This window comes from Barbus barbus, assembly GCF_936440315.1.
Source record: "Barbus barbus genome assembly, chromosome: 38".
NCBI lineage: Eukaryota > Metazoa > Chordata > Actinopteri > Cypriniformes > Cyprinidae > Barbus > Barbus barbus.
The window spans coordinates 23,948,454-24,092,632 of NC_136716.1; the positions used below are offsets into that span (position 1 = coordinate 23,948,454).

General features: G+C 35.3%; 1 protein-coding gene across 1 annotated transcript; it reads left to right on the forward strand.

The window, feature by feature from the left end:
- The first annotated feature begins 6,772 nt into the window (after positions 1–6,772).
- Positions 6,773–108,288, forward strand: LOC306857467 (cadherin-18-like). The gene is made up of 12 exons (XM_079397425.1): positions 6,773–6,918; positions 26,936–27,598; positions 43,856–44,150; positions 52,096–52,215; positions 66,440–66,607; positions 68,353–68,540; positions 71,865–72,118; positions 78,430–78,566; positions 83,145–83,266; positions 86,710–86,827; positions 102,692–102,943; positions 107,412–108,288. Exons 2-12 carry the CDS (start codon positions 27,350–27,352, stop codon positions 107,963–107,965), a joined length of 2,457 nt encoding a protein of 818 aa, XP_079253551.1. The 5' UTR covers positions 6,773–6,918; positions 26,936–27,349; the 3' UTR covers positions 107,966–108,288.
- Positions 108,289–144,179: the final 35,891 nt, after the last annotated feature.

Here is a 144,179-nt window from a genome sequence, read left to right on the forward strand (position 1 = left end):
ACTTGACTGCATAATCTCTCTCCATTGAGCTCGACGCAGATTAATTGCCCAAACGGGCAACTCTCTGCCGCCTCGGCCAATCCCCGATCACACGGCCAATCGCATTCCCCTTTTTCACAGATATGGTGCTGGTGTTTGTGCTTGAGGTGCTGCTTGGCCAGGAGATCGGTGGCCTTCTAAGAACCATTATTAAATATAGTGATCCATTTTATACATTAAATAAAGGTATGTTCTCATGGAAATTACAATCAAATAATTTAAAACATCCTTATTTATGGCTAAAATAAGATGGATAATTTTGGCTATTACTTTAGCTTTTTTTTTCTTTAAGTTATTTTACATTTATGAAAACTATAAATAGACTAATAAGATTGCTGATATGCAGATTGCATAATATACAATTAATGTATTTAGCAGTTCAGATCAGTTGGTGTTTAAAGAGTTTGAGAAATGTTGGAAATATTGCACTGTTTAAACATTTGCTTGCATTGATTATTGAGTTATTAGTAGCAGACTCTGGTATGTTGACAAATCTGAGTAGTTTGAAGCACCGTATATGTGAGATCATGGTGGTGTTTTTTCTTAAAAGAAAAAGCTTGGAAGTGAAAGTAGAATTTGCTCTCTCATCGTTGGTTGGAACAACCAAAAATAGTAGAGGAATCTTTTTGTTTTCTTCCTGGTTGATTGGTTGCTGGTCAATCTTGTCTTAAGCTTGGATATTTGAAGACACCAAGGGGAAAAGAGGCTTTTTTTCCCAGATCAATATGTCAGTCACAGCCACTATAAAACCGTATGTCAGTGCTGAAGGCCTGTCTTGTACTTAACACATCATAAACATCATACGGCTAAAGACTGACCTCATCAATGTGCCAAGCAGTCAGTCCTATATAGCACTAACATCATCCAAGTCTGTTGTTGATTTCCCATCAACATGTACATTCACATTGCCTCAGGTAAACATGCCCAGATGTGCTATTAATATAAATTTATGGACTGATTATAAATCCTACCGGTAAAAACATATTATGCTTCCATTATAACAGCTTTGCAATTTTAGCTTCAAGTGAAGATCAACATACATGATGCATGCTCTGCGGTGGGTGATCATAACCTACAAACAGCTCTGGACTGGGATATACTGTAGCACTGCAGATTTTATCAACAAAATGGAAAGAGAACTCGTACACTCTCTTTGGCGATATTTTTATTTTAAAGCTGCAACCACACTTGTTTCCTTGACTGCTTCACTATGAAATATAAGGCATCATGTTTTGCAGACAGACCTTCTTATAATTTGTTGGGTTCCTTTGCAAGTATTTTCATATGAAATATTAGATATTATATACAGATCATTTTTTATTTTAAATAGTTATTTTTTTATACTTTAAAAAATTCTTCAATTTGATTGTGACTAGTAACAGCATGTTAAAACTTTAGCCCCATAATGTAAATATAATAATATAATATAAAAATTCTTCTGTATGCTAGTGAACACTATTTACATACAGTTTCACATACACTTTTAAGTTTACACACATCGTACCATTACTCAGACCTTTACTTTTTGGTTTGTTTAATTTGTTTAATTGATCTTATTTTACTTTACTTTTTATTGTTTTTTGACCAGTAACATTACATTTAGAGGATTTTGCCCATATACTATCTTATCCATAAATATTATGACGCCTTCTGTATGCAATATTCATTTTTAGCAGAAAAAATGCATTTTTAATGTACACTCAGAGCATACCTTATTTTATTTTTATATAAGTCCTAAGTCTGCAAGTAACACTTAAAAGTTAGTTGATATTAGCTCAGGTTCATTAAGTAATATTAACAGATACAAGTTTTGCTAAAAAAAAAAAAAAAAATCAGTTTTAGGGAGGAATAATAATAATAAAAATCCTAACAGTTACAATAGGGTTTCAGCACTTTGTGCTTGAACCCCGAATAAAGTACAGTGTTTTCTTTACACAAAAAGAAAAGGAAAGAAAAAAAATACAGAAAGAGACGGTATCTTAACCCGCTGCGCTTAGTCACAGCCCTGATCACAGCATCATCTTTTCTAGATTTTTCAATTTATAAATGTAGGCTACTAGACAAAACAAAAAAAATCTATTAATGATTAAAAGACATTAAAGTTACACTGAGACGGCAGAAAGTAGTTTTCTTTATTTTGCAAAAAGCTTTACAGCTTTATTTTACGGTTTTATTTGTCTTGCATCTGTATAACCAACCAGCGTTGGTATGGCCATATCACGCTGGTGCCTCACGCGCACAAAATTTGATTTCGTTTCTGTTTCCAGTTCTGTTCCAGTCAAAATTTTGTTCATTTACGGTTTTCGTTTTCGTTCCTTGAACCGGTTCAGAGCCCTGCTGTCAAACTGCATCACTACATTGTACAGACATTACAATACAAGCCATCTGATGTTCCATTTATCTAAATAAACAACATTAAATCACTGCTTATAAAAATTCAGTGTTGTCATATTTCGAATACCTCAACTGAATTGAGGTAATTTGTTTTAGAATTTTATTACTGACTGTGTACTTGTCTTTCTTTGTAAATTCAGTTCAGTTTGAAATCAAGCTTCTTTGCTGTAAGCTTTTGCAACAAAGTTTCCCTATTTTAAAGGTACAAATACACAGAATGAGCAAATGTTTAAGATTGAGATTTTTGTAATGTAACTAATCGATGTTTATATGTAGGCTATGTAAATAAAAGCCTATATTAAAATCTGTTCATCATATAAAGCGAAAGTGTCTTTTTTTAGAAGAATTGGATTAAACCACTCAAAGCTTGAAATAATGTTTGCCTTGAAAAAAATGGATGGACAAAACAATTTGAAATATTCAAATATCTATATGGCAGTATACAGTATGTGTATATGTGTATACAGTTTTGCCAATGGTATTGAAAATGAAGTCGTCATGAAATAAAAACTGACCCTACTTACTTTTTTAGTGCAGATGACCAGTCTTGTGGTGAATAATTAAACCGTGCAAGTCAATATACCGGAAAAAAAGTGTCTGCCGCTGCAATACTTAATCAAAATCTGAAAATTTTGCTTCCGCCCTGGAATGGGATTCTCGCTCTGATGACATCAGTTTGAAGGCTTGAGGAGAATCCTCTTATTAAGTCATGATGTAAGGACTGCAGTTTCTGGGTCCATGCCTCTACTCATTTCATTTGAGAATCCTATCTCAACAACCATTTATGAGCACTATTTAATTAATATTACATATTTAAGCTAAGCATTTAAAAATTTGCTGTGCACACAACAGTCTCCATGCTCACAGTGTCTCAGACACTAATATTTTAGCTGAATCACTGTGTGGCTATCTGGGTTTTCAGTATGGAGATAAAGGTTAGGGTTATCATTTTTCAGTATTACATGACATTGTGGGTGTATATTAGCACAGTTTGTTGTTTTCTTGGGGCATCTGGCAGAGCGTTAGGACCCAGAAGCGAAGATATTAATTAATATTTTTTGGTAATTCATTAAATATTGCCGCTAAAAAGTAGTAACTAATACTCTGAGTATTAGAGAAGAGTACTTTGTACTTTTACTTAAGTACCGTTTTGACACCAGTACTTTTACTTGTAATTGAGTATTATTTCAGCAATGTAACAGTACTTGTACTTAAGTATAAATTTTCAGTACTCTTTCCACCACTGATCATTTCACAAAATATACGGATTGGCTGTACACATGAAAACGCAAGGGTGTCGTTTTCAGATTTATCCACTCTGGGACCTGGTTTCAAAAAATAGCGGTTTCACACTCCCAAAATGATACAAAATCTTTATGTATACAGCTAAACGTGTCTCCATGTGGACGGGGCCTAAGTGTTTCTGTTCTGGGAAAATTGACCAAAAATAATTGGTCTGTTTTTTGGGGTTTTGTTCAATTCAAGAAAGCCCGATAGCAGTAGTAGTTTGCTTTAGATTGGAAGGTTCTGAGGTTTCAGCAGCGTAACACTGAACAGTCATGGTTGAAAGGTCATCATTGATTTTTACCACAAACACATTGGAGTCGAAACTCTTCGACAGTCCGGCCCTGTGTGTGTGGCAAACGTTAGCGCTTGCTCTCCGGGGACAGGGCATGTAGCCTGTGCGAATGATAAATGGCTGGAATGAGTGAAGTTGAGAAGTCAGTGACTGCCTGGTGTCCCTGCTGTCTCTCAGCAGTCTTCTTTTCCTCAGCCTTCACCTCTCCTTCTCACCGGTTTAATCGTCCAACACTTCACACGCTCCACCTCTCGCTCCCCTCTCTTCCACACATCCTCCTGCTGTCCGCCTAATTGATGGCTGAACACGCTGGAGAGGCCTTCACTGTTTTTCTATCTTTTTTTTTTTTTTTTATATCTATCCGTTCAAAGGCGGTGGAGGCTCGTGAAGGGCCTCTCATTCCCACTCCCCATCTCCTCAGCTCGTTTTTTCTCTCCCCCCTTCAATATGTCTCTTCTTTTCTTCATTATTCATTAAGTTTCCCTTCAAAGCCCCAGAGAGAAGGCAGAGAGAAAAGATACACCGCTGGACTTCAACCCACCTGCAGGAGTGAGAGGAGAAAATGAGCGAGGCATGGCAAACCGATATAATAAAATGAAAAGTGTAAGCTGTGAGATGTTTGGCAGCGTTTACCCGGCACATATGATAGTTTGACGTATGGTAAATCCAATTTATTTTCTGTTTATATTCTGTTTACTTTAATATTGCTGCAATGCATTGCAAACTGTTCTGCACTTTAATATCAGTGGATATGGATGAGTGTTTGCTTCCGTCTAGTTGGTTTGTGTCAATATTGATGTTATTGATGCTGTGCAAGTCGGTTGAGTAGTTTAATGCATCGTTTGGGCTGATTGGCCTCATAAAGCTCATTATTGAAATATATGGGTTGTGTGACTGTCATGGGTTTAGTTTTGTTTAGTTCTTAAGTCTGTGTTGCCTCGTGGATCACATGACTTTGTTTGCACTTGTAAGATTTTATAATGTTTTTTGAAACAAGTCTCTTTTGTGCTCACCAAAGTTGCATTTATTTGATCAAAAATACAGTAAAAACATTAATAATGTGAAATATTTTTTTATTTTCAGCATCATTACTCCAGATTTAAGTGTCACATGATCCTTCAGAAATTATTCTAATATACGGATTTGGTTATCAATGTTGAAAACAATTGTGTTGCTTGTTTTGCTGCATTTATTTCAGGATTCTTTAATAAATTTATTTGAAATATTTTATGTCATAAATGTCTTTAATGTTGCATCCTTGCTGAATAAAATAATTTGATGTTTCAAGTAATTCAAAACAAAACAAAACAACTTACCAAGGACTAAATAAATACATTTACAGGGGTATAGTAAGAATTGAAAATTGTAACCATTAAATTATATAACATTATGGCTCTTGAATATTATAAGTGACTAAACTGCTACTCGCAAACAAAAAAACAACTTTGCATCAAAATATAAAATGATCTTAAAGGAGTAGGTCACCCAACAATGAAAGTTACCCATACTCAGGCCATCAACGATGTAGATGAGTTTGTTTCAGAAAAGATTTAGAGGAATTTATCATTGCATTACTTTCTCACCAATGGATCCTCTGCAGTGAATGGGTACCGTCATAATGAGAGTCCAAACAGCTGATAAAAACATCACAATAATCCACAAGCAATCCACACCACTCCAGTCCATCAATTAACATCTTGTGAAGGATGTGGATGAGTAGATGGTTTTGTTTGCTTAGTTAGTTTGCATCAATATTGATGCATGCAGTGCAATCGATATTGCAAGTTTTAGTAAAAGCTACATGGCATTTTAACTTTAAAGCATCACTTCTGGCCAAAATACCAGTCCATAATCCATAGTAATGCTTACTCTGGTGATAAAGCCTGTCCTGTGTTTTCTGCCCAAATTGAAATTTTCTTTTTCTGTCTTCGGTTGAAAACAGTGCTTGATCTGTGCATATTTCTCTCCTGATTCATACAAAACAACATTTCCCTTGAGAAAGCAATATTATGGATCGAGTTGTATGATGGATTTGTTTCTTTCAAACACAAAGCTTTCAAGATATTTACTGATGGACTTATTTTATGTTTGTATCAGCAGATTGAACTCTCATTCTGACGGCACCCATTCACTGCGCAGGATCCATTGGTGAGCTAGTGATGTAATGCTAAATTTCTGTAAATCTGTTCTGATGAAGAAACAAACTCCTCTACATCTTAGCAAATTTTCATTTTTATGTGAACTATTCCTTTAATCTTACTATAAGCATCTCCACAGAAGGCAATTTTGTTGTCAGTTCAGTGTTGATTCAATTCAGTTCAATAACTCCGTCAATGCTGCAGAGCTCATCAATTATGAAACACATTTGATTCATACTCGATTTAGTGTGTCAAAAATACCCATGAAAAAGATAGTTTGACAATGTCAATGCAGCCTAGAAAGCAATAAAACACGTTTCCAGAAAGACAGGGAAACAAAACAACACCGAGAACAACCAGCAGTGTGCAATGAAGAAAATTAAATACTAGTGGTGATGATATGAATATGATCAAAGAAAGAAAATGAAATTAACTCTTTATTAGGCGTAATAAAAAATAATAGTAGTCATGCATTGTGTGTAGCCTGTGAGAAATCGAGTCAAAAGAGAGAGAGAGGGAAGCAACGAGGGCTGGCGCATGCATGATGGACACTCAGTGAGCTCTGAGACGGCCAATCAGAGCACTCAGCTCGCTCGAGCTGCTGCAGCGGAGGAGTGAGAGAGGATTCTCCCACACATGCATCCAGAGCAGCACACGCTCGGCAAGGGAGCGCAGACACGCGGCGACAATGGTACTCATGGGACAGAAAGTATGTTTGGAAACTTTACCACACGCACCCGATGCACATCTGTGGACTTGTATCATTAGGTAATGTGGAATATTTTCTATTTTTATGCGTCATACCAAATGTGTTTTGTATGGTATGTAGGCAGTGAGTGAGTGAGTGAGTGAGTTATCTGAAGGAAGTTGCTGTGCATCAACCGACTATAGAAAGCGAGTAATGCCACTTTATTTTCCTGCATGCATGAGACAAGAAGTCAACATCAGGATAAAAGGGATCTGTATTCAGTGTGTGGTATCTGTTGAGTATCTCCTGCTGCGCTGCGCGAAGTAAACTGACGCTGTTCAGCCGTGTATGCGATGATGTGCGCTTCATCAGATTGCCAGACGCTGCTGAGAGGTGCATGTCTGCGGCTTATAAGGCTTATCTTCTTACAGCCGCACTTAAAATCCACCGCTCAGCTGGAGCTCTGAGCTGGGGTCGCGCCGTCATCCAGACGAAAGGAGAGGAGGAGATCAGGGGCGGGCAGATGAATGCTAATAATGTTTGGGTAGATTCCACTGCCGTGCTTCAGAAGTTGTTGAAGCACGTCTGCATGTGTGGTGTGGTGCTTAATGCCACGTTTTTTTTTTCCAGAGCCAGCTTGTTTTCTTATCGGTACATGTTTCTTGCACACAAAGCTGTTTGCTGTTTGAGACACAACGTTGCTCTATTACAGCCCCTGAAAGGACGGTTGTGGTTCAATACAGAGCTTGTGCTGTCAGAGGGTTAAATGGGAGATTTCATAAGATAGAGATAAAGCCAGCTTTCTGAGTCTGCCGTGTGTGGAGAGTGTTCTTTTCTTGGCTCCTTCTTCGGAAATGATTCAATTTGGGCCACTTTGCAGAGGAGTTGATTGTAGGATTTGAGAGGGATTTGATTCTCTCCAGAGAGCAGCGGCGGTATAAATCACCCTGAGACCATTGGCATACAGGCCTAGTTATGTATGGCAATGATGTGGATGTTTCCAACAGGAACATCTAGTGATTCTTCACATAGAATTCACACTGTTGACAATGCATGACAGAGCTCTTCCTTGTGATCCATTTGGTTGCAGATTTAGTTGTGATTCATTCTGATTCATGAACCTTGTATGAAGTGAGTGCCTTTGCTATTTGAGGGTTTTTTTGGGGCCACATTTTGTCAAAAACGAACGAAAGGGCGGATTCAAACCTGCATGTTCAGCATGAGCACCCCAGCTCAACATTTCTGGACTATATGAATTACTAAGTCATGGCACCAATATATTTTCTCCTTCTTTTTCATGAAAATAAAGTTAAAATAAAATAAAAAATAATTATTATTACATTATAGAACGGCGGCAATAATAGATTTATTTTATTTTTGAGCAGTCTGAGCAAAGTTAAAACTGGTGTAATTAATTGTTATTTACTATGTAAATTAAACATTTAAATATTCATAAACAAAATTACATATTAACATAACAATATTCTGTAATAATAATAATTATTATTGTTATTGCATTATATAATGACAGTAATAAGTGTAATGTCATGAATTATTTTATTTACTATGTAAATTAAATACATTTAATATTTATAAATAACACATCAAATATAAAAACTAATAAAAATAATAAATTTGTTACAAACAGGGTGAAGGTTCAAAGATTGAATCCATCTCCATCTGGAATCCATGACTTCATACTACTGATATCAATAGACTTTTAAATCCTTCATTGAGAGAAGGGTCCATCTTTGAAGGGTCTTCTGATGAGAAGACGCTGTTTTAAATGAAGTCCACATAATAAATCAATATTTGAACCATCACCCTGTTAACCTCTGAAAGGTGGTTCACACCGAGCATAGCAGAAAACCAAAGTGTCAATAAGTGAATGAAACCCTTGAGGCATCATGACCTTCAGACCTGTGAAACTGCTCCTCTAATTCATCCTCTGCACAACTGACTCGTTCTAATAGAGCAGGAATACACGGCTATCTAGTCCAGACAGCTCATTACTTCCTGTAGCCCTTTAATTAAGAAAATGCTCTTGATGCTAAAAGCTGCCTGTGTCACAGTTCACAGAAAGTCATTAATACCATGAAATAAACTAGCACTGGAGGCTGATTTGGCTTTGCCTGCAGGAGGCTAATGTCTATACTTCTCTGTTTGTTGTGTTAGCATGTCTGCGCAAGACTAATACCGTGTGGCTTATTGCTAAGTGTTGAGGCAGTGATTTCAAACAGCACTTCGAGGAGAGAAACATCGTTAGGGAGACAAAAAAGCCTGCAATGGAGTGATTATCCTGCTGTGTGAGATTGTTAAGGATGCTTATAGTTGTCATGAAAGTAGCGATTTGTCTCGGTAAGAGAGAAGAATGTGTGATGAAACATGAGTGTGGATCACAGACAGGCTGTGATGGTACATGCACTCTTCATCCTTGCATTGTTTACTTGTCTACTGTTCCTTTGGTTTGTCATCTTTCTTCTCTTTTCCTTTCTTCTCTATCTTGAATATCATTGTACCTTACTTTCTTTCCCACCCTGAATCTCTTGTTTTCTTGTCCCTTCACTCTTCTTTTCTCCTTCCTCTTTCATTCCAATTCTGCTTTTTCATTTCCTTTTCTCTTTATTTTTTGTCGCTGTCTCCTTACACTTTAATTTCTTTTTCTTTTCCTCTTCCCTTTCCCATCTCATCCCTTTCCTTTCTTCTTTCACTGTCCCCTTACCTTTTATCTGTTCCCTTTCCTGTTCCATTTTCCCTTCTTGTACCTTCTCTTTTCCTCTTCCTCTTCTTTCTGTCACCTTTCTTTCCCCCTTCCTCTTTCATTTCCATTTGCCCTTTCTTGTTCCTTTTTCTGTTTCCCCTTTCCTTCAGTTTTAATTTCCCCTTCCCCTTTAATTTCCATTGCGCTTGAATTTCCCTTCTCACCCATTACCCCTTTTCTATCGTCTTTAATTTATTTTCATTACCTTTTCTTTTCTGATCCTTTCCATGTCCCCCTTCTTGTTCTTTGCCTTCTTTCTTTTACCTTTTCCTTCCCCTTTCATTTATTTTCCTCTTCCCCTTCTCTCCCATTCCTCGTTCATTCCCTTTCCATTTCTCTTTTCCTTGTTTCTCTTTTCCCTTTGCCCTTTGGTTTTATCTTCCACTTTTATCTTCCCTTTCCCCATGTTCCTACCCCCATTCATTTTTCCTTTTCCCCTTCCTTTGTCAACCTTTTTCTTTTTCTTTCACCTTCTCCTCCCTTTTTCATTTTTTTCTCTTCCCTTTTTCTTCCCATCCCTTCCATTTCCCTCTACATTTTTCCTTGTTACTTCCCTTTTTGCTTTCCTATTCCTTCCGATTATGTCCTTTCTTGTTCCTCTTCCTTTTCCATTCTCATACTTGCTACCATATTTCCCTTTCCCCTTTCCTTCCCCTCTCCTTTGCGTTTTACTCCCCTTTCCCATCCCTTTCATTTCTCAAACCATCATCATTTTCTCATTTCTTGTGACACATTTAAGGGCTTTAAGGCATTTCACAACACCATTGGTATTTTATGGAAGTACTATATTCAAGAAGCTGATTTGTTTACCGCACCAAAGGTTATATCACCTCATTTATCTCTCTATCACTTTATATCTCTCACTCTGTCATTTCTGAAATCACATAGCATCCGTGAATCTTTATCTGGTCTCCCACCTCAGGATTTCCCATGAGCTTCACTCCTCAGTAGCTTTCCTGACAGAACAAGTTATGAGAGAGACAGAATTCAGTAAAACAGAATATGGCTCACTTTAAAACACATACTCATAGATTCATGCAAGTCAATAACCCTTTCTCTCTCAAATACAGAGAGTGAGTATTCACCAAAAACGATCCAGAAACCTGAATTGACTCTTTAAAATGCAGAAAGAGTGAATGCATTGCTCTTTTTCAACATTTGATGAATAACTCGTTCCAGGATTAATAGAAATGTACACTAACATGTTTAATGCCTTATTACATAATCTAATAATGTAACTTGCGGCATACATATAGAATATATATAATCGACCAAATTTACTTAGAAAAGAAGCTATGTTTGCTCAGAAAAGGACAATAACGACTTAATGCAAATGCAGTGAAGGCCTTTTCAGCGCATTTAACACCTGCTATACTGGTTTGTTAGTGAATTTGTTTTGTGCTAAAATACTGTTTAGCGCTTTTGCCCCAGTATCGTTATTTTATTGTCATGCAGTTTCTTATTGCAGAGTCTTGTCAGAGTGGAATGACCTCTTGATTTACTGAGCAGAGGAAAAAAGCAGCCATGATAAACATTTCATTACTAATGCTCAATAAGATCATCCTTTCGCACACACACACACACTCATCCCATACACTCACGGGATACAAAAGCCACTTCACACATCACGCAGTAAATTAGACTGCAGGGGAAACGTGCATTCATGCTAATTGCTTTGAAATACCACTCTCATCCAAACACGTACAGCCACCTGTGACTAGATGAGAACAGGCTACGGAGGATGACAAGGCAAAGAAAGAGCGACAGAGATGCATACGAGGAATGTGCCCCAAATCATACCCGGGAGAAGGTTTCATGCTAAGGTGAGAGGCAGATATACAGAAAAGGAAACACGCAGAGAAGCAGCGGAAATATGAATGAGCTGTTCTGGGAAATGCAGTAGATGAAAAAAGCAGTTCTGTGAGCGTCACGGTGTAAAGGAGGATAGATATGGAGGGTAGCATAGATTACAGAGCCTGTTACACTGCAGCGATGTAGATTATTTTGAAGACCATGAACCTAAGACTCAAAACACAGCCTTCGACATCTTGGCCACTTTGTTAAAGAGCCGTGTTTGTCGTCTAAATAAATTAACAAGTGTTTTATTTGTATTGTAAAGTTTGGATTTAGTAAGATTTTAATGTTTTTAAAATGTGTCTCTTATGCTCAACCAGGCTGCATTTGTTTGAATCAAAATACAAGAAAAACAATAATATAGTGAAATAATATTATTATAGTTTAAAATAACTAGTGCTGTCAAACGATTAACCAAAATAAGTTTTTGTTTTCATAATATATGAGTGTGTACTGTGTACATTTATTGTGTGTATATATCAATACAAACACATGCATGTATATATTTAAGAAAAATATGTTGTTTTTATATATTAAATATATTTATATATATATATATATATATTCTAAATATATAAATGTATATACATGTAAATATTTTCAAAATGTATACTGTTTGTGTGTTTATTTATATATACATATTAAATAAACACAGTACACATACATATATTAGGTAAACAAAAACTTTTATTTTGGATGCGATTAATCACAATTAATTGTTTGACAACACTAAAAATAACTTTGTTTTTTTTAATAATAATTCTAATTTATTCCTGTGATGCAAAGCTGAATTCTCAGCATCATTACTCCAGTCTTCAATGTCACATGATCCTCCAGAAATCATTCTAATATGCTGATTTGCTGCTCAAAATATTTCTAATTATCAGTGTTGAAACAGGTGAAACTGCTTAATATTTTGGTGGAAACCATAATGCACTTTTTAAAATCATTTTATTTAAGTATGTATGTTTTTATTTATTTGTTTGTTTATTTGTTTTAATTGTTAACTTAAAATTATTTGATTTAAGAAAGGCAAATTGGTTAAATACTGCTTTTTTGCATTTTAGTTCTACTGTATCAGGGTTTTTTTCTGGTTTTATTTATATTTAAGACGGCTGCTGTAACACTGATGTTAGTAGTTTGCATTGTACACTTAAAAAATCAATTTCTTAATCATTGTAATCTTGTTTTCTTGTTAAAATATCTAAAAGTCCTTGACACAAGATGAATTTACTTGAGAAGTAACAATGCATAAGATAGCAAGACTTGTTTTCAGAGAATGTATCTTTAATATGAGTGTATTTGGTCTTATTGCATTGACTGATTTTTCAATTTGTTTTAAATATAAATAAATCTGCCGGTGCAGTAAAATAAAACACAGTTCATTTCACACGATGCAGTCCATGAAAACAAATTTTAAGATTATAAGCAGTGTTGCTTCAAGTAAAATCATCTTGTTTCAAGGATATTTAGATATTTTAACTGTATAAGTAAAGAAAAAAAGACTAACACCTTGGGGTTAAAATTAGTTTCAAAAGAGTAGTTGTAGATTAACTTGTTTGGAAAGCTACAGGGAAGTTTTAAAGTAACTCTCCACTAATTAAATTGAGACTGTGCTACCAAGCTTAAACCAGACCGAGTGACCCCTAGGTAGGGTGGACTGGATTAGAGAGAAGCACGATCCGTTAAGACTGCTTGTTTCACTGATCCGTCTCCAAATCGATCTGTTCTCGTCAGTCTGACTGTTTCGTGCAGCACTCGTTGTGGTTTGGACATGTAAAAGTATCCACTTAGTGGCTGTTCAATAGTGTGGTTTAATTGGGTTATATATATAAAATAACATTTAAAGGAAAGATTACTGTAAGAGGTAATTTGACATGTAAATACAAGGGCCAATGAAAATACATTTAAGATTAATTTCAGCGGTGTCATTCAAGCGGGTTATACAGTATTTTACCAATTATTAAAAAAAATGGCGTAGAAACAATTTTCACTCGGAAATTGCTACTAAATTTTAAAGAAATGGCACATAATTACGATTACGAAGAAACAGCTAGTAACACATCAAATAAAACATTTTTTTACTATTTTACTAAAATAGTATTTTCTTGTAAAACATACTCTTGTTTTATTTAGAACTGAAACATAGCTTTCACAGTGCAAATGAAAACCGATATTGATGCTGATGTATTGCTTCTAGGAACAAAGGAAAAGCAAAATCCTCACCTTTTTTTTTTTGGAACACAAATGCGTAGATAGTTTCTAAAGAGTCAAATCTGTGTCTAAAGCTTCTCCTGTGACCACAAATGGCCGTAAAACCCTATTTTTGAGAATCCTCCGACTCTCTAGACAGCAGCTGTGTGTGAAGATCATGAAGATCATCGGATCAGTTTCATAACCCGGAGCGGCGTTGAGAGCCATTGATCACACATTACTGCCCGCCAGGATGTAACATTAGGGGTTCTCGGACAGTTGTCATAATCAATAGTATTGTTCCTGTTTGCGGCCATTTGACTTTTCTGTCCGACCATGCAGTGTCCATCTAAACCTGCGCAAATCATTACGATCGCAAAGGGCAGAAGCATGACGAATCGAACAGCTCACTGGCTATTTATACATTACGCCTGACATGTAGCAGAAAATCAGGGACAGTTTTCACAGAAAGTCATCACCTACAGGGACCTGGGAGCTCTTGAAAAACAAGAGAGCGTTTCCATTTCCAGTAGCACCGGTGCCCCACCGAGGTCTCCAGAGACAAAACAGGCACTCATGGGTCACCCAGGGAAACATTTTTGTGTGCATTAATAAGATATTTTCCTCGCTTATAGAGAGAACGATGTGACTTGTTGAAGTTGGAAAGATTTGAGGGCTATAAAAAGGCACGGCATGTTTATTTAAAATGGGAAATACTATAATGTTTGTTTCATAGAGCTAAATCAGGAGCTTAAGTGCTTGCTTGACTGTATGTTTGTGTCTGTTTGTTCTTAATTTGAATAGGTTGCATTTTAAATAGCGGTTAAGAGACATCATGATTTAATCATATTTTAAACTTCTGCATGCACACCCAGGGCTTCTGTTCTGTTCGTGACCTCAAGCTGAAGCAAACTTGGGTTCTGCAGCAGGACAATGATCCAAAACACACCAGCAAATCCACCTCTGAATGGCTGAAGAAAAACAAAATGAAGACTTTGGAGTGGCCTTGTCAAAGTCCTGACCTGAATCCTATTGAGATGCTGTGGCATGACCTTAAAAAGGCGGTTCATGCTCGAAAACCCTCCAATGTGGCTGAATTACAACAATTCTACCAAGATGAGTGGGCCAAAATTCCTCCAAAGCGCTGTAACAGACTCATTTCCAGTTATCGCAAACGCTTGATTGCAGTTGTTGCTGCTAAGGGTGGCACAACCAGTTATTAGGTTTAGGGGGCAAGCACTTTTTCACACAGGGCCATGTGGGTTTGGATTTTGTTTTCCCTTCATAATAAAAAACTTCATTCAAAAACTGCATGTTGTGTTTACTTGTGTTATCTTTGATTAATAATTAAATGTGTTTGATGATCTGAAACATTAAAGTGTGACAAACATGCAAAAATATAAAAAAAAGGAAGGGGGCCAACACTTTTTCACACCACTGTATCTTTGTTGTTGTTTGTTATTTTGTTATGGTCAGTTCATGCTCTAAATGACAACATTTTTACTTAAAATTTGGAAGAAATGTCATCAGTATATGGAATAAAACAAAAAAAAACAAAAAAATTTACTCAAACGCATAACTATAAACTAAATCCAGAGAAACTGAGAAATTTCAAGTGGTCACTTATTTTTTAATTTTGATGATTAGACCTTGCAGCTTATGAAAGTCAAAAATCCAGTATCTCAAAATATTAGAATATTTCCTAAGATCAAAGAAAAAAAAAAGGATTTGCAAAACAGAAAAGTTCAATTTCTTTAAAGTAAGTTCATTTATACACTCAATACTTGGTCAGGGCTCCTTTAGCACAAACTCCAGCATCAGTGAGGAATGGCATGGAAGCGATCAGCCTGTGGAAGTGGCTTGGTAGCCCTTTTCCTGAAGACGTCTGAGCGTGGTGACTCTTGATGCACTGACTCCAGCTTCAGTCTAATCCTTGTGAATCTCTCCCAAGTGTTTGAATCAGCTTTGCTTGAAATAATTCTCAAGCTTGCAGTCATCCCTGTTGCTTGTGCACCTTTTCCTACCCAATTTCTTCCTTCCAGTCAACTTTGCATTTAATATGCTTTGATACAGCACTCTGTAAACAGCTACAACTTTCAGTAATGACCCTCTGTGACTTACCCTCTTTGTGGAGGGCGTCAATGTTCGTCTTCTGGATCATTGCCAAGTCAGCGGTCTTCCCCATTATTGTGGTTTCAAATAACAAGAGATACTCTGAATTTATACTGTAGGGATGGTCATTTATTGAAACTCAAATGTAAATATTCTAATATATTTTGAGATACAGATTTTTTGACTTCCAGGAGCTGTAAGGTCTAATCAAAATTAAAACAAAATACTTTTGAAATGACTGACACGCTGCGAGGATAAGATTAGGCTATTTACTCCTCAATTAAAATGTTTTTTTTAAAAGGTCTTTTAAAACAGGTCTATTAGGCTATAGGCTACGGCTACCTACAATGAGTTATAGTCCTACAATTAAAATATTAACACTGCAGTCATCAATAAAAAATCAATGAAATAAAAGCTTTTATTTTGAGCACCAATTTTCAAAAACAACCTGTTTAACATGAAATACGTTTCTTCTCTTTTTTTTTTTTTTTTAACTATGTACGGGCCACAAGAGAAATATTAAGGATATAAATGATAAAAGCTATAGACTATACCATTATCAGCATATGTTGAAATAGATTCAAGAGCTCCGTCATTCTGTTTTTACTTTCACTTTCTGCTTATAGTGAATTGACTGAGATTAAGACGATCACCAGCATAAATCTTGCACGTGTGCGAACGCGTGCTTGTGTGATATCCATTGGCTCGCCTTCATGGTTTAAAACAGAAATATTTCCAACATTGCGACGTAACCAATTGCCCCACCCGCCGTATCAAACGTACCGAACCGTTAAAATGCAGCTAAAGACCTCAGAAGCCAGCAGGGATCTCACCACCTGCATTAAAACACAGATATGAGAGCGAGAGAGAAAGACAAGTGCTAATTCAGTCTCACAGATCTGAGAACAAGACGTTAGAAGAAGCACACATCAGGAGTAATATGACAGATGTTATGTGTGAGGGAAAGGAGATTTCATTAAAACTGTAAGAAGTTAAAACAGGTGCCATAGTGAAAGTTTCAGTGTTGTTGTTGTATGGCTCACACAGATGCTTTAACTAGTTTGCTCTTTGACTGAAGACTTTATTCACTGTTTTGTGTGTGTGTGTGTGTGTGTGTCCGGGCTTTTGGGCAGAGTACAATCTGCGATTTTTAAAGATGAAGCATCATTTTGTAGCAGTCAGATGGTGGAGTTTGTCCCTGCTGAATACGCATCAGATGCCGCAATATCAGCTTTACCTGAAGCCTGTATATCTAATGCTGCATACAGGTTTTCTTAATTCATTGCAGTGCGTTTATTATGTCTGATATGACTGGATGAGGCATGGTTAAAGCAGTTTTAAAATGCTAATAAATGCACACCTGTGACTGCACACAGTAGCACTATAAAAAAGACATTATGAGTACTTTTATAATGCATTACAGGTTTCAAGTGGTACTGAAACGACCATTAATATATTCATGAACCATTACACCGTGTACTGAAGCAGTAGTTCCTTATGTGAAATGGTAGCATTAGCCAATCAAAATTTGATGATAATAATGTTATCACAATCACTTTTGAATGTGGTATGATCATGCATTATCATTTTGCTAGTACTGTCATAATATAGTATACATTTTAAATGTGTAGTAACAATCGATTTAATTACCAAGTACTAATTACAATACTAATTAAATTAAGTTATGCTTATAATTTATATGAATTACTATTTGTATCCAGTTAATAACTTTTTTTCAGTTTTGCTTCTCTGTGTGCATTTGACATCCATATGATATTAGAAATTTTATAGTAAAACTACATAGGATTAGGACAAAATTATTAGGATAAAACATTAGTTTAAATAATTGCACTGACCAAAAAAAAAAAAAAAAAAAAAAAAGCAGCATAGTACTGTTTTTTGTTATCTTTTTTATGTTATGTTAATAATATTTTTGGATGTTTTACAGTATTTTTTTTATTATTATTTATTAATATTATATTACAATATACTAGATTTTATTTTAAGCTTTATTTTTTATTAAGAGATTAATTTGGTCTCTAATTGTTATTTTATTTTATTTTATGTGGTCTGGTCTTTTATTTAATTGAATTAATTAATTTATTTGGCAAATTTAAACGGCACACTAATTTGAAGAGTCTGAAAGCATTGATTGTAAACAGTTTAATCTATAGTCAAACCTGTGATTGCACACCTTCTTAATAAGTACTGCATACTACACTGGATTCAATAGTATGTAGGGGTGGGGGAAAAAATCGATACAGCATAGTATCGCGATATTTTCCGTGGCAATACTGTATCGATACACGGATGCCAAGTTTCGATCTTTTATTATACTATTTAGTAGAATTACTATAAGATTTCTATTCAAACTGAAAGCATAATTCTAGGCTATTCGCTGCCATTTTCAAAGCACAATGCAAAAACGTGACATTTCATTCACTGTACGATCTTCTGTCGGAAGCGCTAAATCCAGGAGTGCATGTCCTTACTTGCCGGCAACCCACCAAAATAAAAGTTAGCTAATTTAGGGTTGAAAATGATGAAAATTCACATAAAAAAATTAAATATTATAATTTTATTTTTAAGTTTACTATAAAATAATTGTGTTTTTATTTAATACTCCCTTTTTATTTTAAAACATAATGGTTTTACCACACTTTATTATTTTGTTTATTTTATAAAAACTAAATAAAGTCCAATGATGTAAATAATGCAAAGCAGTCCTGCACCCTGAGAGTTTCTAGATAAATCTGTCCGCAGAAACCTTATTCTGTTCCGTAGAACTGTGTAACCGGCAGAGGATCCGCCCTTCCCCACACACCGTAGGACTTGTGCTGGGCAGCACTGCACAATAAAGAACTTTTTGTTGCTACATGATATCAGTGAAACCATAACTCAACGTGTGCTGCAATGCAGCAAGGGAATAAGACGAGGAGAGAGAGAAACAGAGAGAGAGATGAAGAGAGTTTTAAAGGCAAATAGACTGTCAGAGTGAAAATGGCTCTCTGCAGAGTGTAGCAGATGGATACTGTCTCAAAGGCAGTGTCCTCCTTCTGTGATGAGAAAGACAGGAGAATCCCTTCTCTCTTTCCTCCCTCCTTCCTTCCCCTCCCTCTCCATCTCTTCATCAAACGCGCGGCAGATGGGATGCAGGAGTGATTTAGGCCACTAAAGCTGTGCAGAGATTGTCGCTTACGCTGGCTTTCATGGCTTCGGGTTGTCCTCTAAAATGGCTGCAGACGCATCAGAAGAACAGAAAGCAGAGAGAGCTGTCACTTTGCTCTGGATCTATGATCCAACATTGAGAAGTGAAACACTGAGAGTGAAATAGGGACAAGAAGTGTGCTCTGAAGAAAGACCACTGGGTGAATTCAGAAACTTCAGTTTAGCTCTCAGCTGATCTCATCGATCACATTTTTGTGGAGAAATCAAAATAGATGCAAATGAGAAAAAATTGGTTGGCATACAATAAGAGTATAGAGATATATTACCATATTACATACAAGCAAATTGGATAATATAGCTCAGATAATATGGTCTTTAAAGCCCAAAACACACTGCACGATTTGTGGCTGTCCCAGACGAAAGACTAGCATTGTGAAGCAATCACGGTGATTTCTGATTCGCCACGATTATTTCACGATGCCAATCTTTCGTCTGGGACGGCCGAAAATCGTGCAGTGTGTCTTGGGCTTAAGAACGAGCTAATGCAACGTTTGATATGTCACTTCAGTACTGTAGTAATGTAGTACTACCATGTTTTTCATAATATTTACAAAAGTTGTTTGGCATCATAGTAAAACGTTTTTTTTGTTTACAGTATATTTTAAATTATTTATTATAATTGATTTACATCATTTGTTTTTAATATTATTTTATATACTTTAAATTTTATTTCAATTTATTTTATTTGTCTATGTGATATTATTATGGTCTGGTCTTTTGCTTTATTTTTTATTTTACTTTTTATAGTTTTTATTTTTTTTATTTTATGTGAGATTACTTTATTTTCTTTATTATTTGTTTATTCTGGTCTGGTTTATTTATTTTATATAAAAAAAAAATTGCCTTTATTTATTCATTAATTTTACGAGAAATTAATCTAGTCTGGTCTGTTTTATTTGATTGCTTTGAAGCTGCCTATTTAATTTCATTTAATATTTTACTTTTTATTATTTTATTTTATTTTATTTGAGATTACTCTATTTTCTTTATTTCTTGATGTATTTCATTAATCTAGTTTGGTTTATCTTATAAGTTGCCTTTATTTTATTTTGTTTTATTTTATGTGCAATTACTCTAGTCTGCTCTGTTTTCTTTGTTTTATTAGATTGCTTTGAAGCTGCCTATTTAATTAAATTTATTATTTCATTTTATGTGAAATTATTATTATTATTTTCTTTATTATTTTATTTGGTCACTCTGGTCTGGTTTATTTATTTTATAAGTTGCCTTTATTTTGCTTTACTCTACTCTACTCTACTCTCTCTGGTATCTATTTTCTTGTTTTTGTTTTACTTCTTATTACTTGGTTTGTTTCTCAGGAAAAAAAAAAAAAAGAGAGAAAAACAGTAGCCTGAAGCAAATGTCTCCATTTGCTCTATATGTAATCTCATTGCCATCCAGGGAAGAAAAAATAATAAGGGAAAAAATCTGATGTACACTAAAGATCTCGTTTATGATTTTTAGAAGTCTGAAAGTTTGCATGAAACTTGACTGATCATCCGCCCGGCATCTCTGTGTGACGCTGCAGAGCTCAAGTCCAAAAAAAAGAAAGCAAGCTGCCCGCTGCTGCATAGCATCATGAATAATCGGAAGCAAAATCTCTTCTCACTTTTAACCGCATTCTGAAATCAAAACTGTCATTTCCTGCAGGTGCTTGTGCGATTTACTTCTGACATTTCAACGCAGGCAACCAAAAAACACAATGTCTGAGTGGCCTTCTCACCTTCAGCTGCCAAACGATAGTGGAAATTGGCTCGCACCACCGAATGAATATTCAGGAGCTGTTGGAGAGATTTGTTCACAATGTAATTCGGTTGTATGAGTATCATTCCAGCCTGTCTCTGAGCGTGTGTGTGTGTGTGTGTGTGTAAGAGCTTTCATTGGTGAGCGTCTGATCTTTCTGAACTTTTATGTATATTTCATGATGTAGGCTGGGAGCGTTTGGCAGTCAGTGTACATACATTATTTGAGCGTTCACGAAAACATACAGAGCAGCACAGAAAGCAAACCTGTTAATATTTCTCACCTCCCCAAAAGCTTTTTCCAGTCCTGTTACTTTAAAGCTGTTTGTGTACCGTAAAATATGCATTTTCTAAGATTGTGTTAACAGACATAAACATCAAGGTTCTTCACACTTTCACACTACTTTTGGGTCTGTGATCTCATTAACATTTGCAGGTATTCATATGTACAGGAAACGCATTGGTGTATGTTTGGATAGACGAAGATCATTTTTACAAAATCAATATGGACAGCATCAAAAATGTAAACTCATAGCTGGACTTGATGTAGACAGTTTTTAATTGTTTTTTAGAGAAAAAAAAGTGATTCAATTTATATTATAACCAAATCATTTAATATTATTAATATTAATAATATTTTTGGGTATAATATATAGTTATATAATTTAATCATATACTTAATAATAATAATACTTATTATTATTATTATTCACTGATATATCATAATACTTTAATATTAAATAATCTTAAATATTTTTATAATATAAAATTGATCTTCTTGACAGTAAATAATCAGTAGACTACAAAAAAAAATATTTAAGTTAATGCTATATTGAAATATTTTTCATAATATTTATTTATTTATATGTTTGGGTTAAATATTAACCTTTAATACTGCACATTTTCACTGGAATATGTTTCTTGTTAAAAGCACAGTTGTCATCATTTGATTATATTTATCATAAACTTTTTTTTTATATAAGTAATATTTTATTTAAAAATTATTTAAAACTGTTTACATTTTATTTTGAAATTTCTTTCCTTAAATTTTTGTGGCATTTTCTTGTAGCTTTATGTCTGTATACTCTATACTTTTTAGTCATCCTAATGATAGAAAAGAGTTTAGTTGTGTAGTTGGGCGATATTCTTCAGAGACCCAACAAATCGTGCCATTTATAGGTTGATCCAATATTAAAAACCATTATTCAAATAAGTAGCATGCATTTCTTTAGAAGTAATGTCCAGTCTATGCCATAGTAATTGGTCTACTTCACTGTTAGAGCGATTACTTCTCCATCTGCCTGACAATGTGTTCTAACAGCGGTTATCATTAGTCTTTCTCTCTTCTGCCGTGGGCAGTTTGACCCTCCGTACCCTCCTCTCTCCTTCTGTAGTTTGATATCAGCAGAGGGTCCAGACTGAGAAATCGCAGCAGGTCATGAAAATACTCGCTCCAGGCAACTCAAGGCCTCATTCTCTTCCTCCTCCGTCTCATTTCTCTGCTCTGATGTTATCCACTCTCTCTACTCTTTGGTCTTACTTATTCTTATCGCTCTTCCTCCTTTTTGTAAATGTTGTAACATATATTTTATTGTCTTAAGCACAAATCGGACAGGTTTGCTAAATATCCACCTAAATATATGTCTTCTATTTCGATCGACCCGGGTTTGAATTCACCGTTTGGTGAACTTTTTTTCTCCCTTTTCAAATCACATCAGAAAAGCATTTATTTTTTAATAAAAATAAAGGAAATGATCAAAAAGTTGAAAATAAAGTATCGGTAGGTATAGGGAGGGCTTTTGTCCCAATAAGGCATCCATTTAATAATTTGAATTAAAATAAAAATTTTAACTCAAGTTATTGCATACTATTTTATAATGGAGATAATTGCCACTATTTGCAATAAGTAGAATCAAATTCTGCTATTTTAACAGTGTAAATATAATCTATAGCTATTTTCACTTAGTGTAAATAGCATCCATTGCTAAGAAAATATGCTATTTACACTTAGTGCAAATAGCCGCTGCCTTATTTAAAATCCCATTTGACTATGAATAACAACGTTTTTCAATTGTTCTTTTGATAAACTGTTCCAAACATTATGTTGCACTGCTGATATTCCAGTTTGTTGCTATAAATAATACAGATTTGGGAGCTGAACCCAATGCTGATATTGGAATCTAAACCATTATGACATGAAATGCGTGTCCTGCTGTTCTCTGATCAGACAGTAGAGAAAGTCTCCACCGCTGTATGAATGCCTCGCTACTGGAGACCAGCTGCCATTGATTGAACACAGCTGTGAGCCGTAACCAATGGCATGAGAGAAAAGAAAAGAGGGTGGAGGAGGGGGGATTGAAAGAGTGTTTTAATTATAATCAGCAATACAATCATTGCATCAGCACTCTGATTGAAGAGCAACTCAGGAGGTGCCGACACACACATACACACACACACATACACACACACCGGTTTAAATTCAGAGCATACCTTGTCAAATCCAGTCCAGAGGCTAATACCCCATAGCCTCACCTCAGAGAACAGCATCGCCGCGGGTAACGCCCATCGGTTCACCCAGGGCCATCTTGGCAATGTCTCTGGGATGCTTTTTATGTAGGTAATAGCCATACAGTACAGCCTCTATTTCAATGGGAAGAGATGGAAATCTCCAAAACTATTTGTCAAAATTCTACTTCAGTAGCCTGTCAAATCAACAGTGAGCAGTGGTATCATTTTTAAACTTATTTTATTTATTTACTTATTTTTTCATTTAATTAATTTTACATTAATACAATTTAAGTGATAGGCTGCACTTCAGTCACCATATTGATCATCATAATTTATAATAATTATATATATATATTAGTGCTGACAATCGATTAAAAAAAACAAAACGAATCACACATTTTTTCTGAAATTGCGATTAATCCCACCTAACAAGTTTTTAATTATACTTTTATATTGCAATAATTTCATATTCAATCTTTTTTATGTCTGAAGGCAGGTATCACTGATACCAGCTGATGTCTCTATGGATTTTGTTCCTAATATTTAACCATTGACTATAGCCATTCTGCATTACAGTATAATTGAGGGCTATTCAATTTAACAATTAAAATTAATGATATTTATTAAAAATGTAACATTTATTAGACTTTAAAAAAATAACTTCTAATTTAAGTGAACTTAAAACAATCTTCACATAAACCCATTATAATAAATGTCATATAGCCTATGTGCCCTTCATCAAGAAAATAACCTAACCTAATAAAGTTATCAAATACTAAATTCTAATTTAATTAAAGATAAAGCTTAAAACTACAGAAGTTATTGATTTCCTCTCTTTAATTCTGTTCTTTGATTAACAGATGTCACAGCAGCTGGTTATTAGGTTATTTTGGCTGCTACTTTAAAAACTGCCACTGCTGAACTTGATGCGGATCTGACACTGTTTAAAATGTGACTCATGAATAATAAATACTTGCATGCACAATTTTAAGGCAGCTGTAACTTATAACTTCATGACATAACTACAACATTGCATACTCGTAGTTTCATTTGGGTTTGAATATGATACAGCACTTTAATATAGCCTAATAGGCCTAAAGCCCAATCCGGCACATTTATGCGTGCACTTGAAGAGCACGCACTACGAGCCCAGTATAATGGCTGACAGGACAGGAAGATTCGTTTTACTGACATATGGCCTGACAACATCTCATCTGACCGCAGTTCACTGATGTTCTACTGAAGCTCCGCATCACCGGTATATGTATATGTGTGTATGTGTATATACAGTATATATATAAGGAATAATTGAATAAATAATCCTACTCACATACTACTCAATACCTCATGTTCATCATTCACTAAACATTGTATTATGTTGTATGAGTTTTTATGTATATTTATAAGTCTCCAGCATAACCCCACAGTTTGAGAACCACTGCATTGTCTGTTTATACATGCATGCAGTGCATGTTTGTGGACTTGTTTTGTTGAAGTGTTGTGAGCAGCTGATTGATTGAGTTCAGCACTTCGGACTGAAAGACGTGAGAATGTTTAGGTTCCCTCTCTGATGGAAGTCTTGGTATAACAACCGACTTTGTTTCTAGGCGTCACCGGTGACTAAATGCAAGCTGCGTTATTTCCTGAGTGAAGAGCTTACTCGAACATGAGGATTATCCAAGAATCCAGAACATATTTTAAGCTTAATCCATGTACATTTTTAAGGGGATTTCAACTGTTTACACTTTAAAGGATTTGATGCCAATGACAGTATTACAATCGGAAGCTTGCATGTCTCTGGTGGTGGTTAGTTAGTTGTTGGATGTTTATGTTGTCCTGAAATCAGTTGGCTTTAAAGAAACTTTTGGATGCATACACATTGAATATCTATATAAAATATATTTGCTGTAGATCTATTCATTGAGAATATCAATTAATGCATGTACAATGAAAAATACTGTGCTTTTTTTCTCAGAATTAGCTAGGAAATTTCATTTAATTACAGAGAAATAGCAAGTAAAAATTTAATTTTGATTTGATTTATAATTTTTATTATTATTATTTATTATTATTATTATTTTATTTTTTACAGGGTACATAATGTGTCCTTTTATATTAGTTAAGGCACTTAAACAACACTACAATCTCTGTTGGAGTTTGTTCATTAGTTGAACCAAAATTAAAATACAGATTTGAAGTGTAATTTGATCTTTATTGCTAATTGTAAATGTGTTGTTAACTCAGCTGTGGAGAATTTGGTCTTTGTTCATTCAATTGGATAAAATTTTAGCATCTTTCTCCTATATGTCTTTGCTGATTATATCCACATAGGGACTTCGGTCAGATTGCATTGCAGCTAGTTTTTGCAAATCCTTGAGATTTTAGTTTTCTTTTTTCTCCGGCATCTTTGAAACACATCTTTGAAATCACATTCTCTGATAATTTACAGAAAATTGGTAAATTGCAGGTGAGCTTAATATCACTAGCTATATGTAAGCATAGATATATTTAGTCAAGTCTACTTGCCGTGGTAATTGACAGGATGCAGAATTTCTCACACTTAATTATATTTTATAGCATTTCTGACCTTTTTAAACCTTGATGAGAGTGCTGTTGGTGCATAGAAGAGGGATTACCATTTCTGCATTCATTAAACTAAATATGCCGCTCGCAACTCCACACTATTTCATGATTAAATGTTTGTGTTCTGTTTATTACCAAAGCATGACTAAAGTGTCTTATGCTTGCTTGGTTTAGCAACCTTCTATATCACCAAGAACACTTGAAAATTTGTATTTCAGGTTACCCGAGCGCAACTCATCCTTCTGAGAGATAATCATTTTGCATTAGATATGGTTTTACATCTTCATATTAACTGCTGCTAATTTAGGATGAGGAACTATATTTGACTGCACTGTGAACGTGTTCTGTCTCCACCGCAGTCGCTGTAAATGACTGAATCCAAAGGTACTGCATTATGGCAAGCCTTGTTAAACAGCAAAATATTGATTATAACTAGGAGCTAATTAGTTACGGACTTACTGTGCCAAGCATCTGTTGTTTTGGGTCTCTGTGAGGAAATTTCATAAATTACTTCTTTTAATGGAATAGTTCACCCAAAAATGACAAATCTGTCTTCATTTACCCATCCTCACGTTGGTCGACTTTGATAAAAGAATGAAATGATTGAATCAATGAAATGGCATGAAGGAATGTCCATTCTACTCTTTTCCATTCAACTATGGTGGATGCTGAGAGTAAATGATGCCAAAAATTTTCATTTTGTTTGAATCTCCATGTAAATTGCCATTTTTTTCTTGAATAATGTAACATATTTTAGATTGAAAGGAAATATTAAATGGATAAAAATGGTAAAAAGTGGTTGTCTGACATTGCAGTGAAGCCACAGTAATTGTACATAGAAACTGACTAAAAAACTAATTGGGTATTGGTTAACATTATCAAGGGAAATTCATTTTGGAGCAAACCATTTCTCTTGGAATAACATGCATTGATGAATATTTTACAGTAAGATGCATTAGTAAAATAAACAGGGTCAATTTTGATCCCGTGTTGGCTTGAACATTAAGCAATGGTGCCATACTGGTAATTAAATGTCTTTTGAGATGTTTCCTTTCTTGTGGTATTTTGCAACCATATGAAACATTGAAATTGTTTGTCCATCTCATCTTTTCACAGGAGATTCAACATGGCCGCTGCTGTCATCTTACGTGTTTGTTGGATCCGGGCTTGAACACGCCTGCGTTCTTCCTCGAGTGCTCTTAGAGTGCATGATGTCAGTGCATTTCTGCTGCCTTTCCAAGATGAACGACTGAAATATGAACCTCATTCAAGCTTTCTGGACCTCCGGTCCAGCATCTGATTAAGTCAAGCCCCTCAAACGACCATCCGAGGGGGGAATAAAGAGGAGTAGGCGTGGCTGCTGGTTGGTGGTGGTGGAGGACGAGGAGGTGGCGGAGGCGGAGGGTTTGGAAGCCATCTTTATCTTTGGGAATATACCATTTGTGGAATACCACTGTGTGTTTGGAATATTGAAGCTGTAGTTTTTGGAATCCTTTCGGAATATTGGGAATTTGGCTCCTGTTCGCAGTCATGAAGGTGAACCCAAGCTCTTGTTTGTGTCCTGTACTTTTGTGCCTGTGTTTTCTGGAGAGGGGTTATGAGGCGAGCCATCACGGCCAAGCCAAAATCATTTCCAGGAGCCACAATGCAACTCACAACCACAACCAGACTAAGGATGGGGAAACAGAGGTCCACCATCGGCCCAAACGTGGATGGATATGGAACCAGTTCTTTGTCTTAGAGGAACACATTGGTACAGATGCACAATATGTAGGAAAGGTAAGCATGACATTTTCAGTTGTGGTTTGATAATCTGGTTTGCCTGGTCTAGTTTGCAGGGTTTTGGGCATTTGTCAGCTTGGCCTAACAGCTAAACCAGCGTCCCAATGCTGGCGGACCAGATTGACCAATTTACCAACTAATTAGTCCAATATAAGTTGGTCTACCTGGTTTGTGCAAAAAAAAAAAAATGTAATGCATGATATTCATTAATTCATTCATTCATTCTTTCATTGTTTTTTTGTTTTTTGTTTTTTTTTTGCTTTTTTCCATCAGTGGTGGAATTACTTCAATAGAAGAAAATCTGTGCATTTTCTTTTCCTGTGCTGTATTTTCTGTTGAAACAGAAAGTAGGGTCAGACATATGGAGAATTTTATTTTATTTTATTTTAAAACCATTAGGTTATTTTATGGCAATGAATAATGATTTACTGCCTGCTATTGGACAAAACATTGGCGTGCACAAGTCTTTGGTTTGTTTTCCTTCCTGAATTTAAACCAGCCTAAGGTAGGGTGACCATATTTTAGTTTTCAAAAAGAGGACAGTGGGGGCAGGATGCAGATGGGTGGGGGTGGTGTTGTGGGGTTGGAGGGGGGTTAAAGAAGTCCCCAAAGTAGCACAATGACCATATCCCAAATGTCAAAACTCAAAATATGTCATTTCCATTCCAAAAATACATATTTTACAGTGACTGTTATGCAGATTGATCTTAAACACAGCTAAAACCTTCCTACTAGTGGTCATCCTCCACAAAACTTAAAGGGATAGTTCACCCAAAAATGAAAATTTGATGTTTATCTGCTTACCCCAAGGACATCCAAGATGTAGGCGACTTTGTTTCTTCTGTAGAACAAAAACAAATATTTTTAACTCAAACCGTTGCAGTCTATCAGTCATATAATTTCAGTTAATGGGACACATTGCTTTTAGAGAAAAAAAAACATACACAGACAAAACCAAATTAAACCCTGTGGCTCGAGACAATACATTGAGGTCTTAAGACACAAAACGATTGATCTGTGCAAGAAACTGAACAGTATTTATATAGTTTTTTACCTCTGATCCGCCACACAACAGCGCGGTCACAACAGCCGACGCGTCTTCTTCGTCTTGCTTTACGGCGGATCGCAGACTTATAAGTGCATTAATGCCACCTATCTCTCAAATGGACCATTGACACTCCTAATTGAGATTGTAGATAGTGTCAGTGGTCCATTTGAGAGATAGGTGGCAGTAAAGCACTTATAATGCACTTTTTACCGTAAAAGTTTTAAATCAGCCCAATTCCGTGCAAAAAAATGCAGATTTGGCAACCCTGCATCCAACACGAGCTTCATCCAAAGCGATTTAAATACTCTGCAAATTGATAGCGGCTCCCTGATGCGCAAAAATTCTATTCAACATTAGAATGGTTGCGGGAGCTGACGGTAAAAGCCAGATATTCAGCGGGAGGGGGATTAAGAAAACAGTCCCGCACAGGGCTTTAGAACAAAAACGCACACAATGAATGGCAACCGTAGAAAGTAAAAGCTAAATCCTGGACATTTTGGGCAATTTAGAAATCCCTGCCGGATGCATTTTTGTAGGTCTAAAAAGGACATGTCTGGGGAAAAGAGGACGTATGGTCACCTTGGCCTGGTAGTCTTAGCTGAATTAAATTGGTTTTGGTTTCCTAGCCTCACCAGCTGATAAGTGTCCAAAACCCCTTTAAAACCATCAAATAGACCTGCCTGACCATGTTGGCTGCCTTTAAGACTGGCACATACATTGGGCTTGTTGATATTTTTAACATGGATATAACAGCAGTCTAATGTTGAAACATGCTAGACCCTCACGAACAACATCAATTTGTAAATCAAGCAAGTGACCTTTTGCTCTGTCTCTGACCTTATTCCATCACTTGTCTATACCCGCAGGCCTTGATCGATAACGTCTTTGCATGGAGTTAGCTTAGCACAGCAAAACAGCAGCTCAGGACTGCAGCTTGACTTATTGGTTCGTGTTTGAGATTTGACAGTCTTCATCATTTTGGCTAGAGTCATGCCGGTTCTCCTGTGTTTGCCTCACGGGCTTGTCGATCTTGTGAAACATGAATTTTGTGTCCATGCCAAGTCGCAAATAGGGCCATGAATCTATTAGTATTAGCAAGTCAGTCTGGAGTCAATGTGGAAACTTTTGCACTGACCACATTTGGGTGTATATTACTAAATTAATTGTATAGGCTACTTTGGATATTTCATGTTCATACATAAAGATATTTGTGTGGAATAAAGAAGTATTACTTTTATAATGACAACATTTCATTTTCAAATATCTTCTTTACTTTTATATTTACTGAAAATCTAATAGCTAATACAGACTAATGCCAGTCATTTGTTTCTCTTATATTTTATTTGATCTAATCGGGGTCATTGTGCTCATGAATTTAAAAATAAATAAATAAATAATAGTAGTGAAGTAAATAAATGTACACTATACATTTGCATTGTATTAATGTTTTAGAATAAATAAATAAACCATACATAAACACATACATAAATACATAAACAAACGTATACATTTAATATGCATTTGATTTCAAATCCATTTGTAACATATAAACATATATTCATCATCACCCGTACCTTTTCACGTAACAGTAACAGTTCAATGAAAGACACATCGTCCCTGTCCTTGAACTCCCCAGTACTCAAAAACTGCATTAGGCATTGTAAATTGATTCAATAAGCGTTGTTTAATGGGTACTGGGAGACTGTTAGCGGGGGGCGCTGCTCCATCCCAGTGTCCTCCTTTTATTCTCTTTGTGTATCTTCTCTCTCTCTCTTTCTGAAGTGGAGATTGATTCAGCAGGTCATGTCCGTTTGCTTTACGTCTCTTTACTGAAGCGTCACACAATAAGGCCGCAGGAAGCTGGTTAAGTTGTCTGTGTGCAGATTGACTTCTCTTATCTTCAGAAATATGGAAATGTATGGTGGTTGATCATTATTCAGGGTACTCAAGCATAAGGTAATGCAGGGAAAAAGTGACAGACGTGCAGACAGAGAAAGAGAGAAAAGAGACAGACACTATTTCTCACTTACTGCTTCAAATCATGTTGGAATGATTATGAGGTGAGCGGTCAAGAAGGGCATTATATGTTGGAAAATGAGCAGGTTTATGATAGATAGACCTGGAGAAAGATATCCGTTAGCATTCCCATGCATCTTTATGGCAGCTTCTTGCAGGAAGTATGCAATTTGAAATGTCTTTTTATATTTTGGGTGTATCATTTGTTATGTTGAATTTTCTTTTTTTTTTTTTTTTTAAAGAAGCATGACATCATATGACGGCCATTGCAATGTTTAAAGATATTTTGCACGCTCAAAGTCTAGTGTGACCTAGATTTTATATGATCATAGCTGCAGAAATATATACTATATTATAATGAAATATTTTCAATTAAAGTGTTGCTTGCAAAAATAAAACATGTTTTGTATAAATATACAGCCACTTACTTGATCAGTAGAATTTAAATGGAATTACGAAACCATGATAGATGAAGCAAGTTGTTTTTAATCATAAGTTCTAATTATTTAAGTACATTTAAGTGTATTAAAATTTGTACATTAAAAATGTCAGATAAATTTAAATGAGAAATGTTGCCTTGGGAGTGATATTTTATATTGATATTTTCAATCAATTTTTTTTTTCATTTTTATTTTAATTTTAGTTAAAGTTTGAGTTTTGTTTGTCTTTTTAAGCAGTTTTTGCTTTGTATGTCCATATAGTTTTTATGCATTATTTTAGTTTTAGTTTTATTTATTTTAGTATATTGTTAATACATAAAAAGTATCAACTAAATAATGAGAAACATTGCTAAATTAAACTAATTAAACTAAAACAAAAATCTTTTTTTTTTTTTTTTGAGGGGGGGTGTTTGGTTTTACTTTTATTTCACATTTTAGTTTAGATAACTATAATGAATGACCCTGACTCTTGGAGAAGATTAGTTATAAAAACAAAATACATTTTATGACAACATTTCCCATCATTCTCTGCGCTTGAATTATTTTTACCAAGCATAAAATACAAATCAAGCATGAATTAGTCCCCAAACATCCCTTTTCCCCACCTAAATTAGAATACACTTCTCAGCATAATTCTAACTTCTGAGCTCCTAAATACAAACTTCCCAAGAGAACTTGAAGGCAACAATGGAAAATTGCCTCTGTGAGAGAAAATAGAGTACAAAAAATGCATCTGTGTGACAATGAGATGAGAAAAAAGGTTTATATTCACATCTTTTAGCTGTAAGCACGCCAGGCAAAATGAATTCAAAAGCCTTCCTGAGCTTTTTTTTTTTTTATTGAATAAAAAAATATTTTGTGTGTTCAGACAGATGGCGATATTAGTGAGGTTTCTTTTCATGTGGCCTGACATTGTAACTGGAATGCTACATGGGTATTAAACCGATGGCAGTGATTTAGAATTGCATTACTTCAAAACTGAGCCTTATCAGGTTGCTAATTGCATGCAATAGTAATTACTTTTTGTCTTCCTTTATTAGCATGTCCGCGCAACCGCTTCAGAAGAGCTCTGATAGGTCAGCTGGCTCCGGCAGGTTGGATTAAGAAGCCCTGAAGCCCTCTGGCCACCGCTGCGCTCTGTACTCTGTACAGTTTACAAAAATTGAACCGAGTTTACAGCATCGACAGAATATGCTAATCCTCAACGATAAAATGCCATTAAGAGCAAGCTGTTATGAGGGATTTAATTTGACATGCGCATGCAAAATGCAAGGTCCCAAGATCGTTAGTGCGGCTAACTCCCTCATATTTAATTACCGCCTCTATCACAGGGGCTGGTAAAATATGGCCGTGATGCGAAATGACCCTTAATTAGATCGGCAAAGACTCTAGACAATTAATCCTTCAGCCCCTTCATTTGTGTGTATGTGTGAGTGGATGTGTTTATTCTGAGGCTTTGCTTAATTAAAACTTGCAGACGCTTGCAGTAGCACAGAAAATGTTCCCGTGAGGGACAAACTGAGATGGTAGACCCTTCCTTCCTACTGCTCTTTATTTTCTGGCATTCGTGCGGTTGAGTGCCTTACTGGTGGCATCCTTATCCTCAAAGACAAATGAAAGCGACTGGAAAAGCAGTTTCGTCAAGAGACTTGCGCTGTCTTTAGGGGTCAAGTCACCTTTATTTATATAGTGCTTTTAACAATGTAAATTGTGTCAAAGCAACTGCACAATATCAAAAAAGGAAAATAGTGTGTCAATATAGTAAAATTAAATGATTAAAAAATTATTTTCAGTTAAAGGCATTTCATTATTGAATTCAGTGATGTCATCATCCAGCTCAGTTCAGTTTAAATAGTGTCTTTGCAATCAGGTCGACGATATCGCTGGAAATGAAGTGTCCCCAACTAAGCAAGCCAGAGGCGACAGCGGCAAGGAACCAAAACTCCATCGGTGACAGAATGGAGAAAAAAACTTTGGAAGAGACCAGGCTCAGTCGGGGGGCCAGTTCTCCTCTGGCCAAATGAACCAGCAGTTCAATTCCAACTGCAGCAAAGTCAGATTGTAAGTGGCGGGGTCCTCACTGGGGATCTGTCTCTGGCGCTCATCTCGGTGTCTTGGTCTCCGCTGACCGAAATCCGTTTTATTTTCAAATTCAGTTGTGTTAAATTTGATTAATCAAAAAGCCTGTCTAATTAATTGAGTTTTACAGTTTTATCTTTACCAAATTATGTTTTCCATTATTTCTGGATTCCATTTTAATTGTTCCATTAAATTTTAATATTAAAAAGCATCTCCAATTAATTGATTTTATATTTTAAAAAAGTATTTTTTCAGAAATACTGCACATTAAAATTTTCAAATTTAATTTTTTTAGAACACGTGGATATGTTGTCATTCTCACACTATAAATGATTTGGACTATGAGATGGACACTTGCTTCTTGCACTCTATGTTGCACTTCACTTTTGCTTTAAAAAAGGATTTCATAGAAATTTGGATTTCATTTGGTATAATAAAATATTTTTAAGTAAAATAGATTTTTTTTTTTTTTGCGGGAAATTAGCCGATTCGATTAATCGAAAAATTAGTCGTTAAATTAATCGAAATAAAAATAGCCGTTAGTGGCAGCCCTAGTTTGATAGATAATACCAGAAATATGGTGGGAATTAAGGTATATATTATCACTTTAAACAACAGAGAGTGAAAGTAAGGTAAAGATTCAATAAAAAAGCAGAGCTACAAACGCAAACCTCTCAGCAGCACAACAGACAGGGACAGACTGAGTGGTATGTGATTAGAGTCAAAGTGGTATGTGATTAGAGTAATCACCTCATCAGCGGTCTCAGAACGTGTTATGAGTAAACAACCCATTAGAGTTTTGCAATACCAGAAGTACAATATTACCATTTTCAACAACAAACAGCAAAATCAAATATGTATGGAAATTCATATCTTATTTCATATCTCACAATCGTGACTATTTCTCGTTTATCTGAGGCAGAAACAGGCTTTCATAAACTGAGCTGGGTAGGAACTGATCACATGTAGTCTGGATTACGTGATTAGATTCTGTAATTAGAAAATACTTGTAATCAGACTACAGTTACCTTTAGATTGATTACATATTCACACTGTAGCAATAAATTATGCATAATTCACTTCACGTTGTTAATAACAATGAACGGAATATACAGTAGCCTATATTTTGTTAGTCTTTGATTTAAATGGGATAATCGAGTACCATATTGATATAAATACAATGTAATAAATGACTTAGCACAAAAGTGATCTAAAAGTAATAAAAAAGTAGTCTGATTACATTACCAAAAAAGTGTAATGTAATGAATTGCGTTAATAACTTCAATTTTTGTCATGTGATTTGGAATCAGTAACTGGCTTAAATTTCTAAGTAATCTATCCTATATATGTGTGTGTGTGTGTGTGTGTGTGTGTATATATATATATATATATATTTCAATTCATGTTTTTGTATAGCTCTTCTCACGATACAAAACGATACAGCTTTACAGAAAATTAAAGTTTCTACATTATCTTTAATAGCTTATAAGTGGTGACCATCTCAAGTTGATGTCCATATGGCAGAAATTTACGGTAAAAATCAAGCAGTTATTTAATGACATGTAATCAAACAGACGATGAACACTATTAACAGCAATGATTATAAGTTTGGTAGTTTTGTATATTGTCTGAGGGTTGGCATCATTTGAGGTCTTCTGAGGGGTTTGCATCATCTCTTCTCAGGTGTTCTGTCATCTCAGGTCTTTGTAAGGGCTGGATCCAGACTGAAGGTTCTGTAATTCCTAGTGGCAGAAGCAGACATATGCATATATGTATATACAGTAATATAGATGTGTGTGTGTGTAATCTATGCACATGTCATGTATACAGAGCTATACATATAAGCAAATATATCTATATGCAAATGCATATACAGCTATATCTGCATACATGTGCATGTATGCTCACAACAAGCATATAGAGCTATAGCTACATTAATATGCATGCATCTACATACATACACATTATGTCTATATGCATGAGTTGAGTTTCTGCATGACTGGCTTACTACATGGCGACACTCCATCGGTGACAGAATGGAGAAAAAAACTTTTGAAGAGACCAGGCTCAGTCGGGGGGCCAGTTCTCCTCTGGCCAAACGAACCAGCAGTTCAATTCCAACTGCAGCAAAGTCAGATTGTAAGTGGCGGGGTCCTCACTGGGGATCTGTCTCTGGCGCTCATCTCGGTGTCTTGGTCTCCGCTGACCGAAATCCGAAGATTTGTAATCTATTCAAATTAAAATTGATCTTAAAATGTATATCAATGTGTGCATTCATTTGTGTACTAATATGAATATTACCATGCATGAACAGTAATACAAATTTAAATTAGTATATTAGTATTAGTATTATGTAAATAATGCATATAAATATTAAATGCATGTAAAATAATTTAAATAATACTATTACAGTTTTGCACTTATTTCTCAATTAAGTAACAGAATCTAGGTTCCAAATTCCAAACTGTAGACACTTTTTTTTAATGCTTTTATTTATTTTTGCTTTTTTTTCTCATATTAAAGTACCAGTGTTTCTGACTTCTTTAACTTAACCAAGCACGAATAGGAATTTACACAAACACTTTCCTACAAGGTCCTTGACTGCAGTAGTAACTCATACTCGGCATTGGGAGAGTCTAATTCCTCATGCTCCGCATCATGACACATATGTAACATGTATGATATATAATGTTTGTGCAGGTGACGGAATATTTAAGGCAGTGCAGCTTTATATATCGTCAGACCTTGAAAGGGAAACAGTGCAGTTCTGGCTCCTGTCATGCAGCGTCTCTTTTTGCAGAAGGGTCCTTGAAAAACTTCAGGCTTGGTCTGTGTGACACTCATACATTACCCAAGAGGAAGAAGAGACAGAAACTCTGAGAGTCCTGTGATCCTCTCTTTAGCCGTACAAGCAAAAATCCTTCTCAGATTCCATAATCTTGCATTTTTAATCTTGTGATTCTTCGGTAGGAACCAAGACTGGATTTGTGTCTTGAGAGATCATCTAATTTTGGAGTGTCTGGAGTGTCGTCATGTAGTAAGCCAGTCATGCAGAAACTCATGCATATACACATAATGTGTATGTAGATGCATGCATATTAATGTAGCTATAGCTCTATATGCTTGTTGTGAGCATACATGCACATGTATGTAGATATAGCTGTATATGCATTTGCATATAGATATATTTGCTTATATGTATAGCTCTGTATACATGACATGTGCATATGTGACCCTAGATCACAAAACCAGTCTTAAGTCGCTGGGCTATATTTGTAGCAATAGCCAAAAATACATTGTATGGGTCAAAATGATCGATTTTTCTTTTATGCCAAAAATCATTAGGATATTAAGTAAAGATCATGTTCCATGAAGATATTTTGTAAATTTCTTACCGTAAATATATCAAAACTTCATTTTTGATTAGTAATATGCTTTGCTAAGGACTTCATTTGGACAACTTTAAAAGCGATTTTCTGAGTGTTTTGATTTTTTGCACCCTCAGATTCCAGATTTTCAAATAGTTTTATATCGGCCAAATATTGTCCGATCCTAACAAACCATACATCAATGGAAAGCCTATTTTGAAAAATTGACACTTAAGACTGGTTTTGTGGTCCAGGGTCATACATAATATTACACTTACGCCTTAATAATTAGTTATTAAGATCCAAAATTGGCTTAAGAGAAAACAAGCAGATAGCCGAAGAACAATGGCAAATGTGCATTTTTCCATTCGTAACTGGCTATCAGTTTTTTGCCTCTGAAGGTCTTTTACTACCTTTACACAAATGGTTTGAGCATATTTCAACATAATGTGTCCAAAAAACCCTCTAGCCTCCAATGTGTCTGTTCTGCTCTGTCAGCGTTACAGGTCTAGACATCCTCTGATACAAAAGGTGTTTGGATGTTTTATTCATATGGTTATATATTGATAGGGCCCTGGCAGAATCAAGGAACCGTTTCCACTTTGAGTAGCACAGGATGGGGAAGTGAAAGTGTTCAAGGCTAAACTTCAGTCTTCCTTCATGCAGTTTGAGCTAAAATGCTAACAGTTGAGAGATTACAAAATATCCTTTGTGTTTTTTCTTCCCTACTTGAGAGAGTTTATTTATTTATAATTTTAATACATTATTTATTTTACTTTTTTAATTTTTTTATATAGAGTTTCTATCCAGCTGTTTCCTGTGTTTTGAGTCAAACTGGCTCACAATTTGCCAAAACTTGTCACTATGAAAAACACTAAAAATTAATGAAAACTGTTTTTCAAAGTGTTAATTTGTGGCAAATTGCATGAAAACCAATGGAGATCAATTTGACCCCACCAGAGAATTTGTCACTTTTTTTTTTCCCAAAGCACATTTACATGTCAAAACGAAGCATACACATTCATGACCCTAAATTAGAAATATACACCAAATCCCAATAAGAGATCAATAGTTTAACCAGTATTTTGAGAAGTTTGAAAATCAAACATGAGTCAAATTGACCCCAACACAATAGGAAGTTAAATGTTGATTTCAATTTTGATTCTAGAGTCAACAATGAGCTCATTTGTGTCTAATTTTATATTTAGAGAACAAGTGTGTACTACTTAACCAAATGAAATATGAAACAGTATCCTGCGCTATATATAAAAGAGCAGCTTCTTAGAAATATAATTTTCATCCAGGCAGTGGCTGCAGTAAAGGGATTTTTTTTGGTGTGCAGTTTTGACCAAATGTACGTGATTAGAAAAGTGAAGGTTGGAGAAAATTAAGCGATTATTGAACCACTAACAAAGGCACTGACACACACACATACACACTGATTAAAGCTCTTCAGAGGAAAAAAGGATAAGTTTAATCAGAGACAAGTCCACCTTACTAATTGTGAATATAAAGCTCGGTGGTGATTGATGAGTTTATTTTACTCTTTGACCTCATTCTCCTTCGCTGCTCCTCTTACTCCCTCCATCTCCCTCTCCTTCATTCTGCCTCCCTTCTGCATCTCAAAGACTTTGTCATGTCATTGAGGCTTTTTTTCTATCCCACACTCCATCCATCCTCACTCACACTTAATGAGACTCGTCTTCACTCAATTTGCTTCTAAATTTTACAACAATTTGGAGTGATTTTACTCCAGGTAATATGATTGCAAACATCTTATGAGTAATAGACACATTAAGTGAATCATAATTAAATGCGAAGAGTTGGTAATTACTTTTCAAAAAAATATACTTTTAATTAAATATATATATATATATATATATATAATTAAGTCAGTGGTAATGTAGGCTTAGCAATTGCTTAGAAATGTGTGAATCAAATACAATACTGTATTCTTTATAGGACCTTTATTAAAAAAAATTAACTCGCACTATGCATGAGACTCTCTCTCTCTCTCTTCAGAAAGAGTTTGTTAAAGTGGAGGAGATGTTTCTTCTCACAATGTTCTTAGTGTCAAACCTGCTTTGCCTTTTAATATTTTAGCTTCATTGGTTTGGTGGGCTTGAAATAGTTGATATACAGATGGGATTCAGTTTTATATGTGGCACTTAAATTTATTTGATAAATTGAATACATTGCACTCTGTTATCACTCCAGGAATGATGGCCCACCCTGTGTTTTAGCTGGCTGGTCTTGGCTCTATTGACCCAGTGCCACTTTTATTTCCTGCCATTACTGAGGGCTTGACTGAGCGTCAGTGGAGCCACTGCAGAGACAGAGTGTGATATATTAGCCTGTGCCCAGCTAAGTCAGTGGCCAAATTAGAAGCCTGACTGCAGGTTAAGTGAAATTTATGTTCCCTTGGTAGCTGGGACCAAATATGGAAGCAGCAGAGCCGGAGTGTAAAAGGAATGGGGTTGGGTTCAGCAGTCCTGATGGTGTAGCATTTGGGATTTCACAAATGAATCCGGTTTCATTTGTCATGGTGTGTGTATGTGTGTGTAGTCCCAACAGCACCCATTATCACAATGGTTCGTTCGTTCATTCGTTCATTCAATTAATTTTAAGATATGGCATTTATTTTACATATATAGTACTTCAAAATGTTTGTGGTAAGATATTTTATTTATTTTTATTTATTTATTTATTTAATGGGGGTCAATCTTGATTTCCACAAGAATATTAAGCTGCACAACATTTTCAATATAATAATAATATGGATGATGATGATGATGATGATGATGAAGATAATAATAATAATAGTTCGTTGAGCATTAAATCTGCAAATTAAAATTATTTCTGAAGGATCATGTGACACATACGACTCAAGTAATGATGCTGAAAATGTAGTTTTTCCTTTAAAGGAATAGATTACTTTTTTAAATTTTAAAAAGCTAAGGTTATAACTGAATAAAAATACATGGGTATATACAATATTGTAAAATGTTTCAATATTGTTTTTAATAAAAGCTTCTCAGATATTTAGCTAATATTTAGTTCTATAAAATTATACGTATGAAATAACAGCCATTTTAGTTCAATTTTGGTCTGAAATGCAGGTTCCTCAGTTATTTAGTACAGCAGCACTCTTGCTTAGGCTTAATTGTAAATGTATTATTCTAAACCCCCTTTTTTCCATCTGACTGAGGTACATTTAAAAAATGCTGGTTATTTTTAGAGAAGATAATGTAGAATAATTGTTGCAGATTCACTGTGTCTGCAACTGATTTTGTTTATAGGCTTCTACCATAAAGTCTCATTAACTTGTCTTCTGATTGGAGAGGTTCTATGCAGAGTGTGAGCTCTGACCGCTCAGCTTATTACTGACTGCTCGTCTGAGTGCTCTGTGTACTGACAGAAACGGACAGTTCACTCCCGCCGACGACCCGGCTGTGCAATCAGCCCACGCTCTCCTTTAATTACGAATTAATTTCAGCATCGCTGTTTGTATTACCAGCCATGGTTTGCACAATTCTTGGCCTCAAACAGTCAAATAACCCGGGGAATGATTTTCACCCCTTCATGTGATGGTGTGATTGAAGAGTCTAATGTCTTTTGTGCCATTCTTCTGTGGTAATTTCCACTGACTGGGCTGCCAAGACAAATACATTTTTATCAGATTATAACTTCAAAAACGATGACTGAGATCTTATTTGTGCTCTCTAATGTATTTACAGTGTTTCATTTGTGTTGTGTTAGCTACTTGTAGTTTTAGAAAATGCCTTGAATAATTATTAGGCCAGGTGAGATTTGACTCAAAAAAAAAAAAAAAATGCCACATACAATATAAAGATTAAATGAAGGGAATGCTTATTTTATTCAAACTGCCCTTTTCCTCACATATCTGAGCCCAGAGGAAAATTTGCTTGGTCAAAGATTGTTCTTTTATATAAATTGAATTCATGTTTAAGTAACTTTATCTCAGATTTTTCTCCTAAATGTCTTTAGGAAATAAAAAGAGAGTGATTGAGAGAGAGAAAGTCTAGGAACTACTACTACCATTCTAAACAGTAATAAATTAATTATTTTATTTTTGTTTTGTTAGTAATCCATGAATATTAGTGATATTTATGATATTAGTATTTGTTTGTTTGTTTGCCTATTTATTTGTTTGTTTGTTTATGGGATGCACAATATGACATTTTAAATATTTTTTACATGTACACTACCATTCAAAACTTTGGGGTCAGTAAAAAAAAAAAAAAAAATGATCCAAAGTGACAGTATAGATTTTGTATTGCCAAATTCTGGGGGGAAATTATATAATCACGGTTTCCACAAAAATATTAAGCAGCACAATAGATTTCAATATCGATAATCTGTTTCTTGAGCATCATTAAGTTCAGTGGAATTGAATTGGAATTGATTGGATCATTGGAAAAGTTAATGTTTCATACCTGAGAGAATCCAGAATGCATGTTGGCTATAACAGTGTCCAAAAGCCATTCGGCTACCAGTTAACATAATAATTTCTGCACTGATAATTCATGCACATTAATGTTTATAAAGCAAGTAAATTGGTTCGGCGTTGAATCCCTGTGCTTGCATGGCTCAAGGAATAAGCTTTTATTTGCTTTAGTCTGTGCTCGAGTCATTAAACTGAGTTTGAGTGGATCACAATCTGACACTTATTGGATAGTGACAATAAAACACTCAGGAGAACCAGAGCTTTCAGTGCTTTGAGTGTTCTGTCAATGTTTTGCCTTATCACAAAACCAATGAGCCTTGAGACACCATGCATTGAGCAGACTACTTGTTGTGAGCAGAGCTCAGACAGCAGGTATCCCATGGGTTCACATTACGCCTTCCTGAAACATTAACCGCTCTTGTCATTTCTCTCCATGCTTTGGGAATGACAGTATTGTTATTTAGATAATAATTATTATCTCATGCATCGAGAGGGTGTGCAGTGCAGTCAGACATCCTCCACAACATGTGCCAGTTCGACATCTGATAATTCTGTTCCCAAAGAGAGGTAACTAACTGTAAGAGCAAAGACTCAAAGAAGTCTTGAAAGTGCAGATGGTATTTAGGTGTGTGAATCTTATGAAAGCTTTAAGCAATGTATCGAGGTCAGACTTCACTCCCAAATCAACAGAAGAATAAGACATTTTATTTGTGCATGAAGAAAATTAAGCATATTTTGTAGGATCATTAAGAGTTTTGGAATCGGGACTTTGTTTTAATGACAATTAAGCAGATTTTTGTATCATCACCGTACTGCAAACAAACAAACAAACAAACAAACAAATAAAAAGTTTTGATAAGTTTGCCTTTTATTTTCTTTGTTTGGAGTCACAACAACAATACTTGTCAAGTGTCTTTGATGTAGTCAATGCAAATTTCAGATATGTGATAATTATCCAGTGAAAACAATGTTTCTATTTGGGGTCAGTGAAAACACATTATACAATTATTAAATAATAATAATAATAATAATTATTATTATTATTACGGTAGTAATAATAATAATAATAATTATTATTATTATTATTAATACTAATATTTAAATACATATTTACTACTACTACCAATAATAATAATCATCATCATCATAATAAAACATTTGTACGTGTATGTTATTACATTATAATAATGAAAAAATCACTATCCGACAATAATGATAAAATATGTAGGAAATGAGAAACTAAATAACATCCAGACACATTAGGGTCAATGTTCCCTATAATTTTTTTTAATTGTGATTTGTTGCTGAGCAAAACTTTTTCTGTATTGGGTGGACATTTCGGTCACCTGAGCAAAAACATTTTGTTATAGCAGATCTGTAGAGCGACACACACAACTTTATTGTGCTATTTATATTTGATTTGACCCTTGATTTAACTAAATAATGCATGTTTTAGGTTATCTGAGATTTTTTTTTACACTGCTGCGTTACCAAGAAATTATATTAAAAATAATAAAACAAAAAAAAAAATCACGCAAAACACGCAATTCTTTATTATTAATAATAATATTATATTATACTGTATAACAAAATGATAATATCAAAAAAATCTCATGAATAATTTTTTTGTGGTATATCATTTATTTATTAGGATTATATTAAAATAGAATAGAATTGAATAGAAAACAAACTGAAGCATTTAAACTGATCTGTAAGCTAAATTTATTCAAATGTGAATTATTTTACAGTTATCTAAAACATCTGGAACATAGATTTTGCACACTACTACACCTGTGTGTAAATAAATGTTTCTGAGTTTTGCTACCATTCTGTGCCCATCATCTGCTATTTCCACCACTCTTCTTTAAAGCATGATGACGTTTTATTTCACGTCATTGCATTTTTGTTGGCTCTCATGTTGAGTTATTTTATCTGCACTTGTTAAAGTATTTGATTTCTACAGCAACTCATTTGACGCACATCATTCTCTTTCTATGAAACCTTTAAACCGCATTCTCCAGTTCTACCACTGTAGCAACACCAACTCTGTAGTGGTTTGCCCGAGGATTGCAGCAGGGTTTTTTGTGTTATTTCTTCTGCGCAGCCGTGTACGCGTGCAGCTTAGAGGGGACATAGATTTGGGTAATGAAAATTCATGTATAAATGTGCGTACAAAAGTTTGTTAAATTCGCTAAGGTTGAGTCTCTAGGTATCATTATGTTGGATTATTTATTTTGTAAATGTCTTGTATTTGTCATAAGCTTTAAAAGTTTTGAGATGGTAGCCATAGGCAGGAGAGCCGTGAGTAATCCTCTTTCTATCAATTAAGCAGGTTTTTTGGCTTGCATCCCCTCTCTCTCTTTTTGTCGACATTGCAGTAGGGTAAGACCTCATGTCAACACCGAATGATCTGAGATTTCACATCTCAGAGGATGAACCTGCAGTCAAAATGCAAATACATAGTTCAACATACAGTACTGCATCCTCCTTTTCTATATAAAATCACTTTAACGGTGATATGTATAGGAGAAATTCCTTCTCTTGTTCCGGTTTAATGTGCAGAAACAGTTGTATGAAAATTATAGGTTGACTTCCTGAAAAGTATTTACCTAGCAACCACAGAAAGCACCCTAGCATCACTGCATAGGCAAAGACCACTCACATTTTAAATGTAATAGATGTACTAATTTTGGCATATCAGGTACATAAAAGGTTTCTAGCTTAAGGGTTTGTTGGATGATTACGTGCTTAATGAGCCCTGGTTATTGAATATATTGTAAAATATTGATTCATATTTGTAGTCACACACCAATGTTTCTTTGTCTCTCATTTCAGCTACATTCTAATTCAGACAAAGGCGATGGTTTGGTCAGGTACATCCTTAGCGGTGAAGGAGCAGGGAATATCTTCATCATCAACGAGGTAACGGGAGACATCCACGCCACCAAAAGTCTGGACCGGGAAAAGAAATCACATTATGTTCTTCACGCGCAGGCCATCGACCTCAACACCAACAAACCCCTGGAGCCAGAGTCAGAGTTCATTATAAAAGTTCAGGATATTAATGACAACGCCCCCAAATTCCCAGACGGACCCTTTGTCACAACTGTGCCTGAGATGTCAGAAGTTGGTGAGATTTTCTTGTTTTCTTATTATCTTTTTTTTTTTGTGCAGAACACAATTTTCTTTTCTTTTTTTATTGTAAAATGCTATTTTCTTTCAAGTGTATTATGTAAGTCTGTGGTCTTTTTTATAAACATTCTTTGTCATCTTTTGATGAAATTGATAATATATTACTCTTAACATGTATTATAATATTTAAAGTTAAAATGTCTAAATATATTTAAAGCAGGATAAAAGTCTTACTGTATAGGACATCTATTAATAGAAAGTATATTTAATGCAAGTGTATTTTTTCTTACTGCTCTGGCAGATTTATTTTACTTTTTCTTAAGTATAAACATGCTAAAGTCAAGTTGAAAAAAATTCATCAGTTCAGTAAGACAAAATAGTTATATTCAAGATATAATCCATGAGAACAAGTCGGAGTGTCTTAGTGTTCCTTCTAAAGTGAATCCATTTTTAGATTTTTTATGACTGGATTTTACTTAAAAAAACATTGTTAAAAACTCATTAATGCATTTTTTTCCCAATCTGTTTTAAGAATAAACAAGTTAAAATCAAGTGGGAAAAAATCCACCAGTACAGTAAGACAAAATATTCAAGAAACTCTCAATGAAAACAAGTCAAGGTATCTTAGTATTTCAGTTCATATTGTTTATTAAAGGATTTTTAGATATTTGTACTGAAAATTAAGTAAAACATTTGCAATGTTGCTCTAATGTAGTGATTTGAACTCTTTAACTGTTATGTATGTCAGCATGAAAACAAACCTGACCCTATTTACTTCAATATTGCATGTTCAAATTATGGAAGTAAAATTATTTTTGAGAATCATTTCATTTTGACTTTCGCATGTAACTCGTCCAGCACCATTTGTACTACAGATCTAAACGAAAGCTGCCGCAAATCACAAGGTCTCCCCCTCAGAACACCTTAGAAACCACATAGCGACCGTGCTGCTCTGAGCAAATGTTGCTCTGCGTGTCCAAACCCATGATATTGTTTCTCTCTTTTCTCTGAGCAGAAGTGAATAGTTTACTGCTCAACTTGTCTTCAATGTTTATCTCAGGTTCGGGTGATTCAGTCCATTCCCGTCTGTGTGCAAAGGTGAAAATAGAAATGGCTTTTAAAAACGTAGCTGTCAAAAAACTATTTTAACCAGAGGCATGTGCTGGTGCAAACTCATAAGCTGTCACTCTCTAAGATCCATCACTTCTAATTCAGATCTCCCAGATTCACTCCAACTGGCTTTTTTCTGTCCAACCCATGGCTTTAATGCTTTTGTTTTGCGGCTGGAGTTCCCTCAGGAGCCCGACAGCTCTTAGAGAGCACTATGTGCTCATGCTTTCTCCAGAATGCTCCACTTCCACACTTCCACTAGGAGAAACAGTGAAAATATGTACAGAGAGAGAGAGAGAGATTCCCTTACAGCAGGGTTTCCCCAGGGTTTGTAAACCCCTAGGGGTTTGTGATGGAACTGCAGGGGGTTTATGAGATTGTGATAGAAATATTAATGTGGAATAAATTAATACATTAACTTATGAGCTCATTGAACACCACACAATTGTACACATTTAACTTAATTTTGCATTTAACCCTGTGTTGCTTCTGTGTAAAAATCCAGCTTTCTTCACATGTCCTCCAAAATTATACTTTACACATTAAAGATGATTTACACATTTTATTAACCTATATATACATAATAAGGTATATGCAATTTTGCTGATAAGTACATGAAAAAAATTAAAAATAAATATATATATATATATATATGTATATATATATGTATATATATATATATATATATATATATATATATATATATATATATATATATGTATATATATATGTATATATATATATGTATATATTAATATAATCATTCATATTTAAATTTTGCTGATTTATGTCAAGGTTGGTGTAGTGAATGCATTAAGTCTGGAGTTTAGTTTATGCATCTTTTCTTTTCTTTTTTTCCCCTGAAAAGTTTGATGAATTATAATGCAACATACTTTTGAATTCCAAAGTTTAAATTATGAAATGCTGTGTATTCAAGTGATTTTGTAAATGGATGCATTGAGTATTTTTTATATTTCTTGCTTTCTAAAAGTAAAACATTACTTTTATAAATTTGTTTATGTATTTTATCCTCCTTGAAGAGTAGTTTTATGACACAAGGCGTCTTGTATTCAGATCAAAAGAGGTTATGAAACCACTGCTTTAGAGAAACCTTTCTCCTGTAAACTCACTTCCAGCCCACACACACTATGTCACTTTTGATTTCCAGAAAATGCCTATTATATTATTGATATATCAGAAGCGAAAGATTTAGTGTCATATGCACAGCATGTCGCTGCAGCACATGTTCTCACTCTCAGCCGTGCCAGATACATTTTTTGATCTCTCTGGGAGTCTTGAAGGCTATATTACTGGCTCACATGTAGAAATGAAATATTTCTCTTTATTTTGGCTGCGTGAAACACTTCTCGGTGGAGATTATGGCTTGTGGGTTTAGAAATCTTTGTTTATTTAGGTCCCAATTGGCTGTTGCCGTAGCAACTGAAGCCCATACAATGATCTATGGTATCGTAAGATTTGAGTACCAGCTGCAATCAGTGTTGAAGGAGTCTATTATTGCCTGGCTGTTGTCCATTACTGTTGGCGATTCATGCGCAGAGTGGGTTCAAAATCCCAATTACAGATGTCTTGGAGAAGATGCCGCTGGACTGTCCACTTCGCCATCACAGATGAGTTTTCTCTCGAGGTGATGCTCTGCCTTTATAAGATGTTAGTGGCATCTGATAGATTTGTTCCTCTTGTAATTACAACATTTGAAAACCAGATGAATCCGGCATACTGGCTTTTGGCTTAGATTTGAGTTGAGATGGTGGCTGTAAATTCAAAGTATGGCTCCAAATTATGACCTGCATTAGCCAGGCTGATTTGAATTTTGAAATTTGAATTTTGATACAAATTGCTTTTTTTTTTTTTTTCTTGTTGTAAGCATAAATGTAACTAAATAAATATAATATACATTTTCATATTTATAAATAGTAATAAAGTTTGAGACGTTATGATTTTGTGTAAAAGTTATTAGTAATTGCATAAATTGTAATCATTTTAATGTAAAATAAAAAAATAAAGTCAAAAGCACAGCTACATTGTAAAATATTATTGCAATTGAAAATTATTTGTCTCAATTGTGTCATTGCAAATTTAAAATATTATGATGCCAAACTTCTAAAGTCATTTTTATTTTTAGTTATAATTTGTATATTCAAGATATTGTATATGCATATGTATATGATCAAAAATATGTAATAATACGAAAAAATTATAACAGTTTAAAAATGTTTAAAATCATAATATTCCAAAACCACTTTAAAATTATAACCATTTATAAAAGTATTTTACAGTTAAATTGTATGTATCTAAATACGTTTAGTTTAGGATCTGGAAGATTGTTTGGTAACACTTTACAATAAGGTGTGATTTATTAACATTAGTTAATGTATTAACTAACATGAACGAACAATGATCAACACATTTATTACAGTATGTATTAATCTGTGTTAATGTTAGGTAATGAAAATAGTCGTTCATTGTTAGTTCATGTTAATTCACGGTGCATTAACTAATGTTAACAAGCACAACTTGTGATTTTAATAATGCATTAATAAATGCTTTTAAAATTATTTTACATTACATACCACCAGAAACGGTAATATTGTAAATAATTATTGCAATAAAAAAATAACTATTTAAAATATTTAATAATTAATATTTAATTAATATTTATTATTACTTGCATTGCAGTACATACAATTTTCAGTTGTAAAATTTTACAATGATACTGTGTTTTTTACAGTATTTTTAATCAAATTATTATATAAACATTATAATATCTTAGTTTAGGTATGATGATTTTTGTTTTGCAGTGCACACAGATTCAAGGGCACATATACCACAGAAGGTGCACTGTTCACTGTTAATTAACTCATCTCCAGATTCACTGTGGGGTTTTATTTCAGTATTTTTGTTTTGGTAAACATGTTCATTTAGAATGTATACATTCACACTGGGATTAGCACTCAATATGTTTCCACAGGGGTATAAGCTATCAGTGCATTTGGAAATGTAAGACTAGTAACCAGATAAGCCAGAGTTGGTCCAGAAGCACAGCATCACCTCAGCTGGCAGTTTGAGCTGGAGGAACACATGCTCAATTGATTAGTATTGACGGGATACATGGAGAAGAGATGCTGTGGTAACAAGGATCAGCAGAAAAAGAGGGAAATTAATAATTAGTCTTGTTTCCTCTTATTCTGAGGTTGAGTGTTTGGAGGCGTTTATTTGTAAGCATCTGTGAGCAGACTGAGTCCGTCTGGATGCTCACACTTCTGCCCCCACGCAGCACTAGTCCAGCTCTGTCAATATTCCCTGTGTGTTCGAGTGCTCTGGATCTAATTGTGTGTTGATGGTTGGTCTCTGCCAGTCTGAATTGATTGACTGGATTTGAGCCAGACCTTCAGCTCTGAGAGACTGATAACAAGAGCTGTGAAAGAACCATATACATGTCTGTCTGTCTGTTGGTCGGTTGTTCTATCTATCCTATTGTTCCATCCATCCAGTATTTATATGATCAAAAGTTATTTTTAAACTAATTCCTTGTCTTTTATATGCATTTTATTTTTGTGGTATGTAGGCAAATGTTAAAGGTTAAAAAAGGTCCAGGTCAAATATTTAAAAATAACTTAACTGCATGAGATGTTAATACTTGTATTCAGAAATTATATATTGAATATCAGTGTATGTTTTTACATTTCAAATATAACCTAGTGAATAATTTCACAAATGCAGTAAGGCAAAATACACTTACATTGATGATAGATATAAACAGTAAGAGATCTATGAAAGTAAATCTTATTATCTTAGGATTTGTAAATGTGTATTTTGAGACTTTAACTGGAAAACAATTCAAGTAGAAACAAGACTAGTAGAAAGATTTGCACCAAAGCCAGCATAAGCCAGCTTGGAAATTCATGCTGGTGTCAGCTGGACTTTTTCAGCAGGGATACCTAATAAAGTGGCTGCTGAGTGTGTAAAGCCATGTTAAACAGCAGAAGATCAGTATTGACTTTTAAATATTACCCAGCTTCCCACTTAGCAGCCGCTGCTTACATTGCAATTTTACTGTAATTTTATTTATTACTCAATATCTTTATTAGTGGTGCAGAAACATTACTCCCTCAACACACACACACACACACACACACACACACTTCATCTGCTGGTCCTGAGAGACACTTGTCAGAAAATTCTAGACAAGCTGTTTCAGCAACTTTCCAGCTGCTGCTAGAGTCTGATAGAAATGTTTTCTGAAGAGCTGAGAGCTGGATAGGGTACAGAGAGGGGTGAGATAATTCATTTTAACCCACTGAAGTCTCAGGATTAGAACCAAAATTACACTTATCTGAAGTTATAATTGCGGCTATCAGGTCTTTATGCTGTTGAACTATGCAGAAAGCAGTGAACGTTGTCTCTCTCGTGTGTATTACGCTGAGTGATGACCGTAATTGAAAAGCTTTTGAAAGTCTTTGTGGGAGAACACAGCTTTTTGACTTTACTCTGGCTGGGTCTCACCACAAGAGAGCACTGCAGAAAATAATTTTAATAATAATTTTTAGTCTTATTTTCCATTAAAAATACTTTTGTTTAGACAGTGTATATTGTAATAATATTGTTATTTTTTGTTGTTTGTTTGTGTTTTCACCTCGTTGGTATTTTATTTTACTATTAGTTTTTTAATCATAATCCTCACTAAATTGTTAGATTTATGTGTAATACAATAAACAAAATCGCCAATAGGGTAAGAAAAATGAACAATGCATTAACGATATTAACACTAAATATGTTATTTTATTTTTAATGTCCTTCCCGACTGTTTCAGTAAGATACATACTGTAAATACAGAACAGAAAATAAAAAAAAAATACTCGAAAAGGCAAGAATAATGATTTTCATTCTCTCTTCTTTAGTAAAGCGAGACAATTTACCACTGCAAGGAGACTGAGAAAGATAAAGAAGGAAATTCAAGATTTTGCCTCCATAATCCTATTTTACGGCTCAGCCCTCAAAACTGCATGAAATGCTTTGTGTTGTTTGCAGTAAGTCAGCATCAGACAATGCAGATGGATGGATTGAACCCGGTGAGCTGTGATGAAAGTGAGCAAGAACAAGTGCAGATGAGAAATGCGACCCGAGCCAGTGTGAGAAATGAGAGATCTACTGTCAGCTGGAAAAAAATGAATGCAAGACAGACAGACTGTAAGCGGATGGCTGAAATGAAGAAAGACAGAGCAGGGAATGAGAGGGCTTAAAAGACACAGAGAGAGATTACAAAGCACACAACTGCATTTCCAGCCTGTCTTTAATCATTGTTGATTTAGTCTGGGTAGAAACAGTGGAGAAACTCTCCTGGTTTGTTTAGGGACTTGTCTCCATGAAGACGAAGTGATAGTGTTTGATGAATTGTTCTGGAAGTCCTCTTGTGTTGTGTTTAATTTAACATTTTTCCCTACACACACAAAAGGCATAGTTCACGTAAAAATATTTGCTGAAAATGAAGAAGTTAGTGTTATGTCATGTAGCAAATTTTAGCTCAAAAGGGAATTGGGGGATGTGTTCGCCCAAAATCAGATTAATTTAGTCTGGTATCTGGTATTAAAGGTTTGATGGTGTTGGAGTTCTTCAAGTTCTTCTGGTTTAAAGGGTGATGAACTCCAAAAGATGTTATTCTGGCTCGGTGGTAATTGGGAGTTTCTTCCCAGGTAGAAACGGGGGGAAATCTATCGTAAGCATGCATAAAACCGTATACAATACACAAAAACATATACAAGAACAGTAATAATATACACAGGGACCTGAGGATATGTGTGTTCATTCAAAGAAAGGTTTTTCTATGAATTAATTGGAGAAGAGTCCATTTTTATGACATAATGTCTTTTTCCTAAGGGGAAATGAAGTGAGTTGCTCTGCCCGCATTCCTTTGAGCAATAAAACAAATGTTATCAGATGGGTTGCCATGGAACCAGATGCCTGTTCTGCCTTTCTTAGGTGTTAGATGCATTTTGGGGGAAGGGTCCACAGACCCTCATAGTAGGCCCTTTGGTTAAGTGAGGGGGCATAAGAGATTATTTGTTAAATATAACAAATAGTTGTGTGTCTGATTGGTCCACTTGGTCACCAGTGGATCCTCTGCAGTGAATGGGTGCCATCTGAATGAGAGTCCAAACAGTTGATAAAATCATGACAGTGATCCACATGACTTCAGTCCATTAATTGTCTTGTGTTTATAATAAACAAATCCATCAAGTCTTCTATCCATAATATTCTTTTCTTCAGTGGAAAAGTTGTTACCATCTGAATCAGGAGAGAAATATGCACAGGTAAAGCACTGTTTACAAGTGAAAACACGTCCAAAACAAATACTTGGGTGGATTTTGATGTGAGAGGACAACAGGATGGACTTTCTCGCTGGAGGAAGCATTATTATGGATTATGGACTTTGGCCAGAAACAACGGTTTAAAGTTAAAATGTTTTAATAATGTATTTTTTCCTAACAGACATGCAGCTCTTTTGCTTCGCAAGTTGTTAATTTATGTACTGGAGTGGTGTGGATTACTTGCGGATTATTGTGATGTTTTTATCAGCTGTTTGGACTCTCATTTTGACGGCACCCATTCACTGCAAAGGATCCCATTGGTGAGTGAGTGATGATATGCTAAATTCCTCCAAGTCTGTTCTGATGAAGAGAAACAAACTTATCTAAATCTTGGATGTACATTTTCATCAGATTTAAAATTTTGGCCACGCTATTCATTTAGGTGCATTCGTACCACTCTTTAAACACAAAGTACCAATGCTTTGCTCTCTTTCTCTCTTTCTGCAGGTACATCAGTTTTTCAAGTCACAGCGACAGATGCAGACGACCCTACATATGGAAACAGTGCGCGGGTGGTGTACAGCGTTCTGCATGGACAGCCATACTTCTCCGTCGACCCCAAAAGTGGTAAATTCGTGACTTCTTTTCAGCGTGTGTATGTGAAGGCGAAACAAAAGTCCTTTTATTGCTTGCATTTTTAAATCAAGTAAGTGTACAATTAAAAACTACACTCCTTAGCTTTTCATATGAGTTGTTCATATTAGACTGTGAAGTTTGTTTCTCAGAAAACAGCTGTGAGCAATACAATACACCACCGGCACCCTTCACTGTTCAGAAATAGAGCTACATGCGTGCTGTATTGTTTGGATCTCGGCTCTATAATGGAAAGCATCCCTGGAGAATGAGGTGGAGAGAACATTGTGTAAAGGCTTTCAGGGAGAAAGACAGACGGTTGGAGAGAGAACGAGATTCAGAGTGCTTTGAGATGGATTTGGTGTTCATTAGAGGTGGACATTATTTGAGGGTTTTTACAAGGAACCATTAAATGTTAATGGAGACACAGTTTGTTTTGTGTCAAGAAGCGAAAGTTAAGATAGCGAGAAGGACAAAAGAAAGACAAAGGGGGATGGAAGGCGGAAGGAAAGACGGATGAAGGAGTCATATAAGAAGGACAGATAAAAGGACAGAAAGAAAGAAAGAAAGGAGAAAGAAAGGAAAATAAAAAAGGAAAGACAAAAATAAGGAATTGGAGATAAAAGAAAATAGGAAAAACAAAGAAAAAGGACAGAAGGCAAGATAGAAAGAAGGGGGAAAATGGAGGAAAAAAGACAAAGGAAAATGGATTTGGGAAGGAGGAAAGGAAAGAAGCAAGGACAAATATAGGAAGGAAGGACAGAAAAAAGCAAGGAAGAAAAGAAGGATGAAAGACAGAAATATAATAATGAAGGAATGAGAAAGACAGACAATAAGGAATAAAAGAGAAAAGTAAGGGGGAAATGAGGAGCGAAGAAAAAGAAGGCAAAAGGGAACATGGGAAGGAATGAAAAAGAAAAGGAAAATGGAAATACAGGAAGGAAGGAAGGAAAGAAGGATAGAAGGATGGACAAATAAGTAAGGACAGAAAAAAGAAAGGAAGGGAGAAAGGAAATAACTATAGTAGGGAAGTAATAGGGAAGAAAAAAGAAAGACTGGGAAAAGAAAAAAGGATTGGGAAAATTGATTGGGTAGGAAGAAAGTGAAGTGGAAGGAAGAAAGCAAGCAAGAAGCAAAAAATAAAAAAATGAATGAAGGAAGGATTAAAAAAGAAAAGGGGAAAGGATGGAAAGAAAGAAAAGTAACGGAAGGTAAGTGAGAAGGAAGGAAGGAATGGACAAATTAAGGAAGAAGAACAAAATGAAGGAAGTGTCTGAATAAGAAGGAAGTGGTAGTAAGGCAGGATTAGAAAAACAAAAGAAAAATGGATGGAGGGAAAGATAGGAAAGGGAAGGGAGAAGGAAAAGGCAAAATGAAGGAAAGAATGAAAAAGAAAGGAAGGTATGTAGAAGGATTGTAAACCAACCAATTCTCAAAAGATGAAATTACATCCTGATTTGAATGTGAAAGGAATAGTCTCTCACCTGGATATGTCATCTTAAGGAGGTAAAATTGTTTGCAAGCACATTGACCTTAAAGCAAGAAACATTTACACACAACCTCTGACATTATGCATGTCAAATCTTCAAGTAGTTTCAGCTAACAAGCTATTGATTGTCCTCCATTTGTCATAGAGGTAATATATTCCACTGTCCATGGTGCTGAAATGCCTTCCTTTATCATAATTTCTGGTGCTGTCCATGGTGCTGAATCACCCCACACTTCACTGCTTTACCTCTCTCTCACACACACACACAATGCATAGTCATGACCACAATATAATGCTTATTTTGAGAAATACTGCTAGAAAAGCATAAAATAAGTTGTTTATGATAATCGCTAGACACCTCACAGCCTTCACACAGGCTCTCGCAAAGCCCATCCATCAGTACTGGCAGGCTAGTGCTTTGATAATGCAGTCCATCCAGATTTGTAAACGTTCGGCCTTTAGTAAACACTAATGCAGCATTTTGCAGGGGAACTGTGAAGAATTTTGTTTTGCACAGTTGTCAAGAGCATGCAGGCATATCGATGACTTTGGTGAGAGTTTTTAGACATGAAAAGCTTAATGGAATTGTGGCCAGAGACAGTATCAGTTTTGCCAGACTGGGTTTATTTTAGACAGTGTACAAGGACTTAATGCATTCAGACAGGAGACATGAGAACCGATTGAGGGTATTGTGTGAGAAAGAGAAAAAGACAAGAAAGATTGACTTAGCCTTGCTTTACTGTATTGTCTGTTAGTGATACTTCACTTTCAATCTCTCACAAATTATCTTTCAGGACATTTAATACTGTAGTGTACACAAATATCCCATTTGGAATTGTATAAAATGAATATACTGAGATGTGCCAGCACTTATCTTGAGTACCTTGAAAGTGACAGAGAATAAAAATTTGCTCTTTTTTTTTCTATCTCAAGGCACATGTTTTGTCGTATTGTTAGATGTCTTCATAATCTTTTTTTTCATATATATGTGTGTGTGTGTGTGTGTGTGTGTACATATATATATGTGTGTGTGTGTGTGTGTGTGCGTATGTGTGTGTGTGTACATATGTATATATGTGTATGTATATATATATATATACTGTATATGTGTGTGCATGTATGTGTCTCAAAAATATATTATGAAACTACTATAAATATACATTACATTTATTTTTATATATTCAATATATACCATATTCAATATACACACATTACAAAAGGGACTAAAATAATAATAATTAATAATAATAATCATAGATGTTATATACAGTATGTGTGTGTGTTTACTTATACATATACATATTTGTATACTTATTATTTAGATTTTTTTTTTTTTACAGTGTATCAAAGCATTATCATTTAGATTTTGCATTGCAAGTCTAGGAACTCCATTCTTATGGCACTTTGCTCTCAGCCTAGGCAAAATCTCTGTAAACTTCTTAAAGTATTTCAAACCAGAGAAGCATTTGCTAATGACAACTGTAACAGTTCTCAATGTCACACTTTTTATCAGATGGAAGAGTTATCGTTCCATTGTCTCTCTCTGTAGGAACTGATGCCTGTCACTGACATCTGATTTACAGTCTCTGACAACTGTAAAAATTCAAAGTGTGCGAGGTGCATAGATGAGAGAGTAGATGTATTATATTGAGAAAGCATTTTGCTTCTGACGTGCATGTCAAGAGTTTGTTCCGGTGCTGTTCTGCTGAAGCCATGACCCAGTGATGTGGGTGTATATGCAAATTCTAACATGTATTTAAAGAAGGTAATGAAAAGTTTTATGCATGATGCCTGAGGTCATGTTAACAAGACTTTCTAGAGATGTTTCTTTCGTATATCAGTCCCCAATCTGCATCTTGTTAATATATTCTGAACGCCATTGGAGTAACATTGCTTTTCATATAATATGTTTAATATATGTTTTCTGTTGTGAACAGCTGTATCAGGTGTGTTTGTGGATCTCTTTTTATTTTCAGTGTTCTCTGTAATCATATTACAGCATAGTGATGAAAAGCTTTTATGCTTTTAGTAAAACCCAACCTTCATGTTATATTTATTTTTAAAATGCGATTACCAATGTTGACCTCTGTTTAGCTGTTCGATCTCTGTGCATTCTGTCTTTTCACACACAGAACCTCACAAGGCATATGAATGAATTTTAGCATTCATTTTGGCAGAATCTGGTATGATTGAGTTCGACAGATGGCATGATGAATGTTTGAATGTAATGTTTGTCATATGATGTCATATGATGTTGGTCAATTCTGATGAAGTACATTTTGAAAGCTGAAACTTAAATATAATTGGGGGGGTGGGGGGTGTTATATATAAAGGATGCAGAGGAGACATGAACTGATTACAATGTAAAACGATATTTTAGTTTTAATTTGGTTAAAGAAAAAAAATTTAACATTTACAATACTTTATTAAAAAACAAAACATTTTTTATAAATTGTCAGTTTTGCATTTTCAACATTTGCTCAAAATGTTATACTTATACAGCACAAAGGTTTGGAGTCTGGAAGTTTTTAGAAAGATGTTTCTTGTGCTCGACAAGATTTTAAAAAATCCAGAAAACCTGTAATATTGTGAAATATTCTTACCATTTAAAAGACTTTTTGAATATATTTTAAAGTTACATTTTTCCTGTGATGCAAAGCGGATTTTTAGCATCATTACTCCAGTCTTCAGTGTCACATGATCCTTCAGAAATCATTCTAATATGATAATAAATGCTCAAGAAGCATTTCTCTTTATTATCAATGATGAAAAGTGTTATACTGCTTAATAATTGAATGGAAAAGTTGTTAAAAAAAATTTCAGGAGTCTTTGATAAATAGGAAGTTTACACATTTCTGTACTGTCACTTTTGATCAATTTAATTCGTTCTTGCCGGATAAAAGCATTCATTTCTTGAAAATATATATCATATAATATATTTTATTTATGTACATATTGTGTAAATATAATATTTAATAAATATTTTATTACATATTTTATTTATTTATTTTATTATTATTATTATTTTATTTATTTGGTTGTCTGTTTTATCCAAAATATAAATGCACAGTTATATAAAATGTTTTAGTAAAACAATTGTGAAAATTGTGGACAGGTTAAGAGTCCTGATTATTGCTTTCCGTGTACAGTTTACAAGATGTTTGACGTCCAATCAGAAAACTCACAATTAGGACGTAAAACACTGCTCATTTTCAACACACCTAATGTGAACTCAGAGCTGCAGGCGAACTCAAATCATCTCTTGGAAATGAGATGATATCACCTTACGCCCTTTAATGTGCTGTTGAATGGCTTCACTTGTAATTGACGATTAAATGCGTTCTCTCAGGATGGATTAAAAACACAAATATAGATGACGAGTGGGATTAAAAACTTTAGATAAAGCACCATAGGAGATAGAAGAGAAGCCTGCATGAATCAATTCAACCGAGAGAGCGCTGGTCAATAGTCAATCTTGCTTTGATTATATGGTAAGCGCAGCCGTATTGTTTTGAGGTGGATGAGATGATTGTGGTCATTAGGTCAGCAGATGCACCCAGAAAGAATAACAAAGTCATGGCCAGAAAAGGCATGTCATTTAGGAGGAGAGTGCTGTACTAGTAATATACAGTTTAATTTAGTTCAGCTCTAACTGGTGGCAGTTACAGAGGCACCGTAAGCAAGTTTAATGCCATGGTTATGGCTTTGTGCTCAACATTCCTCTGCAATGCAATAAATAGCAGTTAACTAAAAGCAATGGCTTTATTTCTTTATTTGATTAGTTGATTTCCATTCGAACAGAGGAGATATTAATGTCAGGTGCTGGGATTTATTCTGCTCATATAAACTAACAGTTAACAAGCATTGTGATGCATTCTAATGAATAATTTGAATAATTAATTTGATGAAAGGCTAAAGTGAGTGGTGTTTGCTGGAGCAAAACTTAACATGATGTTTCCGGCATTGTAATGCGGTTGATAAGATGTTCTGGATGATTCCTTGGGAATTTTTCCATCATTTTAATCATCTGTCCATTTATTTGTCCAATTATAAGTATTATTCATTCGTTTTATTCAGTTTTATTTATTTATTTATTTATTGAAGGAAATCAATTCATTTATTTAGCAAAGTAAGCTTAATTAACATTTAAAAACTTTCAAAAAAATCTTGAAAATATGTATCACGGCTTCTGCAAAAAATAGAAAGTAATATAACAATAAATAATAAATTAAGCAGAACAACTGTTTTCAACATTGACAATAATAAATGGTTTTCCAGTGGATGGAAGCTTTCTAGATATTTTTTTATTTATTTAAGGAAATCTAATGATTTATTCAGCAAGTATGCATTCAAGTTATAAGAAGTGGGATTTAAACTTTCTGAAAAAAAAAAAATGTATCACAGTTTCCAAAAAAATATTAAGTAGCAGAACTGTTTTCAACATTGATAATAAGAAATGTTTCTTAAACAACAAATTATCATATTTTTCATGGTTTCTAATAGATCTTGTGACTGAAGACTGCAGTGATGATGCTGAAAAATATTCAGCTTTGCATCACAGGAATAAATTACATTTTAACATATATTCAATGATAATAACTTTTCACAATATTTTTATATTAGATGCAGCCTCGGTGAGCATAATAGACTTCTTTCAAAAACATTTAAAAAGCAAGCTTTGAACAGTGTAGTGTACCTTTCCTAGCAAGCTGTGCAAATTGAGGTATTATTAATGTCTGTAGCACAAACAGTTTTTTCAATCAATAACCTAAACTATGAGCAACAGTGATAGTGATGTTCTTGTTTTTTCCTTGTAAACAATGCTAATAATTGTCACAAACTTAGCAAGTTTGCATCCTCCTGTTGATCTGTGATTTGAAACGGAACATATTCTTTTGAAATAAAGCCAGCATTGTTCTGTGAAGACAGCTCATTATCAGCTAGTGGCAATGCAGAGGCCCAACACGTCCCGCTCACTGGCACACATAAAGCCAGATGCTAAGCTTGTTAATAAGCGAGGTCGGATCTTCGTCTTCTCCTTTTCTTGTAAGAGGTTCCAGGGAGTAATCAGGATTGCCGATTTCAGAGTCCTCGATGATGGGTAAAGCGTAGCAATCTCTCTTTCTCATACGCTCACACACACACACACACATACTCTCAGTTAAGTAGGCTAATTTCTCTGCTGATCAGGGAGTCTAGAGGGCTTGAGCGTGTGAGCTTCGAGCTTCTCTGACACATATCAGGGACTCTCTAAAAGGAAGGATTAGTGCAACTTCCTGTTCTGATCAAATTAGAAAAGCATGCCAGTTTGTCGAGGCCTTCCCCAGCCGCTAATGCTTTCCAACATATCACCAAGTCCTCCTGTGCTATTTTTACCTCCAGATACAAAAGAGCATATATTTATCACCGACAGATTTTGCTCAGTATGTTCTATGCAGTATGTTTTCATTTAAACTCTTTGAATTGGATGCAGTTGTTCTTTTTGAATCTACGTGTTCATCTAGAATGTAAAAGTTCAGCAGTTTGCTGTCTACCGTTCGCACGAGAAGTCAGCTTGAAATCAAAATCGGTCTTGTTGTGCACGATTCATGCATGTTATTCTAAACTATAAGTACTATAACATTTCTATATAAAAAAATATATTTTTTTTCAAAATGCCTCTTTTGAATCTTTTAAAAAATAATTTTTATAAAACTTTTTTTTACCCTTTTTTAATACACAATAACACGTTTCATCTAATCAGATCCTGATTAACAAAAATAAAGGGATAGTTTGCCCAAAAATGAAAATAACTCATTCATGTGCAATGTAATTTTAATATTATTTATTTACTATTATAGGATTTATTAGTATGTAGACTTAAATATATATATATATAGAGAGAGAGAGAGAGAGAGAGAGAGAGAGAGAGATTGTAGAATCATTCTTATATTTTTAGCTTTCGTGTGTGTGTTATATATATATATATATATATATATATATATATATATATATATATGCATACACACACACACATATATATATATAATTATAAACATAGATATACATTCGTGAAGGCTAAAAATATAAGATTGATTCTAGATTTTATTTTATTTTTTAACAATAACACTGCCTTAAGGTTTTTTTTTGTTTGTTTGTTTTTTGTTTTTTAAATCTGAATATTTTTTGTCAATATTGTTTAAAACATTGGACTCTGGTGACTTTCATTGTATGGACAAAAAATAAATGAAATATAAATTTAAATTTGCATACATACTGTACATACCTACATACATGAATACATGATACATACATACATACTGTACATACATGAATAAAATATTTCCCCCACAGATGAAAGTTAGAAATGACACAAGCATGAATAAATGATGACAGAGCTGAGTGAAAATTTGGGTGCAGACTAATCCCAAATGTTAAAAACCACCAGATTAGAGAAGTAAACTGCACAACATCCTGTGTGAACTGCTCTTAGCGCTAGACCAGGTCAAAGGTAATGTCCCATAATCCCCATTGCTCACCTAGACTGACCTTCTCTATAAAAGCACAGGCTGTGAAAAGCGAGGGAGCGAGAGGTAATAAGACGGAGCGATAGGAGATTCCAGACAGTGTGAGGAGGAGGCTTAAACCAGTTTTGCTCACTCAGGTAGCCCTGGGTCAGACTCGCCACTTGTTTCTTGTTCCTCGCTGGTTTCCATAGAGATCTTCTCCCAGTAAAGGGAGAATACTATGGGATTCTTAATGGTTCTGGTCTAAAGTGCCCTCTGATGGAAGGATGGATGGGGTTTCATGGGGGTTTTCTTTATTCGGGGGCTTCCTGGAAGCCTTCTTGTACATCCTAATAACAAATACTACACTCTCCCTCATTTACAGCAAGCCTGTTTCATATTTCCTCAAGAGCACTTACCAATCCCACACAATAAACTTGAGTGATAGCTGCGGAGAGACACTCCCTCGCCCCTGATGGATGAAGAAAAGGTCACAACATTAGTCTTTTTGTTGTTTTAATGGACTGAGTGGCTGTGTGCCAGAGTCTTGTGTTGCCTTAGGAGCCTAGGTTAAGTAATGCTGCAGCTTGGGTAATATCTCTGCTACGCCGCCGGGGCTCGAGCGTGGCAAAGTTTACAAACCTCTTTTTGTACCCATGTGCTGGGCTTTTGTTCGCTTAGATGCATTCTGGGAAATCTTCCAGCGTACGCTTTCGTATTAGAAGACAATTTGGATGCGTTTATGACATTGTTTATTTCATGCCTCTTCTCATCTGTAAATTATCAGCTCCCAGAACAAGGGTTGGTGACAGAGCCAACAGGTTTGACGGGTGGGACGGGGACGGACCACTTGGGTTGGGATGTTGGGATTCACAGAAGATGACGCATAAATGAAAGAGTGCATTAAACAACAAATGCAGCCGAGCTGGATTACTCAAACCTTCATCTATGATGTTTTGTAAACGGCAAGTGCCGAATGTCACAGGTTTTCTCGGTTGTGATGGGTGCAATCCTGGGTTATTATTGGTAACTACAATTAAAACCATTTCTTATCAGTTTAAATAAAATAAAAATATTAAAAATATTTTTTTTGTAAGTTGGAGTACTATAATAACTGCAATTAAATAAAAAAAACTATAAACATATATTTAAAAAATAAACAGGACAGAAACAAACAGCATTTCTAAAACTTTAACTGAAATTAAATGACATTAAACAAGAACAGAAAATATTAAAATGAAATCTGCTTTAAAATATTAAGAAAAGTTTTATGTATTTTTTGTTAAATTGTCAAATTGTTTTTATATTTATTCATAATTGTAATCTATGTCATTCATTTATTTGTGTGTTTGTACTTGTATTATTTTATTATTTTTGAAAAGTTCACGTTTAATTTTTTTTTTTTTTTTTTTTACTATTAATAGTGTATGATGATTCAATAAACTCTCAGAAAAAATGACAAAAACATTAGTTCGGTAACACTTTATTTTAAGGTGTCATAATACAGAGTAATTACCTAGTTAAGTACTTAGTAGTAGTCGTTGTACTTACATGAAATAAAATGTACTTACCATGTACTAAGTTATGAAATTGCCTGTACATACAGTTTGTAATTATGTAGATGTAATAGGCAGCTACTGTTACACATGTAACAGGCTGTTACACAGCTACTTATGTAACCAAAAGATTATTACATATGTATTGCAGACTTTATACAGCGTAATTATAAATGTAAGTACACAGACATAAGATACTTAAGCGTACTTCATGTGTATCTATACTGTACACCTTATCCAGCTGCAATAATGTTGCCATTACATAATATTACACAAACATAAGCTACTTAAAATAAAGTGTATCAAGATTATACTTAAATGTACAAGTAGCTGTGTAACAGACTCGGTCTGTTACATATGTGCTATTACATCTACATAATTACAAACTGTAAGTGCAGACTGTTCTATAACTTAGTTACATGGTAAGTACATTTTGTTTCAAGTACAACGGCTACTACTAAGTATTTAATTAGGTAATATGTATTATGACACCTTCAAATAAAGTGTTACCATTAGTTCTTATTGGAACCTTTTAAAAGGTACTAATATGTACAATTTAGGTACTATACGTATATTTTGGGTACTAATATGCACCCTAAAGGGTTAAATGAGGTTTAAAAGGGTACCGTTGCAGTGACAGTTTGTTTGTTATTTTTTCTCTCTGAGAGTGAAATAACTGAGGTGTGATCTGGTTTTCTTGCATCACTGCACTCACTTTCAGTGCAGATTGAGTATAATGACTTTCCTTCTCAACCTTTTGATGTCAACAATCCCCTTTGACTAAAGTGCTAATGAGTTTCCTAATAAATATTGTAAATTTATGTGCAACCCTGAGGAAAAGATCAGCATATGTTGTTTTGGATGCTGATCCTTGGCATGTGTACCCATCAGGTATCAGAACTACAGTAGCTTGACCACCAACGGCTTAACTAGAAAAAAAAGGAAGAAAAAGAAACCAGCTTTGACCTGCATTAACTAGCATAAACTAGCTTCCACACTGCTCTAAGCTATTTTGCAAGCAAAGAAGAGTTAGTTCAATCCTGGTGCAATGCACTTTGTATTTGCACTGGTGTAATTTGTATTTGATATGATAAACTAAATTAGACTACATGCATTTGATTACAAAAACTTGTTTTTGTAAAGTTTGACTTCATGGGGATAATGCTTTTAATTTATCTATCTGTTTGTTCTTTTATTATTCTATATATAAATATAAAATAAATTATATATAATATAATATAATAAAATAAAATAAAAATATTTGATAACTGGACTTTCCAAATCAATATAAACAGGAAAAATAAAATAAATACATAAATAAAGAACAAAAGAGCAAAAGACAGACAGACGGATAGCAAATAAATAAATGGAAACACTTTATTTCGATAGTCCACTTTAGACATTCTACTAACAGTAAGTAGCTTTACAACTACATGTCAACTAGCAGTCATTAGAGTATTAGTAGACTGTCTGCTTCATATCTTCTAACACTTTATTTTGATGGGTCCACAACATACAACATACAGACTATGAGAAACTTTGCAAGTATGTCAACTTATTCTACTAACCCTAAACCTAACCTAACAGTCCACCCTGAGAGTTAGTAGACATGTAATTGCAAATTAATGAGAATTAGTTGACATGTACTTCACATGTAGTTACAAAGTTACTTAAAGTTAGTAGAATGTCTAAAGTGGATGTGGTGAGTGGGGCGGGGCCGAGAGCCGTGGGAACGGAGCGAGGCCGGTGGAGTTAATGATAATGAGCGACACCTGCGACACTCACCGGTCTCGAGTCCCACGGAGGAGCTCCGGAAGGATAAAAGGAGGAGTGACGACAGTGGAAGACGAGAGAGGACCAGGCCTGGATATTATTTTGTGGTTTGTGTGCGGCAGTCGTCCGTGAGGGGCTGCCGCTTTACTTTTACGTTTGTTTATTTTTGTTATTAAATCTTTAAATGTTTGCCGGTTCCCGCCTCCTTCTTCCCGACCTACGAACGTTGTTACAGTGGACTATCAAAATAAAGTGTAACCGTATATATATATAATTTATTTGCTATCCGTCTGTCTTTTGTACTTTTGTTCTTTATTTTTTATTTTGTTCATGTTTATTTTTATTTGTTTATATTGATTTGGAAAGACCAAATATAATATATATATATTTTTTAATTTTATTTTATTTTTGGCCTTAAATATGGGCCTGATATCCTGTCATCTATTTTGACCTAGCAACCACTAAAATACCCTAGCAACACACAGCAATGCCCTTGCATCGTTGTGGTCAGTTTTGCATGGGCTGACACCGTCTGTACAAACCCAGTAAGAAAGTTCAATTGTATGTCGGTTCTCTTGGGTATTTTTGGAACGGTACAAGATATTCAGGTCTGTCCCTAAGGCTTTCAGCAGCCTTTGCCCTGCTCTGGCTGTGACAGGTGACAATGGTCAACCTCACTTGCCCTGCATGTTAATATTGTCACCTGCGGTCACTCGTGCCTCGACCCACATCTGATGTTCTAACCTGCCCACGCACAGCTAAACCTGAGCCTGTCTTCATTTCTTTGCGTGTTTATTTTGGTTTATCATTACCATGAGGGAAATGAAACAAAACAAGCATTTAAAAAAGATTTTAGTCAATAACCGAGAAAACCGACGGTTATTTATGGTCTACGTAAAACCACTTTTCACTGTAATAATGACAAATCAATATTTTCTCTCTGTTTGCACTTCATAAATTAAAGTGAAAAATGAATCAGTCAATTATAGGGATGCAAGCGGCACACTGAATTCCTGTTTAGAGGCCGACTCAAACACCCAGCCTGTTTATTCATGAGTCTGTAATCTGTTCTTTAATGGCTTGTGTGTATTGACTGCATGTCACAGTCGAAGCCCTCTATCAGAGGGAGCCGTGGGCTACCAATGCTATTGTTTTCAAGCAAATATAAAGCAGGATTGAATTGTCTGATAACACTTCCATTTTGTAAAGAGCGATCGTTCCGGCAATTCCTTCTTGACTGAACATCCCTCAAATCTGACACAAATAAAACCTAACATTCTCAACATATTTGTCCTGTCTGGATGAATTTCTGTGGCTGTTGGGATGTAATCACAGAGGAAGAAAAGCTTTCAACATTGATAATAATAAGAATTGTTTTTTGAGCACCAGATCCAGCATATTAGAATGATTGTGACACTGAAGACTGCAGGAATGGCTGCTGAAAATTCAGCTTTGCCATCACACAAATTAGATTTTAAGTAATATTAAAATAGAAATGCACAAATTTTCTTGATTTTATCAAACAGGTTGATAAACCACAGCTAAACCACAGAGCACTACAGAATCCATAAAATCCATTTATTTATTTTTCATTCATTCATTTAAGCTTTTAAATGATTATCAACTAAAGAACTAAGAAAGAAAGAAAGAAAGAAAGAAAGAAAGAAAGAGAAAGAATAAGGTCTCAGAGTGGATTGCCACTGAATTGGTTCCTGGATTTACTTTGGACTTAAATGTACCTAATATTACGTAAATATTAAACAGATGTGTAGCTAAATAATGGACAATGCATAAAAATTCTAACTAAAAGCAATAGCAATATTCTCTGTAATGACAGCATCACATCTGTTACACTGTGGCACAATGTTGCTTCTGGGCAGCAAAAACACATTTAAACAATTCCTCAAAACTTACAAATAATTTATTTGACTCTAAATGTAAAAACAAATGTGAATCATATTTTTTGATGGGTGAAAAATTGCTAAAAATGTTTTTGTCAGCACAGTTCTCTAGAGCAATATGTTTGACCTCCGCATTCTGCACCAAAATGCCAGAAACAAAAAAAAAATTAAAATGTTTGCCAGAAAGTGCTTTTTATTGCTTTATCTGAAGTCATTTCTTTTATTATGAACCATTTTTGCCAATGTGATTCATGTACAAAAGTGAAAAATGAGTTTGTTATCCTGAGGTAACATTATTCGTAAACAAGCATACGATTTTACTGAAATTTCAACTGTCAGGAAACAGGATTATTTGATGACTCTTCTGTGGGTGTGTTTGTGTCTCTGTGTGTTGTGTAACTGCATGTGTGTGTCATTGTTGAAGTGTGTGTGATTCATTGGCTGCAGATGACGGTTCAGTTCACCAGTACTTCAGTGTTTTGTTCTCATTTGATTGCTATGGCGTAAAGGAACTGACCTTGGTGGAGAAAAGACTTTACAGATGAGAACGCTTAGCTGTTTTATTTTAACAAGCCGTACAAACAGTCACTGCTGCATACGATTGTTTTGAAATGAGACGAAGCCAAGAATGAAGTGTAGAAATGAGTCTTTGGTGTGTCAGTGTGATATTTATTCACACGTATGGCAGACACATTTTTATCAAAAAATTAATAAATTATAAGAAATGTGTTTAATAATAGTAATTATCATTATGATGATGATTATGATTATTATTATTATGAAATATTAATAACAACAACAATAGGACATCATATTGCTGTTCTTAGCATGATGCAAGAAACTGTTTAATAACTATTATTATTATTATATACAGAAGAAGAAGAAATGTTACCTTTTTATACACTGGTTTCTTTCATTATATTGGTAAAGCACTGTTGCTTGTGGCCTATTGCTTTTATAGTGCAAATTATGTACATAATGTGTGCCGTATGTTTGTATGTGTATGTTTTGCAGGAATCATCAGAACAGCGCTGGCAGACATGGATCGAGAGGGGAGAGAACACTACTCAGTGGTGATTCAAGCCAAAGACATGGCGGGGCAGGTGGGAGGGCTGTCAGGCTCCACCACCGTCAACATCACGCTAACCGATGTCAACGACAACCCACCTAAGTTCCCTCAGAGTGAGTGATGTGAAACCAGTGTGAAAACAAAACTGAGTGGCTACATATTGCTGTGAATGGACATCAGCAGATGTTAGTTCTGCTCCAAGACCTGGTGAACAACATAGTGAGGCAGCATTTGTTTTGCTACCTATGTACAGCGTTCCAAATCTGCCACAAATTCATGCTGGTCTTTTACTGAACGTCTATGTTTTTTTTGTTTTGCTTTGTTTGTTTGTTTTTTAAGACACAGCATGATATTCACTCCTGAACGCTCCATCCTGACTGATTCTTAAGCGAATCTGTGAGCGATTGAAGGACTTCTTGATTATTATGTTTTAGATCTTGGCAAAAAAGAACCAAAATAGCTTGACCTTGCTTTTCTCCAATTCTTTATCTGCTGCAAAAACCCTCATTACTGTTTGAAGGTGAACCATGCAATATGCTGTTGTAATGCACTTTTTCTTCTCTGTCAAAGTAGGTTTTCACATGTTTTCCAGACATTCATTAGAAAACTGTTCCGTTTCTCAAGGGCTTCTTATGGATACTACATAATTAGATGGAAGAGATGGAAATAATATGTATATACTTCAGATGCAGTCTCACTATCAGATGACTCATCATATAAATTGTGCATTGCAGTCATTTTTTTAACCATTAATTAACATGAAGAGAATAGAGGCAGAACCAGCATGTTATATTGTGTAAGCATCCAATTATGAGACTTGTGTCTTGAGTTTTTGTGGTCTTATTTTTGTCCACAGAAACAGAGAACCACAGCAGGGTTCTAGAAGTAAAATCACAGTGATTTCCTCCCTAGAAAAATGTTTTTTTTAAGAATAATGTAGAAACCTTAAGACAGCGCTCTAAGATTAAGCGATGGCACAGTATATGCTTCTATGTATGCCACAAGTTTTTAAATAAGTCCATTTCATTAAATCTTAGTTTATTTAACAAATTCTTTGTGAATAGCTACACTACCCATAATCCTGAAGATTCACCAATCGCAGAAGTTGCTGTTACTTGAAAACAGAAATGCAGTCTCCATTAATTATGCAATATTTTTTAAATGTATTATTTTTTTATTAAGACTCAAATCTATCTATCCATCCATCCATCCATCATCTGTTTTATTTTTTATGTTTATTTTTATTAGTTTGTATTGATTTAGAAAGTCCAATTGTCAAATGATTTATTTATTTGATTGTTTGTTTGTTTATAGTAAATATTTTTAATAAACTATTGATTTTATTTTATATATAATGTAAAAATAAATATCAAACATATAAAACATTTAAATGTGAAGTAAATAATAGAATATATAACAACATGTAACATACACACACATCTTTTTATATATTATGTATACATACACACTTTTTTAATGTTTTTTTTTTTCATTATTATTATTCGATTGCATCACTTGCAGCAGTTGTGTGTGTTGTGTGTTTTTTTTTTTATTCAGTTTTTTAGTTGCTTTTCCTTCAAATCAAAGTTTTTGTCTAAGATATTTTGAAATCCCAGAAATACTTTGGAACAATAGTCGCCAAAAAGTGGACCATGACTGTTGCGCTCTATTGCATCCAGCTTTTTTAATCAGCTGGTTTGGGACTGTGGGTGTGGCTGTTTTTGGGTTCTGACAGCTGTATTGAAATCCTAGAGTAGCTCAATGTGGCTTGTTCGGAGGCATCATGATAGCTATGCTTCAAAAATACCATGCAGCCAATCGAACAAACCATCATGCGGGCTTTTGTGTGTGTCTGCAGAGAATTACCAGGTGTTTGTCCCAGAGTCGGCACAGGTGGGGAAACCAGTGGGGAAGATCAAAGCCAGTGATGAGGACATCGGAATCAATGCAGAGATCAAATACAGCATCCTGAACCCCGAGGGGGCCGGAATGTTCTCCATCTCCACAGACAAAGACACTAGAGAGGGTGTGATCACGCTGAGAAAGGTATCGCTGTCATTTCTATTGGTGTTTGCCAAGGCAAGCATCACTACTATTATTGCTCGTTCTAGGGTTAGAGGCTTTCCTGAACCCTTAATAATAAGTGGCTGGTTCTTCAACTTATGGGTACTTTTGGTCTTGTGGACTTTTTGAAAAACAGTTCTGTCAGCATTTTGAAACACTAACAGTATTCAACAGTGAATATACATGTATCACATGAGATCATGTAATTTCTTTCAAGATAGCAATGAAAAGTTACACCATAGTAACATTTCTGCAACATCAATTTAATTTGAAATGATGTAAAAAAAAAAAAAAGTTTACTAGCATTCATTGGTGGAAATTTTTAATATACATTTACAGTATGCTCAGCAAGTCCTTTATTTGATAAAAAATAAAGTAAAAGGGGTGGTGATGGTGCAGTGGATAAGACACATGCCTTTGGTGTGAGAGACCCGGGTTCGAATCCACTGTGAGACACCAATGTGTTCCTGAGCAAGACACTTAATCCCTAGTTGCTCCAGAGGTGTGCGACCTCTGACATATATAGCAATTGTAAGTCGCTTTGGATAAAAGCGTCAGCTAAATGTAAAAATCATTTATATTACAACTTAAGATAACTGTTTTCCATTTGAATATATTTTAAAATGTAAGTTCTTCCTGTGATGCAAAGCTGAATTTTCAGCATCATTACTCCAGTCTTCAGTGTCACATGATCCTTCAGAAATCATTCAACTTTGCAGATTTGCTGCTCAAGTAACATTTATAAATTATTATCAATAGGGATGCACGATATTGGATTTTTGCCGATATCCGATATGCCGATATTTTTCAACTCTTTTTGGCAGATGGCCAATGCCGATACCGATATATATGCGTCATTCTGTTCGTGCGTTCTCAGATTAAATGCAGCGGTCCAAAGCAGTGAAACCATTCAAGAATGAGTCACACGTCTGACATGATCTAATCGCTAGCACACCCTGAGCACATGAGAGTTAACCTATTATTCTTATCGGCAAGACATCTGCATAATTTTTCATATCGGTCCGATGCCGATATGTACATTTAAAGCCATTATCGACCGATTCCGATATCAGTCTGATAATATTGTGCATCCCTAATTATCAATGTTAAAAACAGTTGTGATGCTTCTTGTCATGTTTTTATTTTATTTTATAAAAAATGGCCTACTCCTTTGCTTTGCTAAATTGAATTTCAGAATCAGCATTTATTTAAAGTTTACTAAATTAATATATAATCATAGATAGATAGATAGATAGATAGATAGATAGATAGATAGATAGATAGATAGATAGATAGATAGATAGATAGATAGATAGATAGATAGATAGATAGATAGATAGAGATTTGGAGATATAGATATAAAGAGATGTAGATATAAAATAGAAAGTTTCAAGTCAATTTCTGTTATCTTCATGTAAAAAAAAGGGGGGGGGGATTTTTATCTGTTAATAAATCTAAAATCTGTTAGTTTTAATAAAAACTGCCCCCTGGGAAATAAACGTTCCTGTAGTAGAAATACCCAACTATTAAAGTTTAGGTCTTAACTTGTCATTTATTATTGTGCTGATGCTGCAGATAGGAATTATGTCTCAAATGTTGTGGAGAGGAGATGTGTGCTATTACTTTTCTAGGTGATCAAACTTTCACTGGGTGTGCGATAAAATGGACCAAAAAATCCCAGACTTGCACTGGTAGAGGACATGAGCCATATCTGGGGAGTAGAAAATCTTGCTTATATAATTACTGCAGTGAATATCTCAGAAGACTTTAACACTTCATTTATCTTCTGGAGGTATGCAATACAAAAGTAAAGGTTAAAAAAGCTGTTATGCACAGTTATGCACAAAGCTGCAGTTATGCACAAAGCTTCATTAACAAGTTCAGAACCTTGATTAACCTCTGGATTGTAAAATATTTTTAGTCTTTCACACTTTTCACTCGAGTGTTTCTTGCAGACCATCAACCAAAGCACAAAACAGGATGGCATAATTATATAAGTCAAGATGTTGTCAAAATAGAGTAATATCTGAAGCTGCTCACACTTATATCACTGACAGATATATATATAATCTGTCCAAGCAGACTGGGTCAAGCAGGCGTCTGGCGCTCTTCGGGGCTCAGATGCTCATTAATGGTCTCTTTTCTGTATTCTGAGCTTCTTCAATTCCCCACTCAGTCCTGGGGGTCAGGAAAGCTGTGAATTCAGTGAATACTGAGTTTTCCAAAAGCTAATCTTGTAAATAAAGGCCTGCCAGTTCTGTCCGGCGAGATGGCGGTGAAGGTCGGGCAGGTTTCATGGTGTTTACAGACGTGACCCCATATAAAGGGCGATTTAACTTCTGCGCTCAATATAATCTCAGCACTTTTTGAAGTACTTGAAACCACTAGAAGGCACCAGCAAAGTGGCTAAAACAGACTGACTGAAAGTAGAGTACATGTATTATGTATTTTTGTAAAAGTGTTATTTTAGTATCATGTTTTTTTTGTTTTTTTTATAATAATAATAATTAAAATTTAATTACAATTTTTATTTTTAGATTTTAATTATTTTTTGTATTTTACTTTTTTTAAGTAAAAATTTTTTTTTTTTTTTTTTTAATAGTTTAATGTTTTTTTTATATATATTATTTTTAATGGTTAACAGGAATGTTGTGATCAAATTATGTATATTTGTTGCAGTGTTATTTTAGTTCCATTGTTATACTATAGTTCTTTTTTCTCTTAGATTTTGTTAATACACTCCTGAACAAAATCTTTAGACTGGGGGAAACATTACAAGTATTCGCATTTTGCGCTGTTGGATCATAACCAGGTTGTAAGTACTGCTTCAAAATGCCAAAAGAAGAAACAGGAGCAAGAGACAAAAACTAGAGAATAGGCAATTTATTGAAAACTGCATTTAAACGACTTGCTTGTGCAGCTCAACCATCCTGCCACGTTCAAAGACAGAAACCTTTGCCATCAGGAGATCATGGCAGTGTGACTGCCTGAAGGACAATGACATGAAAGTCTCTTGCTCCTGTTTCTTCTTTTGGCATTTTGAAGCGGTACTTACAACCTGGTTCATTCAACAGCGCGAAAGTCAAATAATTGCAATGTTTCCCCCGATTTTAATATTATGTATTTTGAATTAGATTTTATTTTTAGATTTGCTGTTTTTATTTCAATTGTATTTAAATTGTTACTAAGTCCATATTGTTTGTATTAGGTTTTAGTTTATTTAGTTATATTTATATTATTTTGCTACAATTTAAACTAATAACCCTGACTTGTAATGTAGTTAATTTTCCTGTTTTCTCTTTTTAGCCACTGAACTATGAGAAGAAGAAGCAGTACAGTCTTCACATCTCTGCAGAGAACACACACCTGGACCCACGCTTCTCCTATCTGGGCTCGTTCAAAGACGACGCCACGCTCAAGATCACGGTCGGAGACGTGGATGAGCCGCCCGTTTTCTCAATGGATTATTACATTATGGAGGTGTACGAGAACGCCAGGGTTGGAACTGAAGTTGGAGCCGTCACAGCGAGAGACCCAGACAGCAAAAACAGCCCTGTCAGGTGAGAAGATATGATGAAGGCTTAAAATAACACTTTAGTAATAGTAATAATGATTATTATTATTATTATTATCATATACCCTTTTTAGACCCATTATTATTGTGACCAATTGTTAGGTACTGTACATATTAGCTTATAAGTTGATTTATTTTTTTTATTTTATTTTTACTCTCTACTTATTTAATTTTTTTAAATTGATATTCTTAATATGCATACTATATTGTCAAATGTTTTATTTTAGCCAAATGCTAATGTTAAATAACTTTGTGCAATTATTATATACATATATGATGAGATAATATTATTATTAAGGTGAATATGCTTACTAATTTTAATATTACAAAAACAAGTATGTCTAAGCTGTTAGCATGTGTGGCTATTTATGCAATTCATAAGTCACCTGCAATAAACCCAGAAAACACAATTTGTTTGAATTTGCACTGGCAAATCACTACTGATGATTTTGATAAATCGTTGTGTGTATGTGCAAATGCAATGCTATAGCAAAATAATCTGACATTATTTGTCTCCCTCTCCCCCATGCGCTCCGATTTCTCACATCTCTCTGTAAAGGTCAAATTTAATAGGATGACATTGAATTGATATGATATACAAGGATCTTTTACTGCTTTGACTCTCTTGCTCTCTCTCTCTCTCTATGGAGGATATTGTTAATTAGAGTAGTTAGAGTAGTTAAGGCACCCCATGTTAGCATGGCAGTGAAACACTGCTGCCAAAGGCTCAATTACCTCCACACACTCTAATGAAAGAGAGGTGTGAGCAGGCCAGCTCATAAAAACATCATTGCTTTAGTGCTGATATCATGCTGCCTGCCAAAGATGGATTCAGAAATACTACAATTCCGGTTTCATCACACATGGAAAACACAGCATAACTGATGTGTTATTAATTAATCAGTCAATCAATCAATCAATAATTTTATTTCGGTCCTTACAGACAACTTTTCACTAAATAAATATACATAATTACCGAAAAAGGTGTAGGCTGAAGCCTTGCTTTTTATGCCTACCCTTTACACATAGTTAACTGATGGGTGACACTTTTCACTAAGTTAAATAATACAAGATAAACAATATTACAAACATACATAATTCAAAACAAACATAATAACAAAAATACACATTACAGCTATTACTTCAATATTTTAACAATACATTCACAATTTGATACTGAGTCATATAATTATTTATCACCTTATTTTTATACATTTACTTAAATTTGCAAAGTGAATTACACACTTTTCGTGGAAGGGTATGACAGGCCACAACATTATTGCTCTGAATGATCATATTCTGGCTTTCAAAGAACTTGATTACTTGCTTTTCCAGCATTTGTAGTTCCTCTGGCAGGGCATCTTCACCGTCTCTGTCTCTGGCCACTGTACTGGCATTCGTCCGGTGTTTTGTTTCCAGTCCGCTTATAATTACACTGAACAAAATTATAAACGCAACACTTTTGTTATCAAAAGAAATTCGGATCAGGTTCGATTTTCTGCGTTTTCGCATCCGTAGCATGCATTTTGATAGGGAAGGATGGGAAATACGAAAAAAACGCATGCGAAAATTTCGAACTCAGTGTGCAATGACCTTTACTATGAAAGGCGATGTTGTGCACATCGTAATCTGCAGAACGTGGAGAAAAGAACATTTGGATGACATGCAAGCAAACAAAAGGAATGAAAAATAAAATGTCAGTATGTTCCTTTCACTGGCATAAGGCATAAAGTGTCAAATCCTCATGCTGTCAAGGACAGTGCACATTTTCTTGTGGTAATGAGATATGACCTGTATGGTTTATTAGCATCTGTCTGTACTGGTGGTTTGAGGACGTGTGTTTTCAAGCCATCTTTGAATTAATCTTCACAGTCCGTGCGTGACGAGGAGGTCGTAACTCTCATCGTTGTGCAAATGCTGCGAATCTCATTGGTTGATGTGAGTGAGATCCTCGGTTTCACACAAATGTTTTTTACATCAGCATTTATCACTGCTATAAATAAATAAATAAAATACATCAGAGACAACAAGAGAAAAGTCTCATAAATAATCCCTGGCCTCTTTTTAAGTCTGCGTTGAAGGATAACACATTTAAACTTTTTTTTTTTCTTCAGTCCATTTATTGCATTTCTGTTCCCCCAATTTTAATATGCACTTCCCATTAAAAAAATAAAAAAATAAATAAAAACAGCATTTCATTTCCATAGAAGAATTTATACTGCAGCATCCCCATTAGCATAAAAATAAAATGGCATAGAAGTTTGAGAATCAGCATTAGCGTTATGGAAAAATAAGCAAGGTCACTGTTATATCCTTAGTTTCGTTCCTAACTGTTGTAATGATGCATCTGATCATTATCATATTTCATGTAAAGCATTTGTCTCATGAGACGTTGCAGGGAAAATGTTTTTAAAGGCATATTCTTCACAATAGACACCCTGTTGTTGCATTAACAGGATTTCAGGATGAGCTTTTGTGTTTTGCTGAAAAGATCTTTGTGTTTCTTGTATTTCCCCCTAGTTAACATGATGAAAGCTACTAAAAACAGAAATCATTCATAGAGTACTTATTTACATATGCCATTTTCAGCAAGTAGATGGATGGAGTATTGAATTTTTTTTATTTATTTATTATTATTATTATTATTATTGGCATCTACTAGCTAACCCAACCATGCTAACCAGTAAACCTTGACCCCTGTGCCACAAAACCAAAACAACAGAACCTCAACTAACTATCCAGATCCAAAACTCAAATCTTATGGTTACATAAAATGTTAACACTAATTTTGGCTGCCTTGCACACTCTAGTATTTTTTTAGGAAATGCAAATGTGGTTTAATTTCACATTCAGACTTGGAAAGAGAATCTGACAGTCCTCCTTTTCAGCGTCTCTACCAAGCATGTCACTTGAGGATTTGTTAATTATGTCCAACTAATGCTTCTCTACTGCAGTTTTCCTCCTTGCACTTTTCTCCTGTAGTGTTTCTTTCTTTCTTTCTTTTTTTCTTTCTTTCTATAATCATTGTGAAATCATATGAAAATCATGAACTTTTGTCAAATCATGAATAGTTTCAAGGTAATATTAATACTCAATGCAGTGCACATTTTGTAACAATCTAAGCCCAGTTAATTAACTAAAAACTTTTTTAGTTTTTAGTGCATTATTCTTTAGTAGTAATGAACATCTTGCTACGTTCCATCTTTACTTTACAGCTTTCAATGAGGTCAATGTGTTTTTCTGTATTTCTACTGTGATCTGTCATCAAGCTTTCATGATGTTATACCATGTGACATTGGAAATGGTGCATAGATTTATTGACTGTTATACAATTCAAAGCAGTTTTTTCTATCAAATTAGGTTTAGTTAATTATTATTATTATTTGTTTGTCTATTTGTCTTTTTAATTAGTAAAAAGTTGTAATTTAAACATGTTTAAAATAAATATTATTTGTTATTTTATGTTAATTTTGGAGATTCGTTGTGAAAATATTTGATAACTCATGAAAATATTTATGGTAAAACATTATTACTAATTTAAATGTTATGATTAATATTGATTAATTAATATATATATTTTTTTTTTTTTATTTTACCAATTTTATATATATGCATAAATAATTCATATATTTTTAATTATATATATGGGCCATTCTACAGAATTGGTGCAAACCGCTGTGAAACTCTCCCAAGTGTTTGAATCAGCTTTGCTTGACAGTATTCTCAAGCTTGCGGTCATCCCTGTTGCTTGTGCATCTTTTCCTACCCAAATTCTTCCTTCCAGTCAACTTTTCACTTAATATGCTTTGATACAGCACTCTGTGACCAGCCACTCCTTTCAGTAATGACTTTCTGTGACTTACCCTCTTTGTGGAGGGTGTCAATGATTGTCTTCTGGACCATTGCCAAGTCAGCAGTCTTCCCCATTATTGTGGTTTCAAAGAGCAAGAGATACCCGGAATTTATACTGTAGAGATGGTCGTTTAACTCAAATATAAATATTCTAATATATTGAGATACTGGATTTTGACTTTAATGATCTGTAAGCTCTAATCATCAAAATTGAAACAAAAAAACTTTTGGAATGTTTTACTTTACATGTTATGAATGTAAAATATATATGAAAATTTCACATTTTGAAAATGCAGTTTTTCACGATATTCAAATTTTTTTAGATGTAGCTGTAAGCACACTTTTCTGGGAGTTATTCCATAACATTTAATTTTTATATGTGCACCACTGTTCAGGGCTGTGCTAGCTAAGGTACAAAAGTATCTAAAATTGTAACTACCGAAACAGTCACTACTGAAACATTTGGTGGAGTTTCGGTAGTGACATCTTTGTTTTGTTTTTGTTGTTTTTTTTATTTATTTTTTTTTTTTTTTTTGGGGGGGGGGGGGGTGTTATCCCATAAAATTGTCACTACCGAAACAGTCATGACCGACACATGTCATCATTGTTTCGGTAGTGACAAAAGGGAACACATCATTCTCATTTTTGGTTCAATGTACTGTATATTCAAACTAATGAATCTTTAACTGTGAAATCAGTATGATCAACTTGTTTGCCTTTTACAAAGAAGAAATTACACTTGAAATATTATTAAAAATGTAATTGTTATTGTTTTTCCTTAAAGATTGCAATCAAAATGTGCATATCCGACAGGCCAAAAGCTCAGTGTGACAAATTTGGGGACAAATATTCCAAAACTTTCTGAAAATATAATATGAGAATGATCTGCACAGTTACTAGAAATGTGTACCTTGGATATTATATAATTTGCATATATATATATATATATATATATATATATATATATATATATATATATATATATATATATATATATATATATATATATATATATATACTGTATATATATATATACTGTATATATACTGTATACTGTATATCATTTTATTTTTTTTTTTATTTATTTATTTTTTTTTTAATACACATTTTTTCAAGACGTTTTCAACTCTGACTTTGGACCAATTCAGTAAAAAAATAAGTAAAATTCAGTATAATTAAACCTGCAGTCCGTAACTTTTTTTAGTTAAAAATTATCCGAAATCAATAATTACATAGCAAGTACATAACCAGCAGGTGTTCAAAACTATTGCCTTACTTTAGCCCGATTCACGACGGTTAGCTTATAATAATGTTTTCTAATTTGAGTAGTACGGGTAGGTTTTCGATGGAAATTCGAGCATGGCACTGCGTCATTACGTCATGTCTGTTAACATAAAGAAGTCGTCCCTGCTACTAGGCTATCACATGTGAGGATCCTGCAGGTGGCAGATCGTTTACAGCCTTTTCTCACAGCAGCTAGAATAATTACATTTATTATTTTTATGGCGGATTGTAATCCAGAAAGGTTTATGAATTTTATGAATTATGAATTTTATTATATTCCAGTTTTAAATGTGCTTCTGATTACAGATTACACAATATTTGTATTTTAAAGAAAACTAGTTCGAAGGGAGCATAGTTTGCTTTTTGGGTTAAAATGATTTCTTAACATGAAATTCGAATGGTATGACAATTAGATATTAGACTGTACAGAAATTGAAATCTACACTCTAATACACACTATACGCATAGTCACGCAATGCTGATGTTGTTGACAATAATAATTTGAGAATAAAGTATAACAATAATAGTACTTTGCACGATGTGATATGAGCTAACCGATCATTAGATTTATTCACCATTGGTAGCGCGATTTATGGTAATACTTTTTTCCTCAGTTGGGCAGAACAAACGTGTCAGACTTGTTACTTACTTGTTCAGATGGCAGTATACGGTGAAAATTCTTATTTGGGTCATATAGTCCAAGACATAGGCTAGAATCTGTGATTCTGAAGTACAGTGAATATCCACACCAGTGCGGTGAATTACATCCACACATTCACCTCAAAACATTAGATTCATCCGCGCTGGAGCCGTGCCGACTCACAACCCACACAATGAAGATAATTCCGCAAGTAACTTCAATTCCAGGTTTTCAAACAGAGATGGCGACAAAGAGGCAAAACCTACGGACTGCAGCTTTAACTATATTTATGTAAAAATATGTTCTATTTGGCTGAACTTGTAAAGTCTAGAAGTCCTGCCGTAAATCTCGCCACACATGAAGTTGGCCGGGTTTCATGACCCAGTCATGTATAGCAATACAAGCTTTTGGATAATTATGCCCATCCCAGCTGTCTTTGCTCTTAATGCCACAGCCATGATGTAGAGGGGTGAAAGACGGAAAGGCTCATGCAGTATTCATGCTCCCTCTTCTATATTTAGGTATTTCATTGAGCGGAGAGAAGACAAAGAGGTGTATTTCGATATCGAATCCATCAGCGGAGTGATTAGAACTACTCAGCTCCTGGACCGCGAGGATTCGCCCTGGCACAACATCACTGTCATGGCAACAGAGGAAGGTAGGTACCAGAAACTATGCTGGTTGAGCTTTAATAAGTCGCAAATTAGTTTGCCAAGACAGTCTCGGCAATAAACGCCTCGTACACTCACAAGAAACAGACTGCAGTTCGCTTTCTCTCTTTGAAAATCGCTCGCCCTCCCGCTGCTGTGAAGGCAACTCCGCAGGACTGTTAATAGTCAAAGATTGCACCTCTAAGCACATAAGGAATAGCTCAGAAAGGAAAATTGTAGTTATTTACTCACCCTTCGTGGTGTTCCAAACCCATGTGACTTTCTTTCTTCTGTGGAAAAAGAAAAATGAAGACTGCTGGTTGGTGGTGGTGGGGGTCCCATGCAATTAAAATGAATGGGGCCGAAAGCTTTCAAGCTTCAAAATGGGTTCAGAAGTACTGTAAAATAGTAAAAAAGTCATCTAAATGGCTTGTGTGCTACATTCTGCAGCTATACAGTCTGAATGTAGATGTTTTTTAGATTGAATTTAGATGTTGTTCACTCATAATCTTCCCCTCCAGTGAACTGTTAATTGCTGTATCCAGATAATTGAACCAATTCAGTCTGATTTATGATTGAATCTTTCAGATCTAGTTTTTTGAACCAGGTTCATTGAAAGAATGATTCATTCACTGACTGGACATTGGCACTCTTTTAAACATGCTAGATGATTTAAAGCCTCTCCTGTGGTCAACATGAATTTTTAATGTTGTTAACATGTCTAGCTGGTGTTCTTAATACGCTTAGACAAACCATGTGTAAATTCATCAGTCAACACCATTTGCTCCTTAACAAGACAGCCTCAAAAAAGCAGTTTGATACCCGTTTCCTACACCACAAGCATGTAATCAATCCTGTCAACTTGTGGGACGGGGCTTTGCATATAATTAGTGAATGGGAACATGGTTTGTGTAACATTAGCAACACATTATTAGCTTTGTGATGCCAAAGGTTAATGATATCAATTACCATTGCATGTCTGACAATGTAGATCGATACATAAATACTATTCTTATAGGTGGACTAGTAGACGACCCTGTATAATTTGCTCTTCCTCTTCTTCATCATAAATCAGTTTCTGGTTCAAACATGATAGGCTGAATTAATCCAATATTGACACTTGCCATTGTGCAGATTTTACTACACTACACTGTGGAGGTGGGGACTAATTTGCATATTAATGTGTCAGGGTGTACAGTTGTATTGAAGTAATTTTACGAAACCTCTAAAATTAGAGAATTTTTTCCAGAACTGATGGCATATATACAGTACTTGGTAATAATATTGTATCCATAATTAACAATAATGTTTTTGTTTTATTGTAAAATAATAATAATTATTATTATGACTACATGGGTCATTGTATGTATTTTCCCTCTGAAATAAAATAAAATAAAATATCACTAGAAAAATGTTTAAATATGTAATTTGATTATTAAAGATGATTTTTAAGCAATTAAATTAGTGACTGGAAGAAGACGTTTTGTGATGCAGTGTAAAAATTATGCATGTCTTTGTATTTATTTCCCTACTGGAATGGGTGAACTGAAATGAAAAGATTTTTAAAATATGTAATTGTATTAAAGATGAGTTTTTAGGGGATTAAATTGGTCACTGTTGGGGATTTTATTACTTTACTGTGTATTCCTCATACAACACTCATCATATGATTTCAGAAGATGTGTAGTATAGCTCACAACTTTATTCTGTTATGCTGATTTTATGCCTTTTTTGATGCTTTCTAATTTAATGGAAAATGCAGAATGCAGTCTGCAGAGTCACCTTTTGTGTTATGCAGAAGCAGGTAATACAGTTTTGGAATAAAATGAGGGTGAGGAAATGACAACAGAATTTACATTTTTGAGTGAAATACCTCTTTAACAAACCCACTCATGCAAAATAATAAAAACAGGGAAAGATTGGGAATATATAATCTCCCATTTTTATCATGATAAAAATCACAGGCGGTAATATAAATGGAATCATGTGACTCTTCTGCTGCAGATTATATCAGAATAATTTCCCTTACACCCAGCATGACACACATTCAGTCTTCTGTATGATAATCATATTCCACATTTATCCAGAATGTGAATGAAAAATCACACATCTCTTTAATATCTCACTTATTTTCCCTGGTCACCAATGAGATCAAATGAAGACTTTGCATTAATCTGCTGCTCAGAGATATACAATAACCTCCTCGAGAGCCTCAGAAGAGATCTTAACTGTCTCAAACTGTGCTCAGATCGTTGTTCAACGTTTCTCATCCAATTCAATTCATACATGCATTCGGCAGATGCTTTAGTTTGCTGTTCTTTGAAGGTATATTTTATAACCACATTATCTAAGATATACAATACTCTTACTTTTTGTGAACAATTGTCTCATTTGTCTTTTGAATATGAAATTGAACATTTCTGAGAATCACAATCAAATCTGAGTTATGGACATGCAATACAATATTCCTCTGTGTAAACACAAAACAAATATCCCTAAAGATAAATAAGCAAAATGACAGAACACCAAATCACATTTCTGATGTTGTTTTGATGTGTTTGTGTTTAACATTGTCGTATGCAATCAAAGATACATTGAGTATTTTTTTTTTTTTTAATTTTTAGCTAATGGTGTGTTTGTTGCCATGGCGATGGCTTTGCCGTTAAGGCAAATAAATGTTCAGTCTGAGAAATGTTCGCTTGCGGTCCCACTGTGGGTGTGCATTCATGTTAAGAGTGCTCGTTAGTGAAGATGACAAGGGAGAGGAACTCACTTGGCCTGGATGCTTATAAGGCATCTCAGCAATTATATGCACATTTATTGCATTTAACAGTAACTCTGCCATTGACATATATCATGTTATTTTATTAGCTACGTCTAGTTGTGGTGCATGAGAGTTCTGTATTATAAAACTGATAGATCTGGCTTTTTTGCCAGATCTTAGACAGCCTATGCTCAGCTCACGTCACAATAGACCACAACAGTGAGACACAACTTGTTTTGGTTCAAAATTTCTTAAAGAAAAGTGTTAAAAAATATAACTAAACCACCATCAACAGAGCCATCGTGTTTTGTTTTTGTTTTGAAGACAGCTTCGCAGAGTGCACTCTTGAAGTGTTGCCATGTCCTCTTATTATAAGCTCCTAAAACTATCATAATGGAGTTAACATAAAGCTAACATTAAGTTATGGAGTTAATAAAGTAGACAATGACAGATTGTGATATTTTGGTATGTGGCTTATTTCCAAGATAAAGCATTTTGGAAGTTTGGCAACACTAATGAGTCGAGACATTCCTTGCATACCGCACATACAGAAGAGAGACACTATGATATGCATTAACAGCTAGTTGTTCAGTTCAGTATACACTGTATTGAATTTTTGTAAACAGTTGTCACTTCCTGAATTGAGCTGTAGAATTCAGTTGTCACTCCTAGTTTGACAGTGCAAATAAATTGACTCGATTACATTGTTCACAGTGCTTTATGGAGGAGTGGGTGGTCACCGCTGAGCACTTTTCTTTTTTTCTTTTAAAATATATATTTTTTTAAAGTTTTCCTGAGATCACACTTATGAAATCGTACATTGTTGTGGTTTCTTCAGATGTAGATTCCTTTGAGAAATGAGCTTTGAGCTTATGGAAGGTCTGTAGAAAAACCCCATCTACCCCTGTCTGTCTGTCTGTCTTTTTTTTTTTTTTTTATATCATAGTTAATAAAAAAACTGTGATATGTGAGTCTAAACGATGCAAAGTGAGTTCAAAAGACGCAAACTGAATGTAGTTTATCTTGTTAATTACTCAATGTGTAATTGCACTGTATAATTTTTATATCCTTGTTGTGGACCTGTTTTTTTAATTTATGAGCATTATAATGTCTTGTTAATTTCTGCTTTTTTTGCATTTATAGTGTTTTGATTCAAATTAATTTAATCAGTATGGGTGCGACTCACTGAGAATTGCTATTAGATGATTTAGCCAATTTGTAAACAAAATTAGCCGGATCCCACCCAGGGATCAAGGAGTGCATGCAAATTTGCTTTTCTCCAAGAAATTACAGTTCAGATGTGTGTTCTTTTGAGACAGACTTGATAGAAATTTGCATAACCTCTGTTTGCTAATCAGAAATTAATTGGTTATTTCCATGTTATTTGTTTATCTGTTTTTTTATGTAATTTGATATTCAGCAAAACTACATTCCAGTTCCATAATGTCCCAGTCCACATGGAACCATATGGTTATTCTGATTTAGGTTTCTGCAGATTTTCATACAGAATCAATGAAACAATGTGAAAAAATTTTGAACCATCTAATATCCTCAGAACTATGGGAAGTAAAGTTTCTTATGTGATATTTTCAAGTGATTTTAAATGCACCACAGATAGGTTTAATGTATGAATAAAGGGATGGATCGATGAGATGATGGGTTTATTAATGTTTTAATGGATAGATGAATCTCCATTTCCATTATCTTCTGTTTACAAAAGCTGCTTGATGTTCCTGAAGAACTTTCCTTGTAGCTCAGATTTTTTTTCAGATAAGCTATCTGATGTTTTTCCACATGCTCCAATGTTTTCTCTTGTTTTCAGACAATCCCAGTCTTCAGAGCCAAGTGCCTGTTACAGTGCAGGTCCTGGACGTGAACGACAATCCTCCAATTATCAACACAGAAAACGAGATCATCATCTGTGAAAGCACCAGAGCAGGACAGGCAAGTGCCAAGACAGTCGAACTGTTTCTCTGTCTCGCCTTCATTCCCTGTCAGTGAAATCAAGGGAGATGAGTCTCCTTAAAATGAACCTAACAAATAAAGTAAATGATACAAACTGCTTTTTACTTAGTAATAAGCATAATTAATATGCATGTAATGCATAAATATGTATTTCTCCCTAACAAACCGCCATAGTTCCCTGCCATGAATGGTGTGGAGAAAAAAAGCGTGAATATTTAGAGGGGCTGAAATAGAAAAATGGAAGGGGGTTATATGAATGCTAATCATCTCTCAATGAGAATAAAAATCTGATCAACAAAGCGTGACAGCTCTGACTCACTAAAGCACGCTCCTATTTTCCTACCCACACTTTTCCATTTAATTTTGAAATGCTGTTTTTCACCATCAGCCCAAAGAAAGAGAGGGATGAGTGCGAGAGAAAATGAAGGACATATGAGGTCAAGCCTATTTTAATATCCCCTGTGTTCCCAACATAAAACAGTACATCCAATTCCAGAAATTATCCACACTACATTACGGGAGTAGCACATTAAAGTGCTTCTGTGCACTTTTCATGTGTTTTAAGTGCAATGTGTACTTTCTGCACCACTAGAATCATCAAACTGACTGAAAAAATAAAGAGCATTTTCAAACAGGTGTTGCAAACTCCTCCCCTGCCTGCTTTTGGTTGGGAAAACAGATGGCCCCGCCCCCAGAGTCACATCATTTGTTGATCTGGTGTTGCTAAGTATGCTGGTTGAAGATTATGCTGGTTCAAAGTTCAGCTGTTGTTTATGTATATATGTGACCCTGGACCACAAAACCAGTCATAAGGGTCAATTTTTCAAAGATTTATACATCACATGCTTTCCATTGATGTATGGTTTGTTATGATAGGACAATATTTGGCCGACATGCAGCTATTTGAAAATCTGGAATCTGAGGGTGCAAAAAAATCGAAATATGGAACATGATCTTTACTTAATATCCTACTGATTTTTGGCATAAAAGAAAAATCGATCATTTTGACCCATACAATGTATTTTTGGCTATTGCTACAAATATAGCCCAGCGACTTAAGACTGGTTTTGTGATCCAGGGTCACATATATGTATCTTAAGTTTCACTTGATCCTTCGGAAATCATTTTAATATTGTTTTTTTTTGCAGAGTTAGTGCTCAAAAATTAATAATGGTTTTAAAATGTCTTTATTGTCACTTTTGATCAAATGAATGCAGTCTTGCTGAGTTACAAGTATTCATGTTGTCGTCTTTTTAAATTTACTTTCTCCAAAACTTTACAAAAAATAAAACATAAAGAAATACATAAAAATAAGAATAAATAAATAAAAAGTAACATTAAAATCATGTATAATGGTATAAAATATTTCCATTTATAAAAAAAATAAATTAATTAAATAATAAATTAATTTTAAAAAACAATTATCCATTAAAGAATCATGAAAAAATACTTATTTCAACATTATGTACTATTATGATAATATTAAGAAATGGTTCTTAAGCAGCAAATCATAATATTAGAATAATTTCTGAAGGATCATGTGACACTGAAGACTGAAATTCAGCTTTAAGCATTATATCATATTATATTTTATATTTAGGGGTGTCCTCGACTAAGGATTTACATAGTCGAATCAGAATTGTCGAATCTTGCCGATAGTCGACTTGTAGTCAAATCATATATTTGGGTCTGGGGGCAAAATACATTACCAAGAGTCAAGTAGTCAGACATTCGTCAGGGAAAATGTGTAACGGACGCCTCTCAGATACTAACAGAGTAAATTATGTTTTATATTTTGATTAATAGATAGCAAACATTGGCCGGCCTCATATCATGTTGTTTATTACTTATCAGTGCTGATGAAACTGAAGATTTGCACTAAATTAATCCAAATTATCCACACATAAGATGAAATCAACAGATGCAATAAGTATTCAATGAAGCCCATGTGCATGTTTACTCTTAACTCTATAGAGATTTTCACAGAGGAAATGAACAATTATCCTGCTAATTTTTCAGACTTTGAAGCATAGCCTACTGCCACATAAGCTCCACGTGATCGCTTAAATATGTGAAGCTGTCCCTCGTTTTACTTAAGCGATCTCATGAAGTTTTGTTATAACGAGAGGGTTCGTGAGCCTGCACTGGACAAAAATAAGCCTTTTGATTCTCTCCAGTGCACAAACACAAATATACATTTGTCAGATCTAATTCGCCAGTATGATAGTGAATAGATAATATCTTGAGTTTTTCAGCGCCTATGTTCACAGCATCCAAAAATATAACTAGAACCGGTTGAAATTAAAATCTGATCCAAAAAAACATCCAGTCTTTCACTGTGTCTGTGTCAATTTAAGTCTTGTTAAAGATTTATATCCCTGCTGCTCCTCTGTCAGCCACGTTAAAAATATTTATTAAAAGCTTATTTCTTTTCACATTCTTATTTACAGCATCATCATAATATAATGTATAGTAACTTATTGGGAGAAAACCGGTAGTTCAATGTGAAATCAGACATTGAGCACCCCTATATAGCCAAAATGGCATGATCCTCGTTTTGTAACACCTCTGTGAATATTCGACTATGAGATTGGTGGTCGAATAAGGCTTATCCTATCGAAGCATCAAATCTTTGACTATTCGGGGTCACGCCTGATTATATTGTGTTGTATTTTGTTATGTTATATGTTATATAGTTTATTATCCTCAACCAATAGTGTGAGGTTTAGTGCAGGACTATCTGTTTTCAGAGTATTGTTCTATAAATTATTCTATTTAAAATAAATTAATTGAACATTGATATAACAACAAAATTATTCAAAAAACATTTCCAGTAATTCACAAGCGTTAATTTTAACAGATGGCATTGTAAATTTGTCAAACTTTTTTTTTATTTTTTTATTTCTGGTTTCACACAAGTGAAAGGCAATCCAATGAAGGTCTCCTTCAGTCTGAACCTCTTCAGTTGGAAGGTATTGCTCTTTGCAGGGAGTAAAGCACAGGGATGTGCAACTCATAATATACAACACTCAAGGAATCAAATGCTTGCCGTGTTTCCAAGACAACTCGGACCAACGAACCAGCTGGTTTTCACACACAAAGCACACAGCATCCTACAGCTACTGAGATGCCAGCTGAGATTTCTCTGGAGGAGAGGAGGGGGAATAGAAAGAATCAAGCAAAACTATGTTCTGAACTTTTGAACCCTGCTGAATTAGACTTTTATTTAGGATTTGGGTCTTCCACATGGGAAACTGGTGAAATCCATATATACTCTACAATACAGGCATCTTAACTACAGTAGAAAAACGTTATCAGTCAACCTTCACCAGAGACCCAAAAGCTAAATCAAATCTAAGAAAGTTCACTGTGAAAAGAAAGTGTTTGTCATGTCTCTTCTTATTTTGTTCTGTTGATGGCAGGTCATTCAGACAATCACGGCTGTGGATAAAGATGACTTCGCCAATGGAAAGGGATTTTCCTTCTCTTTTCCCGGAGGAGTTCCTGCCAACCCTAACTTTACAATAAAAGACAATGAAGGTATGGATGGAGGATGCAAAAAACATTAATTTCTTCATTTACATATTTGCGTGTTTTACAGTCAATGAAAATTAGAATTTCCTAAAAAGCATGGATATGTGGATTCATTATAGCTTGCATGAAAATGGCATGCACAGTGAACATCTTCTGAATGCTACTTTGTGTAATGGAAGAGAATATTAAACTGCACACATTAACAGGAGCCCATTAGGATTTCCACACATCTTGACTAATGCATTTCAATGACTTTTCCAGTTGTTTGTGATTATCAGACAAGGATTTTTAAATATCATTTTATAGACGCTGAACTCACAAAGAGCAACTAGCTGATTAAATATTTTAGACTAGAAAAATGTATGTTCATTACAAATATTTCAAAAAGCTCTGTAAACCATGAATATCCTGACATTTCTAGGGTTTCTTTAAATATGTATGCAATTTTATGGGGGGGGGGTGACTAGAGAATCTTCTTATATGATCAATAATCTTCCCTGTTGATGTTGACCAACATTTAGGTTATAATTAAATGTCGACTGCAAGCTTAAGAGAGACGATTGATGACCATTTAGATGCAGACGGAAGTAAAATCCCTTATGCATGATTAATGAGTGCTGAGAAGTTAAATCAATGAGCTGTAATGGCATTTCTTTCAATAATCAATGTCACCGTAACATTAGAGTTGTTTATTGCTCTTGTTCTGTGTTTTGGGCATCTACACTACCAGGCAAAAGTTTTTGAACAGTAACATTTGTAATGTTTTCTTTTTAATGTTTTTTTTTTTATTATTATTCTCCTCTGCTCACCATTTGATCCAAAATACAGCAAAAGCAGTAATATTGTGAAATATTTTTACTGTTTAAAATAACTGCTTTCTATTTGATTTGATTTTGATTCCTGTGATCAAAGTTAAATTTTCAGCGTCATTACTCGTCTTCAGTGTCACATGGTCCTTCAGAAATCATTATAATATGCTGATTTGCTGATTATGCTGATAAAGAAACATTTATTATTATTATTGTCAATGTGAATCTTTTTGGGTATGATGCGACAAGCTTTGATCATCATCATTTGGCAATTATCTGCCATTCTTCTCCTCACCTCTTCACCTCTCAAGCTCTGTCAGATTGGATGGAGGCAGATGCACATTTTCAGGTTTCTCCAGAAATATTTGATTGGGTTCAATCTCAGGCTGTGGCTGGGCCACTCAAGAACATTCACAACGTTGTGTATAAGCCACTCTTGCTGTGGGCTTAGGGTCACTGTCCTGTTGGAAGATAAACCTTCTGCACAGTCTGAGGTTCTGAATGCTCTGGACTAGGTTTTTATTAAGGCTATCTCAATAGGTGCATTGAGCTTTTCTTCTATTCTGATGAGTCCCTCAGTCCCTGCTGCTGAAAAACATAGCATGAGGCTGCTACCAGCACGCTTTACTTTTGGGATGGTACTCTGCAGGTGATGAGCAGAACTGGTTTCCTTCAAACATGAAGCTTGGAATTGAGGTTTGGAATTGAGTTTGGAATTGAGTTTCTCAGACTCTCAGGGTCCTTTAGGTGTTTTTTTGTAAATTTGAAATGTGTGTTTTTATGTGTCTTCACTGAGGAGAGGATTGAGTTTGGCCACACCGCCATAAAGCCCAGACCGGTGGAGTGTTGCAGTGATGTTTGTCCTTCTGTAGATTTCTCCTATCTCCACATATGATCATGGAGATCAACTAGAGTGACCATCAGGTTCTTCGTCACCACTCTAACCAAAGCCCTTCTCCATCAATTGCTCAATTTGGCCAGAAGGCCAGCTCTAGGAAGAGTCCTGGTTTCAAAGTACCATTGACCACAGACTACATGCTTCTGTGACCCTTCAATGAAGAAGAATTTTTTTTCTGAACTCTTACCCAGATGTGTGGCTTGACACAAACCTGTTTCTGAGCTCTACAGGCAGTTCTTTTGACCTCAGGGCTTGGTTTTTGCTCTGATATGCATTATCAGCTGTTAGATCTTTTATTAAGACATGTGCCTTTCCGAATCATACCCATTCAACATACCCACAGCTTAACTTCCCTCGAAGTGTAGTAACATCTACAAGCAATATGAATGCTCCTGAGCTAAATTTCTATGAATACTTATGCAATTGAATCATTTAAGTTTTTTTATATATTTAATAAATTTGCAAAGTTGTTAAAGATGTGCTTTTTGCTTTACTATTATGGTGTATGGAGTGTAGATTGATGTGGATTATTTTAAAAAATTTTAAACAGTTTGCAACAAAGTGTGCAACATAAGAAAATGTGAAAAAAAATTAAGATGTATGATTACTTTAGCAAGACACGGTGTGTGTGTGTGTGTGTGTGTGTATATATATATATATATATATATATATATATATATATTTTTTTTTTTTTTTTTATAACTGTTTTAGCTGTACTTTGGACCAAATAAATGCAAGCTTGGTGAGCAGAAGAGACTTCTTTAAAATACAATAAAAATCTTACTGTTCAAAAACGTTTGAATGGTAGTGTATATGACGTGAAGAATATTGGTTTGTTTTTATTCATTTTCATTGGTTTAAGTCAACATGCAATAAATCTTGTTTATGTTCATTTTAAATGTGTTTTCCAGCATTGGTTGTTCCTTTAGACCCTCCATGAACTGGCACTTTTATTCTTCCCTGTGGCAATATGACTTCTTGTGACTCTGTAGCACCTTGGGTGAACTTTAAAGTGACTGGTGAAGTTTTTGTACTCCTCCAGCCACCGCATTTCCAAAATACAACTCAAGCATGGTCGGCACGGTTTATTTCCCTCATCGCTGTCCCTCACTGTCGAAGAGCACCGGTATTCCTTTTTAGGGATTATGGGTCTAACCTCACACAGTAGTTCAGTCCCTGTTGCTGTCGAATGAATTACCAGCTCCCTAAACTCCTGAACCGACGGCCTTAATGCAATACTCAAAGATGGCTTCGGGCTGGAGGTTACCATGGAGATCGCTCTTATCCAAGGTGTGCTGCTCCCGGGTCCAAATCTGGACCCTGAAACCAGTAGGGGATTGAAGAAAGGATGGGAAAAAGGGGGTTAGAAATCAGTTTCTGAAGGATACTTTATAAAATTTTTATTAAAGTTCATATTTATTTTAATTAGGGTTATCAATTTAATTAATGAGAGCAAGCTAGACAAAATCTAAATCAGCTAGACATAGAGCAGTTGGAGGAAGCATGCACAATGTATGTGTTTTTCAAATCTGTTCTACTTTTAACTTGCCTCAGCTTCTTAAAAAGGTGACGCTCATGGCGTAAGATGCTAAAAAAAAAACTATGAGTTTTGATGCAGAAGCCAAATGTACCTTTAATGTACCTTTAAAGCATTTGTACAATAATTTAAAATTTTTATTAGATTTTGATTAAAGATTACCTGATTACAAAATGGACTGATATAAAACAATATCAAATAAAACAATATTTTGACTTTTAAAGCTGTTTTATTAGAGTTATAATCCAAAATAATATCTTCATTTGGGGATACTTTTCTTAACAAATATTGATACACAAAATCAATTAATGTAATGAGCATTGCATTTAATTAATTGGATACATTTTTTTATTGATTAACAATTAATAATTTTAATATACATTAACAGATGCTTTAGGGATAGTAAATGATAATGTTATGTAATTTTAGGAAATAAAGAAGTTAAAATCTATTTAAATGAAACCAATTTAAAGCTGTTTTGTCCATTCAAAGAGTTAAATTAATCAGCATAATGTGTAATTAATTGGATGCACTTTTTAATTTTAATCTTGATGAACTATTAAGAACAAATGGATCTTTTAAGGGGTAGAAAATTATAATGCAATGTGATTTTAGAAAAAAAAGAAGTTACAATGTTACATTTGTGATGAGAAAATTCTTAATCTCTAATTAGAGTGCAAATGATGCTGCTTTTAAAACTAATTGCTGGTAAAGTTTTATCCCATGTCTCAAGATCAGTAGGGCAAAAACAGAAGTGAAGCAGATCAATGTTATATTGGTAGACAGAATGACTTAGTATTGTGAGTTCCGCTCATTTCCTATCGAGTTTACTCAATTTTTCCAAGTCTCTCTCTCTCTCTCTCTGTCTACTTCTCACACGTTTTTTCGCTCTTTAATCTCCCTCCACTGGGGCACGCCACTGTTTACCGGTCTAAGAATTATCAGCTCTTGCAATGTGTGGTCGATTTTGGCATGCGCTGCTCTTATTGTGTCTGTAGAGAGACTGCGAGTAAGTGAAGCCCCCTTGTGAACAAAGACCCAAAGTGCTTCAAATTTAGTAATAATACCACTTTCCCATCTTTACAAGTGCTGTAAAAGAGCAAATGGGTCTTTATGGAAGTACTTTAGCTCTTTGTATCTAAATGGCTGCTTTGTGGTGAAAAGTAAACACATTTGAACATGCTGCCTTACTTTTTTCACCTTTGACTTTTTAAGGCATTCAATGGAATTACACAAGCGCTACAAAATAAATATTATTTCCTTCCCTCTTCATTTCTGGATTTATAGGTGCAAATTTATTTTGTACGCAGGGAAGAGGAGGCTAAATGGACTAAATTATTGTCTTCCACGGATATTCAGTTTGATTATGTTCTCTAGTCAATTCCGCATTATAGTGGAGCCGAGGGTAATTGGAAAGGTAATATTCATGAGCGAGCTTATGAATGGCATGGTCAAAAACATGCTGAAGGCATGCAAACATGAAATCTCAGAATCATTGGCATGCTAATCAGAGCCACCTTTACACACACACACACACACACACACACACACACACACACACAAACACCATCTTAAAGGAACAGTACACCCAAAAATTGCCATTTATTCTCTCTCACTCTCTCATACACTCACCTAAACGATTATTAGGAACACCATACTAATACTGTGTTTGACCCCCTTTCGCCTTCAGAACTGCCTTAATTCTACGTGGCACTGATTCAACAAGGTGCTGAAAGCATTCTTTAGAAATGTTGGCCCATATTGATAGGATAGCATCTTGCAGTTGATGGAGATTTGTGGGATGCACATCCAGGGCACGAAGCTCCCGTTCCACCACATCCCAAAGATGCTCTATTGGGTTGAGATCTGGTGACTGTGGGGGCCATTTTAGTAAAGTGAACTCATTGTCATGTTCAAGAAACCAATTTGAAATGATTCGAGCTTTGTGACAAGGTGCATTATCCTGCTGGAAGTAGCCATCAGAGGATGGGTACATGGTGGTCATAAAGGGATGGACATGGTCAGAAACAATGCTCAGGTAGGCCGTGGCATTTAAACGATGCCCAATTGGCACTAAGGGGCCTAAAGTGTGCCAAGAAAACATCCCCCACACCACCACCACCAGCCTGCACAGTGGTAACAAGGCATGATGGATCCATGTTCTCATTCAGTTTACGCCAAATTCTGACTCTACCATCTGAATGTCTCAACAGAAATCGAGACTCATCAGACCAGGCAACATTTTTCCAATCTTCAACCGTCCAATTTTGGTGAGCTTGTGCAAATTGTAGCCTCTTTTTCCTATTTGTAGTGGAGATGAGTGGTACCCGGTGGGGTCTTCTGCTGTTGTAGCCCATCCGCCTCAAGGTTGTGCGTGTTGTGGCTTCACAAATGTTTTGCTGCATACCTCGGTTGTAACGAGTGGTTATTTCAGTCAAAGTTGCTCTTCTATCAGCTTGAATCAGTCGGCCCATTCTCCTCTGACCTCTAGCATCAACAAGGCATTTTCACCCACAGGACTGCCGCATACTGGATGTTTTTCCCTTTTCACACCATTCTTTGTAAAGGATTATTAGGGTTATTAGGAGTTGTGCGTGAAAATCCCAGTAACTGAGCAGATTGTGAAATACTCAGACCGGCCCGTCTGGCACCAACAACCATGCCACGCTCAAAATTGCTTAAATCACCTTTCTTTCCCATTCTGACATTCAGTTTGGAGTTCAGGAGATTGTCTTGACCAGGACCACACCCCTAAATGCATTGAAGCAACTGCCATGTGATTGGTTGATTAGATAATTGCATTAATGAGAAATTTAACAGGTGTTCCTAATAATCCTTTAGGTGAGTGTATATATATATATGTATATATATATGTGTATATATATATATATACACACACACACACACACACACACACACACACACACACACACATATATATATATATATATATATATATATGTATATGTGTATATAATAGCTTAACTTTCATTGTTTTTTTAAACTGCAGTTTTAAAGTATGTTAATCTAATATCTCTAATGACCGTGATATTTATCAGTATAGAAATGAAGGCTGGTGGTCTGGATTAAAACATGAGTGGTGCTTGAAGAAAAGAGCTAGCGGCATTTCTCTGTCTCCTCTCTCTTTCATTCACACACATATGGTATTGTTTGCCTTAGCTCTAGATCGGCCTCAGGCAAACAGCAGGATCTTCAGGCTGCCCACACCGTGGCCCTCAACACTTCTGCCTCCTATTGAGTTTAACACCTGCTGGTGCTCAGGAGAGAAGAGCTCTGCTTACATACTGTGTACTCAAGAGTAGAAGTGGTTTTTATTTCTCACGGTGTACTCAAGAGTAGAAGTGGTTTTTATTTCTCACGGTGTGGTTTTTATCACAACTCTGTGGTCACATCTTTGGTCTGGTTTGGAAAATGTTCTGTATTTCACCATTTTTATTTTTCATTTTTGTTTGAAGCAAAGACACCAGTATGTCTCAGGCATTTAATGAGAGCATTAAGTGATATTAAATTTAAACTGAATATTTTATTTTATTTAGTACTGAGAGGGAACAAATCTGATGTAAGTCCACATTGCAACTTATTCTGACCAACAATCGCCCTGTTACAGAGGAAACGACAGACATGGAGAGCAAGATTGTTTTTTTTTAGTGGGTCTTTCAGGGATTTATCTAAAGTCATTTTTGCTCATCTAAACTGGATGGACAGAAATTATAATTAAATAATGAATATCGCAGACAATAAAGTGGACTATCTGTTGGATATCTGGTTAACGTCAGTTATCTTGAACCTCTAGATTTATTTATTAACCCATTATTGTGTAAATATTTCAGCCAATATCTTGTTTTTCTGAATAGATGATCACTCATTTTTCCCCACATCAGCTTATTACTGTGCTATTTGATTGTTTGTTTGTTTACCACAGCTGTAGACACTGTTTTAGGTGTCACGGTGCACACACGAGGGAGGAACCAGGAACACGCAGACGAGGATGTAAACTCAAATAACATACTTTACTGGGGACATCAAGGCAGGGCAAGACAAGGCAGAGCAAGACACAGACATCAAACACCGGGGATAACGAGTAGACCAGACAAAGTTTAACTGAACAGACAGGACTAATATACACAGGTAAATCATAGATAACGAGACGAACACGGCTAGACAAGAATTAACTAATGATTACGCTTAACAAGGACAGGAAACAAACCAAATATGGGCACAAGGGGCAGGAACACATGACAGACACACAACAGTTCCCTGACATAACTCCCCCCTCCCGAAAGGCTCGTCCCGAGCCTTAACAGTTCCATCGGGGAGGGGGGGTGGGCGCTCTGGAGGCCTCTCAGGACAGACACGGACCACAGGACGGGGACCTCCAGAGCGGAACAGACAGACAGGACCCATGGCGGAGCAGGGAGCTCAGGAGGCCATGGCAGGTGGTAACTGTGGCCATGGCATCCTTCTTCGGCCCACCCACTCCACCCAGAGCTCTACTACCCCCCCCCAAAATTTCCATGGGGAATCCAGGGGGTATCAGGAGCCCTCCGGGGCTAGACAGACAAAACAGTGCAAGACACGACAGAAACCCTCCAGGGTCAGACAAACACGACAGGACATCCCACAGGAACCAGAAGCCCTCCTGGGCTGGCTAGGAAGCTGAGTCTTCCTCTGGGCATGACGAGGAGTCAGGGGCCCTCACAGGGTCCCTCAGCAACCTCCTCCACTTCTGCGACAGGGGGGGCAAGCGGCTGCGACTGGCCTCCATGGCCACAATTCAAGGAGCCGCCTGCCCCAGACGAGTCTCCATGGACAAGACAAGACATGGCATGACAAGGTAAGTTTAAAATGTTCCTGTGGGCACAACAAACACAAACACGGCTCTCCTGGCCGTGACATGTGGACTTGATCCACGGAGAGGGTATCGGCGACCGGCAGGCTTGAGTCAGCGGCAATCCGGTGGGCTTGAGTCAGCGGCGGACCGGCGGGCATTGAGTCAGAGGCGGACCGGCGGGCATTGAGTCAGAGGCGGACCGGCGGCGTGCACAGGGGAGCCGCGGACGGCGGCGTGAACAGGGGGAGCCGCCGACGGCGGGTTGGCTTTCCCCGCGGACGGCAGCGTTGATCTCCCGCGAACGGCGGGCACGGTGAAGCCGCCGACGGTGGGTTGGCTTTCCCCACGGACGGCGGACTTGGGTGAACCGCAGGTGGCGGCGTGAACTCCCGCGAACGGCGGGCTCGGTGTGCCGCGAACGGCGGGCTCGGTGTGCCGCGGACGGCGGCGTGAACTCCCGCGAACGGCGGGCTCGGTGTGAGCGGCGAGGTTGGGATAGCCGCGGGCAGCGGCGGATATCTCCCGCGATCGGCGGGCTTGACTCAGCGGCGATCCCGCGGGCTTGACTTCAGGGCTCGCGGCCAGCGGACTCGCGGCACTCGTGGTGATCCCACCAAACTCCCACGCCCACTTGACGCGGGCTAAGGCAGGATGACGAGCGGCGACTTCCATGCCGCGAGGGACAGACAAACAGGAACAAACAAAAGACTTTTAAAAAACGGAAAACAAAACGAGGTGAAGGGGCGCCGCTTACTGTTTTGGTCTGGTCTTCTGTCACGGTGCACACACGAGGGAGGAACCAGGAACACGCAGACGAGGATGTAAACTCAAATAACATACTTTACTGGGGACATCAAGGCAGGGCAAGACAAGGCAGAGCAAGACACAGACATCAAACACCGGGGATAACGAGTAGACCAGACAAAGTTTAACTGAACAGACAGGACTAATATACACAGGTAAATCATAGATAACGAGACGAACACGGCTAGACAAGAATTAACTAATGATTACGCTTAACAAGGACAGGAAACAAACCAAATATGGGCACAAGGGGCAGGAACACATGACAGACACACAACAGTTCCCTGACATTAGGTGGTTTGGAAAATATTTAGTATGTCACTATTATTTTTAAGACCTTTAATATGTCTACTTATTGATTAAATATTGATCTTAAATATTTTTATTGAAATTATTGTATTCTTTAATAATATAATACTGCATAAATTCTAGTTTACCTGACAAAACTATTTTTGTAATGAAATTGACTTTTATTAAAAAAGGATGCATGGGTGGATGGATGGATCTCACAAGTGTTACATTTACATTTATTCATTTAGCTGACGCTTTTATCCAAAGCGACTTACAATTGCTATATATGTCAGAGGTTGCACGCCTCTGGAGCAACTAGGGGTTAAGTGTCTTGCTCAGGGACACATTGGTGTCTCACAGTGGATTCGAACCCGGGTCTCTCACACCAAAGGCATGTGTCTTATCCACTGCGCCATCACCACCCCATATCAGATAAGTGTTAGTGCCTGATCAAAATTTTAATATATATATGTGTGTCACGCAAATATTATTATATTATATTATGATGGATGAATAGATAGATCAACATTTAAACATCTAATTTAGTTTACTTTAAATTGGTGTTTGGCACAAAGACTAAACAGACTGTGACTGTTTACGTTTTGTGCTGATAGTCAAAGATCTGGGTACATGAAACTAATTATTAGCATTACAAAGATGCTGCTCAGATTGAGTGGCTTTTTTCTGGCTCTGAATTAAAAGATTTTAGCTAAACAAAGATGTTCAAAATAAATGAGGTCTCCCCGGCTGGCACCTGGCTTGGGCTGTTTTTCAAACGTGCTACCTCAAAGTGTCAGCTTTATTTATTTATTCATATCAGATGCTGAATTTGAGCGAGAAACACAACCTAACTTCACAATTACTCAGAATAAGTCTTCCTTTGATTATTGTGTTGGTGCCAAATCATCACGATGACATTTTCTTTTCCCTTTTTTTTCATGGGCAATTAAACCAGCGCTCAGATCTCTAAACGACCCAGTTACTTTAATAGATCAATTGATTTCTGAAGGCATCTTTTTGCATGTTTGCACAGAGAAGGACCTTTCTAGTACAGCCTCTCATCAGAGGAGTTGAAGGCTGTTGCTGTCAGGCTGATGATATTTGGGAATTTTAATTAGTCGGTGTGTCACTCAGATATCCTGCCACTGCAGTGAAGGTTGAAGTGTTGTTATGTGACAGAACGTGGCTGTTTTCCCACTGAAAGCTTCTTTTTATTGCCTAATTTTTACTCTCAGTGTTTTTTCCAATTAGTTGTTTTACGGGGAAGATAAATCAGCGGATATTCTGACAGTATTGCTGAGGTTAGGGCATGCCGCTGTATTGCTTAGATATTTTATAATTCTATGAAATACTTTATTTCAGTTCTTTGATAACTTATTAACCACACTATGCTGATGTTTTAAGTTCTTTGAAATCAGAGACCAAACAGACTGTAACCACTTAGCAGTATTATGCCCAAAATCCACACTTTATATCAGGTTTCTGGTATAAATGGCAATCAAAAATTATATAAAGTGCTGTAATGTAATGTAACTAGCAGTCATTATAGTATTAGTTCACTGTCTGCTTAATATCTGCTAACAGTTTATTTTGATAGTCCTCAACTAACTCTCATTCATTTACAACATCATGTCATCTGACTCTCATTAGAGTGTTAGTAGTGTTAGGTTAGGGTTAGTAGAGTTAAGTAGTTAACATGTACTTGCAAAGTTATTTACCATCAAAATAAAGTGCTAGCAGATATTAAGCAGACAGTGAACTAATACTATAATGACTGCTAGTTGACGTAGTTACGGATAGTTATTTGTTACTAAAAGTTTACTACTTTTGTTATCACTTTATAATAAGTTTCTATTTGTTAACATTTAGCTTTAACAAATTAAGCTTTTTCCTTTTTTTTTTTTTAATGGTTGATGTTAATATAATAAAATTTACAGCAAAAATAGCAAATAACAATACACATGAAAACCAAAACAAGAAATACAGTACATAAGAAAAGTGTAATTTATTCACCTACTTTTTTTGTTGCTATTGAATAATGAATGCCCTTTCATTTTGACTTTAAATTACTGCTCTCCTGTGCACATTCCTATGCAGTTGCTAGGGTGTTCTGTGTGGTCGTTAGGGTGATTCTAGTCCTGTGGTGTGGATTTTTTCATCGCATGCCAGAGAAAATGCTTAAAAAAGCCTGCTTAGAAAAATAATACCCCAACAAGGTGTTTGAGGTTTTATTCAAATGGTGAAGGATGAATTATTCGCTGGAGTTTAATATTTTAGGCTTGGATTTTGTTCAAATCCCTAACCTTGAGTATGAGCCATAGAAACAGTGCTGCTTTCCATGTAGACCCTCATGAATAAAAGCTTTGCTACAAGTGCACAGACTGTGTTGCATAACAGACATTTGAGGGCTGCTTTTGACAAAGATAAATGATTAAAAACAATGGACTTAAAACAAGCGTGTAAATATTGAGCCGAGAAACAGCGTGCGCACCAAGCGCCTGCCAAACGTTTGTGTAGTAAGCAGTTTTTTCCATCAACTCACCCGTTCAGAACCAGCTCATAGAAATGGCAGTATTTGTATAAAATACAATCAAAATGGCCCTTTTTCCTGCTGAAGTGGGCAAAATGTGACCTCCTGCTCACCACGGGGCAGCTGTTTGCCCCGCTTCAAATTAAATATGAATTAAAAAAACGGTTTTGGGAATTCAATTCTAGACACATTGACTTGTGTCAAAGCATCCATAATCTGCAACAAATAACTGAAATATATTCATCTTTGCAAAGAAGAGCCGATTGACATCGCAAGTGCTTGACATCTCAAATGAGCATTTTGAGAGAGTTGAGCGAAGCAGAAAATCGAAAACGAATTAATTGGCTATGGAGTGCTTGCCACCAATCAAACAGAAGCTCATTAGCATAAACACATTGACCAATAGAAATTAATTCTTAATTTAAATAGATATTAATAGTTGTTTGGAAGCATTGTGCGTGATAAGGTTGAGTAAGGCCTTGTTTTCCCCCAGATCGGTTGTAGGTTGGTTGTTTTCCGGACTGAGATGTTGGCAGATGTGAAGGTGGTGGTTTCAGTCTGGCTTTGTGTCCTGGACATACAGCTTATTTTCTCACATGTCAGTTTGAGCAGTGTTGCAGTGCAATTAGAGACAGTGTGCTGTCAGCCACCAGCAGGTGAGGACGACACGTCAACATAAACCAAGACAGTAATGCTTCCCTCTCTACAAAGATTGAACCTTTTTCCGTTTATTCGTTTTAAGCAACATCTGGGGAATGGCTTATGACTTCAGAGATAGAAGCTATTTTTTGTTTTGGGAGTTCATGAGCATGCAAGAAATAAACTTTTCCATTAAAATCCAATGTTCTCTGCCTGCATTTGATTTTCTGCAGTTTTTCTCTTTATGAGGGCATATATGAAACCACCTGGACAAACCTTTGGGTTACACACTTCATTTGAATGAATTCCTTTAAAAAGGGAATAAATAGATACATCATCACATTTGAAATTAAATCAACTCATATTAAATGGCATAATACTGTATGTCTAACCAGAGGCGAACTGGCCATCTGGAGCACCGGGAGTTTTCCCGGTGGGCCGCTTTACAATGTGGGCCAGTCAACAAAAGAAACCAACTTTTAAGTCGAGAAATTTAAGTTGTGAAGTCTGACAAAAATAAAAAATGCATTGCCTCTTTGGGCTTTCTTACATGTCTGACCCTGCAAGCAAGATTTCTAGTATCTTGTAATGTCTGCGATGTTGACGTCAGATTCATAGGGGAGTAGATTTCAGCCTTTGCATCTCTCTTGTTCTTTCAGTCTCTCTTTTTTTGATCATGCATTACAGTATATTATTTAGAAATGTCTGTTCTCTGTAGTGTCTCTGTGATTATTAATGGGACACAGTTGGGTGCCAGGAGTGAGAGCTTTTTGTGTCTGCGCAGGTGTTTAATGCTGCTGGCAGGAAATGTTTTTCTTAGCTGCAAGACACACAGCAGCTTCTGACATACCCATATGTGTGCATCATCCATGTTAAAATCCATATGTATGCGCACATCCACATGACATGTAATGCAATAAGTATCTGTCAAGTAATATGGACCATATTTAAGCATGTTTTTGAGAGGTGAAAAGAAATACAGTATCACTGTATAACATATTATTGTTCATATTAATTATTATTTTATTATTAATATTATACACTTTAATAATATTAATCAAGCCACTTATCGCCACCTACCTCTGTGTCGGCGTGATCAATGACAAATGTTGGTAATATAAATTTTTTTCTCATTTCCATATTGCATAAAACATAATATTTAATGTAATAGATGTATTTTACTCAGAGGTTGATTAAGAGTGATTTTGTTTATAAACAATATCTCTTCATAAAGGTAAAGGTTGATATCAAGTGATTTTACTCAAAAGCAGCTGTCTATCAGTAGTCTGTAATATGCCACATAGGCCTCTAATGGACTTGAATTCAAACGTTGCTCAGATCGGATGTGCCGTGCCCCTCTCTCTTGCTATTTGACTCATTTGCTGCTCAATTTCATTTGATTTGCCCGTATCCTTGTCCATCTAGAATGCTTAGAATCGCAGGGATTGCTGGAGGATGTGATGAAAAGTTCAGAAAGAGCGAGATGGAGGCTCATTAGGTTGATTCTCGGGTTAAGAGCTTTGCTCTCTTTGCTGTAGGCAGCCAGTATTAGACAGACCTCGCGTGTTCAGGGCTCAGAGAATGTGAGTTCTCCCATTAAAAGCCCATCTGTGGGAATGGGGCTCCTAAATGCTCTGAAACGGCACACTCGGGCAGAGAGCTTCGGCAAGAGTGGCCTGTGCTCAAACCAGGCTAATTTAATATAATGATCTCTTATCTGCCCTCTTTCTTCCTCTCTGTTTTTCTTCTCATTCTCTCTTAGTCTCTGTCTTTATCATCGTCTGTTATCGCTCTCACTCGTTACTTCTGCTTTTCACCCTCACATTTTCCTCATTTTCTTCTTTTTAATTCATTTCAGTTGAATTCATTATTGTTTTGTTACCATTTATTTGCCTTTTGTGTTTCTTTGACTTTGGGCACTTTTAACCCTGTGGACTTCATCCTTTTTTTCTTTCTTTTTTTCAACTAACAATGTCCAACAGAGTTTGTATGCATCACAAGAAAATCATTTTGCCACAAACATTATTTCTCTTGAACAACAAAAGTCATTCAGTGGTCAGTGTGGGTGGTAGCTTTTTAAACATTTTTGAACTAATTTGTAATAACTAATAATAATAACTATTAGTAAAATATACTATATATTGTACTGTATCATTTCACAACATTTTATGTGTCCGAAATACAGAGAATTCAATAAAATCTTCACACGTTTTCCACAATTTGAGAGACAGCATATTGGGAAATGATGCTTTAAAAAACTATTCTGATATTTGTTTGTTCACACATGACATCTAATATTTCTTTTTTGACCCTGCTGTCTCCTTGGCAGCTGAGTACATTATTATTTTTTTCTTTTCTTTTTTGGTTTTGGTAAAGGTGGTAATTACAGAAAACAGACACAATTATAGACACATTCATAATTTGTGTAAAAATGTAAATAATTTTCCCCAAAAATAAATAAAAAAGGAAGTAGACTCTTTAGTCTGTTTAGATTGTGATCCGGCTCCGGTTGACCTAATTAATGCAGCCTAAAAATCCTTTAACGGATTTGAATTATAGAAATGCAATAGTGTATTATGTGTAAACCAGGTTAAAGAGATTTAATCTAGATTTAAACTGACAGAGTGTGTCTGCTTCCCAAACAGTGTTAGGTAGATTGTTCCAGAGTTTGGGCACTAAATAGGAAAACGATCTCCCGCACGCAGTTGATTTTGATATTCTAGGTATTACCAAATGGCCAGAGTTTTGAGATCGCAGCGGACGTGAAGGACTATAATGTGATAAGAGCTCACTCAAATACTGAGGTGCCAAAACATTCAGGGCTTTATAGGTAATTAGAGTAGAGAGTATAGGTCGTAATTTAGATATATATTTAAGATGGAAACATTTTACAAATGCTAGAAACATGTTTTTGGAAGGAAAGATTGCTATCAAAAAGTGATATTAATGATCACTGTTGTTATTGTTGTTGTTGTATGATTGGTTTTCATATATCATAAACAAAACAACACCATCTCATGGTTATTATTTTGTCTAATCCTATTAATATTAACTATTTTACATTTTGGAAAAATGGTGGCTTATTTTATATGTATTTATTTCTCATTCATGTCTTCAAATGACCTGCATAAAATCAGCTCTTACGCCCCACTGATGGTTATGTTCATCTTACGTATTTTTCTTAAAATCTTGTTTTTGTATGATTCACATTGTATGAATTTGTAAAATAGGTAAATTTTCCCATAATATTAGGCTGAAATAAATGACGAAGGCCTGTTTTTTTAGACTATTTTGTAATGTGGCAGCCATATAACAAAGAAAACAAGTTGAAATCTGTCACTGTTCACTCCCCCTCCTGTTCCAGAATCATGTGGATTTTTTTTTTTCATTTAGCAAAAGATGTCAAGTTTCAAAAAGCTATTTAAAGCCAGAAATGTGATCTGAAGCCATCTGATAGCTTTGAAAGTGCTTTCTGACTAATTGTGACCTTATCTGTGTGTCTGTCCTCAGACAGCACTGCCAGCATCATCGCCAGACGGCGGCGGTTCCACAGACTGACCCAGGAACTGTACGAGCTCCCAGTGGTGGTGTGGGATGACGGGGAACCCATCCTGAGCAGTACCAGTACCCTGACGCTCAGGGTGTGTTCCTGCCAGAGAGGCACCAGACTGAAGATCTGCCAGGGAGAAGCCTTCCTCTCCTCCGCAGGCCTCAGCACGGGCGCTCTCATAGCCATACTGCTCTGTGTGCTGATTTTACTGGGTGAGTTAAACCTGGAAATGATGCCAGAGTATTTTGCCAGGGCCAGTTTTATATATATATATATATATATATATATATATATATATAAATAACATACACACATCATCCTTCAGATTATTAAAGAACAACATAATTAAAAACACATGAACAGGGCCAAAAGAAACACTGTATAGGAGGTCAATATAAGTGCTGTTGTTTATAGGTAATGTGATATGGCATTCGTAAAGCTTTTAGCTTATTTAACATACATATTTTTGAGTAAAACAAATATTAAGAATGAATAATCTAATGCAGGGTTTTGAAGAGTTATGGATGTTAGGTGATAATATTATTGATTAATTTAAATGAATGACTGGTAAACAATTAAATAGGTACATATTAAAAATAGTAAATAATGTTTAATAAAATAATATTATATATAACATTATATAGTATACGATTCAAGTAAATTTAACATTATTTGCTATTTTTAATATATAATTATAAAAAAAAAAAAATTATTCACCAGTCATTTTATTAAATAAGCAATAACATTATATGTATGTATATGTAATATCGGTATCATTGCACTAATACCAGTAATACTACTAATAATGATATTTTACTAATAATACTTCCAAAAAATGAAATATAAAATAAAATCAATTTGATTAAAAACATATTTTCTGATATATATATATATATATATATATATATATATATATATATCTTTATTCTGTATTATATTATAATTTCATTATTTACTATTTTTATTTGATTTTAAATAAATTGTTTAAATACTATATTTATAAATATTACATTTAATAGAATTGAATCATAATAATATTAAATAGTAAATAATGTTTAATAAAATATATCATGTACTAATATTTTTAATTTAGTGGAACTGAATAATAAAGAAAATAAGACATTTTTCTAAAATACATATTTTGGTAAATCAGATGGGTTTTCTTCTTTAACTATAACTTTAACCTAACTTTAGTATTCACAGCAGGATTCTGGCATTCATTGTCATAATTCCAGTTGACCCAGACCTGTTTAAGTCTTGACTTTTCCTCTTTCACATTGTAAACCTGTGGATCAAAAGTAAGGGGCGTACTTAAAGGATTTCACGGGTCCCACAACAGCAGGTGAAGGGTCATGACCGCATCAAAATGTCATGAAGAGAATGTTTTAGTATTCACAGCAGGGCAGATAGTGGTGAGCGGGAGGACAGCATGAATAAATGAACACCATGATGAAACTATGATAATACAGTTATAATCCAGTAAATTAAAGTGTTATAGTCTACTACAATTTGCAGGAGTAGTCATACATTTCTGTTGTTGAACATATACAGTACACATTTTTAATGATTAAAAAGTCATAGTAAAGACTTATATTGTCAGAAAATATTTTTATTTTCTGCTCTTTTTAACTTCATCAAGTATTCATCAAAGAATCAAAGAAAAAAGTATTACATGTTCCAAAAAACAATATGAAGCAGCACAACGGTTTCAACACTCATAATACATCAGCAAATTAGAATGATTTCTGAAGGATCATGTGACACTGACAACTGGAGTAATGATGCTGATTGCTGAAAAGTATATTAAAATAGGAAACCAGTTTTAGAAATTGCAATAAGATTTCACAATATTAAAGTTTTTTTTTCTGTAGTTTTTATCAAATAAATAAATCATTGATGAGCAGAAGAGACTCCCTTAAAAAACCATTAAAAATCTCACTGATCCAAAATATTTGAGTGGCTGTGTGTGTGTGTGTGTGTGTGTGTGTGTGTGTGTGTCTATATACATACATATATGTAGGCCATAAAACATGATGTCTGTTAAAAGAAAAAGTTTAATTTTCTTGATTACTCTTTATTATTCAATTCTATTATACAAAAAAGTATATGATATATTATATTGTATTGTGTACTTTTTTACTTATGTTTAAATATTATTTTATATTATTTAGTTCTATGAAAGGATAAATATGGTAAATGAACAATTATTTAAATTTTGAATTATTTGAATTATTTAAATAAAATGTAAATAACTTAAAATTAGTAAATATTTGTCAAGTACATAATATAGAGTAAAACACTGTAGATGTTTATTTATAAGGAGTGTGTGAAATGTTCAATATTTTATTTATTATATATTTTATTTAAAAATTTTACTATTCTTAATATGTACCTCTAATAATAAAAAAACTTCAATAATGCTATTAGCTAATTTTATAAATATGTTTAAATATACATATATCTACATATATGGGTATATTTAAAAATAGTAAATAATATTTTATATTATAATATAAATAAAATAATTATATAATATAATATTATAAGCCAAAATATATAGAGTGAGACTAAAGAAAAGGAAGAAGAATTGAGGAAGGTTACAAAAGTAAAGTATATTTTACAGAAAGGGCCGTGGTAAATGTAGAAAACAGTATAGAAAAGAGTATAAAACAGTGGAACAACAGATGTGTGGAAATTTGCGAACACAAAGGTGTGAGAGACAGAGAGTGAGCCGCTGACAGGTTTGTATTAACGGTGCGAGTTGAAGAAAGTGAGCAGCGTATGTAATAGTCCTCTCTCATGCAGACATTCCCACCTCTCCTCCTCTCATGGGCTGCTCTCATCCCTTTCCTCCCTCTCTCCGGGCCTGGATGGATGGGTTAGGTCTCACTTCACGGCTGTGATGCTCTCCTGTTCAAAAGCGAGAGATTTTCAGCACTCACCCTAGCTAGCAGCTGCCGGGGCTAAATATAGTCCTGAACCTCGCTGCGTTCGGCACATCCCTGCTCAAACATGTCTCTGTTTGCATGTCCCTGCTAAAATCTACTTGTTGATAAAATCTCCCTCCTACCACTCCGCAAATCTGCTTGGTAGATTTACTGGCTTTAGCAGAGCTGATTACATCGAGATACTTGTTTGTTAGCAAACACTGAACAGAATGTGTCACTTTTTCTGTTTTGTGTTACAGCACAATGGTGTGGTTGCTGTGAAATATTCATACAACAGAATGCAATATATTTTGTTGTCTTTGTCTACCAAAATTGCCAAATTTGGACAGCATTCAGAGCTGGAGTCAAGATCACATATTACAAGAGCCGAGCAATTTCGCTAGTTAGGAATATCCACACAATAATAATATATTTTAATTATTTATTTTATTTAGTGTGTATCTGTATATAATTTAAAAAATAATAATAATTACATTTTTTTATTTTTAATGGAAACACTTAAAACATTTCTTTCTTTTTTTAAGATTTTTCAAGATTTAAGATGTTGTAAATTTACTATTTTAATGGTATGATAAGATTTATTTAAATTTTAAGATTTAAGATGTTTCCCATGTACACGACATTAGAAATGGGGTCATGAAAAAGTGCTTTCATAAAGCTTTAGTCGTGTCAGCTAATAGTGTATCAGTGAAGTGAAAGCTCATCTAGACTAATGTGCGATATTGACTTGCTGTTCATTTGTCGTGGCTCTTTCCATTCTAATGGGATATGAAAGAATCATCATTCATTTGCACTGATCTCTGCTGGCCCTGATGTGTTTGCTTGTTCATGCATTGACGAAGCTTCACACCTGCTTTTGCCTCATCCTGATAATGTTCCGCACGTCTCCTACTGCGTGACACATTCACCGTAGTGCAATAATGTTCCCTGTATTTGTTCTTCTTGTGTTTTATATATAGACACTTTGCAGATTATTGCGGAAATTTTCACCAAACACTATTGGTAAAAAACAAACAAAAATATATATAATATTTTAAAAAGTTAAGGATGTTTAAGTGTAAAATTATAAAAAATACTATTTTTTAATTTTATATGAAATGCATGCTTCCAAAGCATATTTTACAAAAAAAAACAATAATAATAATAATAAATCAAAGGCAAAAATCTAAAAACAAAGTGGTGTTCCGAATTTGAGGTTGATATCACAAAAAATACCAAACGTTTCAACTGAAGGAAATTGGTTCCCCATTTATTTCCGATGCTGTCATTTTTTACCATAAACAGTAATCAAAAGAGTGACTTTTTTCTGTGTAATTTAACCTTTTCTAATCATGTCCATGATTTATTTATTTTTTTCTCTGTGTGTGTGTGTGTGTGTGTGTGTGTGTTCGTGTCCACATAGCTAGAGCAAAACATTTACCAAGTTTCATACCATTCCAATTAAGTGAAAAATTATTAAAATATAAATATAAAAATAATAATAAAAATATATATATATATTAAACCAAACCAGAGGGTTAATTTGTTTGCTCTTTTTTTTTTTTTTTGGGGGGGGGGGGGGGGGGGGGGGTTGTTTTGTTTGTTTAGTTTTTTTTGGGGGGGGGGGGGTTCAACGGTGAATGTTCATGTAATGAGACGATATAATATATAATGAGAATTCAGGTTTATGAATATTAATCAGTTGTGCCATTTTATTTTATATAATCTGCAGCATTTTTCTTGTTCCTCGCAGCCATCGTGATTCTCTTCATTACACTGCGACGAAGCAAAAAGGAGCCGTTGATCATCTCGGAGGAGGACATTCGTGAGAACGTGGTGACGTATGACGATGAAGGAGGTGGAGAGGAGGACACCGAGGCCTTCGACATCATCGCCCTCCGGAACCCAGCCGCCGCTGAGGAGCTCAAGTTCCGTCGGGACGTCCGGCCCGAGTGCATCCGCCCGTGGTCATCACGGAGACCGGCCCGTAGCCGTCTCAGCCCCTCGTCCCTGGACATCGATGAGGAAATGGACGTCGGGGAGTTTATCAAACAGAGGGTGGCCGAGGCGGATCAGGATACTAGCGTACCGCCCTACGATTCTTTACAGACCTACGCCTACGAGGGTCAAGGGTCACCAGCAGGCTCCATCAGCTCGCTCGGGTCGGCTGGAGCTCATTCCGAACTGGATTACAACTCCGTGGACAACTGGGGTCCAAAATTCGAGAAAATAGCAGAGCTTTATGGAGAGGAAGTTGAAACGGCGTCTGAATCCACTGAAAAGGCAGATTCGGAGAAGCAGACATAAGTATTTGTCAACGTCAGAGAAAACTGTGATATAAAACAAAAAAACAAAAAAAACACTGCTCTTTTTCGACATCTGCCATCACGGTTTCATCAGTACAATAAGACACTCCTGGACTGCTGCGCTGCCGTAATTCTACAGCTGTAAAGTCCGACTGACTGCCCTTTTTCTCTCATTTCTTTTGGATGTTTGGAGCGCTAAATCCCAACAAAACAAGAATGATTTTGAAAAGAAAATGTAATAAAAAAACTAATGAAAATAAGGAAGCTATTTTATCTGGTGTATATTTTTTATTGCTCAATAAAGTCCTGAATTCCTGACACATGAATATATGTAATGTTATCCTTTACTGTTGTTATTTTAAATAAATATAAATATATATATATATATATATTTTTTTTTTTGTGATAACTTTTTCAAGCTGTTCAAAAAAAATTTAATTCTTGTTTAATGTTTTCAGAAATCTAACATTCTAGAGATAAAGCACCAATTGTGAACTTTTCTCATCAAATCAACTCCTTCAGTTTGTAGTTAAGGACCAATGAACACAATAATTAGAAATTGTATGTATATATATATATATATATATATATATATATATATATATACACACACACACACACACACACACACACACACACACACATATATATATATATATATATATATATGTGTGTGTGTGTGTGTATATAAAATACTTGAGTATATATACTTTCCAATGCAGTTTCATGTGACATTTTACATTTTTATGAAAAAGTCTAAAGTGCCTAATTTTCTTTGTATAAATTACTGAGTCAATTACCTACACATGCTATATTTCCCACTAGAATATATTAGAGTAGACTGACATATTGAATGTTACTTCAGGCTTCTCTACTCCACCGCATCATTCAATTTTAATGTGGAAATCGTACTGAAAATCATCTAAACCCTGTTGGCCCAGATTTGCCTTGAAGCATTTAAATTATTGCAAATAAACATTTTCATAATTGCTGACTTCATATACAGTACAGGCTCTTTTCCAAAATCTAGTGAGCTCTCCCTCGCTGTCAACAGCCTACACAGACAGCTGCTTTCCCTAGGTACCTCATAAGTGACATAAGCTGTTATGCTTCTCTGATATGTATAAAAACACATTTCGAACATAAGTTAAAAATCCATTTTAAATTTGATTTAGCCATTTATAAGAACAGTATTCGGTGATCTATAATCATTTTTCTCGTCCCATCCACCATCTTGGATTTCCTTCACTTGCATTGTAACAAGGTGTCTTATGAAACAGCATAATTAAACTCCCTTCCTTTCAGAGCAGTCTTTTTTTCATGAGAATGTCTTTTAATACTGCCTACGTAGGCAACTCACTTGGTTTTTGACCAGAGCAATGGGTTTCATTATATAAAGTCTGTACTTCTGACTGTGATTACAGGACCCTTGTTATTTTTATAGGCATCCCCTGGGACTCCTGTTGGGCACTTCAGATGATACACACTCTCTTTCCCTCTTTCTCTCTCTTCCCACATTCCCCAGGTTCCTGGTTTATAGTGACTATATGAATGAAGTGAGAGGGTTATGAATATTTAAGCATTTCTGCGTGTGTGAGAGAGTGTATGTGTGTGTTGTGTTTTGGAATTATGGTGGTGGCTAGTTTGGGCTGTTGTTTTTTTGTTTAGCTTTTTTCCAGGTTGTCCATTGTAAGGATAGTAGGAATACAGTAGCAGTATTAGGAATATGAAGTATTAAAATGCTCCATTGCTATATGCATGTACTGTATATAATTCTGAGCGTGCGTGTGTGTGTGTGTGTGTGTGTGTTTGTGTCTCTTCTCCAAATATCTCATGATTCCAGTCATTTTATTCCATAGCTAATATGACAACTATTTTTGCTCCCAGCATGCTTTGTGAGTGCGTGTATGGCTGTGTTGACATGAATATGTGCTGTATTAGGGTAGTTAACTCATAGCATCCACAAACTTGATTGACTTGCTTACTTCTGCAGAAAACAAAAGAATGTCAGTGAATGTCAAAAGGGGTCCAATAATCTATAAATATCTTCTTTTGTTTTTCTGCAGTACATATAAAGTCATAGACGTTTGTAATGACATGAGGATAAGTCAATTATGACAGAATATAGTGTAACAAAAAAAAATTTGAGTAGGTCATAAAGCTAAATGAATAGAAATTATAAAAAAAAAATATATATATATATGATAAAATGCTGTTTAACAAGTCATGTCAACTTCCCATTAAGTATCTGAACACTGTTCAAAAGTTTGGGTTTGGTTTTTGAAAGAAGTCTCTTATGCTCACATGCATTTATTTGTTCAAAAATACATCAAAATTAGTAATATTGTAATTTTGGTAGTAAATATTGTGAAATATTATTACAATTTAAACTAACTCTTTTCTATTTTAATATATTTTTAAATATAATTTATTGCTTTAATGCAAAGCTGAATTTTCAGCATCATTACTCCAGTCTTCAGTGTCACATGATCCTTCAGAAATCATTTTAATATGATTTGTTGCTCAAGAAACATTTATTATTGTAATATCGGAAACATTACAATTTTTCATGATTCTTTAAAGGATAAATTTAAACAAGGTTTTACTTGAAATAGAAATATTTTATAACTTTATAAATGACTGTAATGTCACTTTGTAAATTTATAGTATTCTTGCTTAATAAAAGTATTCATTTATGAAAAAACATGACATCAAATATTTGAAAGGTAGTGTACACTACTAGTCAAAAGTTTGAGTACTGTAAGCATTTAACCATGAACCTTTAGATTAAAAATTGTGTTTTAAAGGTATGAAAACTAATTCAGTCAAGTGTGTCCACGTTTTTGACTGGTAATGTACTGTTAAGTCATAGTAAATAAAAATAAAAGTGTGAACAAACTCGACTTCAGATACAAGTGTTACAGTTGCTGCACTACATTTTGTAAGTGAAGTGTATAAAGCAGTGTTGTTTATCTTTACATGGGAATTGAGTGAGCTAAAAGGAATCAAATGTGTGTGTACAGTGTGTTTCTGTGCGGTAATCCTGACAGGCTGTAGGTTCTGCTTGGGTAAATCTGCTGAGCGTTCCACTTTCTGTACCCTGGTTTGTTCTCTTTATCATTTTCTGGTAAGAAACCTAGACATATTTTTTTGGTAATCACCTCTGAGATTTCTTGTTAACACGACTGAATGAAAGTTTGTATAGCTGAATTTGGGTTTGACTTCAACAGCAGTTATTACTATACAACGGTTGCCGCTCAACAGTGGGTCCTTCTGCAGTCAGCAAAAAGGTCATTAAAAAAAAAAAAAAAAACGAGCCCCTGTTTTAGCCAGCGAGCCTGAATGAATACAGAAATCAATCACTTTATTTTCTCAAGAAAACATGGTATTTTGTGTTGAATGGTGGCTGGGGTTCAAAAGCTAGTGAACTGCCTACCTAGACAGCATTTTTGGACATTTATTTAAACATTCTATATTATATGTAGGCATATAAGAATTATGCTGTACATGCAGGGCATGTATAATTCTACATAGCGTACATATGATTAGTGGTACCATTATTTTGTGGTTTTATTTGTGGTATCATGTCTTTAGCACTATATGTAATACTTGGGGGTTCAAAGTTTGTTCATATGCCTGTACCTATGAGAAATAGTGATGTTTGTCTTTGTAAGCACAATTAAGTAATTTAAAGCAAATTTACAACAGATAAAGAAAAAATCGGAAATTGAGGGTGGAGCCATTTTTGCATATTCTGAATTTTCTGTCTTCAAAGAAAAACATCAAAACCATAAGCCCACAATGTTTACTGTTTTGGGGAAATTTAGAGGCTCAAGCAAAAGTATTTATAGTCTTTGAGAAAATATTCATGTATGACTCTTAATCAGAGAGAAAATCTTAAATTGATACTAGAATTTGCTGGAAGCTGCAGGAAAACTGAGTAATAAATCTATTCCAGAATCTAATGCAGCTTTTCGGCCTACATAGACGTCTGCCTTACAAGTCTAACAGAGATGTAACTTACATAAAGGCATATAGGCAGTAACTCTGCATGAGACATGCAAGGTAGCATGCTGCTAATCTAAACTATAATACTGATCACTTTTATTCAGCAAGGATGCATTAAAATGATCAAAAGTGTGTGTAAAGACATTTCTATCATGACAACTCTCGGAAGATTTTAGCATGGTAATGGATATTATAATGTTTTTGGTCTTGGCGGAATAGATCTGTTACGCTGCTGCTGCTAGATTATTGCTGCTGTTGTTGGTTATTGCTGTAGTTGTAAATTATTGCTGCTGCAAGCAAGTACAGGAACTTGCTATTGCCAATGCATACGGCGATACAGTGTTGTGAGTATTTAAGATATATTGCTGCTGCACAAATAGCATATAAAATAACACGTAGCAGATCTATACAAGTGGAGCTGGGGAAGGTGGAGGGTTTCAGAGTAACTCTAAACACTGCAAAATGCTCGAGTGGATGCTAACCAGCCATTTAAATTTAAATATACACAACACCCACAAATTTTAGGTAAAACACTTTTTTAGTTTTTAACTACATTCAAGTATTTATATCAATATATAATGGTACTGAATTAAATGTAAATGTATTCTTAATAATATTCATCTCTCTTCTTCCACCATCTTGTACCTACTCATCACCATGCATTCTGGGATTGCATTCACCGCAAAGGACACATGCATTGCGATGCTTTGGAATTTGGCCAAAACGAGGTATGGTAGGAGGCAGCATAATTAAGATTGTTTTGTGTCAGGATTGTGCCTATGATGTGTTAAAATGCTACTCTCATAGACAGCTTGCTTAGATTTGCAATAGAGCTAATGACTGTTCCTCTTCCCGTATGCTCTGCCGTGTGTGTTTTTCAAACACTGTTAGTCTATAGTGTATTTAAATATTTGTGCATAGCAAAAATAAAAAGAGCTTACTGTAAATGTTTTATCCATTTTATCCAAAAGCTGATATTAGTCTGTTACATAACCTACAACAAGCAATTTACTTACAGCTGATATTTGTGTTCTGTGATTACTTCATGTCAGTGTGCCAATCTAATTTTTGCAAAGGTGCATTTTAATTCAAAAGTAAAAATAATTGTCATGAGGTTATGGCTTATTTTTTTCTACAGAGAAAGCAGTTGTTTACTATAATTACAGCAGTAAAAAAATATATAATTTAGCGGGTAAAGGAACATGTCCCATCAAATAAACAAACACATAAAAATAATGAACTGGCAACCCTGGGTGTCGAAAAACTGGCGGAATCACACAGATCAAAACAAAAACAGACATTCAGACACAGAACACACATTTCAAAGAACAACAACTGACTGTAGCATTGTTTTTTGGAGAAACAAGAATGTGAACTTAGATTGTGTCCTAAATATGTACAAACATGGTATTTGTATGCTTCTATTTATTCTCATCGTGTGCAACTGTATGCAAACTATAGCGTACATATTTAAAAAACGAAGTATTCTTTGGGTTTTACAGCGCTTATGAGTTATTTTATGGTGTTTTATGCTGGTTTAGTCCTTTTTGGAGCTTATCAGCTCGTATGAACAAGTTACTTCATGGAGATTCTTCATTTCACAATGTCAATTATTTATTTTTATTTATTTATTTTATTTTATTTTATGTGAACTGTTCCTTTAAGCACTTTCTAAACTCATTGCCTCTTTCTTTCAGCGTTCTATTGAATGTCACGAAAGATGCTGTTTGTGCATTTGGTATTCTAGAGGCATGCGCTCTGCCCTCAGCGCTGCACTCAAGACATCGGGAGTCATGCTGTGCAGGCGTGAAAATTGGGATTAGATCTGTTGGCCTTAAAAGGGCAAGCTTTCTGAAGCACATTGCCAGTACCTTTCAACAGAAATTTTACCTTTTAATTTTATTTCTGTTTCAAACCGGGAAAATGGAGGAAGTTATTAAAGTCATTTTTGTAGGAACTCACACACAAACACTCACACATAAACATTAAACAAGTACACTGGGTGAAAAGGTTAGGGATTGGTGATGTTACATGCTGGGTATGGTAAGTGAGATATCAAATCATCAGGGGCGTCTACTCAATCCAAAGGGCACTGCAGCCGGCATAGGGAGGAAGTGTAGACCGAATTTTCTTCAGTATATTTTCAGTATCATTATTCCAGCCTTCAGTGTCGCATGAAATCATTTGAAATCATTCTGTATTTACATATCACAATTCGGATGTTTTCTCAGGATATAAATGCAGAGCTGCGAGATATAAACTTAAAGGTGACGTATCATGAAAACGTGAAAAAGAACAACCCAGTAAGGTAAGTCTTTCTCTGCAAGCTTGTGAAGAAACGAACCACTCAGATTTCACTACCCCTGTGACGTAGAAAGGGGATCTTATTATAATTATATCATAATATTACCGCCCCTTAATCTGCAAGTTTCCACCCTCAGCGCCATCATTATTTTTTCGCAAGCGACAATGGTGTACCAGTTCTAACGCCATAGCGAAAGTTCGAGCAAATATCTAATATAATCATATAATTAATCTAATTGAAACATACAATTTCTTTTCCAACTGTTTACCTTCACAGACATAACCGACTGTGTTTTTGTAACTTATGTGTGTTTATTACATAATCTTGTGTGTATTTGACAATTTAAGTGAAATAAGATATGAAAAAGAACTTAGTTTAGGACTCACATGCCTTTTGACAGCCACTTTCTGTGAGCGTGCTTCGTGCGCTCAGAAAATCATGTATCAGTAGTTTAAACTGATATGGCTTTAAAATGCATGATTTCAGTGTGATAGACATGCTAATCAAAATCAAACAGATGTTTTTGTCAGAGTATCTGAAGTACAAGCTGTAAAGGCACAGCCTCATTCTGGGAGCAGCAACTCATTTGCATTTAAAGAGACATGCACAATAACAGCATGTTTCTACATCCACTCAAAAAAGGCATTTTCAAAATGATATAATAAATGATCTGTGGGGTATTTTGAGCTGAAACTTCACAGACACATTCTGGGGACAGCTGAGACTTATATTACGTCTTGTAAAACGGGGACTGTGTGCAGAAACAAGCTTGCATATAAATTATTGCTGAATTAAACTATTCATTTAAAAAAGAAAATTCTTCTGACTTCAGACTTTTGAACAGTTGTGTGTGTAGCTATATGGCAGTGCTTGCCATTTAAAACTAGCTAGCACAATGCTACATTGTTCTGCATGCTTGCTAGGGCATATGTGGTAATAATTACTGACTCAAGTAAAAAAGCCCACTCTTGAGTCTCATATTTTTCTTCCACCAAGTAATAATCCATATTTGATTGCTTAGGAAAGTACCAGCACACATCTCTCTACCACTCAAGCTGCATGATTTCTAGCAATTGTGCTAATAGCACAAGCAGTTTGGGAAGTTACCTATTTGCTGATGTTTAATATTTAAGGTTATTTCTAGGTTTCCAAGTATGAGTAATAATAATAGTGATGTTTGCTTTAGCAGGCTCCACTAATAAGCTCCTAACAGTCTGTGTGAAACTTCCTACAAAAGTTACTGCTTCTCTTTCACTACAGACGGTATCTCAGGCTCTTACTGCAATCTTAAGAATCAAGTCAAAGAATCTAAGAAACCAGTTTGAACTCTCCGTTCCTTCATAACCATACTTTTCTCTGAAGAACTCTCAGTTTGTTCCAAACTCTAGCGGCACAGAGGGATTTAACAGTTTATTATCACATTTGTGAATATTACAGACATAGATCCGCAGGGATGTAGAGACAAAAGAGGAAATATATTTGAAGAGTGGGGAAGCACGGATGTATTATTTAACTCTCGCTAAATAATGTATTGTGTTTGAAGTACTTCTTTTAACAGAGTGATTTGTTGGTGAGAAATGACGCTTTTCTTAAAGGAAGCAATTTACAAAGTGATAATGGCCTAGTAAAGCGCTGCGTCTGTATTTGTGTTTGCTGAGTATTTGCATAATGCCAATAGACTGTCTGCTCCAATAAACGGTGACGCACGCACACTTCCAGAGGTCACACATCACCAGAGAGCAATGTAACTCATTTTGTTTCATACGCAGCGTGATAAACAAGCGCATCAGATGGCTTACATTTCTGAACGCCGTCCAGTGGTTTGCATATTAAAACCTCTGAGAATGAGTTTCTTCAGCAGCCATGAATATTTTATCGAGCCGTGTACATTCCCCTCCACATATTTGTTGAAAGGGCCAGGATTATAATTTGAATAATTCAGCATGGAAAAATAGCTCAAAACTAATGCCCCGAGCCAATGACATTTCTATGCAAAGGACATATTTGATTAATGGAGCCTGTGAATAGTCAGATGCATTAGTGCCAATAGAGGGACTGATCAAAAGGCTTAATAATGGAATTTCAAACTACAAACTGCATGGCGTGTTACACGGTGGGTGGGTTCCCATTTTCTGCCATTTGTCCTGTTTGCGCACATGACAACATATCTGGTGACATTTCAATAACTACATATCTTACAGTACCGTAGAATAATTTTATCCATAAATTCCTTAGCATTGTTAGAATGATTTCTGAAAGATCATGCAACACTGAAGACTGTAGTAATGATGATGAAAATTCAGCTCTGCATGACTGGAATGAAACACATTTTAAAATATATTCAAGTAGAAAACTGTTATTTTAAGTTGTACCGATTTACCGATTTCATTTAGGTTTTAGATTCATAGCATGTTTTAAAATCAAATGCCAACATAATAGTGCTAAATGATTATTGTATTTTCTGCAAAGGCTTAAATATGGTATACGTGCACTTTGTAAGTAATGCAATCACTTGACATGTTTTTCTACACGTGCAGTGAAGTAGATTAACATGAATTCACACAAATGATATGATTTACTGATTAAGACTGTTGTTGTAAGATTACATATTATGATTAAATGAATTTATCCATATTTACCTAAACTCTTAAATGAATTTCAATATTGAACTGAAAAAAGACCCCATATTATTATATTATAATAACCTCAATGTAAATACCAATTTCTAGAATCCCGCTGCATGTTGGGAATCAAAATAAAATTCCTCTCCAAACTGTATTTCTGCAGTAAATAAATAATTTCTCCTTGTTGTCTCATATCCTGCAGGAAAGTGAGTGGAACATATTATTTAGCCAAGGATATGAAAGTCGATTTGTCCTACATTTTATTTTGAAGAACAAAAATCCATGAGCTAATCCTGTCTTTGGTTGACAGACGGAAGACCTGCAGGCAGGAATCACACACACTTCCATACTTTTACATTAGTGTACTCTAACCAGACATTCCCTCAGCCTGTTCATGCTCACGTAATTCATGTTCCTTAGAAAGTGAAATACTTCCTGAGAAGGAAGTATTCAAACTCAATTCCGGCCACGGATCCTGGCCTACTTGTACAGATGCCTACCAGGAGCTGCAAAGTGCAGTACAGAGAGAGCAAGAAGCTAAATCTCAGAGGATGGTTTATTTAATATGAAGCCTTCCCCAAAATCAAGAAATAAAATGTAGCCGGGAGGGTTTTTATTATCTCTTGTGCTTTATTCCCGTTGCAGACTCAGGTGCTGGGAGTGAACCCCACAAAACCTTTAGATCTTGTCTGACCATGTGAATTTGAATCCAGCTACAAAGTAATACGTAACCACAGAAGGAGGTCCGAATGTAATACAACCTACAGAGCCTTTGACAACAAATCAACAGGAATCATAGTCCAAGTCCAAGTTCTCATCACTTTTTGGGCATTTTTTTAAGCTGTGAAACATAAGCTTTCATTATGGGCTTTTACCAATGAAATATCGATATGCCCCGTAACATAGTATTGATAAATTCTCATTTAATGGTGGAAAGTACCGTATACTGACCTGAGAGTAATTTGCCCTGATAATATTTGAGTTATCATGTCACTGTTTTGATTAAACATATCTAAAATTGTTCATGATTCAGTTTGGTTCATTTGGATAGTTCACTCACTGATTGAATCGTTTGAAGTGGTTTCTCACATAATGGCATACAGATGACAGAAAACAAAAAGAGAGCTGGATGACCTGGATACGATTCAGAATAAGCAATGCCAAATTCTCAAATGTGTTCTCTAAAATGTTTGTGATTCAGTTTGATTTGTTTGGATAGTTCACTCACTCACTGAATCATTTGCAGCGGTTTCTCAAACCATAATGGGGTACTTCATAAGACAGAAAATAATACGAGCGCTGAGTGAGGTGTTATATATCCTACAATCCAATGCACGGTGGGAAACAAAACTTGCAAATGTATTCTATGTGAAGATCCATCTGTAACAAATTGTTTATTTTAAACTCTTTTTTTTTTACATCACAAGACTTGGACTTATTTATTGACGGAAACATGGCTTAATGCTGGTGAGTTGGATTCATTAGCAGACTATTATTGTTAAAATATGATTATTTAAATTCTCCAAGATTAGTGGGCCGAGGTGGAGGCTTGGCCACTGTTTTTAAAAAATGTTTTAAATGTAGGCTTGTTCCTTTCACTCATCATTATTCCACATTCGAGCTGCAGTTATTAAGAATTCAACTATCCAGTCCTGTGACTTGTGTCCTTATTTATAGACCTCCAAAACATAATAAGGACTTTACTCACAAGTTCAAGATTTTTCTGTCTAATATATTTCCTACTGTGGACAAATTACTGATCTTGGGTGACTTTAATATTCATGTATGTTGCCCTTCCCATTATCTGGTGAAGGAGTTTGTACAACTCATTGACTCGTTTGACCTTGTTCCAACATATTAACGGACCTATACTCATACATATGGGCATACTATTGATCTTGTTTTATCTTTTGGCCTTCCAGTATGTAACTATAGTATTAAGGAAAGCTGTTTTTCTGATCATATGTCTGTCATGTTCAACATACTGTATTACTCCCATATTCGCCTCCAAGTGAGAAGAATGATGTGTTTACTCTCATGTATTAACCTCCGCAACTGCAGAGGAATTCTCCAATTCCTATTTAGAATCCACAGCTAGAACTGTTTTAGAAGTGCCATCAAATAGCCACAATACTGAGGAACTTACTGTGTTGTTTAATGAGACTTATACAAATATATTAGACTTACTTGCACCACTAAAACCAAAAGTCTTTAAATCGAGTTCACACCCTTTGTTCAACCACCATACCCGTGCGCTCAGACGGGAGTACCGTAAAGCAGAACGTAAATGGAAAACAGATAGGTTACAAGTCTCCAAGGAGATTTTTAAGAACTGCCTGTTGGCCTATCAGTGCGCTGTTAAAACAGCTAAAATTGAATATTTCTATTTTAGATTTAACATCTAAAAACTCAGATGATCCAAAAGTGCTGTTTAATACCTTTAATAAAGTGGTTAATCCCAAGAAATCATCATTTCCTGATGCCAACCCTGAGTTGTGCACAAAGTTTTTAGACTTTTTTTAGGGGTAAGATTGAGGTTTTATAGGCATCTATTCCGAGTACTTACTATGCCTCCAAATCTTCCAATTCGGTGGCTGACAATGCTTGGCTATCAAATTTTTATCCAATTGATCTTGACAAAGTGAAAGACTTTATTTTAAAACTAAAACAGTCTACCTCTCCAGCAGATTCTATGCCAACCCGTCTCTTTAGAGAGGTGTAAGGTGCGATTGGTCCAGCTGTCTTGACTATCATCAATAGCTCGCTAAATAAACTCTGGCGTTATCCCAGCTCATCTTAAGCATTCAGTGATTCGGCCATTTCTGAAGAAGCCAAATCTTGATCTGCTTGATTTCAGTAATGTTCAACCTATTTCTACATTACCTTTTTTGTCGAAAGTGTTGGAAAAGATTGCTTCTCTCCAATTGTCTGCATTCTTAACAGACCATAATATCTATGACCGTTTTCAATCAGGGTTTAGGGCTCGTCATAGCACCGAAACAGTTCTTCTTAAAGTATCAAATGACCTCTTGCTCACTTTGGATTCTGGTAACTCTGCTATTCTAATACTGCTCGACTTAACTGCCGCCTTCGATACAATCCACCATAGAATTGTGCTAGATCGTTTACAATAGGAGGTTGGGATTAGTGGCATTGTTTTACGATGGTTTTCTTCTTATCTGTCTTATAGGTCTGTATCTGTTACAATGGGTAATCATTCTTCTCCTTCAGTTCCCACAAGGATCCATATTAAGTTCAATTCAGTTTTCTCTATATATGTTACCTTTGGGGAGTATATTTAGGAAACATGAGATTGCATACCACTGTTACGCTGACGATACTCAATTGTACGTCCCATTACACCCAGTTGATAAGTCCTGTACAATGGTCAAGTGTCTCGAGGATGTAAAATCCTGGATAGCTAAGAATTTTCTCCACTTAAACGAGAGCAAAACAGATGTGGTTGTTTTTGGTCCTCTTAGCTCGTCACCCCTTATTTAGTTATTTGGGGCCTCTCTCTTGATCTGGGTGTATTTTTTTTATTCAGAGCTGAATTTTGTAAAACAAGTTAATACTGTGGTCAAAACTAGTTTTTACTAATAGTTAATAGCTAAGATTAAACCAGTGCTCTCATCTAGAAATTTGGAGACAATCATCCATGCTTTTATATCATCTAGACTGGATTATTGTAATGTTGTGTGTTTAGGAATTTCTCAGTCATTGGTAAATCGATTACAGCTTGTTCAAAATGCTGCTGCCAACCTTTTCGATTGCCGGTCCTCGGCTATGGAATAATCTACCGCTAGCCACTCACTCTGCCTCCATCATTTTCAATGATGAACAAGTTCTTTATTGCTAATGAATGACTCAAGACAATTATAGCCTATCCATATTTGCTTAACAATATGATCAGTATGATAGGTAGTTATAAAAGGCTAGAAATGCTCTAGCGAATACAGGTCTAGACATTTCTGTTGGAACATTTGCACATTTAATTCCGCTTAGTAGCTTTTTAATGAAATCAGTGCATGCTTTTAAACAAAGTGCCATCCTGAGAACTTTCTGAGTGCTGTGGAAGAGGAAGGTTATTGGACAACACTCATTGCTCAATGTTATAGTGTAAATATTGCATTCAACACTTTACAATGCTCAGCTAGAATTTCCACCATTGGAATTAGCGCCGCTGTCTTTTGTTTCTCCATTTTGCTGAAATTTAGACACTGAAGCCATCATATATCAATCAAATTTGCCTGTCTGTCTCCTGCATTTTGATGGTAATTCAGACCCAATCTGGATACAAACCAGCACCAGGGTGTAGCTCATAAATTGCTCAGCAAGCAACGTTTATCAAGTTTTGACACTCGTCAATGATTAATGATGTTTGAGGGCTTTTTTCTTCTTTTTTGCCCCCTATACTGCAACACAGGCAGAATAGATCATGACTCACAGGGAAAGCTAGCGGAGCTGACAGACAGACAGGTAAAGTGGGTCATACATGTCTGTACCTGAACCAAAGGTCTACAGCATAGAGTTTCAAGGGAAAAAATGCACTGAAAGACATTAAGTTAAAAGGACAATTATTGTTTAGACCAATCAAGCATGACCAATGCAATGGCTTGCATATTATTCTAAATGCCTTTCATAACTGTGCAAATGTAAAAGGAAACTCTGGTAAAAACGCAAATAAATGCACACCTAAATACAAAGTTACTCACAGGAAGGCATATTTTTTAGTATCAAAGTGGCCTATCATATGCCTCAAGTATATATTTGAGCTTTTTTTTTTTTTCTGAATAATCAATTAAACATTAAACATCAAGTATCTTAAACATTAACTTTGGGAGCCATTTATATGCATTTACCTGGGCAAAACTGACTTAACTTATAGCAAAGTTGATTTCTGACTAATGGAATATGGGGAAAGTGTTCAGAGGAACATTATTTTCCACAATTGCACTTTTTCTTTCCATTTGCATTTTGTAAAATTGAAGTGGTACTTAATTTGCACATTTCAGCTTTAAGACAATGCACAGCCTATAATATAGGTATGTTCTGAAGCAGGAAAATGTTTATATTGTTCTTACATTGTTAATCCATTTGAAGTCTTTGTTTGAGACCATTTAAGCTTAGAGGGAAGAGCTTTCAAACAAGCGAACACTGCCACTGATCTATAGTATCAATGGCATATGAAGTCTTTTTGTAGTATGCACTTGGTTATATGCTGCACGGCTCTAGAAACACTGCAGCATCCATAAAGAGATTTCAGCTTCTGAAGTGATTTGTGGCGCAGTGCTGAACCCTACGGCTTATAGCATTATATACGGTGAATATTTTGAATAATAAATGTGTCAAGAGCTGCCACCTCAAATACATATCTGGTAATTCTGGTTATTAGAAATCTACATAACCATTCCAAACCTACTGATATAGGAGGGAATATAGATTTTATGGCCAAAAGCAAAGAGGGAGATGTATGTTTGTGTGGTTGTTAATAAGCATTTTCTTAGAAGAGTGAGACGGGTCTCTGCTGTAGCCGATGGCGCTGGATGAGTGGGATATGTCCAGCTGAGATTGTCCCTCCAGCTGCACATTTAAGAAAATTACATTATTACCATCATAATGAGACAAAGAGCAAATGAGTCGCCACCTTCAGCGCTCACTCATTTTGTCAGGATTTTTGTGTAATTATGTGTATGAGAAAGTGAAAATTGAAGTGTCTGCGAAATAGTTTTAATTATTTTTCATGAAGTTTTTGAACAAAACCCCAACTGCAAAATTAAACTATAGTATTGCTTTCTCCAGTAATAAAATTAAACTTGTCTGAATCAGAAATATGCACAGATCAAGCACAATTTAAAAGTGAAAACGGTTCTAAACAAATATTACTTTTTTCTTTCATTCTGACGGCGCCCATTCACTGCACAACATCCACTGGTGAGCAAGTGATGTAATGCAAAATTTCTCCTGATGAAGAAACAAACTCATCTACAACTTGGATGGCCTGAGAGTGAGTAAATGTTCAGCAAATTATTATTTATGGGTTAACTATTTCTTTAATATTTGCATTTGTGCATCAGATCTAACCTACAACACATTTTTGAGTTGCAACCCACGAGTTGAGGACCACTATTTACGTTCATCTCACAGAAGCATAATTAATATTTCTCATAGGTGAGGCTATTTTCACACAACAAAACACATTTGGCTCAGCATTTGCAATGTTCTTCTGCAGTCTTATCAAAAAAGCGAAAGTAATTAAATGTATTTTTAGAGGGACTGACACAGCGTGGCTGCTGATGAACCCGACAGGTAAACACTTCAAAGTTCTTACAAATCAAAGCACCTGCTACATGCAATATTGTGTTACTTGGATCACAAAATTGTTTTTCATTTATTTTCTGCCTCAATGTCCACCAACATTAAGTGATAATAACTTGGGTTTGGGTTGTGTTTGTGCGCCCAGCGGGCTTGTAAACTGGTCTGAGCTGAATTTACCTTTTTTTTTTTTTTCTGAACTTAAACTCCTGAAATTCAGAAAACTGAAATTCCTGAACTTAACAATTTAAGGTGGTAAACAAGATGCAGAATCAAAAGTAGCCTATAATTAAAATCATTATGGATTACTGAATGGTATTTTTGCCAGAAGTAACAGTTTAAAGTTAAAACGGAGGGATTTGTTGCTTACAAACATGCATTAACATCTTGTTGGACTGGAGTTGTGTGGATTACTGTGATGTTTTTATCAACTGGACTCTAATTCTGATGGCACATATTCATTGTGAGCAAGTAATGTGATGTTCAATTTCTCCAAATCTGTTCAGATAAAAATCATGATTTTGGAAGGCCTAACTAATTTTTGTTTGATGGGTGAACTATTCCTTTAAGAAAACAGTTATACAGATATGATCATAAAGTCATGTCCAAATATTTATTTTTTGATGGCTAGCTTAATGACTGATTGAATTTTACTCCTTCTGTGTAGCAACTTACCGTGTAATTCCTTATGATATTCCATATGTTCAGCATATGCTTACATTTGTTTGCAGCTTCTGCATATGTGTAGTAGCATAAATACATGAATAAACCAACCCCCTCCCAATAATTGAAAAGCAGATGAATTCACATGCAGCATGCCTGTCCACGCCACACTGGAGGTTTAACCGAGCGTGTGTCTCGCATTACCCCGCTGGTCCCGACATCAGTGCGGGTCACCTGTACGCCACTGTTATTTATATGGCAGGACAAAGGTTCAGCCCAGCTATTAACACTGCAGCATGAGCTACTGATGTCCAGCACGGGCCGAGGAATATTGAGCTGATGCCACCGACCATAGTTATGGAACACCAGAGGGGAAGATGTGGATATCTCTTACACATTTAGAGATGCACACAGACATAAAGCACACACACATGCACAGTCAGTCACGGACAATAGACCAGGACACGCTGACCCATACTATCTGTTCTCACTGATGAACCACTAATTCAGCGGAGAGCTCACTGCAGTCCTATTTGAAATCCCTTGCTTCTTCCCAACTGAAAGAAAAATCTTAATTGTTTGTCCATGACAGCAGTGAGATATGCTATCCTGACTACAATAATCTCATGTGCGACTGCTTTAGAGCGATTCTTGATTATACGCATTTTATTTCATTTTATTTTTTTAGCACTTTTATTATTTGCGTTTAACATTCATTTGTATGCTATATTTTGTGACAGAACCCATATTTGAGTCACAACTCACCAGTAGTTTCAGAACAGTGATATTCTGATAGCAAAGTTTAAGACATTATCTGCAACTAAAACACATTAATATGAACTCAAACATTTCTCATCAATTTCTTCCAAGACCAAATAAGCAAGTTTTTTCTTAAAACAAGACAAAATATCTGCCAGTGGTGTAAGAAAAATAACCTAGTTTCCCTTTGAATTAAGTAAAATGTTCTTCTTTTCCTGCTTTAGGTATATAAACTCTTAAGTTATTTTGCCGCTCAATTAAATGCATCTTGATTTAACAATGTTTACATATCTGGACTGGAAACAAGACAAAAAATACCAAGCAAAATATAATAATAGTAATAATATTGTCACATTAGTTTTTATGCACTATTGGGGCATTAGTGGTTACCCAGAATGCTTTGTAGCTGGGGTCAAATCAGAGCAAGTTTGATCTGATAATTTGAATATAAAAGGTTTACAGACATATTTAGAGTTGGTTGAAGATTTAAGATTTTGCTGTAATATTGCATGCATAATTAAAAAAGTGTGGTGCCAGCTAAGTTCACCAGTTTATTTGTATTATACTGATTGCTTCTGTCAGAGCTGTACTCTTGGCGTGAACATAGTTTCACATTAATAATTCATTTTTTGAAAATATGAGTGGTGTGAGTTATTGCATTATCTGTGTAGAGAAGTGAATCTGGAAATCTAGACTAAGTACTTGATTCAGTAAATGATGGTCATCCCAGTATAAGCAAACAGAAGCAGTGTTTAGGATGCCAGTCTAAATGCTTTGTAATTCTATTTGATGTCATTGAAATTCCAATTCTGAGCAATAAATAAATAAATAAATAGCTTTTCTCTGGGTGCCTGTTTATCTCTAATTCTTCCACTGATTCTTTTGTCATTCTCACATTCATCTTCAGCCTTGATTTTGGCCTGTTCAGAAAAAAAAAACTGTGAATTTTTTTTCTCTCTCTCTGTGAATTACTCACCATGACATCTTGCTCTAAATTTTCCCCAAATATCCCTCTCCTCCATTGTTACATCTGACTCACATTCCTTATTAATTCTGCTCTCCGTCTCGACTTTCATATCTTTAGTGCCTCTACTCTCATTTCTCTTTATATCTCTGCCAGACGTCTACACCTCTTCCCTGCAGTTACGTCACATCCCAGCACATCATTTCTCTGCTTTACCCGGCACCATCACTTGAAATTTTTCTAATTCTCTTTATTGCTCACTCATCCACCCGTGTTTTCCTATGAAAGGGCAGTATTGTGTTCTGGGGTGGATTGCTTTGGAGAGGGAGTGTTTAGGCCTCTGGGTTTGGGCCAGGCAGCTACAAGGCAAAGACAAGCACTGAACTGACGCAACCCCTCAAAAACGCCAGACTGTGCCACATACACATGATTATTTTAGTTGCACTGAGAGCCCAATTACGGTTCAGGATGAATGTGCACTTCACAGACAGTGATGAGAATCCCAAGATTCCAGCGCCTTAACAATTCCATTAACTATTCTTTCAGTAGTGTCGATGAAGACGGAATGGACAAGTTTGCAAAGCAGTTGTTATTGTAACTTAGCACTCAAAAAAAAAAGTAAATTGTGGTTTTCATGCATTTTTAAATTTTGGTTAGATACTGAAAGATGCACACAGCGATGCAATTAAAAAAAAGTTTTCCCACAGAACCATTTTTTTTTTCGATAGTGTGAAGAACACTTTAAAAATCTAAAGACCCTTTTTCCACTATAAAGTTTGTGAAGATTCAGATTGTGAAATTAAAGTTTTTCAAGGAACGGCCAAAAAAAAAAATACATTTATGTTTCATTCTGTTCTGTGTGATTTCTGAAGGCACAAACTCACATTCATATCAGCAAATGAGTAAAATTATTGTTGCTTCCTTAAACAATGCTTTACTTTTCTCATGAAGCTTTAATGACATTTAAATATAAGTGTGCAAATGACAGCCGTCTGTGCTTCATTTTCTAAATGAATTTGCCATTTTAAAAACAAAGACATTTCTTGGAGGAAAAAAAAATATATTTACTGGTAAATGAGAGATATGGGATTGTGTCTGAGAATTTAACTCAGCAGTATCTTGCAAAAGTCCAACCAGATTTGTCTTTAAAGTTTTACATCCTGTGATGCAAATTTTCAGCATCATTACTCCAGTCCTCAGTGTCACATGATCCTTCAGAAATCATTCTAGTAATGTTGATTTTCTTTCTTAAGAAAGAAAAGGTGCAGTAAAAAAGTTTGCTTTGGAACCTGTGTTTGTTTCAGTGTAGAGAGAGAATTAGAGAGAGAGAGATCAGTAAATAGGAACCCAAACAGCAAGACATCATCCCTTTGAAAAATCTAAACTTTCTATTTTCCATCAACCATGTAATTAGCAGTAAATGAGGGTTAACATGCGTATTACGAGTCGTGTGTCATGTTATAAAGTTGACAGTCGAACATATGCTTAGGTTATGTTTGTTTGTTTACTCTTAAACAAAACAGAATGAATGTAGCTAATCCAGCTGTGTTTATGCAGCCATCATTTTATTTGCTCTCCGGTGAATATGGAGTGATTAAAAGCCAGCACAGAGTGTCATTGAAAGCAACCCCCCTCCACAGCAATTGACAACAGCGCAGCCCGGCATCTGTTGCAAATAAGAGAGATGCCCAACAGTTCATTATCACCTGAGCCTCTAGCTTCACACTGTCCAAATGAAGCTCAAAACAACGCCCACAGCAGACAGTTTGCCAACCCGCAGAGCAAACAAGTGCCACTGGACCTGTCAAGAGCTGATATGATTGCGCTCGATTCGTTCTCTTCAGACAGAATGAAGAGAGATGGTTAAGGAGGGAAATGTGTGCTCTCGTTCTGCTTTCTTTAAACTAATGCTGCAGTACCAGTGCTGGCCACTAGTGCTGCAAAGGCAGTGACACATTTTTTTTACAATGTGGTCAAATATCACCTACTACCAATGATTTGCTTCAATATCAAATGGATTAATTTGGCAGATATAGCGTTTTCCCTCACAATATTTCAGCAAGCGAGTCGTTTGACATGTATGGACCACATTTCCAGGTTTCTCAGAAAAGTCGTCATAGTTGGGTAAACTACGTATAGCGGTGAATGGTAGGGTACATCAAATGTTTTTGCATTCCCATTTGCTCAAATAGCAAAAGAAACAAACTCTGCAATAGTGTTTTCAGGATGAAAAAAAAGGAAGAAAATATAGAGAGAAACTGCACAGCAGGGCAGTCAGAACAGTCAGAGGTGAGAACTATTTCAAATTTACCATCACCCCCCAAACACCCTCAGCGTTGACTAATTTTTGTAATTTGATACAAAGGTAATATAATATAAAGTAGTGTTGTAAATTGACATAAATAGAAAAATATATGTATATAATTAAAAAAAAAAAATTGCAGAATTTACAACGCTGATGACCATTGAAACCAGTAGCCCCTCACTGCGGAACAAAGATCCAGGGGCCGGGGGTTGGATCCACATTCAGTGGGTGGAGATGGTAGGTTTAGGGGTGGGGATGGGTGGGTTTAGGGATCAGGGGGTGGAGACGGGTAGGTTTAGGTCTATGCAAGGTGGGAGGAGTTGGATCTAGATCCAACCATTCCCCCTGGATCTTGTGTTCTGCAGTAAGGACCATCTCGTTTAAACGTGTCTGTGCGATTCTGTCGAATTAATCTTTTCTTGGTTCGGTTCTTTTCAAAGAATCGGTCAAATGTTTTGAATTAGTTCACGATTCAGTCTGAATCATTCAGACAGCTCAAACACGAACTAAAGTTTGGAGCGTAGAACTGGATACTGTAGAACACTGTAGATGATGCTGAGTGCTGGATAAAGTGATTATTTACGACAAACACTGAAACTAAACCCTAAAATACATTCTATCTTTTGCCTGGAATGAATAAGGACTGTATGAAGTGGAACACCTTTGAACGACTCTCTTCTGAAGGTAAACACACCTAAAGTACTAAAAAGTACCGTGGTGCCAAAGTAACAAGCACCAAAAGTACCACTATGTTTGATAGTCATTCTTTACCAGGGTATCTCACAGCATCACTGTAACAACATATATTTTACTTATAGTACAACAGGAACATTTCTTATGTACCTCTTATGAGATATTTTCTAATACATTACATTAAATTACATGATATTATTTATTAATATTGGTTATTATATTATATAATTATTTATATTTCAAACTCTGTTGAAAATATGTTCTTATGGTAAGCATCCAAGCTTTTTTTTTTTTTGCTGCACAGCTGAGTAACCGAGGAGCGTCTCGCTGCAGCCCACAAGATCCAGGGGTCGTGGTTGGATCCAGATCCAACTCCTTCCACCTTACATATACCTAAACCTACCCATCTCCGCCCCTAAACCTACCAATTTCCACCCCCTAGATGTCCAACCAGACCCCCTGGATCTTGTGGACTGCTTTTTGCTTCTTTCATTAGAGCTTTCAGCTTAGCTATAGCTCATTTTTCTGTAGTGTAGTTGGTGTCATAGGTAGCTGTATTTTTGAATTGCTTACACAATACTAAGTATTACAATGATGTTCAACATTTCTGAAAGGCCTCGTCACATTAGTTGGATGGGAAAGAGCAGCCATACATTAATGAATCCTCTCATTTACATGCACTGGTAGGTTTGAAGGGTCCATCGGTGCAAATTGCCTTTTCTGAAGTGAACGTGACCCCGGCGGGTGGGCAGCTTTTGTAAATAAGCCATTATCCTTCCGAAAACGTAATTACATTGCTAATGCATGGTGTGGATGAGGCCTTGACCATGGTGAGACGCAGAGCAGTGGTTTAACTGATAACGTTACTTATCACTGTCCAGCATCCATGCAGAAACAATGCAGTGGGGAAACCAGCGAGACTGAGAGTAACAACCTTGTATGCAAGAATGAGCAGAGAATCACTTTAATTAATGATTATTGTAATGATTAAGAAGTAAAAGGTTGTATATTTTAACCTAGAGAAACAAGAAAGGAAGTGTCAAACATTGACAGAGTGTGATAAGTGTTTGAACTTGTTTAAACAAAGGCTGAATTTAATTGGTTTGTAGTTCTTAAATTGTGGATTTAAATGTACAGTGTGCCTGTAAGAGTTATGGCTGGATCAATAACAAAAATTTGGCTTTAATAAATAAATTAAATGAACAGCTAAAATAATTAAATTAAATTTGGGCTGTCAATGAAATCTGTAATTTGTAACTGATTTTTTTATTTTTTTTTAACCATGCATCTAGTTCCTTTTTAAGAAAAGAAAAATATGTACCTAAATTAATCATTTGTACAGACAGACAGTTGTACACAATAATATATTTATATAATTGTATATTAATGTGTATATTAATATTTTATATAGTATATATAAATGTATACAAATTGTATATTTATTAATCTTATTAATAAAAAAAAATCCTACATTGTTGTTGAATATGTACAATTTTTAACTAGGATGATTCAATTCTACAAAATATGTAAAAAAAAAAAAAAACAATTCAAACATTAAACATAATTCAAACTATAATATCAAATTCAGTAGCAGCTTTAAAAAAATGTTCCAATGCATTAACCATGGTATTTATTTACTAATTTATTTATTTTAACTTAATAATTTCATATTTTTTTATATAACTGTAAAATCCCTTTGGTTTCATGTGTCTCTATAATGCTCCATGTTTTAAAAGAGTAAAGGAAATGATGTAAACCTGATGTAATTCTGTGAGTAAGTGATGTAATTTCCATGACATCACTTACTCAATTTAATTACAATAAAAGATAAATGAGTGTAATCTTGCAGGAATGAAATGACATCTTAACTTCTTTAATACTCCAATATTACCTTTACTGAAAGCCTTGTGCTCCAGAGGAAGAGTGCAAAAAACTCTGAATTAATAACGAGGATATTTAGAGCCTTCATTCAAATCTTATATTAATGTAATATAGCCATCCGGTCAATAGACAGCTTGGAGGGAACATTTTTAAACACAATTTTCATGTTTTATGCGCTGAGCTCTTTAAAGAAAGGCTGACATTTAAATCCTGGTATTAATTCATCTAAGCAAACTTCACACTAGTTTTCTCAAGATATCATCCAGGCAAAATTAAATAATAAAGTACTATTTTTGACTAGCCAGAATGTGTGGAAAATCAAAGAAGTAGCTCACCTCAAAATTAAATCTATTCAAATTCTGTCATTCTGTCACACTGAGAATTTTTTTAAGAAAAATGTGGCTTGTTTTGTGCGCATGCAATATCCGGAGTTGTCTAAAGCCATACGATTTTTTTGTGTGAGAAAAAGACCAAAATTTGGATTGATATAATGAAAACCTTTCCCTCCTCGCAAATCGCATCTTTTAGTGCTTGAATATGCAAGACACACAACCAGTGATGTTTGGCATCAATGTGCATCCTGGCACAATGCATCCACACACCATTGTTTTGAATGTGCATGTGTTGAATGTTACGATTGAAATCAGATCTCTGAATACGATTTGTCCTCGTATGACAGATGAGTTTGGCTCGACAGAGTTAAAGGAACTGTCCACCCCAAAATTAACATTTTGGTTACAGCTGACTGTAGCCATTGACTTCCATAGTATGGAAAAATATATAATGGAAGTCAATGGCTGCCATCAACATATATTTTTGTTTGTATTCAAAGAACAAAAGGAGAGTGAGTAAATAATGAGAGAAGTGTAATTTTTGGGTGAACTATCCCTTTAGGAATAAGAGAAAGCACAAAACTTTATTTTTATCGTGTTATCTGCATTGCACTTATTTTAATTATTCATTACTGATCATTTGTACTGGAATACATTTTTAAAGTAACTCTCCCATCTCTGGGCTTCACCCACAAAGCTCAACAGTACAGAAAGCGGCCAAACAAAAGATGGAAGACAATGGGCCTTTGAGTGAACACGCTGAATTGTCTGATGCCCATAAACAAAATTAGCCTGCAGCCAACTGAACCACTGCAAAATGAGATTGTGCCATGATGTTTTTTATTCAAGAGTGAATGAGAGAGACAGACAGGGATAGGGAGGAGTGGATATGAGTATCCTGGCTTTCATTTGCTAAACAAAACGTAATGTCCTTACTGTGCCCAGCACATGCGAACAAGAATGAATGGTCCCCCTGCCAAGTCTCTCCCCTAGGGCTCACTTAGAAAAACATTTTTTGTGCAGTTTTGAAGAGTGCTTATTTCCCCAGCACACTATAGTATAGTGACAGAGGCGTGCGGATATGAAGTGCTTTTATATTAATTAAATCCTCCTCCTTGTGACTGCTGTAGTGTGTGTGTGTTGTGTGATTTTTGTGTGGTTAGTGTACCAGGACTAAATGTATCAATTTATTTTTTTGGTCCACCACAAGTGCAGTATAAACATACCCAAAGAGGCCTGAAAATGAAAGAACAATCTTTAAAAAGTTTTCTTCTATAATTAGATTTTTATTCATTTTAGCAGAGACCCACACAGTATGGACTACATTCACAAAACAGATTTCTTCTTTTCTATTATGCATGCATAATCAAACGATAAAATATGCATGAACATGCATCACATTTGATACATATTTGTACTTGATTGTCTTCAGCTGAAACTCCTGATATAATGAGTCACTATGTATTTTGTATACTGAACGTCTTCAGTCTAAAGCCACTGCGGGAGACCTTGAGTGTGGTGGTTTCATAAAAGGTTTAATCTCAATGCACTGAAGTATTAAAAAGAATGTGTACTCCACACGTTTCTGTTTCACTTATTTCCTGTTTAACATGAATGGTACCATATTTGTAATGATGCATTTCCACAGTAAATGAAACAGCCTTGCTACTGGGACGTGAGTTTCAATTCTAATTAAATTGAACTATAAGATAAATGTACAAATAACATAGATTTAATGTGTGCTGGTGTACAAATTCTGGAATTTCTTGGTATTTTACCTTAACCTCTGTGAATGCTTTTTTCTGTTTAACTCATTAATTTAATACAGCAGATGTCATGCAAAGATCAAAGTCAGTGGCTAAAACTTCAGACAAAACACTCAGAGACCTTTAGAGTGTTCAAAAAAATTCCAGATTTGTCTGGTTAACAAAATGGGCCAAGCTTGAATTTATATTGCTCATATTTCTGATCCCTGGCAGTCAAATAATATATTTTTTTCAGTGTGCTCTTCAAATTAAAAAGCTGTAATGTGAGTTAAGGCTGAATTGAGATCTGCATTAAGGTGTGTAATTGCTGGGTTGTGCAAAGTAAATTAACCCTCAGGAAGTTGATCTGACATAATATTTAATGGAGCTTTCGGAGGTGAATTACCCTGCAGGAACGTAATTTCAGCTACGCAGTAACTGAGACTTGATTTCAAAGGTTCATAATGTAACAATAATGGCTCTGTCTCTGGTTCAGACCCAGTCCTTGTGTGTCTAGGTTCATGTTTCAAATTCAATTTCAACAGCTAATAAGCAATTTGATTTTGATGCTGAAAGTAATAATTTCATGTTTTTCCCCCTCATTATCTAGACTGTCAGGAGAGGGCATAAGGCAAACTCATAAGTGAATTAATAGCTGACAAATGCATATATGCATGTCACAACAGGTGTATTTGGTAAAACTGTTATGTTAATGTGCATGCCATCTCAAAACCCTGACCTTTGATTTTAATTGCATTACATCAAATATATATATAAGAAACATAAAGCATGACCTGAGAGTTAAATTGGTAGCACTTTATTTTACAGTCCTGTTACTCGTTCTTATTTTAGTAATTGCAATAACTAGGTAGAAACTAGGTATTTACCCTGAACCTAACCCTACCCCATGTAGTTACCTTATATTACAGTACTTTCTTAGGTATGTACATTGTAAGTATATGTAAGTACACGTTCTATGAAATAAAGTGCAACTGTTAAATTTCATGAACAAATAATTTTTCAGCTAAAAAATTGCATTTGAGTTTTGCTTTCTGCATTTGCATCACTGCACGAGATCAGATCTATTCCAGTTAGTGGTTCACAAATAAAATAAATAAAACTAAAACCACATAATCACTGTGTAATTTGTAACTCCCACGACGCTGACTGCTGTTATAATTATCTTATGGCAATGGGGAAGTGTAACGTATTAGCGTGGCACATGCAGCTTTACACCATCAAAGCAATACTTACACACTGCTTGACTGATTTAAAACTGATCCTTTTGGTGGAAACTGAATGTAATGATATTAGTCTATATTATTGTGAAACATCTACTTTGAAATATTCAGGGAAAATATATTAATTGAAATATATTTATATATTAATGTATGTTTGCAGTAATTTGCGATAGTTTGCAATAAAGATACTTCACATTTTGTGGATGCACTCATAACACGTTTTTTTAAATTATATTACAATTTTATATTTTAAAACATTAAATATATGAAAATTAAGAAAGTTTAAAATAAATATATTTTAAGTATGGAAATGATTTCAGCTATGATATGTACAAAATGTTTACAGTATTCGAATTTAAAAAAAATTGCATTATACATATAAATATGTATATGTATACAAGTGTGTGTGTGTGTGTGTGTGTATACACTCACCTAAAGGATTATTAGGAACACCATACTAATACTGTGTTTGACCCCCTTTCGCCTTCAGAACTGCCTTAATTCTACGTGGCACTGATTCAACAAGGTGCTGAAAGCATTCTTTAGAAATGTTGGCCCATATTGATAGGATAGCATCTTGCAGTTGATGGAGATTTGTGGGATGCACATCCAGGGCACAAAGCTCCCGTTCCACCACAACCCAAAGATGCTCTATTGGGTTGAGATCTGGTGACTGTGGGGGCCATTTTAGTAAAGTGAACTCATTGCCATGTTCAAGAAACCAATTTGAAATGATTCGAGCTTTGTGACATGGTGCATTATCCTGCTGGAAGTAGCCATCAGAGGATGGGTACATGGTGGTCATAAAGGGATGGACATGATCAGAAACAATGCTCAGGTAGGCCGTGGCATTTAAACGATGCCCAATTGGCACTAAGGGGCCTAAAGTGTGCCAAGAAAACATCCCCCACACCATTACACCACCACCACCAGCCTGCACAGTGGTAACAAGGCATGATGGATCCATGTTCTCATTCTGTTTACGCCAAATTCTGACTCTACCATCTGAATGTCTCAACAGAAATCGAGACTCATCAGACCAGGCAACATTTTTCCAGTCTTCAACCGTCCAATTTTGGTGAGCTTGTGCAAATTGTAGCCTCTTTTTCCTATTTGTAGTGGAGATGAGTGGTACCCGGTGGGGTCTTCTGCTGTTGTAGCCCATCCGCCTCAAGGTTGTGCGTGTTGTGGCTTCACAAATGCTTTGCTGCATACCTCGGTTGTAACGAGTGGTTATTTCAGTCAAAGTTGCTCTTCTATCAGCTTGAATCAGTCGGCCCATTCTCCTCTGACCTCTAGCATCAACAAGGCATTTTCGCCCACAGGACTGCCGCATACTGGATGTTTTTCCCTTTTCACACCATTCTTTGTAAACCCTAGAAATGGTTGTGCGTGAAAATCCCAGTAACTGAGCAGATTGTGAAATACTCAGACCGGCCCGTCTGGCACCAACAACCATGCCACGCTCAAAATTGCTTAAATCACCTTTCTTTCCCATTCTGACATTCAGTTTGGAGTTCAGGAGTTTGTCTTGACCAGGACCACACCCCTAAATGCATTGAAGCAACTGCCATGTGATTGGTTGATTAGATAATTGCATTAATGAGAAATTGAACAGGTGTTCCTAATAATCCTTTAGGTGAGTGTATATATGTGTGTGTGTGTAAGCATCAAAGTTTGATTTCAACCATAGATTTCACTATGATTTCAATCTTTGACATGGCATTACTCAGTCGATATTAAAAATTTTCACAAAATGTTCTTTACCTTATGAAGGATGATTTTATGTTGAAAACAGTAAAGCACAAAAAAACCCATGGTGGATTTTCACAGCCATGGTCGTGTGTGTGTGTGTGTGTGTGTGTGTGTGTGTCTTGGATTTGGTATCTTTGAAATTCCGCTCAGTACTGCAGTACCAAGAGCACATGCAACATTGATAATGTGCAGAAATTATAATGGAGGTATGAACATTTAGTGCAGATCTATTTCATTGTTATTTTTTTACACAAACTGTGAACTTTCATGTCTTCTTGTACTTTCTCTCAGAGAGCTGAGAGAAAACAAGAACAAAACCAACTGAAAAGCATTAATTTGTTCACTAACTGAAAGTAATAAAACTTGCCCGCAAATTATTTTCAGATCCTGCTTTGAGTCAAATGTGCATTTTCCAATCACTTTGCAAATAGCCTTTTATTACTTCACAGCATGTTCTGCATTAGAGTACACTTATATAACATGTCTATACACTGCAGGTGGCTTAGAACGAGCAAACCACTGCACAGTATGCCAGCAACTAGACCATGAACTAACCCAAAGGTTATTGCCGCAGGATAAACAAAGTTTGCACTGTGTAAAAGAAACATCTGCTAACTCAAGTATAAAGACAATTAACTATTTCTGCAGTATACACAGAAGGCTAATTTACTGTATGGATGTAATACCCAAATGACCTACTATATTTTCCAAATTGTGCAGTTTACATTAGAGCATACTGTGCTGTATCCCACAATGCAATGCACTTGACTTAACCTTCCATCTGCTTCCATCACTTTTCCAGTGTGATAAATGAACCAGCTGTGAGTTTAACAACCTTTGGCAGTCCAAGATTTTTTTTTTTTTTAAAAGGGCTCAAGTTTAATTTTTTGGGATAGCTAGACACCATTTGCTGAATTAAACATGCATGTAATGGTGTCCTATGATAACGTGTGACAAACATACTGAGGTCACGCGACAGTGTCCTACTGTTTTAAATGATGGGCTATGTTCAGAAAAGCATACTAACAAACTTTTTCTTGACTCCGATTGGACTGCATTCTAGTATGCTATTTCAAATTCAGCCATTGTAGTTTTTGTAGTACTATTCCATTTCAACATGATCTTTCTTTTCTGTCTACTTCTTTAGCTGAACCTGGCGAACAGGAGCTGTATCTCTGGAGGCCCAGTTGTGGGAAAACGCTGTAAAACAGCCAATTAAAATCTCATTGCAGGTGTTTCAGCTATGAAAATGACTGTCACCTTCACTTCGTACCCTTCCATTATTCATTCACCCATCTCTCCATCTTTGCCATCTAATTGCTGCCATTATGTCTGTCATACTTGTCTGAAAGATATCATTTAATTCCCGTTTGTCACACCAGCAGGTGGTTTGCACTGTGAGACAGTTTTATAACTAAAATATGATTTTTATGTTAATACAATTTTTTTAAACTAACGATTGTTTCTTAACAGTGGGCAGTACAGCCTGTCAGGTATCAGAGGACACCTAAAATAACGCTTGAATTCTGTTTGTCGCACAACGAGGGTGTTGATACCTGACAGCTTTTGACATCAGCTGCAGAAACAACTGTCTTTGTATTCTGGAAAGCCACCCTGAACCACATGATTGCAAGGTACAACCAACAGGAAGTTGGTTATTTTGATTTGAATGTGGATTTTTGGAAAAATCAGGCTGTGAATTAATGCATACTCCTCAGAGGAGAATTATACTATACAAACCAAACTTTGTCTGCAAGAAGCCAAAACATTGAGGAACTTAAACTGCGAACGGATATTGGATATCTTGAACGGTGCTGCCGTGGCGATTTATGAAAGTAACAGTCTTTCACAGTCTTGATGGTTTGGATTAACCCTTTAATTGCTCTATCCCTTAAAACCACACTGCCAGAGGGTTACTCTCAATGCATGTATCCGCTGGGCACAGTTTTCCTGATGCCACCGGGATGGCGTTTGCACTGACGGCTTCGGCCCGCCATCGCTGCTTGCAGCTATATTTTAATTTGTCTTTATCTACATGTGAGATACCAGTTATTTGGAAAAGTGCACACATTACACCACTTTACAAGGGAGGTGATGTACTTGATCTCAATAATTACAGACCTATATCTATTATATGTTCTGTTGATAGTTTTCACATGACGTCACACCCTCATAGGAACGCCCACCTGGCAGGCAAAACGAAGCTTAGCTGCATTGACCACCAGCTATTTTTACGCAGATTGCATCAAGTAATAATGTAGTAAAATGCAGATATTAAAAGGCGAGATTCAGTGAACACCTTATTGATTATGTATATTTTGTACAGGCAAGAAGATGAAGCCAGAATATAAACGCAATGTGCAAAGTTTCACATTGAAACCATTAGAAGGAAAACACTGAACCGTTAAGCGGATTGCGTTCATGTTCCCCGCCTCATCTGCTTGCCTGTGTAAACTGTGCATCATTAATGTGGTGATTATTGAATTTGATCTTTCAATATTACTGTTTTAAATATATTAAGGCACTTTTAAGTGTTTTACAATGCTGTGTTACACTGTTTATGATTAAAATATTGCCGCGGGTGCTTAATATGGATTGCAAATGGCCAAAACTTGCATTTTGTTCAGAAATATCTTTGTTTATTCTTTTGAGAGGTGATCTAAATATTTGCGGCTGGGAAACAGATGAAAAATTTATACGCTTGTGCAGCAGTTCTGTGGATGTTTTGCCCTCCAAGTCTTCGAGCCGGTCACGTGACTGACAACTTTCAATAGCTAAAGTTTTTGAAAAATGTATATATAAACAAGTTTCAGATTATTTAAGTATTAATAATATTTTATCACCATATCAATCTGGCTTTAGATCCAATCATTCTACAACTACTGCATTACTTAAGTTTACTATTGATGTGTTTTCAGCTGTTGATGATGGTAAACTTACAGGTGCTATATTTCTTGATTTGTCCAAAGCTTTTGATTTAGTTGATCGATATTTACTTTTAGATAAACTTTATGCTATTGGTCTGTCTGAAAATGCAATTATGTGGTTCAATTCATATTTGCATAACAGAAAACAATGTGTAGTATTAAATGGGAATAAATCAGATTTTTTTGGTTCAGCAAAGAGATGTGCCACAAGGTTCAATACTAGGACCGCTTCTTTTTTCTATTTATGTTAATAATTTACCGTTAATTCTCAATAAGTGTAGTGTTCAACTTTATGCTGATGACAGCGTCATATTTGTATCTAATTCTGATATTTTACATATTCAGTTATATATTCAGTATGATTTTAACATTTTACAAGTTTGGCTTTTGGGTAATAAATTAGTGCTTAATAAAACTAAGTCTTATATTATGATTTTTGGTTCTAGACAGAAACTTAAATCCAGAAGTTGTTCCTGTGCTATATTATGTAAAGACGGCACTTCTATGCATAAAGTTGATACTATTAAATATCTTGGAGTATGGCTTGATTCTGAACTTTCATTTAAATCACATGTTAATCATATCTTACATAAAATCAATTTTGGTATTAGTACTTTACATCAATCTAGAAATTGTTTTTCATACAGCGTTCGTAAGAAACTTGCCTCTCAACTTATACTTCCAATCCTTGATTATTGTGATGTTGTTTATCAGACTGCAGCAAAATTAGATCTTGCTCTTCTTAACACAACATATAGTAGACTTTGCAGATTTGTTTTGGGGTGTTCTTTTTATACTCATCATGTTATAATGTATGATGCACTTCAGTGGCCAACTTTGCACACCAGACGACATATTCACTGGCTTCAATTTATATTCAAATGTGTCCATTTTAAATATCCTAGTTATATACAACAATACTTTGTACCTCTTTTCTTTAAATGATCAAGTTAGGCATTCTGTTCAGCCTGCTGATATTCGATCTATTACATTAAGATGTTTAAGCAAACTCTGTTATCATATTTTACTTTGGATTGTACATGTTATTTTTGAAGATGGTATTGATTTATTTTATTTTTTGGCTTATGTTGTGATCAGATACACTGATCAAAACATATTTTTTATTATGTTTTGTTTCAAATTTGTTACTAGTTATTTTTTAATGTTGTGGTGCTTTTCTTTTTTTGCAAATTTTTTCAATTAATGTTTGTGTTTTGTTGTTTGGTGTTGTTTATGGATGTAATGTTAATTTTGTGTTTTGTTTTTTGTTACTATGTTGTGATTGTGATACATTGCGGGACCCCCTCGAAAACAAGATGGTACATTTCAAGGGTTTAATCCTAAATCCTTCAAATTTATCCGAACAGACCATTCAGATCATTAGGATCGAGTCAGTTAGAAATACCAAGGGTTCACACAAAACAAGTGGAGTCCGATTTTAGCTATTATGCCGCCTGCAGCTGGAACCAGCTTCCAGAAGAGATCAGATATGTTAAAACATTAGCCACATTTAAATCCAGACTCAAAACTCATCTGTTTAGCTGTGCATTTGTTGAATGAGCCCTGTGCTATGTCCGAACTAACTGCACTGTATTATTTTTATCATTTTAAATGTTTTTTAAATGTCTGGTTTTATTGTTTTGATCTTTTCTTTATGATCATTTTATTTCCTTTTATGTAAAGCACTTTGAATTACTATTGTGTATGAAATGTGCTATATAAATAAATTTGCCTTGCCTCTTAAAACTGGATAAAAGCCCCAATATTTATTCTCTGAATGAATTCTCTGATTGCAAAAACTGATAAAGTTCCAGAACTTTTGTTAAAACTGCAGATTGAACTTTTGCATTTTTGTATCGCGCCCATAGACAGATGAACAGAAGGACAATGCCAAAATCAAGTTTTTGGCAAAAGGGAACGCCACAGCTTTTTTTCTCTCTCTTTTTTCTGGTCATGTAGCACTGATTCACAAAATTCACATTTATACTGTATAGACAGCCAAGTTTATTCAAATCCCATCTTGCCGGCACTGAAATACTGAAATGTATTTTCTTAAATGTGTGTGTAGATAGTATTTACAGAGTTTTAATTTTTAGTTTTAGTTACTTTTTCTTATTTGTAAGTCGCTTTGGATAAAAGTGTCTGCTAAATGACTAAAAGTAAAAGTAAAGTAAAAGTAAATATATTTAAATATAATACACTTAAGTAAAAAAAAAAATTTAGAAATTTAGATATTCTGAAGTAACTTTAAAACAAAAATTCTATTTACAACTTATATCCAGAAACATTTTGGTAGATTTCTACATTATTAAACACTATTATTCACAGTATACATTATACTCCTGATGTATTTCCAGCTGAACAACTATCATTGAGAAGAATGGCAATGCTGGATACAATGGCTTTAGACCCCTTTGGATTTATTAAAAGTGACACTTTTTTATTATGCAAAACTGTCCAAATATGTTTAGTGCCTGAAGAAAAAACAGCAGCCTGAACTTTAAATGCATCATTACAAATCTGCATTAAACAAGTGCAGCGCTGAAACAATTCAAGCGAACGGTAATGTCTTAATGCTTTTAGAGGTAGTCGTATTTTCGTGAAATCTCGTGGGATGCTGTAAAATACATTATTGTCAGGCACCAGAGAACAAACACAGACTTTAACGTGGTGGCTACACAGCTCATTTGGGATTGTTTTATTTCTTGGACAGTAATCATCAAGAGAAACATATCGGTAAATATAGAAATAAACCATGCATGCTGGCAATTTACTGGCAAAAATTCTCCAGACAGAAGCAATATTCCCATGGCACCCACACAGGATTGCTGAGTTTGGCTGAAAGTGCATAGCAAATAAAGAAGAAAAGTCTTGTTTTCTCATTTGTGGACAGACTCTGGGCTTACTGGCCACTTGAGGATCCATTATGAATGGATTTGGTGGCCTGCAGATGCTAGATACTACAGGTTCAATAATATGCAGTCCGCGGATATTGCCTCCACAGTCACGGTGGCCTCTGCTCGATGGCTCAGGTGGTTTCTCCAATATACATGATCTATATTGTTTCATTTGATGTTGTGGCAGAGAGAAAAGGTCATGTGTAATTTTTGTGCGGCGGCTTCTGTTCTTTTCAAAAGGGATATGTGATAGGTAATAATGTTCATGATATAGCCCTGGGTCAGAGTCTGAATGGAGACATAGATACTATGTTATTTGAGTATTTATTTATTTGCAGGTAGTGACGGCGCGGTGTTGAATGATAATAACCATTACTGTATATTTATGCGAGCTCTGGGGTAGTTGTGCCATGCTGGTGTATCCAGAGAAACAGTTGTTCTGGATTAAGAGCTCAGAGTTTAAACCTCTAGTCATACTTAGATATTGTTTCAAAGATATTGTGCTGTGGTTCAAAGATTTAGGGCTTTGTGCTGTGTAAAACAAAACAGAAAAACTTTACAAATGTGGTTTGAATTTCGACCATGACTGTCCCAAAGGGATTTATGGGTACTGGTTTGCAGCAAGCCAACTACATATCAGGGTATTTTATCAGAAAGCCCCCTCAAAAAAGTCTCAGATTAAGTCTCAGTTTTTTTTTTTTTTTTTGCATTGACATCTGAGACATGCGTGAAATCATATGACAGTGCCTCAGCATTACTAGAATTGGCTAACCATTTTTTTAATCAATATAATCCCCGGGCTGCTATGTAAAAAAAATAATAATAATAAAAAAAAAAAAAAAAAGACATGATGATAATATGATGACAAAAAGTATGTGGTATATTGCTATATGTATTTTATAATATTTTTTAAATATTTTAAAGAGTTTATAATATCCCAAGCTATTATTATATAAAAATAAAATGTTTTGAAAAATTATTTTAAAAAAAAAAAAATAATAATTGGAGTATTTTCTTTAGTGTAAATGTATAAATTATTTATTTTAGAATTTTATATCTATATTCATATCCATATTATATATATATATATATATATATATATATATATATATATATCACATTATTAATTAATTAGATATTAAATTTCATAATGTATTTCATAATATAGTATGCATTTATTCCTTTATTATATAACATATTTTAATATAATAATAATAAAATCATATTTATTTAGTGTTTATGTAAATTAATTTATTTGTATTCTAATATATTTTAATATAATATAAAAAAAAGACTCAAACTAACAAAAAAAAACAAAGTGGGCATTTTTGAAGTAAAAAATGAATAGCATGGCAATATCAAAGCCTAAACTGTGATCCTATTGGGTTAACAATGAGAAGAACCTTAAAATCTCATTGTCATACATGATGTCTGTGGCTTTCATCCGTTTCTGAGCTCAGATGTTAGGCTGGTTATGAGACCTGTATTCAACCTCTATTTTTTGAGAGCGGCGTTCCTCTGAAGATAACAGCCAGGCTTTGCTGACAGCTCTCTGAAGTCACCTTTAGTGTAAAATTGCATACCGTTATTTTTTTATCTCTAGCCATCCTCTAAAACTGAGCTACCAGCTATCAGCTGTCCCCAGAAACGGCCAGAGAATGAAAAGTAACAATGAGGAGTGGAGAATGAGAATGAGAGATAAAGCGGACAGAATGAACTCTGAGGGCGAACAGGAGAAAGGAAGAGAGAGCCGGGATGGAGGGATGCAAGCTTCCTTTCACGCTGATTTGCTTCTGAATGACAGTTAGGAGCAGTGCTGTGCTGTGATGGAGCTTACGTAATGCCTTGTTACCCAATGTACTTGCTGGCCTACCAGTGTTCAATTAAATTTAGTCAATATTTTATTGTGCCATAATCAATCATTAAGTCACATTAACTCTTGACTAAAATGCCTTCACTTTTAGCATTTTTTATCATTATGATGCCTAAAGGGATTTATTATAATTATGAAAAATGGAATTCACAGTGTCTATGTAAATAATATTATTCAGAGGCTGTTATTGGATGATGGGCCGGTTAAAACTAAATTAGACTTTCAGCAAACCTGGAGCAAACCCATTAACATGCAACTTTACACATGAGTCTTAAAGTCTATTCTAAACTTTGTTTAGGGTGGAAAATTGTCATATAAAACAATATTATTCGTATTATTAGAAAACACTTTATAAAGATTATAAATGGGAGTCCAATTAAATTTAAAAGTTGAATATGACCCTCTAAAACAGAATGCGATGCTTTCCAGATAATATGAACCCCAGATTGTGAGGAAGCTAATCTCCATCACTGAACCCACCTTGATGCTCGGTCTCCTGCTAGAAAGACAAGCCAAGAGAGATGCCATGGCATTGTTTAGCAGCTCACCACCTCTTCCCCACAGCTGGAACACATGTGTTAGGCGATAAGTCATACGCAATTAACACAAGCCTGCTGGGGCCCGGCAGGCTGAGGGAGATGGTGTGTGTGCGGTGGCGCTGGCTTCCTGCTCATTATCTCTTCCCCAACACTTGTGGCACTCTAAAATTGAGCACGGGTAAAAAATAGAAACAGGGCAAATTGAACAGCGGCACACTGGCTTGCAAGCAGACTGACGGCATGTATAAATTTAGTGGAGTTTGACCTGACACGTTGAGTGTGGTTGGAATCAGAGAGCAGGTGTAATAACTACACGATGTGTGTGAGCTGAAGACATGGGAGGAACATGGGTCTGTGTCACGCGTCGTAGCGGGAAACGGAGAGTCTGT

What these genes read in the sequence shown, in the direction of transcription:
- LOC306857467 (XM_079397425.1), top strand. Translation starts at nt 27,350, where the DNA reads ATGAAGGTGAACCCAAGCTCTTGTTTGTGTCCTGTACTTTTGTGCCTG. An exon ending in ATGCACAATATGTAGGAAAG is followed by an intron (nt 27,599 to 43,855) that starts GTAAGCATGACA and finishes CTCTCATTTCAG; the next exon opens with CTACATTCTAATTCAGACAA. An exon ending in TGTCATGGCAACAGAGGAAG is followed by an intron (nt 78,567 to 83,144) that starts GTAGGTACCAGA and finishes TCTTGTTTTCAG; the next exon opens with ACAATCCCAGTCTTCAGAGC.